The sequence below is a fragment of the Gymnogyps californianus genome, chromosome 1, assembly GCF_018139145.2.
Source record: "Gymnogyps californianus isolate 813 chromosome 1, ASM1813914v2, whole genome shotgun sequence".
Lineage (NCBI taxonomy): Eukaryota > Metazoa > Chordata > Aves > Accipitriformes > Cathartidae > Gymnogyps > Gymnogyps californianus.
This window is the reverse complement of record NC_059471.1, coordinates 116,353,733-116,495,909: the sequence shown is the minus strand read 5'-3', so window position 1 is coordinate 116,495,909 and position 142,177 is coordinate 116,353,733. Positions and strand designations below refer to the sequence as shown.

At 44.4% G+C, this 142,177-nt stretch overlaps 5 protein-coding genes across 7 annotated transcripts in view; 2 read left to right on the top strand and 3 right to left on the bottom strand.

Moving 5' to 3' along the window:
• The window catches only part of ACP6 (acid phosphatase 6, lysophosphatidic), an 8,357-nt gene extending 4,270 nt beyond the window's left edge, over window positions 1-4,087 (bottom strand). Inside the window, exons 1-5 of the mRNA XM_050910037.1 lie at window positions 3,902-4,087; window positions 2,437-2,565; window positions 2,214-2,344; window positions 1,482-1,561; window positions 581-668 (exon numbers count right to left, since the gene is read on the bottom strand). Coding sequence (XP_050765994.1) covers window positions 581-668; window positions 1,482-1,561; window positions 2,214-2,344; window positions 2,437-2,565; window positions 3,902-4,087 — 614 coding nt within the window. The remainder of the gene's footprint in view (window positions 1-580; window positions 669-1,481; window positions 1,562-2,213; window positions 2,345-2,436; window positions 2,566-3,901) is intronic.
• A 17,828-nt stretch (window positions 4,088-21,915) lies between these two features.
• GJA5 (gap junction protein alpha 5) lies at window positions 21,916-34,091 on the bottom strand. Its single transcript, XM_050898977.1, has 2 exons — window positions 33,947-34,091; window positions 21,916-23,280 (listed from the first exon to the last, which is right to left on the bottom strand). Exon 2 carries the CDS (start codon window positions 23,227-23,229, stop codon window positions 22,120-22,122), a length of 1,110 nt encoding a protein of 369 aa, XP_050754934.1. The 5' UTR covers window positions 23,230-23,280; window positions 33,947-34,091; the 3' UTR covers window positions 21,916-22,119.
• A 44,542-nt stretch (window positions 34,092-78,633) lies between these two features.
• Window positions 78,634-79,836, top strand: GJA8 (gap junction protein alpha 8). The gene has a single exon (XM_050905400.1). It carries the CDS (start codon window positions 78,634-78,636, stop codon window positions 79,834-79,836), a length of 1,203 nt encoding a protein of 400 aa, XP_050761357.1.
• Window positions 79,837-88,786: 8,950 nt separating this feature from the next.
• Window positions 88,787-108,456, top strand: GPR89B (G protein-coupled receptor 89B). 3 transcript variants are annotated; one of them, XM_050896899.1, is made up of 14 exons: window positions 88,787-88,828; window positions 92,263-92,322; window positions 93,182-93,285; window positions 94,801-94,907; window positions 95,805-95,906; window positions 99,033-99,153; window positions 99,403-99,483; window positions 103,400-103,509; window positions 104,817-104,905; window positions 105,299-105,391; window positions 105,748-105,843; window positions 106,412-106,501; window positions 107,158-107,223; window positions 107,379-108,456. In XM_050896899.1, exons 1-14 carry the CDS (start codon window positions 88,787-88,789, stop codon window positions 107,583-107,585), a joined length of 1,368 nt encoding a protein of 455 aa, XP_050752856.1. In that variant the 3' UTR covers window positions 107,586-108,456. The 3 variants fall into 3 exon arrangements, with proteins under 3 accessions (XP_050752856.1, XP_050752865.1, XP_050752875.1); XM_050896908.1 differs by lacking the exon at window positions 88,787-88,828 and adding an exon at window positions 89,136-89,182; XM_050896918.1 differs by lacking the exons at window positions 88,787-88,828; window positions 92,263-92,322; window positions 93,182-93,285 and having other exon boundaries at window positions 94,830-94,861.
• Window positions 108,457-109,367: 911 nt separating this feature from the next.
• PDZK1 (PDZ domain containing 1) lies at window positions 109,368-116,117 on the bottom strand. The gene is made up of 8 exons (XM_050910662.1): window positions 115,908-116,117; window positions 115,343-115,595; window positions 114,217-114,353; window positions 112,728-112,923; window positions 112,268-112,464; window positions 111,556-111,750; window positions 110,446-110,745; window positions 109,368-109,445 (listed from the first exon to the last, which is right to left on the bottom strand). Exons 1-8 carry the CDS (start codon window positions 116,115-116,117, stop codon window positions 109,368-109,370), a joined length of 1,566 nt encoding a protein of 521 aa, XP_050766619.1.
• Window positions 116,118-142,177: the final 26,060 nt, after the last annotated feature.

Sequence of the window (142,177 nt, the reverse complement as noted above, 5' to 3'; positions counted from 1 at the left end):
ATTTGCCTCTCTTGTTCAGTTTCCACCCCATGCCCAACCTGGCACAGGCATTTAGAGTACTTGACTCTGCAAACATGAGTGTTCTTTCTATGTAGGATGTTCCTATTTTACTTCATTAGTCTTTGTTAGATGTGTCAAGGCTGAGTATATTTCAGTTTCTTCAAGGTATAAATGTGACAGGAATGTAATAACCCCCAAACCAGAAGCTGAATATAAAAAAGAGGCCCAATATGTTCACACTTGAAAGGCTTGTTAAGGGATGTAGATGACATTAATTCTGCCTTGCAGCAATGCTGCAGAATAGCTGTACATTAGCTAGTAATGAGTGTTTGGTAGACACAGACTAAATTAAATTGGTCTTTCAAGAAAAAGTCTCTATATTTTTTTTTTCTTCTGGTGCCACTGCTTGGTATATGGCTCCGCTCACCGAGTATTTTATACAACTAGCTAACCATTCCCAAAGAACAGTAAGTAGCAGGGGAAGAAATTGGGAGATGGGAAGAAAATGTGCTGTTTTAAGTTACTACTACTGAAGTGAAACAGTAGTGAAATCATATGGGGAGGTATGGCTGGCAATTACCTGCTCAAGCACTTCAGGCGCTGGCAGTTGTGGTAATTGGGGTAGAGGATTTCAGAGCTTGCTTCATCAGTGACAATGACAACAGATCCTGTGGAACAAGAAGGAGGCTTCTGTGATCACTAGTGCATCTGCATGTCTTTAGACTGCTCTAATCACTCCCACAGTCTTTGTGCTCAAGTCCATTGTCGTCAACTAGCAATTCCCCCTGAGCTATCACCTGCAACACAAGCCACTGTGCTTATTTCTGTGCACACAGCACTTAATTCCACAGGGATGTCTGCTGTGCACCTTGTAAAGCTTTCTAGTTGTGTGTTCATTTTTTCCGTTGTTTGTACGTGCCAAAAAATAGTTTCTGTGTCATGAGGTGTAAGGAGCTCTGGCAAGTCATTTCTACTATTTGTTCCTGGAACTGAATACGGAGGGAGCAGAGGCGAGATCTTCAAAACCCAGAATGTATTTCTAGGACATACAAGTAGTTGTCAACTGTAGGATACAGCTGAAAGTTACTCCAGATACCAAACTTGTAAAGGATCTTGGCCGAGATACTTGGGTTTCTCTGAGAAACTTTTTTCAGATGTGCATCTCGTGAACATTGGACCTGGAAATTTTTGCCCTCTTGATTCTGAAGCGGATTAATGCTAACCTCCTTAGTAGGTCTGAAATTGCAGCATTCATGGCAACAGATCCAAGCTGAGCACCAGCAGAAAGCTACACAAAGAGAGGGAGCAAGTGACAAGTTGATAAATAACATACAGACCCAGGAGAGTATGGGGAAGAGGGCCAGGCACAAAGAACCAGGGAAGAAGTAACAACCAGGAGCCAGTGAGAGTTGGGAGGTGCGAGGTGTGTGCATCTAGGGAAGACTGAGAAAGGAAAGGTACTGGTCAGAAGTCTCCCCAACCTTCTTTCTGCTGTTGGTACAGCCCAGCTAGCAGGCACCGTGTGGACTCCAGATTCCGGAAAATATTAGTGGAACGGATGCTGAAAGAGAGAAAGCAGTTTGTGAAGTAGCACTTTCTGCTTCATGTGGATGTGGCTGCAGCTGGGGAGGACTTGCTGGAACTGAGGGTTCTGCTTTCACCGTGGTTTTGGAAACCTGTGGTGGGATTCATCTTGCCTCGCTATAGCTATCTTAAATAGACACCTATATCTGAACTGCTCTTTAACTTCCCTTTAGAGACAGTGGAGATAACAAATGGGCACTTCTCTGGTGTAATTTTTATCCCATCCTAAACCAGACACTCCCAGCATTACTGATGTGAGCAGCAGGAGCGTGCTTCATCTCACTGAACTTTAGCTATTTAATCTACAGTGAGGTAAATTGTGCTCCAGAAATGCCTGTTTCCCTTCATCACCATAAAGGTGCATAATACCACTGTCAATGGCTAAACCTAGGTGAGATGAATCTGTCCCTGGCATCACTCTCAGGACTGCTGGGGAATTGGATGCTTTGTGTCACAAGTGAGTTCTAGTACCGGCCTCTGCCAGCTGAGCAAAGATGGAAGGCCCGGGGCCCAGCCAGTCTGATGTAGGGTGGAGAAGGGTATGCTGGTCAGAAAGTTTCCCTAGCACAGGGCTACTTGTTAGGAGGGAGGAAGCAAGGGAAGGTCCAGGAGGGAACTGAGAGACTCACAAGACCTCAGCAGGCTTAAACGTTGGTGAGAGAAAGTTGGCTTCTTCCACATAGCTTCTCCTCAGCCTTTCCCCGAGGGCAAACATCTGCTGCATCCCTACTGTTGTCAGCTGTCCTGCAATTGCACCACCCTAAGTGCAAAGAAAAGGAGAATATCCAGTGGCATATGGAAATAAACAAGTCTACAGAGTGAACATAAAACCACCATGAAATACAGCTTCACCTTGAATGTGGTCTTTTTGTATTGCTCCTCATAGGGCGAGGAGGGTCGAGGTCCTCCATTTAGGTCAGTCACCATGTAATCAAGCTTAGTCTGAGCAGGTACATCTAAAAGAGTGGGATGCCATTCCACCTGTTTCAAAACAAACAGTGCTTCAGTGGAAAATGAGGACTTTCAAGAGCAGTAAACTAATGCTGGGCTGTTATTGTGTGCTGCCTTGCCAGTACCGCCACAGAGAGCCAAAGAGAACCAGTGTCTTCAAACAGACCTGTTGGAGTGAGTCCAGAGGAGGGCCATGAAGATGATCAGAGAGCTGGAGCACCTCTCCTATGAAGACAGGCTAAGAGAGTTGGGATTGTTCAGCCTGGAGAAGAGAAGGCTCCAGGGAGACCTTATAGCAGCCTTCCAGTACCTAACAGGGGCCTACAAGAAAGCTGGAGAGGGACTTTTTACAAGGGCCTGTAGTGACAGGACAAGGGGTAATGGCTTTAAACTGACAGAGGGTAGATTTAGAATAGATGTAAGAAAGAAGTTCTTCACTGTGAGGGTGGTGAGGCACTGGAACAGGTTGCCCAGAGAAGCTGTGGATGCCCCCTCCCTGGAAGTGTTCAAGGCCAGGCTGGATGGGGCTTTGAGCAACCTGGTCTAGTGGAAGGTGTCCCTGCCCATGGCAGGGGGGTTGGAACTAGATGATCTTTAAGGTCTCTTCCAACCCAAACCATTCTATGATTCTATGCTACATCTTCGATTTGCTGATCTGCTGTGCATCATGCACAGATGATGCGCATGAAACGCAATACTTGCTCTTCTGCCCTTACAGGAGAAGGATCTGTACAAAATCTCTGTTGCTGCTATTTGTTGCACACTGAAAAGCTTCTTTAGCAAACCACCAGAACTTATATCTGCCAGCCCAAGAGGCTGCCTCCTTGGAGGCTATGGGGAGACGGATCAATCGCAGTAACACCGAGGCAAGTAAGCGCACGTTTGCCGAGCATCTGTTGTAACGTGTAGTGCTGTGGGGGAACGGCTCAGCACTAGGCGTTAAAGAGCAAACTCCCTGGGAGCAGCAATAACTTGCGTTACTGCCGCTGCCAGCGGCCGCAGCCCGGGGATGCCCATCCCTGCGTCCTTCCTCCGAGGGCTCCCTGCAGCCACAGCGGAGATTGTTCCCTCTGCCGTCACCCGTCCCACTAACAGGGAGTGGGACCATGCTATCGCCGTTCCGCTTTAACTCCCAATTCCCACGTTTTCCCCAAATTTACTCTCGGTAGTGCCTTGGGAAGGGAAAGAACCCCATTTACAGGCTGACGGAAGCAAGACAGCCGCTCAGCAGCGGGCACCCCGCCAGCTCGGGCTGAGGGCGCCAACCGCAGCTCCGGGGGCAGCCGCCACCGCTCGCCAGCCCCCGCAGCGCTCCGGCCCCGCGCCCGTCCCGTCCCGTCCCGTCCCGTCCCGTCCCGTTCCTCACCGGCGCTGCCCCTGGCAGGGGCCGCAGCGGGGTGCGAGCCCCGTGCCGGAAGACCACCTGCACCAGTTTCAGCTCCAGGTCCCGCCGCTCCCTGCCGACGTCGCCATCCTGGGCGGCGGCGGCCGCCGCTGCCTGCCGCCGGTGCGCCCACAGGGCCAGGAAGCCCAGGCGGATCCGCCAGCCCATGGCGGCGGTGCTGTCACTGCCGGCACCCGGCGGCACCGCCGCGCCGCGCCGCGCCGGCCGGGGGCGCGGGGGCCGACGGGAAGCGGAGTCCCCCGCTGGCTCCGGTCAGCGGCAAGAGCCCGGCGGCGGACTACAGCTCCCAGCGGGCACCGCGCCGCGGGGGCGGGCTTGCCGGGGAAGCCGCCGTGAGCAGGCGCGCGGGGCTGGGCGCGGCCCGGGGGGTGTGTCGCGGCCCCGCCCCGGCCCGGCGGGACAGGTGGGGCCTGCCGCGCCTCCGCCCTGGGTCGCCCCGCAGCCGCAGCTGCCGCCACGGCCGCCGCCGCGGGTGAGGCCGTGGGGCTTCATCGCCGCCTCCTCGAGGAGGGCAGCGCTGTCGCCCTGCAGCCAGCTGCCTGCCTGCCTCCGTCCTTCCTGCCTCCCTCCCTCCGCCCCTCCCTCCCTCCCGGCCGGCCGCTGCCACCTCTTCTCTCTGTCTTTGTTAGTTCTTTTTCTGTGAGGAAGCGGCCAGGTGGGCGCTCCCTGCGGGCTAACTCACTGGGTGCAAGTGTGCGGCTTCACGGGAGGGCGAAATCCTTCTGGGTTGTTTGTTTTGTTTTTTTTTTTTTCTTCCAACTTTTCCCTCTGAAGGCAGGCTTGGCCGCGGGAGTGGCGTGTTCAGGTGGAAGAGCCCGCGCTGGTGCTTGTCGGTGGATTGAATTTAGTACAGAGGGAAGAGCCTGCGAGGAGGGAGAGAGTCCCTGAGTTCCTCCCCAGCTGGTTGCTTGCACCCTCCTGTTAACAGCCATTGATGAGGAAGGAAGTTTTTGGGAGGGGAGGATGTTGCATTCAGCTCAAATCTCATATGGACAAGGCTCTTGTGCACAGCATTTTGGTCTTTAATCGGCCCATGTGGATGTAGTGTGAGCAGCGGGACAAATTTCCCTCTTGTTGTTCCCTCCAGTTCATGTGTTAATGGTAGCATTTTGCTGAGGGAGGGAACAGCTCTGCTCCTTACCCGTGTAGCTTGTTTCTCTCCCTGCCTGTACTTGGTCACCCCATTAACCTCACCAGCAAAAGTTTGCAGTTGGTGCTAAATGTGGCAATGGCAATTTGTTTGTTGCTCTTGTTTAAATGAGGGCTTTTTCCACTGTGAGCTTGCTAAACAAGGTCTTTTTCAGTTTGGATGCCCAGCTGCAGACCGCTGGGAAGTGAGCAGTGGGCACTGAGCTAGTCTTGTCTGGGCTCTCGTTCCCACCACGGCTTTGGGAGCTGATGCAGCACTGGCATTGCCAGGGCTGGAGATGAGTTGCAGGCAGTGAGGCTGGTGAAGGCATGGCCCCACCATGTAGGTAACCTGATGTTACTTGGAAGGGTTCAGGGTTGTTTGTAACATTGGAGCTGCCTCTTGGCATCCCCGGGCAGCGCTCGGCAAAGCTGTCCCAGAGTGTATGTGAACCCAGTGCCTGGAGGTGCATGTTCCACTCCTCGTCTCTTCAGACCGTTGCTTCTCCTCTCCTGGCAGTGATGTGGAGGACCAGTGAGTCTGTACAAATTAACACTTCAATGCTATTCAGCATCTTTGTAGCATAGTAGCTAATAGCTTTGATATATATGAAAGCTAGAGAGCTGTGCATTCATAAAGTGTTTCTTGGACATTATAAAGCAATCAACGGGTTACTGTCTCCTTGGTTCCTGTGAACCTTCTGGTTCAGGACTTGGTGGTGACGTCACTCTAGCATAAGTAATGTTTTTATCAGGGTATAAGCAGTTTGCTTGTTTCTTAGACAACACCCACTTGACTTAGATTTATTAGGGATTCCTGTGTTCCCCCTTGTCTGCCATCCTGCCTCCTTATGTATGTTATAGGCTCCAGTACTCCTTTTCCTGTAGGTTTGGATCTCTGCTTTACCCAGGACCTCTTCTATCATTCTCTTTCTTCCTACTTGTGCTGATGGTTCTTGGTGCCTTCCTTTTTCTGGTTACTGTTGTCCTCTGTCTTCCCCCTGTTTCTCTTTACTCTTTCAGGGTTTAACTCTCCCAGGAGATCAGGGGAAGTTTTACAGAAATTTGGGATGTTGATGGGAGCTATCAAACAGTTATTTTACTGTCTGTAAAGATCAGTTCTTTAACTTGTCCATAGGCAATTGCAGACCTGACTACACTGCACTCACTCTTTCCCTCTTCCCGATTTTCCCATTTGGCAGCGGGCGCTGTTTGTTGGGAGCTGGAGCACTCCCTGAAACGCTGGAACTGGTGGATCTTGGTCTTTGAAAGGCAGCGCACCAGAAAAATGCTGTGGAGACTGGGCCAAAGAGGGTGTGTAGAGTAAATGAGGTCTTCAGGAAAGCTACCAAGTGGAGATGGCTGCAGTGAGGTGTTGGTGTCTCTGGGGCCTCATAAAGTGCCTACAATTTGTTACAAGGGTGAAGGAGTTCCTTCTGTGCTTCGTTGTTGCCCTAGTCTGGAGCATCCTTTCCTCTGGGGAGGGTCTTGCCTCTCTTTCTAAGATTTTGATTTTCTGCTTGGTCTGACATGTGCAGATCTGCTCCCTGCCTGGACTCTGAGCTATCTGGTATCTGTATGCTTCATGCTGCTTTTCCTTTGGTCTGTTGCCAATGGCGCGCTGTGGGTGATGTGGAGAGTGAACATCAGAAAGCCATACCTAACACTTAATGCTAGGGCAGACATCATGGTTGCTGGCCTGGCATCAGCAGCCCTCTACACCAGCAGAGACCCTTTTCTTGGCCCCACTGAATTCAAAAGCTCAGCACCTACACCGGGTGCTGGTAGCCTGTAGGCTGCCTGTGCCGTCTGGGGCCAGCTGGGACAGTGAGGATGAGAGGACAAGTGTCCCCATCCCCAGCATACCCTCCTGTCCCATCTACCTCTCCCTGGTTCCCAGCTGTCCCGCTTTCCATTTTTCCACTGCGGGCAATTAAAGAAATCCTGAAAAGAGAGACAGGTTGTTTCCCATGAGGTCTCCCCTGAAAGAAAGAGGAGCCCCATGTGGATACACGCAGCACGGGTGCCAAGCTGATATCTAGGCTGGGAAAGAAGCTCAATGCAGTCTGAACACACGTGCCTGTAAATGTCCACTTGGCAGACCCCGGATCTCCTGCTCCCAGGGGGACCTGCTGGAAACTCATCTATGACCTGTGTCACCAGAGCGGCTCAGTGCTTGCCAGACTTTAAAGGCAAGTATCCTCAAACCGTTTTGGAGTACAAATACCACGCTACAGATAGAAATGTGTGGCAAAGACAACTGAATAATTTGCCTTGTGTTGGGAGGAAGACCTGGGCGTAGAAACCAAGTCCCTTGCGTGTCAGTTCTGAGGATGCCTTTATCTGTCTCTTCGGAGCAGTACCCAGCTTTGATTCAAGCAGAGCTCACAGGACCTCTGGTTGGAGGGGTGGTGGCAGGAGGCACCAGAAGAGTCACAGGCAGCTGGTGTGTGCAGGGAGCAGGACAAGGGTGAAGGAGCAATAGAGGGAGAGGATGGTGGCCTGCACAAAGGCCAGAGGGAGGAGCCACTGCAGGTGGTGAGAGGCTGGCACAGCCACCAGGACGTGTAGATGGGGGGATTTGGTGATCTCCTCGTGTCTCTCAAAGCAGTGCTGTTCTGAAAGGGTTACCTCAGTTTTCTGAGCTTAGAGCATGTGAAACACAGAGGCATGACAAGAGCAGACAGAAGGAAAATATATTTCAGAAGCCAAGAAAATAACAAATGGAGGAATCAAGCCTGAATCTTGTGTTATGGGAGGGTAAGGAGGGCAAGGATGCTGGGGGGAGAGAGAATAGGAAAATGTAGTTAAGGGGAGGGAGGGAAGGAAGGAGGAAGAGAGTGAGAGGTGATGTGATAGAAATGAGCAGAGGTGGAAAAAGAAAAGAGGCTCACAGTGAATTTATTTGAATTTCCATTCAAATGTTACCCTGGAAGAAAACCCCAGTTCCTGTGAAGCTGTGAAGACTGAGACTGCAGGGTCCCTCCTGGGGGGACTTGGCTGCTGCCAAGCAGCATTACTGTTGAGATATATTTTAGAATATACCATGCCACAGCAGGTGCATGCAATTAGAGGAGAGCTCTCCAAAATAGCAGGCGGCTGTCAATTTTTTTAGCAAATGGTGTTGCCCTTTTTTTTCTTTGTCCAGCTGTGTAGAAATTTATTCTAAGATGCATCATCTTTACAGAAACATTTTCAAAGGACCTGTTATTTTTACCCTTCTGTTGCTTTTTGTGACCAGACAAGGAGCAGAAGGCTAATCCAATGGCCACTGTGGGTGAGTTTTGTTCCACTGAGGGAAGCTGATGAACTCTAATGCACAAGCCAGTTTCAGGAAACCTTGCCACTCTGACAGCAGAGTGCAAATTTCCTCCTGGCTGGAATTTAACCAAATTACAGTGATTACTACCTTGTGAAATACTACTATTGCTATCATTTGCCTTTTTATAGTGCTTCACAAATGTATCACACCTCAGAACACTCCTGTATGATAAGTTTGCATTTACATCCTCATTTTCTTGAAGAGGAAATGAGTCATAGTGAGTTTCGTAGTTTGACCAAGCCACGCGGTCATTGTGTGGCTGATACGTTGATAAGGTATACAACCAACTATCATGATTAGATTTTTGTCCCACAAAGTGGATTGAAATTAAATAGTGTTTAAAAAATACCCACCAAAGAAACAATTTAGCCTGATGAGTTCCAGTGTCTTGTTGTTTCTTGGATTAGGCAAACACCTTCTCCCTGAACAAAGGGCTATAGCTCTTTGTGGTGTAAACCAGAGATGTACCGTAAAATGTCTGCATGGTAGAGACACAAATAGCATTTACACACCCCTTAGGTACGTGGGTTTTTTTCCCCCTGAATGGTAGGGGTCAGAAAATAGACTTATATTGCCTTGGTTTCTCTGATTCCTTCCCAAGTGCTTTTTGCTCAGCAGGGGGAGCGGGCTGGAAATGTTCTCCCACAGCTCTATGCAACACAGGCTGCAGCTGTGCTGGGAACCTGGCAGTGATGCTGGCTGCTGGAGGAGGGTGGCATAACCAGGCTGGTGTGACTGCCCAAAGTGAGCTGTGAGCAGCTCATGCCAAGCATGACGTCTCCCTGTCCCGGTCTTGTGGGGCATGTGCCTGCTTTGGGGCAGCTCTGTGAACTCCATGGAGTGCATGGAATACATCTTAATGGCCAGGTACTTTGCTTGCCAGAGCCACTTCTGGGTGGAGTATCTGCTGCTCTGCTCTAGCACAAAGTGTTTTCCTACCCTTCGAAATACCCCTTCCACCCCAAAATGTTCCCATGACTGGCTCTCGGAGTACAATTAAGGTGCTTTCGTTCTGGTCCCTTGAAGTGACTGTGGCTACTGAAATCTCAAGTGTTGTAACTGGCAGGTCTCCACTCTTGCAACATGGACAAGAATACATAGAGTATTCACGTTCAGAATCACGGGCTGCTTTACCCTGCGGCCGAAAGCGCTTTCGCCATTCCCAACTGTAGAGCTAATGATGATGTCTCTGTGTCCTGCAAGGATCGGTGACCACAGTGGCTATTATAAACTAGTTAGTCTGGGCACGTAAGCTGTATTGCATTCACAAAGAGCAGAAATGTATTTATAAATTGTTCAAGTGTGCTGTATTGCTTCCTGTGGGGCTGTATCACTCTTGTCTACTCCAGTCTGTCTGCCGTTGTGAACCTTGTAGCCAGCTGCTTTGTGAGCAAGGCGCCTAGGGAAATGGAAGGAATGTTTCCACTCCTAATTTCTGTGATCCTTTGGGGTGGAATCAGCAAAAATAAACTCCTAAATGCCACCGCAGACCAAGCCCTCCCTGCGAGGCACCATTCATGGTCCAGCGTACAGATCTATGCATCTCATCTCCTTTTCTGCATGCTTTCACATCAGCAGTTTACCTTCCAGCAATGAAATGGTGTGTGTCGATACTTGCAGATCATAATTTTATTTCTAAATTCCTGCAAGTTATTTGGGACAGTCCTGGAAGTCAGAGTCGTGGCATTTAGGGTTGGTACCATAAGGACATTTTCGGAGATTTTCTTCTGTGGATTTTAGAAACAGGGTATCAGTCAGTCAGTTGTTTTGTGTCCCTTTTGCCTGGGACCACATGATTTTCCCTCTTTTTTCCTTTTAAATTACAGGCTTGGACGTTTGGTCATTGTTGGTGTGGCAGTGGGAGAACTGGAAGCCGGCTGTGTGCTGGGTGACATACCGATTGTGTGAAGTTTCATCCCCTGCCCTGTAACCTAGCGTAGAAGATGTGCTCCCTGCCTTCTGTTTTTCTTTTGTTCGAACTTTGTCATCCTAAACTGGATGATGCCTACAGCCATCTGCTGCATTTGGTAGTCTGCGGCATCATGCCGACTCAATTATGCACCTCTCTGGGATAACAGCACGCCAGTTTTCTCTTCAACTTTGAAAGAGTGTTTTTCCCATGCGAATGAAGGCTGAGATAAGTAGGAGCCTCCAGAAGCAAGCTGGATAAGCTGTTCCCAGCCATGTCAGGTGGACTCTGCATGCCTGCATGGTGGAGCTGTCTGGGTGCGGTGGGAGAGCTGCCAGTCTTTCGCTGCGGCTGAGATACTGCATCCTGGGACTCGGTGCTCTGACGCGATGGCAGATGTGCTCCCCTGTGGCAGCATTTAACCATTTGGCACTTTTAATCTTTACCACCTCCTTTGCTTTTTGTGAATATGTATTACACCAAGTGGTTTGGGATGTTATGAAATTAAAGGAGATGGTGCAAGTGTAAATTACGGTTGCTTTTTTCTAAGTGCCCAGGGGAGAAGGGCTACAAAGAGATCATGTTGAGCCTTACAGTGGGTTCCTAGCAAAGTTGTTTCGTTATGCTTTCATACTCACACAGAAGCGACCAAGTAGTAGGATTTGTGTGTGTGATACAACCTGTGACCTCAGTCTTCTTCCTGTGGCGGGCTGGGGAGACATAAGTGGAATCTGGTGTAAAATGTTATCCTTTTATTTTGCTGCAGGCTTAGGATAAATTTTGAGACTCCAGGACTGCTTCCAGTTTTCTTCTTTGCCTTCCCTGCAGGTGGTGGACCTGATGGGTTTCAACACGCAGTCATCCAGGCTTGCTGTTTGAGTTCTTCTGGGCTGTCCATAGTGTCCTGATCCTTCTTCCCCTTCAGTATATACTCCTCTTTGTTATATGAGGATAGGGGTCAGATCAAGTAGTGGGGAGCTAGAACAGAGGACATAAACCTTGTTGCAGGGACCTGTGCTATTTACATTCAAGACATTTCTGGCCCCACCAGCTGTTCCATGCATGTTATTTTCAGAAGGGCAATAATCCGCGGGAGGTCAGGAGGGTGGAATTGCGTGAATACATCGGATGAAGGAGATCAAGACGCTTGGAAGTCCTCAGGCCTTGTCGTGACAGAGAGTCAGGATCCCAGATGGTTATGGCTTGCGGACTGGGAGAACTCAAGGAGAGCTCTGAATATGCTGCTTGTACGGCTAGGAAAGGCTGCTGAGCTGGGCGTTTGTTAGCTGTTTTCAAGAGTCATCTGTGTTTACACTGCTGGCAGGACCACCTGTTCTTTTTTTGAACAATAATATATATATGTGTGTGTGTATATATTGCTGCATTTCTGCATTTATTTTTAGCCCTTTCTAAAAACCCCCGACAGGTTTGAAAGATGCTGTGGATTGTGAGTGGTGCCTGCCGGCATTGCTCACATTGATGGTTGTCAGAATTTCCATGATAAATCTCTGCTTTGAAAGGCTTATAACTCATCCTTCTATTCTTGGTCCTGCAGCTCTTGTATCCTGGGAAAAAAACCCTTTTTAAAAACTGCATTTTCCCCACAGGTTTGTGAAAATCAGTTTTGTTGGCCCAAACCAGAGCTTTTTCAAAGCAGACATTGAGTCTTGTCACTTTATTTTTCAGTGCCTAATTGCAAATGTGTGGCAGGTCTCTTTAATATGTTTCATATGGTCAAATGGAAAAGCTACTTGGCATATCAGACTGACACAGACACTGGATCGTGTAAATCAGTAGGGAGCCAACAGCAGTTAGCTCTCCACCACCAGATATGAGGAAGCACAAAACCAGCTGAATTATGGCAGAGGCTGGGCAGTCTCCATATCTGGTGTGATACCAGTTGCAGAATTATAGGGTGAATGCTCCTCGTATCAAGAACTAGCAGAGAGATGAGACATACCATGGGTTTTTTACATTCATAAACAAAAGACATGCATATTGCTATTACGTGCAATCAGCAAGAGAAATCCAGTACAAATCAGCAGCTGATAATTTTAATGAAGAAATACATAGTTACCCCATACTAACTTTATGGTTCACATGTCTGTAGTGTCTTCCATCCATGCAGTGCAAAGCAGCTCACAGTCGTTAATCTGTAGCATTCCCCGGTGAAGTTGTACACACATCATTGTGATTTCTAGTGCACACCCAGGAGAGACAGTGTTGTGAGGAGATTTAATGATGTGCCCTGGTGATGCTGTGAATCCATGGCAAAACAGAGAACGGCACACAGGAACACGAGTTGTGCAACAGTGCTGGAAGGACTGAGCTGCATCTCTTCTGAGAGTTTTCACAGGTTCAGGTTTTGAAAGCTGTTGAAATGTTAGCTGCAAATAGTACATTTGTATGCAGATGGTAGCCGCTAATTCAAAACATGAAGGTAATGAACTTGAAACTGGGTCCTGACATACAATGAGAATTGTGGAGGGAGCATTGGGAACCTGAGCTGAATCAAAGTCAGTGTGATTTCACATGCAGTGTTCAGTAGGCCATTCAAACTCAGATTGTCTTTTGGCAGATGGGAGTAACACTTATTCCCTGCCTCACCGGAAAGGCTGTGAGGTAGCAAAGTACATGCAGGAGCTCTGTGTATGCAAGAGCTCAGCTGTTTTTCAAACTATATTAGTAGCTGTTTGAATGACAGATATGACCTTTCCTTCAGGTCTTGTCTGAAAGCTCTGGACCCTCATGGTTACAAAAACACTGCTGTTACAAAATGGAAATAGTCCTGTGTTGCTTTTGTGCATGTTGCATGGGTACACACAGAGTGCCGTATCTGTGTTTTCCTGTAGCTCCAGACACAGAGTTTAAACTGTTTTATTCTGTTTTGTCTTCCTTTGCAACTGATTTTCCTTTGGACACAAAGTTTTTTTTGTTCTGGTTCCCCTGTCCATCTCTTGTCTATCTCAGGGCATTGCATTCCCATAGGATCTCAGCACCTCCTTAGCAGGAGGCAAGGGCCACTATATTCATTTTCCAGATGGGAATTTTAGGCAAAGAAGGGCTCGGGTGACTTGCCTGTTGTCAGACACAAAACTTGCTGGAGTAGGAACCTGAGGGCACTCTCCAAAGTTTCAGGCCGGTGCCTGAGCTGCTTGTCCAGACTCAGTGTTATCTTTTGTTGCCGTTCTGATCCCATCTGGCTGTCAGCTGTACCAGCCAGTGCTCTGTGGGTATTTACGCTGCTGCCAGTTCTCACGTCTCAATTGGGATCATTTAATGCGAGCGACTGAGATTCCTTGAGAGGAAGAATTTGAGGTATCCCAGACAATGGTATGGTTAACATTGGTTTTGTCGTAAGACTGTTTTTTAGTATTTATTTTAAGGATTGTTGACACACATGAGTTTTTCTAGGGCTTTAGTATCTGTGGTTTCAGCCATGAAGAAGGGTCAGAGGCAAAACAGTCTTGGCATTGGAGTTTAATATCCTTCCCTTGTAAGATAGTAGAATAAATGGGAAGAGAAACGTATGATTTAAAATCTTTAGTGATAGTGAGATCGTAAGAAAAGGACAGCACAACGTTTTGCATGACGCATTTGGCATTTCTGAAGAAAGATTCCTGGTAAGACATGACTGCAAATCAACAGAGTCAACAAATGAATCAGAGAAGGGAATGGGGCATGTCTCCCTCAGTAAAAAAATTTATTACATGTTCTCTTACTCTCAATTACCCTAATTTGAAGTGGGGAGCTAATGAATATTGCGAAATGGATTGAAACAAACAGCAGCACTGTGGACAAAAAATAATCATTATGAACTGCAGTATATTGACCGCAGTGAATTTTTCACACATTTGTAGATTTTAATGCTGGGGTGACTGGTCTGACTGTCTGCTTAGCGTAGGGGAGAGACCTTAACCAATAATTTCCAGTGGGGTCAGTAACTTCTCTTGGTACCAGTGCATACCTTTTTAAACCCCATTGCAATAATTAGAAATTACCTCATCCCTAGACTGTGCTTTCCAATTGTTAATTAAAATAATAGTCCTCATTATAAGAGTGCTTCTGTTAGAAGAGCAATCGGTTGTCAGAAATGTTGTCCCTATTGCAAGTACTTGCGTATCAAGATTAAAATGCTTCTTAACTTTGTCTTGGTAAGTGAAATAGAGCAAGCTGTAGACTCCCACTGCAGGCCAGTCTATGGTGCAGAGGTGCTGGGGTTAACGTTGGAGCTGGCATTGCGTGCAAGTACGGTGCAGCCATGCCTGGCCGTATTTGTGTTTGTGGGTCTGAGATGGTATGGATGTGTGATGCTGTGATGTGATGCATGTCTCTATGTGCACCGCAGCCTTGCTTCTTGCTTAGAAATACACATAGGGGTGGTGGCAGCCCTGATTTGACTTGTGGGGAGGAGCACTTTGAAAAGCTGTAGGCTATTTGCACCATAGGAAGCGGCTGTTCACCTTACCCCAGGTACGCAGTGGGAGAGGAAAAGGGCTAAGGCACCTCAGTGTGTGTGCTTCTGAGGATCTCTTCAAGCTCTCAGATTCCTCGCCCTGCTGGGAGCTGTGATGTGCTTGTGTGGTCAGAGATACCCACTGGGAATCAGTGAAGATTCTTCTGAATTCTCTTTCGTTTAGTGAATGTCTTTATTGTTGATGTAGAGTTGGGCACTTTAATGAACTTTTCAGAAAGTCCTCAAATTTGGCATTTCTCTGGAAATGCCAGAGACAAAAGGAATCTGGAGAAACTGGAAATATGGAGAGGAAAGTATGATTGTACCCTAAGAAAATACAAGACCACAGAGGAGGGAAAAAAATAATCCAAAGCCTAATGTCAGGGGGAAAAAAAGGTGAGAAAAGAATTCTCATGATCTGTAAGGGGAAAATGAATTGAAAAAAAGCCCATTTTTTTCAATGGAATACCAGTTACAAACTACATGTGCTTTTGGGTTGACAGTTCATATTATGCAGCGAAGGTGATGGCAATTTCTGCTATACATGTGTACCAAAGTGCTTTCTTGAATCTGGGCTGAAGTGGAACAAAAGCAAGGTGGGAACTGAACACGGCTTCATTGGACTATGTGATTTAGCAATGGCTAATTTTAGGCACTTGTTTCTGAAACGTCTTGCCCGTAGCCTGGCACCCATCAAACTGGTTCTGTCAGGAACACTTTTCAACCTCAAACTTTGTTCCCAGGCTAAAGAGCTGGCACGGCATTTACTTAAAAAACAAACCCAAACAAATAGCAGCAAGTTTCTGACCTCAGGCTTGCTTCTCCCTGCTAATCTGATTCCTTTTAAGGGTAGGAGCTGGTGGCTAACATGATTTCTAGTGAAACCTTGTGTGTAGCTGAATATGAGAGTGTTGAGTTTTGCTGGGGCTGCCGTTAAAAATGTCATGCCCCCTACCAGCCCTTATCCAGTTTCTAGAAAAATCGCTCGATGTGTCTTTTGCTTTCTTTATATTGTCATATAGCTGACCATTGCTGACATGCCTTTTTAAGGTTAGATTCTTGTTCAACACGAACAAGAAAATTTAACTCTCTTGTGGGTCCCTAACAGTTCATTTTGATCTCTAGCTTGGCCCCATCTGTCTTACCCCTTCCAGTCTAAATTAACCTTACAATAAAGAGGAGCTCCTGCATATGAATAGTGAGTCACAAAACGCAGCTCTGAGTAATCCCTGAGCACCTTCCTGCTGTGATCCAGCCCCAAGAGATGGAGATGTCCTCTCAAAAAATAACAATGGTCTTCAGGGGACTTGGTCTTGCTCCTGCAAACGCTGCAGCAGGGCTGTTGCCTTGCAGGACCTTGTCATGGGCCAGCCAAACGGAGTTTGTAATACAGAAATGAAAAAAGAAAAAAAGTGCCTAATCCGCTAATAAGATGTAGCCACCTCGAGAGAGGAAAGTAGCTTAATGTAGCAGTCCTACAGGCCTCGGTCCAGAAATAATTTTAAAGGAGTATGTAAATATTGCAGCTTTTCTGAGTTTTCCTTCCTGGCTTGCTCTGGGGGAATAATTTTTGCCAGCAAACGCAGTATGATTGCTTTTATTCATCCAGAGACGGGTGATTTTGCATTAATATGTAGGCTACGAAGCCTGGCGCGGCAAACTGCGTTAGAGGAGAGGGGAGTGTGTTTTGTGCCGGCGCCGTAGTGCTTTCACGGTGCTTTTGCTACATTTGTGCTTGGGAAGTGTAGGGGCTTGCGAGGGGGTGACGAAACCCTCTGTGCGGGGGCACAAAATGGTGAAAAGCATTCACGTGGAGAAGCTGCTGAGGGACTCGAACCTTTCCATGGGAACTTCGTGAGCAGCTGAGAAAGCAGCGTCTTCTGCGGCCCTTATCCATATCCATCCTTCTGTGGGATTTCTGCATGGGCATCGAGGATTCCCAGCCATGTCTCAGGCAATGCCTAGGGACTAGCGGAAGGGACCTAAAAATGCATTTTGAAGTAACCACCATTTCTACCAGCCAGTACATCATGCTTCTCTCAGATGTTTGCTATTACTGATCTAATGCATAACTGTCTTTAAAACATCTTTTGGTGTGTATTTATTGAACGTACTCTCTGGCGGAGGTGCGTTGTTTGGTTTGTGATTGGCAGGATTGGTTATGCAATATTGTTTGTGCTTCCCGATGGCTGGAGGAACACACAGCTGCCTCTGGGGTGGATATTGGCCCATATGAATTTAAAATTTAGTTTCCATGACTGACATTCACTTTCTGAGAACTCTGTTGCCCATCAAACTCAATTGCTCAAATGTCTGTGGGAAACCAGTGGTGGTATGTGAATGCGGTCTCAGCAAATTCATTTTAAAAAATGTAAGCCAATGTTCACTGGAGGAAAAATGAAGCATTTCTGCATTATTTGGCTAGAGTGAGTGTTATAAGCTCATTTGATCCTCTTTCTTTTCTGTCATCACATTTTCATGACAATGTTGTGTATATATATGTGGTATTACAATTCCTGTGGTCCCCAGAAAGATCTTTAATCATCTAGACCATATAAGCAATGAACACTTAAGGCAAAAGCAAAGCTATTAATTTTGCACTTCAAAGTCACAGTTTTTCCCGCTAAAAAGTGTATCTTAAGAAGCTGCATCCTCATTCTCAGTCCATCCGCACCTCTGCTGCAGCTGGTAACCTAGTCACCGAAATGTTGCGCTTTATTCACAAATGTGTGCAAAAACTGGCATCAGCCCTGTACAGGATCCCCTCCTGTAACCCCTGCTGGGAGGAGGTGCCAAAATCCCTTGGGGCAGTTAGGGCCTGCTGAGCCCAGGCTCATGATGACCCTGGGCATCCTTTTGGCCAGACTGCATTGTTGCTGAGAGCCTCCCAAGGGAGCAGCGACAGAGGGGGCTCCCCTGGGGACAGCAGTTCCCCTCGTGCCTGTGTTAGTCCCAGGCTTGCCGGGAGGCAGCGGCAGCAACGTTGGCAGGAGAGCTGCTCCTCCACAGCTCCTGCTGATGCTGGCAGTCAGCAGCGCTTGCCTTTTGCTGCGGGTCAGGCTCTCTGCTACGCTACGCTGACTTTTTGAATTGTGAATTTCTGCATTCTTCGTACTTTGGCCATTTGCAGTCCAGTCAAGCACGTTCTCATTCCTAGGAACACACGGTGCTTTTATTCTTTGGGTTTTGGATCTTCCTAATTCTTTGGCCTCAGTGATGTTTCGTGGAAAAGTGTTTGAGGGGAGATTGTGTAGTCTGGCATCTTTTTACCTGTTCCCTTTTAACAGTTTGAAATGTTATCGGCTTTGAGTTTGCTTGAGTATTGCCTTGCTCACATATTCTGAAAGAGGAAATGACTTGCTTGACCCATGTGCTCTAGATCAGCCATTACTTTTAAGTATCTCTCTCAATTTCTCCCTCATTTGTCTCTTCGCCTGCTCAGCTGTCCCACTGTGCTGTCTGGAGAGAGGGACTTACAGGCATGACCTTGTCTCGATTCATTACTTTGTTAGTTTTGGCATTCTATGTATTTTTAAATATAGCTTTTCCTTTTATAGGATTAAGTATTTCTGTTTTAAGAGCTTGTTGAAACACACGTTTCCCTGTTCTCCTATCTTAGGCTCAGCAGCTGATCAGCACAAGGCTGTAGATCAGAACTGACTTCTGGGTCCTTCAGACACCAGTTAGAGGAGGCGATGCTGAAATGGTTTGAGATGTGCTGACCAAGGAGACGACTGGGGATGGTATTTCTGTTAAATGTCAGTTCCAGCTGTCGCTGGAGAATTCGCAGTTTTGAGAGGCTGGGTGGACCCCAGCAGGTAAGACTCTGGAGAAAAGAGGGACAAGAACAGAATGAAAAGCTCTCACATTTTCTTCCCCCCTCCCCCGCCCCCAGCATTGTCTTTGTAATGCTGCCATTTAAAGATTGAGTGCCTATCCAAGGGCTGAATTCAATATATAATGTTGATTTAGGTCACAACTATAAGATTGTCCATCCATCCATCTGGTACAAAGCAATAAATACAAAATCTGTCTGAAATGACAGGCCAGCCTCTCTGCTTGCTGGCTGAAGTAAATGTGCTCTTATCGTGGTGTGATAGCCTGGCCGGCCTTGACAGCGGGATTCCAAGAATCGCAAGTTTATGGTCTGTCAGCCAGTGCAAACATCTATCCATCAAATATTCCCCACTTCTTACACCTAGAAGACAGAACCAGGGAGGCATTAAGAAATGAGTGGCAGAGGGAGATTATCTGCTTTGATACGTGTATTCTCTAGGCTGGGAGACAGAGAGCTGGGATGGTTGTACTCCTGTGGTCTCAAAGATCACCAAAACACCACCTGTGAACATGCTTGGATCATAGCGGTCTGAAATGGTATAGAGGAGACCCTTATCCTCATTTTTCGGCCATACCTTGCTCTCTGGCCGAGACTGTAGCTCAGAGTTTTAGAAGTTTGGGCTATCGCTTGTTATAAACCAAGAATAGTTTATTAAACAAGGCCTGGGTTAGTGCTTGAGTGGCCTTATGAAACAGTAATATCACTCAATAGCCAAGTTTTCCAAGGGGAGTGGTCCTGACTTACTCATTGTGTATCTCTTCCAGCAAGGTGACACCCTAGGGGACAGGCATGCTCAGGGCTGTGCACATGCCAGTGAAAAAACCCAGGCCTGCAGGACTAATCGTGCCTCCTTGCTGCATTGTGTGGCTGTGGGTGCTCAGGTGGCATCCTCCTTTCTGGGCTGAAAAACCCCGAACCAAGGCTCCTTTAATCTTAAAGGGTCCCTGCAGTTTCTAACACAGCTAAGGGTCCTTGTCCCGGTGTCCTCATTGAATTCCGGTTTCATTCTTTATGCCCCCTCTCAGGTCCTTGCTGGGATCCAGTACTTTACTGGTCTCCAGCTTCCCAGCCTGCAGAGTCCCATGGGATGGGAGATTGTGTGGAGAAAGGAAGGAAGGGCACTTCCTTTGGGTGGACAGGGAGATCCAAGGTCAGAAGGAGGGAGCCTGTGAAAGTTGAAAAGTGGGAGCAAGGGATGAAGTTCGGAGGAAAGGCATCAGCTGGGGGAAGAAAGGGTTTTCTTTGGGCTGGGCAGCTACATCCTAAGAGAGCTGAGTACCCACAGGAACTCTCTGCAGAGATGGTTAGCAGTGGATTCTCAATGTCTCTCAAGACCTTGCCTCTTAAAAAGCCTTTCAGGGCCCTGTTACTGCACAGACAAGCAATCAGATGCTCAGGGGACAGGTTTTGCTACCTTTTTCCTGCTGAGTTGGCCTCAAGTCGCAGGTGGCCCCTCTGGGTGCAGAGGTGTGCTAGGGGATGCAAGGAGGGAGCGTTTCCATTGCAAGAGGATGGAAGCTCTGCTCTCTGGCCAGCTCTTCCCAGTCTTCCTTGGTAATGCAGTGGCAGGCAGGGGAGCTGGAGGGGGTTTCTGTTAGCCAGTCAATCAATCATTTCCCAATGTTTATTATTTATCCCCCTGGCCGAGCCCTCCCCTCATCCCTGCCACTCTGGGCGATGGGAATTTTTGTGATCTCTGAGCAGCAGAGGCTGGCGGGCAGCCTGATCAATGCTAGCAGCTCATTCTCAGCCACGTGAGAGAAGAAACATCAACAACGAGAGATGGAGTTAGAATTTTATTAGGAGAAATCTAGGCACGATTGACTAAAAATCTCATGTTAAGGAGAGCACGCAGGTCTTTTCAGGATTAAAAAATACACATATAAAACACCTTACAAACAAAAAAATGGTTTCCCCCCTCTGTGTGTGAATATGTATGTATATGTACGGGGAACTGTACCAAAGCTAACTACGTATCAGGAGCAAGGATTCACAGTCCCTTTCAGTGGCCCTGAGAGGGAATGGCTCAGTCCCCTCATAAGCTGGTCCCCGGCCATTCTCTTGCGCAGTCCAGTGTTGGGAAGCTGTGGCCCATGTCTGAAAGGGCAGTGCAGGGTAAACAACGGGGTGCAGCTTAGCTCTGTTTAGCAAATCTCTTTAAAAGAGGGACGTCAGCTCTGCACTGAGAAAACATATCTGGAGTGGGAGCTGCCTACAGACCTCACCCACCAGACTCACTGTGCAGTGTTGGGCCCCAGTGGCTGCTCTGAGAGCCTACAGTGGTGGAAAGAGCTGGTCCATGGGTGGTTTCTTACACCATATGCGCTAGGGACGGAGTGGAGATGAAGATGACCTGATGGCAGAACAGGGACTTGCTGCGGGGACAAATATCTTGGCTTGCACTGGCTGGCAGACTTGAGAGAGCAGCCAAGAGCTGAATGATGCACAGGATCTGGAGAGGACTCTTGCTCCTTGCAAAAGATGCTGAAGTGTTTTGTTAGGTTAGTGAGGAGAAGACACAGGCCGTACCTCTTCTGCAGATAAACAGAGGGTGTTTTTCTCTCAAGTTGGCAGCTGGCAGCACCCTTTCAGCAGCATTCAAGTTGCTTGAAAGATGAGTTTAAAAAGGGGGAAAACCACCTTGTTTCCACATGATAATTCCTCTTTTTTACTGGTAAGATATCTGTTCTCACAGGATAGTCTCTATTTCTGTTAATGGATGTCTTGCTTAGAATTGATGACATAAGTATCTTGGGAAAATTCCCTAGTCTTCATCAACTGGTCATCTAAGCAATATCCCCGGGGCCAGTCTGCTGCGCTGACTTAGGAATGAGGAAGGGATTCCAACGTGAGACATGAGGCAGCTGTGCGTGGGGGACCACAGACGTCCTTATTTATGGGGAAGAGTTACATACACAGTGTCAAAAAATTCAAGTAGGATTTATTGTATAGGTAAACTGGTATAAAATATCTGGGCTCAGGTAGAGAAAGGGAGGATTAGAAAGAGCGAGAACAAAGCAGATGAGAAAGTCTTTCTTTCAGAAAGCCTACCGGTGTGTTTCTGCTCCCTGCAGGTGAGAGAAGCTTCAGCTCAGTATAATTGCAAAGCTGATGTAGCAAATGTTGAACAGACACCAAAGAAGATGCAAGGCGGTTGAGGTCCAGTCAGTCTGTTGAATACAGTGTCGCAGTGGATACCTGCTGGGCAGCCTCAGGAGTCTGCTGGTCTGTGCTCTACCAGGCTAAGGATGGTGAGTCTCCAATCCCTGTGGGTTCCATGATGAAAATATGGCAGAGCGCTTCACATCTCAAGACTGGTACCTCTCTTCAGTGCGTGTCTCCCAGTGGCTGCCCCTGCCTTAAGCTGTGAGAGGTGCTGTCTGCAATATAACAATGATGTTCACTGAAAAGGAGCAAGAGGGTGTTAAAACAGAGAGAGGTTAGTGGCAAGAGTCTGGAGTCCACTTTGCAGAAGTTTTGCTAAGCGCTGAGACTGCTCCTTCTCCTCATCCCTCCTGGAGACAGGTCACACAGACAAATCATCCGACCTCGCCTTGCTGCTGGCACGGCTGGTCTTGCTGAACCGGCGTTTCTCATTGAAGTAGTTCTCAGGGAAGGCGGGTGCTGCACATTCGTTGGCCACCTCTGGACTCTCCACGTAGCTGGACTTAATGAAGGGCCCTTCACCAGCAGCATCCTCCTGGCCATGGACCCTCTCGGTGGCAAAGTTGGCGGTGTTCTGCTGGGAGGCTGTCTTGTTGCTGAAGGGGCTGATGAACTTCCCGTTGGGACTTGACAAGCACTGGTTAAAATCTGGTGGAGGAGTGTACATCTGGGCCCTTTCTACTTGCGGGGCGGACTCCAATCTGCCGGGGGCTGTGCTGGGGCTGGGTTTGTAAGACCGGGAGCACCTCTCTTTGGCTTTCTTCCAGCCCAAGTGGTACAACTCGGCCAGACTGAGGAATAGGGAGAGCACTGCCACAGCCAGCATGAAGACGATGAACACGTTCTTCTCTGTGGGACGGGAAACGTAGCAGTTGACGGGGTGGGGGCAAGGTGCCCGCTGGCAGATATATAGGGTCTCCAGGAAGATCCCGTACAAGATGTACTGTCCCACAATGAAGGCCACTTCCATGGCAGTACGAATCAAAATGCTGTAGACGTAGGTGTTCAGCAGGCTGCCCCTGAGTATGATTTTGCCTCCTGATTCATCCCAGCAAGACAGTTCAGCCTTCTCTGCCACGGGGCACTTCTGCTGGTAGTATGTGTCACCGTTGTTTTTCATCTCCTGGGCCTCTATTTCTGCCTCCTTCATCTTCCTCTTCTCCTCCATGCGCACTGTGTGCATCGCGTGGCCCATGTACACTAGAGATGGGGTGGAGACAAAGATGATCTGGAGGACCCAAAATCGGACGTGGGAGATGGGGAAAGCCTTGTCGTAGCAGACGTTCTCACAGCCAGGCTGCTGGGTGTCGCACATGAAGTCAGACTGCTCGTCCCCCCAGGAGGACTCAGCTGCTGTACCCAGCACCAGCATCCGGAAGATGAAAAGCACGGTCAACCAGACTTTCCCCACCACTGTGGAGTGTTTGTGGACCTCCTCGAGGAACTCTCCCAGGAAACTCCAGTCCCCCATTTCTGCTCACCAGGAGGGGTGAGAAGTCTTGAAGGGAGAATTGGACACAGTCTGTGTGGGAGAAAATAGAAGAGAGTGGTTCTAAGGAGGGTTAGGAAATGCCCAACTGGGAATGCATGGATTGAAATGATTTGTTTTGTGTCAAAAGAAATGTTTTCATTTGACCAAAAATGAATGAGGTCTGGTTTGCTGAAAACTTTGTTTCACATCCACTGAAACCAATGTGTTGGGTGGTTGTGGTTTTTTTTTATTCGGCTACTGAAACAAAAAGTGATCTTTTTTGCATAACCCAACTACGACCTGTTAAACGGGCTGCCAAAACTTTGAGGGTGAGCCAGATTTATTCTTGGTTCAGAAAGTCCTTTCACTGCTGTCTGCATATTACATCGTCTGTGGACTGTGTAGTTAAAGCAGCATTCACCTGTCTGCAAACTGCGCTCTGGGGAATCCTTAATGGGCTGATCCCCTGGGAGATAAGACTGGAGTCTACAGCTTGGTCTGAGCAGTGTCTTGGCACTTTCATATGTCACCTTTGTGTAATACCTGCACCGACACCTGGAATGTGAAGTGCTTGCAGCTCTGGGCTTCATTTCTGAGTTTGACACCACCACTGAAAGAAATGCAGAGAAAACCTTCCGTTGCCCACCTGCCCCTCGCCCATAGGTTTTGCTTTGGTTTTGCGGTGTTGCCAGTTGCAAGTGTTTCATTTAGAAGTTGCAAATGTTTTGGGGAGTGTCAAGAGTTTGGTGAGCGTCAAGACTTTGGTGAGCTGTGCCAGTCCTGTAAACCTAATCTGCTGCCACCCTGTCACGCCTCTCTGAGAGGGAACTGCTGCAAAATCTAAATAGTGAATCTTGCTCCCTCTTTTCTTAAGTTCTGAGACAAAATTCACAGTTCAAATGACACAGAGAAAGAAAAAAGCTTCCTTTGAAATGCCTCCCAAGGACCAGCAGCTCCTGGGAAGTGCTGTTTGGTTGGTGGTCTGATGAGAGGAAAGGTTTGGTGAGCTGGTAGTAAGATTGCAAAGTGAAGATGTAGGAGAGCCTGCTTCAATTTTGTTTCTGACTCTGACAGACTGTTTCTGGCCAAGTCACTTAACCTCATGGATAAAAAGAGAACGATGAGTTTAATCTATCTTTTGTGGGGCTCTGTGGGAGTGCTTGAGCAATCATTTGATCCAGTTATACTCTCCATACTTACTTTCCCAGGGCACTGCAAAGCTCTCCCTTGTGCATGAGTTCAGGGCTAGGTGCTATAAAGTGTGCAGTATTACCTTGGAGATAATATTTTCCCACAGTCACTCTTTTTGAAAATATCCTTTTAATAAATAAATGAAAAACTTAATAATCATCATAAGGAAATATTAAACGCGCTAGACAAGGTAAATCCCAAAGCCGTAGGGACCACATTGTTAACTCTCCTTCTTTATTGTCCCTTGTCTTGTCTTTAAGAGCCAATTATTTTTACTGTGCAAAGAACGTCTGTGGAGAGTAGACACTGTTAAAAGCTGAAAATTTACTGCAGCAATATTGTGTAGATTTCCTGTGAGCAAAAGCTGGAGAACAGAGAGATACGCTTGTTGGGGGAACAATATCCCCTCCTCTGGATATGTGAGTGATATAATTTGATGTAGCAGCACACATGATGATTTATGCCATCACTTGTTTATATGTGGTGTCCTTCTGCAAGGATGGATGGGACAAAGATCAAAAGTTATATCCTCAAACTCCTGGTGCTGCTGAGGGCTGCCCTGCGGAAAGGTGAGGATTGCCCAGCTAAGGAGACAGGTGACCACTTGCTGCCCCACCGCCTGTCGGAAGCTGTGTGAGGAGGGAGAAGGGGCACATCAGGAAGAAAAGGATGGGCTTTGGCTCTTTCCTGCTTTGGCAGGCATGCTGCAACCGTGCTGATATAGATCCTGGCGGCTGCTTGGCATATGCAGAAGCTTTCATCTGCTGCCAGCCCAGAACTGGAGGAGCAGTAACACAGAAAATCAGCTAGTCTTTCTGACTCCTCTTGTCTGCACTGGTAAAAACTGGTGAATGTGTGCATCTGTCTTACCTTCTGAAATGCCTTTAGTGCAGTTACTGCATTCTGGAGAAATTAGCATATACCTTCATTCTGTGAGCACCAGGAGATTAAATACAGGCAGATAAATCAGTGATGGGAAATATTTACAGACTGTTGCACTGAAATCAGAGTTTTTTAATTTTTTTTTTTTTCCCCCAGAGTGCAGACAAGGCAACCAGCTACCTACAGTTCAATGTACAGGTACGTCCAACATCAATATGCTGTAGCACAACTGTACACGTGGAATATTCCTTCCAAGACAGCATGAACAATGGTGGGTGTCCTCATTTATCCAGGTGAGTTTATGTTGTTTGCAGGTGCCCCTATTGCTCCTGCTGTTGTTAGCTGACAGCTGCCGTTTCTTGATTCACCTTGCTTGTTAGGGTAAAAATGAACACAGTTCTCCCTGGCTGTGCCAAGGCTGAGTTTTCCTTCCTGCCGTGGGCATGTGCAATCACAAACTGAGCACCTCTTCCCATCAGTTCTACCATGTGCAGGTAGTTTGGGGTTTTACTATGGCTTGTTTTCCCTAGGGAAGGCTACTAAACCTAGACACCTGCAAATTGTAAAAATCAATGTGTACAGAACACAAAGTAAAGTAAACATAAGTGCAAGAGGAGTCCAGAAATAAAAAAATGTTAATGGATGTGAGAAAAACAGTAATTTGCCTGCCTCACACATGCACAAAATTTTGCAAGAGGATGTAAATCAGAAGGATCCAAGGCTGGCAGCCATGAGGCTTAGGCTAGATAATAGGGCCATTTCCTCTGCCTTTCCCTGCTGGCTGCTCCCCTGCACAGGCTGTTTGAAGGAGGGGCTGTCCAAAGATGCCTCCTGATCATCCTGCTACAGCCCCACAGAGAGCTGAGGTGGCTGCTGCAAGGGGGTAGGTGGCCACAGGAGAAAGGGTTTTGGAAACCAAGAGAAGGTGTTTCCCTCCTAGAGCAGTGTTTTTGGCTTAGATGTTTTTTAGTTATTAGCGAGCTATATTGCAATGCCACACCAAGGGCCTTCTAGAGCAACAGAAGAGAGCATCTAGCTCTCTGCTGCCAGCAAGCAAAGAAGGATTGTTGTCACCTCCTGACAGCTTTTCCTGGCTATGCAGGACTGCCTCTGACCTAGCCTTTCTCCTCAGAGCTTTACTATTCTTGGGAATTTTCCGTATAGTTCCCTTTCCTCATTCCCAGACTACTGTTGTCCTCGCATGCTTTGACCTCTCAGCTTGTGAGCATCTGCGGCCTTTTATATTCCTAGTTTGGACTCAGTCGGACAAATCTTGTCTCACTCTGGCATGAGTCAGCGAAAAACACCTCTGGGTATCTTTGCGGGGTCTCAGCACCTGATAGAAGACTGTCTTGACAGCGGAGTCATGCATATTCATGCAGAGTCCTGAGCTGTGCCACTGCCCAGCCGTGCTCTTGGCTGACAGCTTTCTGCTGGATCAACAAATGAGCTGTGCGCAGTCATGGGATCTTGGCACCGGGAAACGCGTATGTGACAAAGACCAGCACAGCCTGGCACAAACCCAGCAACGTGGCTGTCCCGGCTTAATCATCACCTGGAATGCTACTAAAGCTGGGGAAAACTGAATATCACACCGCAGGCCAGGCGTGGAGTCCGCTCAGCTCCAGGCTGCCTTGTGACTGCCAAATTCCACGATAAAAATAGCCCAGCAGGGACGGCACCTGCCAGTACGCCAGGCTGGCTCATCAGCCACGGGCTGCTCTCCGGCATTCCTTTTTTGCGCTACCTTTTTCTGCGGGAGGGGAAGTGTCCGTTGCTCTTGGAGCAGTTTTGCCCATCCTCTTGATGATGCTGCATACTCGGAAGGACAGGCGAGCATTTAGCATTGCTGCTGCTTGCTCCGACCAGCGCGCTCGTTCTGGTCAGACTAGCTGGGGCTTTGAGGCACAGCTAGGAAATTCACACCAGAGAGCCAGGAGGGCTGTTCCTGCACAATCATCTTTATATGAGTTTATTTCCCTGGGGGTTGTTAGAGAGAAAGTTTTCCCCTCTTTAGAAGACAGGCAAGACTATCAGCAGCGATATAAATAGCTGAGCTTGACACCTCACACTAACTTTTCCCACAAGGAAGGTGACAGGAGGTTGCCATCTCTGCAGGATGTTTCTAAAATAAAGTGGAGAGCCTGATTATAACACTGTTTCTGCTCTCCCTTGCTGGGCTCACCTCTTCCCCTTGGCAGGTCCCAGGGGAGTGCAGAGAGGCTGTCTGAGGAAGGCTCCTTTGTGTGGGGGAAGCGTGGTTCCCAGGGAGGGGGAAGGTAACCAAGCCAAAGCCATTGTATTTTTGCCCAATCTCTGTGTGTGATTTGCTCAATTGGATACAAATGTGTGTAGCTGATAGTTCATCAGATGTCCCAATGAACTGGAAGGCTGGGGCCCAAGATGTTTTGAAGAGGCTCGCACGCCAGGCATGGGGCTGCATGTGGAGGCCATGCAACAAGTCCATCCCCTCTGAGCTACCGAATGGGGAGGCAGCCACCTCCTTTAGGTACTGGGCACATGAGAAGTGACAGCCCTGTGCAGTGGAGCATCCAGGCCAGCTGTGGCATGGTCAGTGCCTAGCAATTGCTTGTGGCCTGCCTTCCTCCAGCTGTGTCACCTCATACCAGGTCCAGGCCAGCGTGTGGCACAACAGATCGCTACCGTGGTGGGTATGCGGGCAGAGATCTTTTCCCCTGTGTTGACAACTGTCAGGCTGCAGCCAGAGCTGAGTGGTCCCTGCACTGCAAAACTGGCTGCTCACACCTGTAGACACTTCGGAAGGACACTTTCAGCTCTGCACTGGAGGTTAGTTAACGCTGCTTTGCTATACAGCTATACCTTCACTTAAGGGTCTCCAGCCCCGTTAGCAGCAGTCCAGCCTCCCAGCATCCCACGCAGTGCAGATGCTGTCATCTTTATCTTGCGGATGGTGATCACTGGGGTACAAAAAGGGCAAACTGCTTGTTCAAGGTCACTGTGTCAGTGGCAGCCTGGAGACAGAGCTCAGGCGTTGTGACTTGCAAACTTGTGTCCTTTTTTCTGTCCTCTTAGACTTGGTGATAGCAACACAATGCTGCTTCTATAGCATGAGAACATCTGCTTCTACAGACCACAGCCCTTCTCTCCTGTGCCCTGGGACAATACTGTCTTGGTCACCTGAAAGAAATCCCTCTCGTGCTACCCTTCTACAGCAGGTACACCTGCCAGAATCAGAGGCATGCTCTCTCTCTCTCTCTCTTTTTTTTTTTTTTTTTGGTGCTTTTCTAAGAAGTGAACATCTTGTTATTGCTGGAAGAGCCTGCAGCCATGGTCAGTGCCCAAAAGGAAGAAGCAGCATTTTGGGACCACGTGGCTTACAACATTAAAAGATCAATAAAGTTAGAAATGTACTGTCCAGCATGGGTGCAATGCTTTGAATTCCAGAGGCTTTTCAGAGCTTTGCGACATAGATCGATGCTAAAGCCCACCTCAGCGTGTATCTTTTTGTTCACTGTTTACTGACATTGGCTTCTTCCCTAAAATAAGCCAGTTCTTTAGCCAAATTTGTAACTCTGATCTGCGCATGGATCTGGACTAAGTATGTTTTTACTTCTTTATGCTTTATATATAAAAAAAAAAGTCTGACATGTTTGCATAGGTTCCTTTCTAGTGTCTTGGGTTCAAAGTCCTGTGCTGAATCAGTATCAGGGAGGGTGACTTTGACTCCAGTGCTCAAATCTCATGGGAGAGGCAGAGCTCTGTGTTAACAGCTCCTGTCCTAGAAGACAGACATCCAATGTTTCTCATCTCTCTGCTCCTCCTGAGTTCACTGCAATTTCTGGAAGGATCATGTTGGTATCCAGACCACTGGCCCTGCTTGCAGTTGCAGACAGCTTGTTATTCCTTCATGAGATATGCTTTTCCCCTCCTCTCCAAATGTGGAAAATCTCAGAGTTCACAAAAAAGAGAGCGGGTGAGAAGATAAGGGAGTTGAATGACCTGTCACCTCCTGAACACACACCCACCCTGACGCACACAGACACATAGACAGAGGGAAATCACTCAACACTTCCAAGTGTGTACATCAGGAATGTGTTACACGCACAGATGACAGTATGATGTAGAATATTTTCATCTGAAGTGATGGTGGAAGCTGCAGACTCCCAGTTAGCTGAATTTTTATTATTTATCTATGCAGACCATCTAATACTATTTTTTCCCCTCATTGGCCAGGGTCAAATTGTGCTTTCATATATCCAGACATTAGGGCCAAGCTCTGCCTGATGTAGATGCAGCAGACCAAGAGCAGAAAAGACCTTGAACTCAGATGGGTCAAGCTGAGCAATGAATTTGTCCCACTGTGTTTGAAAAGCCTGCATCAAATAGTTATGTGATAGCAGTATCCAGGTTTACATTTTGCATGCAGGGAACACCCTCTAATTCTCTTGGGATTATCTCTGTGCCTTAGAGAAACGTGGGTCCTTAGAGAGCCCTTCAAATACAATAAAACTGGACTTGGGATAAGCTAAATGAAGGCTCACATGTGCTTTTTGCTAGAAAAAAACATCAGTTGTCTCTCTGATGTAAATGCTGCAAAGAGGCTAATGGATATTACTCAGCTTACTCCTTAACTAACAGGATGAAGAGCATCCAGTTCAGGATTACAGGCTTGGTGCTCTTTACAGTTTCTTTACCTTTTCAGGGAGAAGCTAACCTATATGAATTTGCAGCTGATGCTAAACTGGGCAGTGCTGTATACAGGAGAGAGGACAGCTAAACAGGGCAGAGGGAGCTCTGGAAAACAGAAACATGCTGAGAAATTCGGGGGCTGCTGTAGTAAAGCAGTTCCTGAGCTCTGCTGAGAGAAACTGATCTTAAGCACTGCTTAGCCCGTGGAGGAGGCTGGTATAAGGAGACGTGGAGGTGATGGCAGGCATCACACTAGGCCCAATATAGCAGCAAAAAACCCGTCCATGTGATTTTAGGCTGGTTCATAGACTGCATGAGATGCAACTTGTTATACTGTTGAAATAAAACAGACTGGAGAGGTAGTGGGGGAAGGAGAGGGCTCTCATTCAGACTTTTCCCATCCTTTCTTCCCTCCTCTCCCCCCCGTGTCTCCCTGCCTATCACTTCCCCGTTGCTCTCCTACAGTCAAGCTCCCCCCGCCCCGCCCCAGAGCCTTGCCTCAGCTTTTTGGCAGTTTTGACCACTTAACTCTCTACAGCACCCAGACTGCTAATGCTTTCTGCTTTAGAAAGGGGAAATTTTCAGTTACTATCTACTTCCCACTTAGTACTACCTTGTCAAATCTCATTTCTTCTTTCTTTCCAAAAATCCATAGGATTCTCTTCACACTCCAGCCTCATTGCTGTATCCTTGCCTCAAGTATTTAATTTCTCATTCAGGGTGAAGTCTGGCTATAACTTGTGAGTGGATTATTTTATATACTCAATGTATGTACATATATATGCACGTCCCCCCCTCCCCCTTAAAAACAACCAATATTCAATTTGCAAAACCCAGCAGGAGGCAGTTAGGAAATGCTGGAGTTACTGTTCTCAGTCATCTAATTCAATCTCTTTGTGCCTGTGCCTCACAGCTATGAGTCTTTAACCACATCCTCATATTGTCACCTCATTCTTTGCACAGGATGCCTGCCTTATTCTGTGCCAGCCTGGCTGGGGCTTTCTTGAACAGCAGCTATTCAATGTTTTGTTTTCTCCTCATTGTTCAGTGGGTGGCCTGTGCCTCATTTACTGTACATTATTCAAGTCCAGTTCTAAAGACAGAATTATTAGTTTCCTCATGGGTTTTCCTATGGCTTTCATCACAACAGTATCTGATTGCTTCACAATTATTAATTTACTTATTTTCATTACCACTCAGAGGTGAGGAGATGGTATTAGATCAACTTTTCAGCTGAGGAACTAAGGCATTGAGAGATTAAGATTAAAAAATGTTCATTAATTTTGGAAGCTGTTTGGAGATGTTGCTAATCTGTTTTTTGGTTTTGTTTTTTTTTTTCAGTGTACTTAGCACTATATAATGTTTGTTCAAAGCAGAGCTCTGTCTGGCTAACACTGGAGTGGGAGAGTTTATCACTTCCACCAGTTGGACCACATCTAAAAGTCAGACATCCAGAAGATGAGAGACACTACTGAGGGCCATTTGTGAAGAAACGTGGCTTAAGTAATTTGCCCCATCATGACAGAGGAAATTGGAGTAAGAAGCAAGAATTAACCCCAGTTCCCTTGGATAGCTTTATCTGATTTTAAACTGGAGGCATTTCGTCTCCCACCCCACTATTCCCTCCCTTCTTCACCAGACATCCAATGCAGCCGAAGACCCTGGAGCTCTGCAGCAGTCACCCTCGCTGGACTGCTTCACTTCGCCAGCGACCCTGTGCCCTGACCAAGGCATCTGTCAGCTTTTCTCCTTCTAAGGGAGAGAAATTTCGTATAGAAATTCTCAACCATTCTCAAGGCATGTCCGTAATGACAAAGATAATGAAGACGGAAATGTAAGTGTAAACCCCTTAGTTCTTACATTAAAAACCACTGACCCCTCTTTAAAGATACACTAGAGATACTTAGAAGCATGCATCTCTATGCTCATTACTTACTGTGTGGCATGAATATTTGTTTCAAGAAAGAGCTGGCATGCTACAGTATTGTTCACAGAGATCTCTCTGTTGCTTATCAATAGCCATAAAATCGATTTTTTTCCCCTCTTTATGAATTCTTAGCCCAAAGATTGAATTTTCTCTGGTGCCTCCTGGGAACTATTTCTAATTTTAAGCCTCTGTCCTCGTGCCTCATACAACAGCACCTGAGGTGTGGAGCAGTCTCTGAAATCTGCTCCCTAATGACATGGTATAGTGCTGAATTACTCATTCCTTCTCATCTATTTTCAATGCTGCGAGATAAGTCAGAAAACAAGGGCAAACGTGCAGAATGTGTGAAATCTGTCTGAAGGTCAAAAAGAGAAGAGAGGCTAGGGTATGAAGTTCTGTATTTTCTGGCAAGGTTTACATTTTTCATGTGAAAGCCCAAAATACTAAAATATTGTGATAATATATACTGTTGAGTGGAAAAAACCAACAACCCCAAATAGTTATAGTAGCAGGAATACTTAACATAGTTCCCAAGCGACCGGAGCCTGATGAGTATTTTAAACCCTGAAGCCTCAGGAATTCTCCTGAACTACTGTTCTGCTCCCAAGGAAAGGGGGAGAAAGTTAGAAATCTGCGCTCTTCTCAGAGTAGATTTTGAAAAGACCAGCAAATGTAGCATTGTTTGGCTTCTGGTGCAAATACTGAATACTGCGAGGCTTCTGAGTAACAGTTTAACCCACTCCTAGCTTCACACACATATGCACACATATATTACATACAGTAAGTTCTTTAGCCTTAAAGAGAGGATCACATAGGCAGCAGTAGGGAAAAACTCTCACACATACTACTTCACCAAGGTATTTTGATGGGTTTATTAGCATGAAGGAAGAGTTCAACAATTAAGGCTCCTTCAGCCTGTGACTTTTTTTAGCTGAGGTTTGTCCAGAAATGCTACTTATATGATCCTCTGATGGTTTTTATGGTACTTCAGGGACAGAGGCGCTGCCTCAGTTTACCTGAGCGGTTAAAATCAGAGAGTCACAAAGCTCATTAGACATGACAAATGGCCAGTAAAATGACCCTTTAGGAAATCAAAGGAGTCACCACAGATCAGAGGTGGCAATTAGCAGTCAACCTTCACACTCATTGTCATTGCTTCTTTCCAGGTGGATGTATAGGGGTACTGTGTTTTCAAGCTGGGCTATTCTTTGCAACATGTGGTGGCAATGCTAGAATTATTAAATTATGGAAATGTAATTGAATAATTATTCCACGTACAAAAAGGGGAAAAAAGTTAGGAAGGCAAATAAAAAGAAGCAGCAGCTGCTAGTGGGAGAGGGCGTTTGTCCCTCTAGGTCTGCGTGCCTCTGCTGAGGCTGCCCTAGGCAGTGTTGGGATGGAGAAGAAAGGCATTCCCCCAGTACGGGTGACTGGGAGTTATGAGCAAGGCACTTCTCTACATTTGAGTTACATTCCCAGGCTCCATGTCACAGACCAGCCAGGATGCAATACTCTCAAGGAAAAGAAACTGCAATATTTTGAAACCATCCTGTGCGCTTCGGAATATAGGCGGTTCACGCAGACACTTGATAAAGTGTTTATACCCTGAGAGCCTCTCATAGGTAAGAGTTCCCTTCACCACCCTCCCCAGAGCAGCCTGACAACATGCTGAAATGGGATCTGACAGAAACTGCAATTTGCACATTATTCTGTCTGAGGATACTTGGGGCTCTTATCCTGCTTTCCTGTACATTGAAATCTGTCGGTATCCATGTTCATTGCAGGGAGGCTTCCTCGTCATTTCTGTAGCTGACTGTGGCAAAAAGAGTTTAATTTGTATAATGTCCCAAGCCCGTCTTGTTACTAGCGGGAATGTTTTGGAGACAAATTGAAAGAAAAAGTAAATTTCTTAAGTTATTTTTGGCCATCATTCTTTTCCTGCCTCGCCAAGTCCTTCTCTCCCCTCACGCTGTTTTCCCCTTGAGTGTAACAGATCTGCCATCGATGGTTCTGCAGTTCTGTTATTTCCCCCTCATGGTTACTTACCTGATTTCCAGTATCTTGCCTTCTGCCTCCTTTCTTTGCTTTAGCACTTTTCCTTTCTGTAGTTGAGTTAGACTCCTCGTTCTTCTCAGTTGCTTGGTTTTATTCCTTTAATATGGTTCTTCTCTCTCTTCCTCTCTTTTTCTCCACCCCCTTTCTGTGTCACTTTCTGTCTTCTCCACTGCCTCTCTGCCTTTCCCCCTCTTCTTTCTTCACCTACTTTTCTTGTCTCTCCCACCCGCTCCAGCTTAATCTTTCTATTTTCAAACCTAGTTTCCTATTGTTTTTCCTTTAAAGACCATGGATCTCATTCCTCCCTCTCCGTTCTCAGCCTCTCCCCGTGCCACCCTCCCCACGCCGACAGGATGCACTCGCTGCCGGCTTCGCGCTGTCCCTTCCAGTTGCCGCTACCGCTGTTCCTCACACCTCCTCCCCCAGATAACATGCCATGGTCTAAGCCTTCCTTAAACTAAAAGAGACAGGGTTGCCCCACAGTTACACCAGCCAGACCCTGGGAAGCTTTTTCCATGCATGACATCAATGAAGGACAGTTTTCTGACTCGTTCAAGCTTAATCTGGCAAAGCAGAGTTCATGTGGAGCAGGGTCCTCCACCTCTTCAAATAACATTGGACTTGCTCTGCTGGCTTGGACCAGGGGCCCAGCACAGCTGCAGCCTTGTCCCAAAGGGCACCTGATGCTTCCCAGGAGGATTTTACAGGCCCTCTTACTGATAAATAGAGAACAACCTGCCTGTCAGGAGAGGTGGTTTTTGACACGCCACCCCCCCCCACCTCCCCGCGCACACACAGTCTGACGCATGAGCATTTGGGCCTTTCTAAAAAATGCTTTTGGCACATCAAGTGTCTGAAGGGCTCGTATTTCATGTATGTGTCAAGTTGAGCCTCTGATTCCTGCACGTCAGGCCCCAGAGAGGAGAGTGAATCAGAGATGCCTTCTGGCTTTGATAAAGGCTGGTCTCAAAGAACCAGTGTCGGGAGAGTGAGATTTGCACAGAAGACTCTGCTACCCTGAGAACCGGCTCACTGTGCACAAGATTTGGCGGGTGTCCCTCCAGTAATCCTTCCTGGGCTAGATAGCTCCCATCCAGAACATAATTGCCCAGTGGTCCCTATGCAGCAGCTAGTGTAGATCATGAAGCAAAAGCAGTCCAGAGACTAAAACACAGGGCTGGCAACTCTTCTAATCTAATAGTTTTTCTCCCACTGATTTAGTATCCCCTTTAGTCACCAGATTGAAAGCCAGCCTATACAGGGACAGTGCTGTGCAGAGGCTAGCTCTGGAGGCATGTCCTATGTGCACACTCTCACTCCGAAGGTAAGAGTGCAACTCCTTTTCAAGAGGGCTGAATCCTCACTGATGGTTAGTGCAGGACATACATACAGTGCACAGTTAATTCCCACAGCAGCTCAGTAAACTCCTGGTATGGAGAAACCCATAGTCATTTGCTGCTTCATTTCTAACTTTATTGAAAGGCCTTCTGTGTCTTCAAGGAAAATGGGAAGTTTTCTGGAGTTGTTTCTCCTTCTCCTGCCTGGCAGTTTTATACCTGTGATGGAATTTCATGGGAAGGAGAATATCACCGTGTTCTTTCATCTTTCTGGAGTAATTTCCACAAAGCATTATTATGTAAAGTCCCATTGATTTTATGCCAGTGAAATTGTCAAAGACTTCATCATAGAAGTGTCCAAAAAAAGGTGTTAATTATACAGATCTAGCTCACAGATGGCTTTGGGATAGGCTGGCTAAGGCTTGTCAACTGTTTCTCACGTGCTATAGAGAGGCAGGTCTTGTGAGCGAGCTGTCTGAAATGTAATCCCTCCCTGCGGGCTGACACTTTGCTGTACACTCAGGGTGATCTGGTCTGATTCTCCTTGCTCACTCCTTTTTGTTTCCTATCCCAGTATTGTTCCTGAGTGGCATACTCATTCTCCTGCAGAGTTAATCTCTGAATCCAGCAGATACAGTCTAGTTCTGTTGAATGAATGAGCGCGGGGAGGTGGTTTCTCTGCAATACATGCATCATGCATGTGAGGTAACTGTTATGAGCCTCTTTTTGGTTTTTGCTGGTGGTGGTAACTGTTTGAATTTTGATGCACAGAAAGGAAATGGGTGAAGGCAGACAGGGAAGCAAAAGACAGAAAGGTGAGCAGAGAAGTTGTACGGATACCTCAGCCAGCCCCTCAATGTGTCGTCCCTTCTCTTCTCTACTGCACCCTCTTCAAGGGAAAACAGAGGTGTCATGGCAGCTTCTCCAGCTCCACAGCTAGAGAAATAGCTGTTTTGCACACTGGTAAGCTAGGAAGAAGGATTTTTCCTCCCCTCCCCAAGAGACTGCTATGCAAAACTTGTATGACTTGAGTGAGGAGAGCAAGTGGAAGAGAATGCTCCCCCAGACAGTGGGAATGAGGAGAACAGCTGACAGCTTGCCATGTAGAGCTTGCAGATCTCAGCAGTTTATGATGCTGTGGAATGGATTTTGAAGGAAAGGAGAAATAAAGCCAGGAGGTAAGGGGAAAATAGGACAACATGTACCATCTTTTGATCAAAAGTAAATAGCTTTATTGGGGTAATATTCCTGATCCTCTAGGTAAAAGAAACGTAGCAGACCTTACCTACCTGAACTTCAGTAGGGCATATGATATGGTGTCCCAGAAGAAGCAAATCAGTGGAGAAGATTCAGCTGAAGAAGACAGGGATTATTAGAGAAATCCTCAAGCGGCTAAGAGACTGACAGAAATGAGACACCAGTTCCCTAATAGGTTGAAGGGAAGGTATCTGTGAGGCTGCTCAAAGATTGCTCTTAGGACTGATCTTTTTTAATATTTGTGTTAATTACCTTGGCACTGAAAGTAGAAATGCTAATGAAATCTGCTGATTGAACAAAGCTGGAGGTATTGTCAAGGCAAATGTGGATTCCAGCGCTAGGAGAGCTGAAGGCTCTTTGCGACTGGAGTGATTGAGGTGAGGTTAAATGGGAGAGTGCAAAGTCACACACTAGGAACTTGTTTCTCAGAGAGTAACAGGAGTCTCTCTTAGCAATTGGGAGTTCCTAGGTGGCAGGACTGAGATGGGGAAGGTCCTGGCTGAAGGTCACCAAAGGAGGAGGAACCAGCGATGCTATGTGGGAGTGAAAAAGGCAAGTGAGCTTTCAGGACGTAGCAGTATTTCCAGTTGCAGTAAGTGAGATTAATTTCATACAAGAGGATGTGAGACCCCACCAGAATAGTGTGTGCAGTGCTGCTCACCCACATTCAAGAAAGATATTCAGCCTGGAACAGGTGCAAAGAAAGGCAACGAGGTGATCAGAGGGACGGAGAGTCTCTCTCGGCCAAGAGTGTGTTTACTTATCAGTCACAGAAGTGACTGCAGAGAGATATTTGAGCTGATTTGAAAATAGATGCGGTACCAGTTTGAGGTTTTCTGCATTAATTATTTTGCACTGAACTTCATGCTAGTGCAGCTACCCAAAGTAATTAAAACACGGTGTGATGTGCCTGCAGGGTGAATACTGTAAGGGAGCTTAGTTACTTAGTCTGGCAGAACAAAGGTTAAGAGAGGAGAGATTTGCTGCCTATAAATACTTTCAGGAATTGGGGGTTGGGAAAGTAAGTGCTAGGGAGAGAGGAGAGCTACATAAGCTAAAGGACAATGTGGCACAAGAATAAATAGATATAAATCGGCCATGAATGAATTTAGGTTGGAAATCAGAAGGTTTCTAAGCAACAGAGCGGGGAAGGAGGTGCTGGAACAGCATTCTGGTAGCACAAGTGAGGGTGGAAACCTAATGAGATTTAGGACAGAGCTTAGTAAGTTTAGAAAAGGCTATTTGTTTTGTACTTGCCTGTTATTCAAAGGGATTGAACCTGTTAAGCCAAGAGGTCCCTTTTTCATTCTATTTCCTGTACTTGCCTTGTTGCCTTATCAGAGCTGCTCCCTTTCACACAGAAGTCAGGTAAATCCTGAATAGAGTTTGTGTGATGAGTTTTTTGGCACTGATCCCATGGATGTTTAATGGAGGATTCATTCTGTGTCAGGGATTTAAACAAACAAAAAAGGCAAGCCAACACAATGCATAGAGAAGGTCTGCAAATATGCAGTAGTATAGATGAGAGCTCACATATGAAAGAGCTTCTTCACATAAAACAGATGTTCTTGGAGCATCTGGCTTTGCTGGAAGGCTGTTTCAAATGTGGATAGATGCTCTCCTGAGATTTGAGAACTTCAAGAGACTGTCTGAAGGGAAAATGTCTTGTACTTTCCTGCCACTACCAAGGACTTTGTGCTTGGGGAGGATATCAGATTTACTGCATTGGGAAATTTCAGAAAAAAACACCACTCAACAGCAGTTGAGATACATATGAGAAGTTTCTATCTATTTCATCTCTGATGCCTGGCCACAGCACTTCACTTATTCTGATTCTTCATATTGTCCCATGCTGGACAGATATCTCTAGTACCTTCTCTAAAGCACCAATGGATGGTACCTTCCTGGTGAAACATTTCATCTAAAATCCCCATGGGTGGATATGATCGAAAGAGAAGGAGGGAGAGGGAAGTTCTCTGTTACATATTAGACCTCTGGAGGCAGCTTGAAGGCATCCTCCAGCAGGAGGCAAATTCCCAAGGACAGGCTGGGCCCAAGGGAACAAGAGTAGCATGTGACGATGGGCTCCTGAATGAGGGGAAACAGTTTTATAGTCACAGTTCCTTATTTAGTAAAAAATCCCAAATTATTCCATTATAGATGGATGTTTTCCCCTTCCCAGCCTGGAGCACCAAACCAGCACAGAGTGAGAAAAGAGGAAACAAGAAACAGCAAGGCGTGAAATGTCAGTGTGTCAGTCTCATTTGCCAGTAAAGTTTTCAGCAAGGAAAATTGGAAGAGGATTTCATCTCACTGAGGAGAAATGACCATCTATCCCAAAGTAAATGCTTAGTTGTCAGCTTTATGTTACTGGAAATAAAGCACGACACTCTCACAGCTACTGCTTCCACTTCTCAACTCTGCAGCATCTCTGAGTAGTTGAGAAGTGCTTTGCAAATGATAATGTAATTACAGCTCCTATAAACACTATCCTTACTTTACAGGTGGAGGAACCAAACATGGAGAGCGTAAAGGATTTGTCCAAAGGATCAGCAAGTCATTTTCAAGCAAGGAGTCCTCATCTACCTAGCCACCAGACGTTCATCTTGTCCTGTAAACTTCCAGCTAGATGAATTGCTGCTTTACAAAAATATATGTGTGTATACATATATACATATATATGTTTCCCAAAGTGAGAAGAAAAGAAAGAACAGACCTTTACCTCTTTTTGCTGAGCCTGCACAGGTAGAGGGAGGAGCAGGTGAAGTTGACTGAAGGGTGAGCTTTAGCACAGCCCCTTGGTCTTGCTGGAGCCCACCTCTCTGTCAGTGTTCAGCTCCCAGAAGAGATCCGTGTCTGAGGAAGGACACTCTGGACAGGGTAAGCAAACCCCCGTCAGCTCCCAGGAGCTCAGCCTCCTGCTACGGTCTGACCCTGGCTCACTGGCTGGAGATTCCCTCAAGCCTGGAGGACCGATGCTGGGGGAGACTAGCTCCTGAGCTGTTCCTGACATGCACTGGCAGCTGTCTGCCTGCTATTCTTTTAAAGAGTCTTCGTGGATCAGGATAAAAATGTGATCTTACGCAGGCGGCATTGTAAGCACAACTTGGCTCAAGTTCAGCTCTTCCTCTGGCTCCCAGCTACTCTATTTTTATTGAAGGAATTTGAGGCTATCAGAAAGGAAGTCAAATTGTTTTAGGAAAACAATAGAAAAGCAACTTGAAGTTTATTAGCTTCCTGCCCAGGGCCTGGGACCAACTTGTCAAACTTATTAGAGCGATGGCAGAGCTATTTATTTAAAAGGGCTAGCGACAAGACCCACAATTTCATTCCTGTTTAGGCCTCGGTGAAAACAAAGGAAAGCCATAAAATAATATCTGAAGAGAGCAGATGGCTAACTGGTAAATGGTGCAAGTAAGGTTGGCCTGTGAGCCATTCGTGGTGTTCACCAGTGCAATGGCTTTCGTGGGATTTTGTTATCGAATGAATGCCTGGGCTTGCATTTATAGGCTAGCCCCATCACCCCAAATTCCTTATTGTGGCTCAAATTTTCAAATGGAAGCCTCACACCTAGGATTAAAAATTTGGCAGGAAAAGGTCTTCGTTTAGAGCTACTGAAAGGAGCAAAACAACACAGCAGGTCTGCAGAAGAGCCAGGAATAGAGCCCAGGTGTCCCTGATCCTGTTGGACTGCTGGAGCCCCCTGACTGTAAAAAATATTTATATCCTTCAGAAGCAGCTGCAGTCTGCTTCCCCATTCAGCTACCCCAAAGTAGCAGTGCCATTAAGTCACTGAAAACACGCTGGCATGCGGCCGGTGAGAAGAATGGACAGCCAAACTATTAGACTTACAAGCAGAAAGTGTCCGTGCCGCCTGAGCCTTTCTAAGGAGTTTCATCGTTTGCAAGGGAACAAGAAGAGAATAAAACAAGTAACTGAGAAGCATTTACAAACTCTGCTTAATGCAAAGCCATATCCCTTTTTCAGAGGGCTCTCTGCTAACTGAGTGTTTAACCTGCTTCCAGGGAGCATATAGGAAGAACTCACCCCTCCTTTCAACAGTGCAGTAGTAGGCTCTAGAAAGTCAGGCGCTGAGAGGTACTGAGCCCACAGAGCTATGCACACAAGCTTTGAACAACTCAGTAACTGCTTTTCAGATGAAAGGAAGAAGAGCCCACCTCAGAAATTCTCCTCCTTCTTCTCCTCATTAGCTTAACTAAAAGCATGAATGCAAAGCTACAGTTTTCTCTGAGGCCTAGGGCAATAATGCATCTTGTATTGTCAAGTGGTAGAAGACCTCGGTTTATACATTCCTTTTAATTTATCTGGGTTAGATGTCAGACGTTAGTTGTCTTATAAGAGGGTCCAAGTGAGTGCATGATCTCTGGAAGGGCCTAAGAAACTGGGTCTTAAACTTGGTAGTTTTAATGTAAATGCAACAATCTTGCATTTATTTAAGGTATTCTTACAGATTTTAGAAGATTTCTCTAATTTCTGTCCCACTGAGATACCTCCTTGGTAAACAAATCAGCCAAAGAAGCACACAGAGCAGTGCAGCATCCTAGTTCATTACAGTTTGTAGGCGTTTACTTAATTTTAAGTACATTCTTGAGTTGCATTGATTTCAACGAGATTTAATAGTGTGGAAGTTAAGCACCCTACATTGCCAGCCAGGCCAGCTTTGCTGGGGGAATTCCAAGGCAGACAGCAGCTAGTTGATATACTTCTCAATCGCCTCTGCTGTAAGCAATGCCTCATGCAAATCACATAATGGTGTTCTGGCAATGGAAAATATTTTATTTTCACTTATTTGGGATCTGTGTCATCTGGACTGCTATCACTTAATTTGCACTTAGTTCTAGTAAGTAGTATTTCAACCCCAAATGTATGCTGTGAGAGTCTTTTTGTCAGTCACTCAGGACTGTTGGACTCTTGGTAGTCCCTGAGGCTGGGATCCTGCAAAGACTTGGTCATGTGAATAACTCGATATAGTTACACCTTGGGGCTGTATGTGTGGGTAAAGGTCCCTCTGTGTACAAATGTCATAGACTGGAAAATGTTGTAGATTGTTGAAGCTCCTGTTTTTTCTACCAGGAGCCAATATGGTTGCTCAGAAACTTCTGGGATGACAGAGGTTACTAGCCGCTGGACGCATGGATGCTGGGGGACCTCTCACCCCAGCAGGCTGCGACATGCTGCCATGTGGTGCCAGTGGCACCCAGTTCCTGGGATGTGCTCTCCTGTGTTGGGCTTAGATAGCTGTGCTGCTGTGAGATCTCCCAGCTCTAAAGCTTGACGCTTTAGAAAAAGGCTGCTTAAGCAATATTGCCAGTGTGGAAAGAATTAGAGGCACACGTCTCATCATAAAGCAAGCTAGCTTTGCTGTGGGGTAGAAGGACCTCAGCCTGCTCTATACGTTCTCTGCAGGGGGAAGAGAAATCAGGACTTGAATCTGCTCTGAAGGCCAAGATCTCTAGAGCTTTCCCTGGAAGTCAGCTTCAAAGGAAGAAACAGTAAAAGGATTTGAGGAAAAAGAGACATGTGCTTGGACGGTGGTGAGTGAAACTGAAAAGTAAACAGCCTGAGTTATGAGAGGATTCTCAGATGGTGCTTATTGCTCCCAGCCAGCTTGTTCTCTTTTGTGATGGTCTGAAAGCATTTCAAGACATGACCTCCTGGGTAAAATTAAGAACTTAAATTAATTGCACAAGTTTATGAGTAATGGTTCTTCCCACCAATTTTGTGATGTGTGTTGGCTGGATTCAGAAGCCTTCTGTGAGCAATGCAAATTACAGCAAATGGAGGGGGCAGGAGGACACTGCTGGCCCAAGCAGATTAGAAGGGTACATTTTATATTAGAAGAGCAAATATCCATGCACTAGGCGTGCGTGTGTGCACACGCACACACGCACATAGAAAAAAATTCTATTTCTTCTGTTGGCAAGAACTCACAAGCTAGACTAACTCCCAGCAACATTGTGGTGCACAGCGTGCAGGGAAGGTGCCTTACAAGGGGCTTCCCCTTCCAAAGTGTGCCATGAGGTCGACTCGAGCAGTGTGAGGGAAGCAGGCAGCCCTGCTCCTTCATGCTGCACCTTCTGTGTGGCTGCATAAAGGCACATAGGCTCACAGGGATGCAGTAGGCACCTATACTTGTCAACCTAGTGCCCTGAGTATTTATTAGAGGAAAGCTTGGAAAAGGTTTGTATCCGGTTTTGCTTTCTGGAAGGGTGAAGGATTTGGTCAATTCAAATCTCCTTAATTGTGTTTCTGGACACCTGGGTTTCCTGGTAAAACTTCATCTGCTTGACTTTTTCTAACAACAGCCCCCCCTGCCCAGAAGAGGTGACAGCCTGCAGAGGAAGCAGGTGTGTGCATTAGTCACCTCCAGCCACAAAGGCAAGGAAGTGAGTACCCTGGCTTCTCCGCAGCAGCCAGCCGAGGCCATGCAGAGAGCCATGCTGGCTCTCCAGGTGGCCATGTTTAAATGGCCATGTTTAAAGCTACGAGGAGTGAGGAGGCGGCTAGGAAATTCTCTGAGCACTGAAGTCCTGCCAATGGCCTAACGTAGGGCTTTCCCCACTTAGCTTCCCACTTAATTTCATTTAAATTCTCTCCCCTTGCTCCTCATACCTGCTCCTCCACTCTGCTCCAGTCCTAACTGCCGACTGCTCCATATAAATCCAGGCAGTGCATTCTCTCTGGGTCCTTTGCACGCCATAGCTTCTTGTTTTTAATGCTGGCAGAGGCAAAGATGAAATGTGATCATGGGACACCTAGCAGAAAACCATATGCAAAATTGCTAGTCTGTACTGAGATGTTTCATTTGTGGGTTGCTGTTTTTTCATCTCTCTGATTTGGTGATTGACAGCTGATATCAAAGTTGGCTTGCACTAAAAGACTCCTGTATGAGCTCATGCAGAAACCAGATAAAATCTGACCAGTAAGTGATGTCAGACAGGATCGTGTTTGTTTGCTGATGTTTATTATTTTCCTTAAAATGGTGGAAAAGGAAGAGATATTTAAACTTCATTGAAACAAGTTGAAGTAACTATAAATTCATTGGTTTTGAGCTGAATCTTGCAGTTCTGTACTCAAATACAGAGTTTGGCTTCTTGGTGAGAAAACTGAAATTTATTTTCCTGAAAAACTACTCCCCACCCCCAATTGAGATATGACAAAAATAGCTATTAAAATAATAAGCATTTTTTTCCTGGTTGGAGATGATGGGGTTTGGCTTTCTGTGTGTGTGAGAAACAGAGATGCCTAAGCAATGCATGTTAGTAGGATAGACGGTTTTTGCATGTGATACCCACATGGTATGATGTGCGGGCTTCCTATAATTATCCTATGCCTGTTGAAGGAGAAAAGTAAATTGGTTCTTTCAGACCAAGAGGAACCCAAGACTGATTTTTTGACAATGCACTCAGTATTTAGGAGTGTTCTCACCAAACCAGGGACACTACAGGATATGGCCACTGAAAGAGCGCTTCAGAATATGAATGGCAGTGGTTAAAAGCCATGCAAGATTGCTCACAAGAAGCAGAGAATAGGGAAATGGGAAGCCTTGATGTTGTCTGCTGTTCCCACACTCTTTCTCCACTTTCCTCTCAGGCTAGCTTTGTGAAGAACCGCGTTTCTCTCTCAGGGAAAGTAACAGTTTAACACAGCAGGGAAGAAAGAGGTTTTGCGATGTGCTGCATGAAATAGTGCAGTATCACTCAACTAACATCTGGTAAAACGTTCTTAAATAGCCTCATCTTCCTGCATCAGCATTTCTAACATCAATAATTTTATTGGTAATAATCAGTGAGGTCTGAGATTTGTTGGAGGAGGATGGATGGCTGCATTTGGGGAGAAAATCTAAAGGGCTTTGAAGTATGCTGATAGAAAAATGCTGAGGCAACATCACAATTACTGAGCTGAGAAATCTGCACTGATTTGCAGTTCCCAAATTGTTTGGAGAACATGAGGAACGCTGCCTTGAGAGTAGTTGCTGGTGCTTTAATGCCAGCGGATTCCTAAGAGCTGGAGAACTCCCAAAGTGCCACAATGCAGGGTAAATCTAAACGTGACTTAAACGTTTCTCCTGGAGCTCCTGTGGCTGCCCATACTGGTCACATGAGGTGCTTTCTCGTGCACTCCCTACAGCCCCATCCCCAAAACCTTTGAGAGAAGTTCTTCTCCCATTCCTATCCGACAGGTCTGGGCAAATCCAAGCAGTCTTCCAGTCAAATTCTTTCCAATCCAGGTCACACAACTTTCCTTCTACCTGAGCAATCCTTTCCATTTTTCCTCCTCTGCTCAGAATTGTGTGATCATCCTTGCATTAAAAAAGATACCTTGAGAAATCGCTTCATATAGTTAAAAAGAGTTATTTTCCACTCTGAAAAGTGGACCCACATGGAAACTCCAGCACAGTAATGACACAAGATTATCTTTCAACTACCGAAGTGATGTGAAATAGTAGCCTGCAGCTGTGTAAGCAAATAGACCAGCATTACAGGAATCCATACAGAGGTCAATGGTGATCTGTGGAGTGGTATCTGGCCTGCTTTGTGCAGGCAATCTGCTTGGTGCTGAACTGGATGGGAACTCACATTTTGTATCCAATCTCAACAAAGCTGTGAGATGGTTCAGCTATGAAAAAGAAGAAGATGGAGCTGAAGAAACTTAATGTGATGCCAACATTAATATTATCTGGCCTTGGTAATGGGCAGAGGTCTCCAAAGATGGAAATTTCTGGGCCTCCTGCTTCCTTTAGTCTTCTGCTGTTACCTCCTGTCCAAGTTGCTGAACCCAGCTGGTAATGGTCAGAAATTCCCTCCAGCATTTCCAGTTGTTGGAACAGGTGGTGACATAGTAAGTGTGGTTAATATGGAGAAATTCATTCTGGACTGGGTTGTAAGCTGCAGTGAAGGAGAATGGGAACACAGCAGAGAAAACCCACCACTTGCATGCCTTAAGACATCTTAAAGCCCTCTGAGCTCTGGGACTGTTTGAGGCTTCTTGCGTTACATAGAGCAGCCTCCAAATTGCTCTATCTGATAACAGGCTGCCCTCTGAGCTATACCACTCCTCAGCTTTGCCACAATCCAGGCTAGACTCCTAGTCTGTCTAGTACTGATAGTAAAGATGAGCCGCTGGGGAAACTGGTGTCAAAAAGAAAAGCTGGTCTCGGCTGATGAAGTTAAAGAACAAGAATTTCAAACCTCCTGATGTCCCTTCTTACCTGAACTATGCTATGATTATAAGTTGCTGGGAGCAGATGGTCTGTAGCAGGTTGAGGTCAGTGCAGCAGCTTCTATACAGGTAAATCGTATCAGTGTACAGGACTTCTTCAGCATATCAAGAAAAGTAGTAAAAGGAGAAATTATTCATCTTATTTTTCAAAAATTCCTCAGATGAAGCTATTTAGGAGGCCAAGTGGCCTTGGTTTGAGGAGGAAGCTTTGTTATAGATCATGAACAAGTAAAAAAAAAGAAATTACTGAAGTAGTTTGCCAGTCTAACACAGAAAAAAAACAATAAAGGGACATGTCCCACAGCATATTGTAGCACAGATGCTGTTTAAGATATATAGTAGTGACCTGGATAGGGACAAGAACTGACGAAATTCACAACTAGCACAAATATATCTATCTACCTATGTATGTATCTGGTGAGTAATATTATACATTGGCACATATGCCCCATGGCATCAATAACATTCCTAATTTGGTGGGGTCAGATTGCTCACTGAGGAAGAGTCTTCTATGTCTAAAAATACATGTTATTTGCTTTTCTAGGTGCAGATATGTCAGAGTAGCTTTTTTGCTTTGGTTGCTTGAGTTTTCCTGGTTAGAAAAGTGTATCAACACTTATTTTCATGCCCAAATTTTCTCAACAAGAAAGACTCCTAAAAAATGGGTACCTGCATTCTGGATTTATTTGCTTCCTTCTGGAAGATTGTGCTGTGATTGGGACTCCCTTGGCAGAGGATACTTTGTCCCCAGGTTTCACATAGACTATCCTTGCCTCTGAGTTCCTGTTCCAGTTAGGGAACAATTGTTGCAGTGCTTCATAGATCGACATCTTTCTTTTCACGTGCCAGGGGATTTCTGAGGCAGTCCTGAATTGCCATCTCTCCTGTTCTGTGAGACACCATGCCCCGAGTCCTGTGGGGGTTGCAGCCTGGACTCATGTGATGGAGTAATCTAAAATGGCCAGGAGACAAAGCAGTGTGGTAGCAGGTGAAATTCATGGGATGAGTATGATCCGCTGCATTGGCAGAGGAAGCATATCGATCTTTAAGTACTCCAGGCTCCTGAGTAAACTTAACTCCTCATAGAAAAAGTTGTAGGAAGCATTCCTGTGACCAGCTCCCTGACAAGAGAGGCATGATCGCCCAAACGTGGGGCTTTTTGCTGCAGGCAGAGGTTCTGGGGTTTGGTCAATATGGGGTGAAAAGACAGTGTCTTAATATTGATGAGAGATTGCTCTGCTGGTCTTCAGAGCAAATGACATGGCACAGCTTATGTCCATTTGGCTTTCCTCTCCCTCCCTCAGACTCCAAACAGGGTGCTTTTGTCCATGCTGCCTTGTGGGAGCCGTTATTTGTCAGGCCAGCACCCGAGCCATCCTGGGAGAGCATCATTGGCCTGGAGAGAAATTGCCAGGGAGCATGCTGAGAGTTCAACAGTACTGACGATAGCGGGATCATATTGGAACCTGTGCCTTGGTCCTGTTAGTTTGTGAGTTATAGATGGACCCTCACTGCCTGAGAACAAGTTAGGTTTGTGTCCTGGTTTCAGCTGGGATAGAGTTAATTCTCTTCCTAGTAGCTGGTACAGTGCTGTGTTTTGGATTTAGTAGGAGAATAATGTTGATGATAACACAGTGATGTTTTAGTTGTTGCTAAGTAGTGTTTATACTAAGTCAAGGATTTTTCAGCTTCTCATGCCCAGCCAGCAAGAAGGCTGGAGGGGCACAAGAAGTTGGGAGGGGACACAGCCAGGACAGCTGACCCAAACTGGCCAAAGGAATATTCCATACCATATGACATCATGCCCAGTATATAAACTGGGGGGAGTTGGCCGGGAGGGGTGGATCGCTGCTCAGGAACTAACTGGGCATCGGTCAGTGAGTGGTGAGCAATTGCATTGTGCATCACTTGTTTTGTATATTCTAATTCTTTTAGTATTATAATTGTCATTTTATTATCATCATTATTATTATTATTATTATTTTCTTCCTTTCTGTCCTATTAAACTGTCTTTATCTCAACCCATGAGTTTTACTTTTTTCTGATTCTCTCCCCCATCCCACTGGGTGGGGGGAGTGAGCGAGCGGCTGCGTGGTGCTTAGTTGCTGGCTGGCGTTAAACCACGACAGTTTGGAAGAGGAAGAAGGTCAGAAAGTAAGCAGTGAAAATATGACCATGTCACTGAGCTCAAGGGGAGAGGAGCCGTCCCTTAAATTGCAACCTGCTGCATTTATTGGATTGCTTTTTGGACTGTGGAGTAATGGGTAAGATGATGGATTCCTCAACTTCTGACTGCCCAAATATGTGGATAAGGACATAATCGACATCGTTGCTAAGCTCGTGAGGTGATGCAGTAGCTACTTTGTTTATCTCTGGATTGATGTACAGGTTAGTGTAGGGTTTGTTTTTGCAGAGCCAAGTAGCTCGAGCCTGTTATGTCTATGGTGCCTGTACGGGCAGAGTGAGCCAGGCCCAGGCCCTCAGCTTCCCAGTCTGGTGCGTGGCTTGCTCTGTGCTAGGCACTGAGTACACGCTGGCACGGAGGCAGTATAAATAACCAGTCCTGAGATAACATGTCCATCATCTTTGAAAAACAGTATTTGTGTGCCAACATGGTTCTTGGCTATGGTAGAAGGGGGGCTATCACCCATTAAAAAACGTCTAAGTTTAGCTTGGTTGTCCATTTGTCACAGACTGGAGGAGGAGAATCTTGGCTGAGTCTTGACTGCTTTTAAACTTTGGGAAGGTGAAAAATGCATGGAAAGAATGAAACTGAAGCATGAAAGCCTGCAGAACAGTTGGTGCAGTCGCATTATTACCAAACTGCGTATTCTCACACAGACACGTGAAGCAATGTTGCAGAGTGTTTCTAGATGCTGGAATAAATATCTAGTGTCTACAGGGAGCATGCCCTAGGTCTGGAGATCCACTCTCCAGTGCACTGTGTGCTTTCATTTGGGATGTCTTTGAAGTGAATTCATATGTTGATGTTTGTCCAGTCAGTGCCTGAAGGAGTTTCATTTTTTTATTTTATTTTAAGGGTAGGTGAAAACAAAGACTCCCATATGTATATATAAGCTGGTTACATGTGAGATTCTATTGCAAATGAAGAACGAACCTACACAGAATATAAAATCAGGAGCCAGCTCTACAGCCCTGAGGGAAGCCAGAAATATTTTGGCTGGCTGAAAACCTGGTTGGTGGTCACTGTTTGCCCCCTACTCAGTCAAATCAGATGTGTTCAAGTACTGAAGCGTGTTGCTTTTTAATGCATCAAGGATTACCAGGAAACCAAGGATTTTGCTTTATTCCTGCCTGGAGCTACCAGGAAACTGTATAACTGTCTGTCAGTTCATTTGGTAGGGACTTGTGTTGGCTTGCTGGTAGGCTGCAGGCACCTGGATAGTTTAAGTGGCAATGGTGCATGCCACCCCACAGTTGTTTGGTTCTGTTGAATAAGGAGGAGATGCTCTCACCTACTGACATTATTGTGGTAGCTATTGCAGCCTGGAGCCCAGCCTGGCTGGCAAAACCTGCTCAAGAGGAGGGATAAGGACATGGGTGGCGATCTGTTTACAGAACCGAGTCTGTCTTGTTTAAAACCAAGGTGGGTATGTCTACAGGAGCAGCCATCACAGCAGCTACTGGGGCTCAAGAAAAAATCCAAGAATTTTTAGCAGGCAGAGATGTTTTCTTTCGGCACCTCTCTGAACTCACCGGAGCCTGAATACAACTCGGAAGAAATGCTGGACTGGGGATGTGCTGCATCGCATTGGTGTGTTTCAGAGTTGTTAGAGGGCCTTAGAGACCTCAGAATAAGGCTCTTGGTTTGAATGCCTTTCCTTGACTATCAGACACACCATCTCAGTTCCCAGAGACCCCTCTACTCAGCTCAGTGATAAAAGTGCTTTTTAACACCAAAGCTGCTGTGTTCCCACGCCTGTTGCTGTCATGAAGGAGGCCAGTCTTAAACAATAGCAGAGGAATAAAGAATAGCCTCGCTAATTGATATCCTGCCTAGACGCTGAGTCAGGTGGCAGCTTGGGCCTCTTTAAAATTCCTGCATTGTTCCTGATTTTTCATTTGACTGGGGTAAATTTTTATTTTTAAGGAAAGAAAACACACGGGACCGACTGTCTCTGCCTGCTCCACTGTTCCCTTCCCACCCACTCCCACTCAGTTTTGGTGTCTTTGTCCTATCGTAGCCTCCAGCAGCGAGGGATATAGGTACGATTTGCTAGTTTGGACTTTGAGCTGAGTGTGATGTGCTGTGGTTAGGACAAGGTAGCAGTGGTCTGCACAGGGCTCCCTAAGTCACGTACATCTGCAAGGCTTTGGAGAACACAATCTTTCACACCTACATTTCCACGTGGGCTCAGATTTATGTAATTGGTCTTAAAATGATCAGAAGGCAAGGTAAGGATGCAGACACAGGCTCCCAGAAAATTTCTCCATAGATGAATATTTGGAGCCCTGACAGGATGCTAGGACAGTCTGTGTGCGAACAGACATTTGGAAAATTGACAAAAGCGGTATTTGCTTAAACAAACTGCAAGATCCTGTAGCTCAAGCTCTTGAATCCACCTCAGCTGCACTAAAAACATTTTCCAGAATGAGAAGGGAGCCAAGGTGGCTTTCTGTAATCTCTGAATCTCTCAGGGCCTGCAGGGTTCTGTGTGGGGGTTTCGTTCAGCTCCTGTCATCCCTGATCATCACCCCAGGGCTGCTTTCACCAGCCTGGACCAGGGGGGGCTGTGGCTCTGCTCCTTCCCCTAGCCATGAGCCCTGTGTCAAAGGCTGCAGAGGAGAAAGGTCAGAGATGCCCCCAGGATTTTCCTGAGGTTGGGGGGTGCCTAGGAAATCTTTGTGGCTTTTTGGCACTGCTTACTCCTGCTAAAAGGCCTCAGCAGAGGGGGAAAGCGTGGTCCCCACTGTGCCGCTGGGCAGGAACTCTCAGAGCTGGAAAGGGAACTGGTAAGGGTTACATTTGCGTGTGTAGATATGAGATAAGAGCTGACCTACCCTTCACCCCAAACTGAACTCCCTGAAGCTCAAACAAGGTAAGGCGACTGCTTGTGAAAATGCTGGGGGGAAGCCTGCCAGACCAGCAAACTTGCTGCTCTTGCCGGGGCTGGGAGCAGTCACTGAATGACCATTCATGAGGTACTTGCTAGGTCCATGAAGAGCTTGCTAGGTCCCCGACTAAAATGCTTGAGGACTGGTGGCACAGAGGAATCAAGAGCTGAGGGTGCCTGTCAGGAGCCAGGGCGAGGATGGCCATGCCCCGGGGCAGTGGGTGCTGGGGGCTGCCAAATGTGGCTCCCTGGGGGGGACACCATGGAAGTGCTGCCGAGGCCTGTACACCCAGTGGGGGGACACCCAGCCCAGCCGCAGGGCCCACTGTACCAGAGGACGCTGGGCAAAGGAAACTGTTCTCAAAATACTTTTTTTTTTCCCCTCAGATTTTTTTTTTCTTTTCCTTTCCAAAAGTGCTGAAGTTCTGGAAGAATTCTGTGTTTCTAGTGGCAAAGGGAGGGAGAGAGTTTGTGCGGCAAAGGCTCATTTCACGGGCCGCGGAGCACCATCAGGCAAGGGAGGGAGCCCAGATGGTGGCAGGATCGCAGGGGGAGGGATGCTCCACTCGCTCCCGCAGGCCTGCTCATGTCTGGAGACAGGGAGGATGGAGGGCCCAGCGTTTGTGTCCCCCGTGGAGAGGGCACCAGGGTAACCTGGCAGCTGCCTGTGCTGCCCGCCCTTGTAGGCTAGAGCAGCTGTGGCTGCTTGGAGCCGCCGAGGAGGTGCCGGCATGAAGGCCCCCATGATATCCATCTGTCCCTCCCCACATATACCAGTATACGTGCCCACCTCTGTGGGCCCCTCCTGCCCATTGTTCTCCAGCACCTTTTGGTTCAGGGATTGCATTTTTTCCCTGGATGGGGGCAGGGGTGTGCTTAAAAAATAACGTAAAAGAGAAGAATCCAAAGCAGGACAAACCCCTGAGGTTCCCGGCATGGTACTTGGCAGAGGCACAATCCTGTCTTCGGACAAAGCCTTTGTCCTGAGGGGTGGGGGTGGAAGGAGAAATAGAAATTACAGACAATGGAGAAATGATTTCAGATTAAGCTGAAATAGCATCTACTAGGTATTTGAGTGGGGCCTTTACTGCACATAGCCTGTGACTGTTGCTTTCAGATATCCCTGCAGTGATACACATTACAGATACTGTTATGGCCCCTTCCCCCCATGCAAATATAAACACGGCAACATCCACGCCTAAGTGGCCTTAGATGGAGTTCCTGTGCTGGAAATCTGTTTCTTCTGGGAAAGAAACATCTCCCTTTAATGATATTCCTGGGTCTTTAAGTCTCCTGGGAGCCTCAGATCTGTTTTGCACAGCACGGGAAGTGGTGCCTGCCAACACAAGCATGGTATGGCATGGTGAGGGCTGGCCTGGCCCCGACACCATGCTCTCAGCACTGAACCCTACGTGCCTGCTCCCCCGGGAGCGAGCAGGGGGCTCTGCCTGTGCTGCCTACCACTTACAAAGTGCATCGGTGGGATGTGTTTTTGTATTGAATCTCAAGGAGTAGGGAGAGACTCTTCTTGCCCCTGGCATCTTTATGAAGACCAGGAAACAGAAAGCATGGATATCTCAGAAGGTGTTCTCCAGCGCGCACACACCAAGAAGAAGCGGCGCTCTCTCTCTGTGAATGTAAACTCAGGGTGCCAGAGGACCGGCAAGATGCAGCTTGCCTGGTTAAATGCTCTGTACATCTCAACCTCACACAGGCAGGGCCTCTCTGGAGGTGAACTGAGGATTTCTTTCAGACCTAGGCTTCTGTGCTGAGGCTGCTGGTAAGGACTTCATTGGCACCAGCTGGGAAAGGGGGCAGTTGTGACAACTACACCTGCCCCATGGGGATATAATGGAGTCCTTTAGCTCATTGCAATGGTTGTGGGGGTTTGCTGTGTGTCAGAGCCTGTTAGTGGTGATCTGGTGAGCTGGTCCAGAGCAGTGTTGCTTGAGCCACTGGGCCTCAGCTGTGGTAGCTCAGGCAGTGGGAGCATCCTTGGTGTCCTTGATACATGTGTGGATCCTCGTTATGTAGGTTTTGGAAGAGATTCCTGAGTTTCAGGTTGTTTTGAAACACTCTGATCAGTCTGGGGCCAGTTAGACTATCTCTCCTGTTGCTATGTGGAGTTAATGGTCGCCACGCCAAGGATGGAGCCAGGCTGTTTTGGCCCTAACAGCATGTATTGCCCTGCGATGTGGTTAAGCCTTCAGCTTGCTGGCTGCTTGTGTGGTTCCAGCTCAGGGACTGTGGTTGCACAAAAGACATAAATTTCTTATGAGCTTCTCCACCTGCCCCTGAAAACTTAGTGGAAAAAGACTTAGGTCCTAATCAAGCTGTTAGTCACAGCAGGTTTCCCAAGCCTTGGGGCTTGCCTGTGCAGGGGGCTAATCTCTGTGGGGTGTATGCCAGGCATGCTGCTGGGGGCTCGGCTCTGCTCCAGGCAGCATGTGCGAATGCTTGCTTGGGAAAGCAGTCACTTCAGGGAGCAGATCTTTCCTCTCTGGGAGGGAATGGTGGCGAGGATCTGAAGCAACCAGGCTACCCTTCCATCAGCGTGTTTGAGCAATGAAAAATCTCTTTAATACCTGCTAGGGAACCTGCGGGGGTTTCATAAGAAAAGATTTGTTCCCTGCAGGCCTGATGCTGTGACAGCTTCCAGCACAGATGAGCTGGCTGGCTAGACAGGAGGCTGCGTACCGAAAAGAGAGGGTGAAAGGTGCTGCCTGCCAAAGCAGCAGCTGGTGAGAAGGCGACTGGACTGCACAGCGTCCGCGCACACATGATCGGTGGGGAAGCGTGAGCCCAGCTTCAATCCTTGTCAATGGCACCTCGTTGACTTTTAACGCTTCCTTATCGTGTCTGCGCTCACCTCGTAGCAGCACTGATAAAATGCCATCGCCGGTGTAATCTCCTGAGCAGCTCTGCAGAAAACGTTGCAGAGCATGGGAGGCTGAATCGCCTGCAGCCAGCAACCAGCGTGGCACTCCAGTCCAGAGCAAGGTAACAAAGAAACGGCCCTAACCTGAGCCAAGGTGAGGGTGGAATAATCTCCTAGGTTTACGGAGCACGAAGTGTGCCGATATGACTGGCACGGTAGCACATGAATTTTGTGTTAGAATAGGGGTTTGCAGAAGTTGGGATCGCTGTTACTTTTCAGTACCTAGTGGACTTGGAAATGTAAGCCATCTGAAGTGATTGCAGTATGTTAGTACTCAGAGCTATAAACAATAGAGTTATGATAATGGAAAGGAATGCACAGGATTTTTTGTTGTCTTTCTTTTTTGCCGAAATAACTTATTTCTCTCTCTTGGGGTATTAAGCACCTAAGTAGTTCTTGTTATTATCACTAAAAGAGAGTATTATTTTTCAGCATGTAACTGCTACCTGTAGGCCCATGGCAATTTTTTAAACTATTTTTAATTTTTTTTTTTTTATGGGCAAGCAACTTGCAGTGGTACACTTGGTAGAGTCCTCTTTATGGGTTTGAACTAAAGACCCCTGAATATAAAACGATAAGCAACTACTGAGCAAGTACGTCATTTTTGGAACCTGTAAGTGGTGCCAAACTGGTGTACAGTATCTTGCCATTAAAGGAGAACAACAAAACCTGTCATGGAACTGGCTGGAAAGAAGAATTTTCCTTCTGAGTGAGAAATTTGGATGTTTAACAAAGCATTTTTTTTTCTTTCTTTCTTCCTTTTCTTTTTTTTTTTTTTTTAAAAAAAAAAGGATCCTAGACTTAGTGTCCTTCTTCCTGAATTGGAGAGAAAAGTCATGATGCTAAAATTCCTTGCTGGAGAAAAAGTTCTGAGGATTTTATCAAAGAACTTGGGGCCGAAGTCCTTCACTTTTTTCATGGCTGAAGATTTGATTTCAGCTTCACTGGTCCAACTATTTTAAATGATGAAAGGTGAAACAAGGGACTTCTTCAGAAGAAGGAGTTATCACGAACAACAGAAACTTCCAGTGAAATCAATGAAAAGTTTCAATTTGGCTTGCTGTTTTACTTTTCCATGTTATTCAGAAAATAGGCTTATGTAGCTCTCAGCATATTTTTTTCTTCTTGGGCCACAGCTCTACTCTCTACTATGTTATTCATTTAATGTTATTATCCTGTATCTCTTATATAGCACTAGTCTTGTAATCTTCCCTGTAATCACTTCCACGTGCTGCAAACTTGCAGAATGGAACAAACTCCTTCCACGTTCCCTGTATTCGCATTATGTTTGCCAAGTTCTTCCTCTCAAATACTTTCTTGGATACCTTGAAGTTTATTTTCAATATCATAATCCGAAGTTGTTCTCACAGGAATATCTAGTATTGCCCCAGCCACCTTTAGGAGTCTCTTATTTTTTCCCCCACCAGCTTTGATCTTTCCTGTGCTTTTGAACTGTTCTCCCTCTCTGCTCTCTTTCTCTTGTTTCTGTCCAACATCTTGTACTACCATTTCTTTGTTCCAGCATCTCCCCATTTCTCCAGTCTTCCATCATCCCCTACCAACATCTGGAACTCGATGTGTGGGAAACCCCGGCCTTTTCCCAAGACCACCTCTCTTCATCACCCCCAGCACTTCCGCTGTTCTCCCTGACAGTGACATCCAGATTACCGCACATTTTACTGTATCCAAGCTCTGTCTTGCATATGGACCTGTCAAATCTCACCAGTTTTGCCTCTAAAATCTGACTTTTTGCCTACACTGTCTAAGTGAAAAGCTCAGTCGTCCTCAGTTACTGCAGTGCTGCTTGCAGTCCCCAGCCTCCTGCCTCCCAGGTCCTGCTGCCTTACCCTTGTCATTCTTCAGCTTCATATTCCTTCTGTAGCTTCTCCATCAGGTTTCAGCCTCTCCATGTGGACTCTGTATGTCCCCGTTTCATGGCTGCCTGCTATCCCCTCACACTTGCCATCTTCCTGAGTGGTGTTTAACCACTTACTGACTCTGCATCTGCTTGCTCACTGTTATGCCTCTTTCCAAGCCTTCAAAATTTCTTTTACTGCACGTCAACGTTTTCTTTTTTTCCTTGACCCAGTTCATACTAGGCAGGATCAGGAGCACAACACCTCGAAGACAGTAAACACCTAATTCCCCTTGAAATGAATGCTGATTATCTGCCCACCTAGGATTTAGGCAGCTGAATATTGTTAAGGTATTTGTGTACCAGTGTGCCACCTGGCACCCGCTGTTAGCTCTTGAGACCAGTACTTGGATTCCCTACACTGCTGATGCCACCTCACCCTGGAAGTCTGTGGTATGTGTCAGTAATGTCCCCAAGGTCTACATTTGGTAACAGCCTGAGGAACTTGATATCAAATTCTTGCTTCAGTCCACTGGGATCCATAAGCAAGCTGTCCCTCTTCCTATCTCTCTGTCAGGGCCTGATCTCATACAGGTTTTCAGAGAAGGCATACCAGATCAATTCGTGCACAATGCAGGGCTGGTGGAGAAGGTAAGTGTTGTGGCCAGTGTCTAAGACCAGGAGGTAAATGACCAGATTTAACTTCCTTCTTTTCTTGGAGGATGGGAAACAGCACCTAGTCCCCTCACCTCTGAAATCCATTGTTTGTAGAGACAGAGGCAGCTATGATATTGAATTTTGCTCAGTGGATCAGCAGAGTGTATGAAATGAAGTGTATATAATGTTAGGCTAAGCTGTCATGGTGGTAAAAAGCGGGACTGTGCTTCCTTTATGTCCCTCTAGTAATCTGCCCATATAAGACCAAGACTTACATTCACACTTTATCTAGCTGTCTGGTTATTGTTCTTTGAAATTTTAAGCAGCTTCCTTGTCAGATTTGAGTGAATTTCATCCTAGAATGTGCTCCAGCCTGAAGGGCAGAGCCATTTGCCCAAGACACTTGAGGTCAAATGGAGAAAGTGTTGAACTTGACTTCTTTATTTTTTTTTTTTCCACATTCTAGTAAAATGTCCTAATTAGTGGCCTACTGGGCCACGTCACTACCAGCCTGGCTTACTATCTTTTTTTTTTCTGGAGTGCTTTTTGACAAAAAACCCCTGCATTATGTACTTAGACCTGGAAAGACAGCAAGGTGGTGCATCCTGTTTTGAGATGGATACCCCTGCTACAGATAGGTGTGAGATATCCATGTCCTCCTGAAGTCATGCCCTTGTCAGTGTTTTCCCATGGACATCCTATGGGGCGTCCCTTAAGGGTGCTGGTATTTGCTGGTGCACTTCTGAGGCACCCAGTGCTAGCCACCTCCTCTCTTTGTCCAGTGTGCAGCAATGAGGGGATATGAACTGCTAGCTGAGCTGCTCCTGCACTCAGCACTAACCAGCTCACGTTTGCTGCAGACCTAGTGTAACAGTTCACCATGACAGCAAAAAAGAAAGGAGGAGAAGAAAAAGGGAATAGAGAAAATAAAAAGCAGGACATGGAGATAATGAAAGTGGGGGAGTACTTCTGATATTATAACTCTACCAGACATAGTTTGCTTTAGCTCCTGTTGTGCTTTGCTAAAAATGAGGCTAGTTAGCAGCAGCAGATGTAAGTGTAACAACTGACAGCGGAATGAGAGAAGCTATAAGAAATCCATGAATTAAGTAGATTATCTTACAATTTTTTTGTGGGGGGCCTTAGAAGTAGCAGTTTTCAAACTGTGACCTACCTGTGGAAGGTGAGAGAAGCGTGCAGCAATCAAGATGCACGATGTGTCTTCAATCAGGAAAAGGAGAGCACTTGGGGAATGGGTTACTCGAACTGCTGAGGGACGATGGTGTAGCTGGGAGGAAAGATGTAGCTTAGGAGTAGATGCTAATGTTGCGGAAATGGGGGTTCATGTAGCTAAGAATAAATGGGTTTATGGAAAGGATACTGGTGGTTATTTGGTAACCAGAAGCTTAAATGATCAAAGACTTTAGTAAGTCCTTCTGACTTTGCCTTGCCCTTCCAGAAATATATCATGGCTGTGTGGAAGGTCACCTCCCATCCCTTCTTAGACGTTAATCACTCCCTTCAGTATAGGTGGCCTATCAGGTTGCATAGGCTGGGTAAACACTGGGATATATGATCGCACATTTGCTGAGCTGCAGGATCTAAAGGTAAGGTCGATATCTGGAAGGCCAAGATATTTGTGAGGGGAGGCAGGATTCCTGGTGTCTTCAGCTGCTTGCCCTCAAAATGGAAGGAGAAAGCATTTCAAATTCCAGAAGTCTTTGCAGGCTCCAGGCTATAAACAGGCTCTTCCTGTATGAAGCAATAAGGATCTAACAGTAATCAGGAGATGTCTGCTTTTCTGTACAGGCCTAATACTACTGGGATATGCTTTTCTGAAGGGGATGAAGCCCATCAGTCAGGGGGGAGAGGAGTGCCCAGTGCTACTAGTGTAGATCATCCAAGAAGATGGTATCGAAGATAGAGTCATGTGGTAAAGAAGAAATGAAAGCCCAGTCAAGCTGAAGTAGAGGGATACAGAAAGGGGAAGAAGTCAAAAACAAAAAGATGGAAAGAGGAAGAAAAAAATTAGGGAAAGGTGGGAGAAGTATTGGCAGTGTTTTGCACAATGGAGAAGTGTCCCAACCATTGAATACACTTCATAAATACTGTATTTTTTCAGCTAGCTAGGCTAAGGGCCTCTGTGCGGGCAAGTACATAAATGGTGGGTCCCCAAGTCCTGCTGTTCTCTCCAAATTCAATAAAAGCAGAAATTATCCTCTAGATAACTATACTGAATTCATATGGGGGGGCTGTGGCTCTAGCATGGTCTGGATCCTCTGTATCAGATCTCCCAGTAGGTCTGTATTCCCAAAAGTAATGTGAAAGAAGATATGACCAAAGGAATGTATTTGCTATTTTACTTTGTGTATCACAGGTCAAATTGCATACGCAGTAGTCGTGGATGCTCTGTTTATTCCCACCTCTCTTGCTAGCTTGAATGCAATGGTACTGCAGCTTGGGTCTCTGAAGCCGTTCTTGGCATGTAGGCTCTTTGCGTTAAAAATCTTCATGGGTCTGTCACCATAGGCCACAGCTATACCTTGTGGTGCAGAGTATGCAGGGTGTTGATGCTTGGAAGTGCTTGTAAGACACTGCTCTGTATTTCCTGGTCCTAGTCAAGAGACTAAAGTGAAGGTTACTAAAAGTTTAATATCCAGTAGCATGTTGCAAGACAGCCATGACTACTGTTTTCACCCTATAACCACATCTCTGCTCCCGATCAGAAACACCAAACCTGAGCAGCCTGGAGTGTGCTAGCTTCCTCTCTGGTGTGTGGTCTGACATAGATGGGCAAACCGCTTGGATGATGCAGGAACCCAAAGTGTGTCTCATAGCTAAAGTGAAATCTTCTAGGAGGTAGGTTGTTTTCACATTAGTCAGCTATGACAGTGGGAGAAAGTGCCTCTCCAGGAAGGATCTGTGTCACTTGGAGCCTTTGTTTACACTGAGCAAAGCCATTGGATTTCATACCTTCTTGCACAGTGATCCTACAATAAAACGGGAAAGATCAGACATTCCTGTAGATACAGACTACTGGGATTCTGTCCCAGATGGTGCCTGGTTGCCCAGTAAGATGCCAGACTTCTTGAGCCCTTCTCCTCCCTGGGATGGAATAACCCACCTTTTTCATCCTGAATCTTACCAGCCAAGGGTGTTGCCTCACCTCATTCATTAGCTAGCCAGTGTCGGTATAATTAGGGGTTAAGTAGTTAATCTTCAAAAATCCCTTGGAAGTCAGGGATTCCATATATTTGCCTATTTGCAATTTGTGTAATTTGTGTACTGCCCCTGAGGCAACCACGCATGGGAATGCAATCCCATATTTGTGTATTTAACAACTGAAAAGAAGATGTGAGAAGAGGTTTGTATTTACAACAGTATAAAGAAAAGCTTTGACTGTCCAACCTCCTGTTTCACCTTCCCTGTTGCATGCTATGCATCTTCCTGGTGCACAGTCCTGCAAAACCAGAAAGCCTGTATTTTAGTGTGCATTGAGACTAGCTCCTCTGACACAGGATGAAGTTAAGCATGTGCGTAAGCTTACTTTTGTCCCAGCCAGAGAGGAAGACTACTGTTTCTTAATTAGGGGCCCACTTGTGGTAGGCCCTACAGAAACATGTATGAAATGGTGACTTTACCTTAAAGCACTTACAATCAAATTACACAAGGTAGACTGAGCCAGGAATAGACAGTGCTGGTATAGCACTTTTAGAGATTTTTGTTGTTGCTGTTTCTTGCAACGCAGACATTAGAACTTTATAAGAAACCTGTCGGTCCTCCAAATGGATGGAGATGTGTAATTGTAAGGGGGAATAAGCATTGTAAAGTTGGTCATTTGTGGCTGTATACTATTGAACTCTACTACCAATGATCTGAAAGACAGCAAAATAGTTATTGATCAGTAGGAATGACTCAAAAATCAGTAAGCTAGCAAAAAAAATACATTACTGCAATAGTCTGGATCACTCAGAAAGATGGGGCCAAGCATAACATTAGCTGCTGTAAGTCACATGTCAAAGAATAAGGAATACAAGCTATGCTTATCAGCTGGCAAGTTTGTCTCGGGAAGCAGTGACAGGGAAGAAGTGGGGGTTGGTGCAGCTCACTGGCTGAGGACAAAATTCCAGGATGATGCTGTAGCTGGGGGAACTCGTGCAGCTTTCGGTAAATAACTTCAAGATGAATAGCTCTAGGAGAGGCTGAGTGCATGTGTCATTTAGCACTAACACAGTCACTTCCCATGTACTCTATTTAGTACTTTTGTTGGTGGTTCCTGGATGGGAGAGGTTTCAGGGACAATGCCCGAGGGTGTTAAAGAATTGGAAGTGTGCCTTCCAGTGAAAGAGGTCGAAGAGTTGAAGGGAAATCTGAAGGCTAACTTTTTTCAGTGTCTATATATACTTACATGGGTAACAAACTTTCTGTGGTCTAGCAGACTGAAGGGTATTAAGATCCAAAAACCGGAATTTGAAACTGGGAAAAAAAAAAAGTCATATGACAAAAAGCAGTATTTTTTAACTTTGTCTGTAATTAACCACTAGAAAAACTCACTGAGGGTTGTGGAGGATCCTCCACGGGAGGCTTTTAAATTGTGACTGGATTCTTGTCAGAAAGTGGACCCTTGCAGAGATGGGAAGGATTTCTGCCAAGTCTTCTGAACCAAGTTTTCAAAGGTGTGGGTCTAGATGATCACAGCAGTTCTTTCTGGCATTACAGTCGCAGGTTGGCTCACTGTTGGCAGCTATGGGGTTGAGAGCTGGGACCTCAGGGCAAGAGCAGAAGGCATCCCCTCTCAACCCAAGGCATTACTCCTTATCACCCTGCCCTGTGCAAACAGCCCGCAAACAGCCAAACCACATCATTCTCCCTCTTTAAGTTTCAAACGCTATTGCTCCAGTAAGCAGCATTGCTCCCCCTTCATTCCTGTTTCCTATGTAACCATCTACCCCGTTCCCACTCCATGACATTGGCAGCCACCTCCACCACTGAAAGACCACTGAGGATGGTGGAGGTGAGCACCAACATTTCAAAGAGGAGCTGCCACCACCCCCACCCTGCCACCAGCCCGTCATCCCAGAGCACTGTTCCACTGTCTGTGGTGGCACCCATGGGTCTGGCAGTCTGGTTGTACAGGGTGGGAGAGTCAGAGTCCCCAGCGGGAGCAACCAGGCACCATCTTTGCTGGGAGAAGAGGGTATGGGCTAGATGCAGGCCTCTCACCTGAACTCAGAGTGTTTGGTTCACCTTTTTATTGGATTATGCTGCAGTGATATCCCAAAGTAAATGAGGCTTCATTAGTGTCCACTGAGGTGCTCAGTGATAAGAGGTATTAATTGTCATTTATCAGTGTTGCTTTAATTCTCCTCTGGCCAAGCCAAGGCATTCCTTTGCATACCATCATCTATGGCTTTGTCATATATTTCAAACTTTAACCCTTGAACAGTTATTCTCCTATATTTCCGAGCCAAACAAGAATGAGTTCTTTCCCTTCCCCCACAACGGACATTTTAATTTTTTTGTGGAAAAGCTATATTCCCATGGTGCCAGGGTTTTGCTTCATTTCTTACCTTATTCTCCACAGACTTAAACTTTGGCAGAGGCCAAGAGTGTGCACGTGGAAGAGTCGGTGGTGCAACGTACCATTAGAAACTTCTCAGAACAGTGCTAGAAAGATGAGCGCTGACCCAGATGGAGGTTGGGGCAATGTTAATAGGCACCAGCAGAGGCTCTGAGCCTTTGCACGTAGCCGGTATGAGCAGGTACTTGCTGCAACAGTACCTCCGAGGAAACACAATGGCCACTTGTGAGCCAGCCCTACCCCAACACAGTGGAAGAAAGCCAGGCAGGGCAGCGTGTCCCCTGCGGCGCTAGCTGGGTGGAGCGTGGCGAGGGGCAGTAAGCGGGCGAGGAGCTGTGGATGTGACCGCTGAGGCGGTGCGGGGTGGGAAGCTTTTCCTCTTGTGACTTCACCTGGATTGCGTGCCAACCTCAGCACACAATGTTATCACTGCAAGCCAGCACACGGTCGGGACGGCTGTGCTCGCACAGTCGGGCCCCAGGAGACTTTCTCCAGTCCTTATAGCTTTTGGCTTTGATGGCTCTCACCAGAAACATGCCGTGACTCTATTCCCTGGGTTTGTTTCCAATGGTACTGGGACTGCCTCTGCTCATGGATGACCTGTGCCACCGAGGTGGATATCTAGTTGTGGGGAGTAAAAGTGAAGGGTTTTGTCAGGAACTGAAGCAGGGACCTCTCCTCTACCCCACCCCTCTCTGGCAATCTGTGCTGCTCTTGGCTGTTTCCTCATCTAGGGTTTATTGCTGTGCAAAACAGCTGAGTTAATGGCTCAAAAAGTCCCTGCTGCATGAAGACTTTGCTGCTTGGATAGAAATTCTTCCCAAGAAGCCTGTTCCCCTTTCTGTAACAAACACACAGCTGTTGAAACCATGAGTACTCTTGGATAAACGTAGTCCTTCGGAGCTCAGACCCAGTCTGTGGCAGTGGTTTCCACAGGTCAGGGATGTGTGGTCTGCGTACAACCATCTTTACTTTTGTCACTGTTAAATATCTTGCCTAAAAGGGAGAGTCGAGCCTGGATCATCAGAAGCACTTGGCATTTTCACAGATCTCCTTGCATGGTGATCTATGGAAGTTTTATCTTCTCTCTAAGGGACACCAGCTAGATTAAATGCTGCCTTTAGAAGTCCCAGCCTGAGCCTGCCCTCTTCCCTGCACTAGCAGAAAGCCTACATTACTTATTTTGTTCTGTTGTTCCATGAATAAGACTTTTATTGTCCCTTGCTTGCCTTTTTGCCCAGGCAAGCCCAGGCATCCTTTCTTGAAAAGAAGAAATCAATATCCTTTCCTTAATTCCTTGGCAGCCTTTGCTTTTCCCAGGGCAGACACTTTCTAGGACACTTCCAGGTTTTCCATGCTTTGGCAGGATAGGCAATACATTCAAAGAGTGTAACAGCACTGGACTAGTTTGCAGGAAATGAAGTGGTTCCAACCTTTGACACCTGAGATTTATCAGTGACTAAAGTCTTTCGCATCAGGGAGACCTGTTAATGCAAGTGTCAATTTCCAGCTAAATTTAAAATCTGCTCATAGCACAGTCACATGGCTTTCAACAGGCATGACAATGTATACAGCAAATAGCATCCAAGAGAATTTGCCAGAGTCTCTGTATTTTTTGGGGTCTGTTCTGGGTACGTGATTGGTGGCTGGTTGTTCATAAGTCTTTGTAGGTTCACTGACAGCTCGCCAGGATTGGCGTTTGTATTCCAATAAATAGAGTTGAAACAGTACAGTAACACACAGAAGGTTGCTGGCACCCTCATGCTGGACAGATACGAGTCTGCTATAGGCAGCTCAAATGCTGATGCGTGATACCTTTTGATACAAATGCACTTAGGTGCTTTGTGGGGCATCATCTGTATTAAGCTTGAAGGAGACAGGTTCTACGCTCAAGTTGTCTGTGAGCTATCCTTTGGCACATGTGGATTGTGCTCTAGCAGTGTCTTTATTGCTTTGTTTTCTGCTGAGCGTTCTTTGCTATGCTCATTCTGCTTTGCAGTAATTCTAGTCTTCTCGCTTCACATTTGCTTCTCACATGGTCCTGCCTGTGTTCTTCAAACTGCTTCCCTTATATGGATAGAAAAGATAGGCGCTATCTTTCCAGGACTGAGAGATGAGGCATTGCTCATAGATGGGACCAGCTTTTGAAATGCATGAGCAAGAATCCTCAAGATGATGCTGTACGTTGCCACTCGTGACACTGCTATCTGGGCTACCTCACAGATCATAAATTATTTTTGGGAGCTGGACTAGAGATGAGCAGATTTAAGCCCTTAAAATTACATACTAGCAGCCCATGTGTAGATCTAAGATCTCGTATGATCAGCACAAGGTGAGAAGACAGTCCTGGGGGGTACCTTCTTCATTCAAGCTGGCAGGTAGTCATTAAAGCAAGCTGACCTTTGAACCAGAAAATAAGCACTATTTTTCTAATTTGCTGAATTAGGGGTCATGAAGAACACATAATGGGGAGATTTTGACAGCAGAGGACTGTCATGAAAATTGGAGAATAAACCAGGCAGGACTGAGGTGATATACATAACACCTTGCCTCTACGTGTACATCCATCCTGGTTTCAGCTGGGATAGAGTTAATTTTCTTCCTAGTAGCTGGTACAGTGTTATGTTCTGGATTTAGTAGGAGAATAATGTTGATAACACACTGATGTTTTAGTTGTTGCTAAGTAGTGTTTATACTACGAAGTCAAGGATTTTTCAGCTTCTCATGCCCAGCCAGCAAGAAGGCTGGAGGGGCACAAGAAGTTGGGAGGGGACACAGCCAGGACAGCTGACCCAAACTGGCCAAAGAGCTATTCCATACCATATGACATCACGCCCTGTATATAAACTGAGGGGAGTTGGCCGAGAGGGGCGGATCGCTGCTCGGGAACTAACTGGGCATCGGTCGGCAAGTGGTGAGCAATTGCATTGTGCATCACTTGTTTTGCATATTCTAATCCTTTCAGTATTATTATTGTCATTTTATTATTATTATTATCAACATTATTATAATTATTATTATTTTCTTCCTTTCTGTCCTATTAAACTGTCTTTATCTCAACCCATGAGTTTTATTTTTTTCCGATTCTCTCCCCCATCCCACTGGGTGGGGGCAGTGAGTGAGCGGCTGCGTGGTGCTTAGTTGCCGGCTGGGGTTAAACCACAGCAATGTCCAAGGATCACGTTAGCCCTATCAAGCACAATGTTACACTGCGAGCTCATATGCTACCCTGAGCTCAGCGTCCTCCGTGGAGTCACTGCTTCCCAGGACAGAGTTCCCCATAGCAGAGCTACAGCTGATCTCTTTGCGGATGTGCAAGACATGACCTTCCTTGTGCTAAAGCAAACCCTTTCTGTGTTTGCCCAACTCACTGTGCCATCAGGGGTGCTCTAGATCAGCAGTCCCCTCTTTCATGATTTGTCCCTCTCCTGGACTTAGTGACATTTGCAAAATGTTTGATGTTTTCTTCCAGGTTATTGACTAAAAATATTGTGATGCCCAACACCCTCCAGGATCTTGGTACAAACATGCTATAAACAAAACAATCACTTCTAGTTCTCAATTGTATTTTGGGTCCAGTCTGATAGGTCATTTATAGTCTGTTTAATGACTGCTATCTTATTTTTATGTCAAGCAAGTTCTTTAATCAAATTGCCATGTGATAGAAGGGAAACTGCCTTCCAGGATCTTAAGTATGTTGTACCAGCTTTGTTATATTTAACAACGGTACGTGCAATTTCCTCAGAGAAAAGTATTAACACAGTTCAACGGGGTGAATTTTCTATAAACCCATGTTGATTGCTCCTAGTTATATTTCCCTCCTTTTATTCCCTGTGTTCTGTGTTAGCCACTTCATTATTTAGTTGAGGACTGAGATCCTATCACAGGTCTGTAGTTACCTGTGAGTAATTACAGTTATGAGATAATTAGAAAATAATTATGCCCTTCTACATAGTCTTTACAAAATGCCAGACTATGGGTTTTCTTCTTCTCCTCCAGGACTTACCCATTGTACCAGGAAGTACAGAAAATCAACATAAATAGTGCAGAGACATCCTGTGCAGCTTATTATAAAAAAAAAAAAAGAAAAAAAGAAAGTTTCAGTGCAAGGTATCCAGTCCTGCTGGTTTAAAATGCCTGATTTTAGTAGGTGGTATTTAATTCCTCTGAGATACTACAAGAATAGACATGTCATCAATAATGTCTTCATCATCTACTTTCTTTTTTCCCAGCAGTAGGATAGAAGTATCTATTGATTTCATTTTTCTTGTCTGCATTATTATTGAATAATCTAACATTTCCATCTGATAACAGATCAATACCATGATTAGGGCTCATTTTTTTCTTAATTTACTTTTTAAAAAAATAGCTTTGTCAGTCTTTTTTTTCCCTTTCACTTCCATCATCATTTTTTTATAATTCCTATCTTCTCATTTATATTCAGCTTCTCCTCTCTTACTATTTGTTACATGTATTTTACTTACTTAAAGCCACCCCCATTTCCATTTTAAATCTGGTTGTGTTTTTCCAATTACACTATTCTTTCTTTACTGGGGAGTTGTGTATTTTTGGTGCCTAGTAAAAAATTTTTAAGCAGTTCTCAGTGATTATTTATATTTTTTTATTTAAATCCTTTCTTTGTCTTGATTTAGCCCAGAATTCTACTCAGGGCTGGGAAACAGGACTTTTAAAGCATCATGTCTTTCAAAGCACTGCATTACAACTTTGGACCTTCTTCTGCTTTCATATAACAGTGCAGTTAACTGGGGATCAGTAAACCTGCTACCAGCTTCTCATTTCTGCCATCACTTTACCCATTTGGATGAAGTGAAATACAGGTTTTGTTCATCTTGGATTTAAGATTTGCAAAATGAGGAAGCTGTTTAGAACATTTAAAAAACCCCAAGGCTGTTTTTGAGTTGGCAACATCAGCATGTGTTAAACTAAGCAATAACTTACGTTTATTTTTTCTTTGGTTAGTGCTTGAATAACCAGTGCTCCCATATTTCGGTCTTGCTTGACTATCTGTTGCAGACCCAAGTCATCAATCCAGTTACTAGAACACCAACTCACAAATATTGAATATTGTTAACTAGGATATTATGATTCAAAATCACAAACAAGCGAGCAGGTAATACTTTTTACCCCACTTCTGCCCACTCAGTCTTTCTTAGGGCTATAGCCATTGATTTTAACATTCAATTGTACAAACCATCCCCGCATCTTTTCCAATGTCTTATAGCTGTAATCCCCTGGGCAGGCAAAGCCTTGATGAGTATAAAATGGAAAGGGATGCCACAATTGTATACAGCTAAAGAGGATGTATTAGAATGGACTTGACTTCTATATTGTGCTTCTGTAAAGGAGGGCACGCTTTTGAAAGGAAGAGCCAGGGCTGCAGCTGAATACACCCAGCACTGGTCAGTGGAGCTGATATGCAGCACGGGGATCAGAAACCCACCAAACCTGCTGCTCCCTGGGCCAAAGCAGGGTGGCCAACAGCAATATCAGAGTTCATGTCCTCGCTTCAGAGCTTCAGGGACTGGAGAGACACAGGCCATTAAAATACATGCCTGTATTTTGCTGAGGAACTATCTGTAGTAATAGCTGTGTTCATTATGATGGTGTTTATCAATCAGAGAAGAATGGGGCCTTGTAGCGCAGGACATGTGGAAGAGTAATCGACAGTTGCTATGCCAAGGTGAGACTTGCCATAGAAGTAGCTGCTGAAAGTTTTGCCAGGTCTGACACAGGACAGGGGACTCCCAAAGAGTCTTAATGCTTCTCTTACAAGGATTCTGATAATGCTTTAAACCATATTGCTGTTAAGAATATCATATTCACTGAGCAGTAACAGGACTTCAAGGGATTGAAGTTTGCTGGAAATAATGAAGAAAACAACCCAACAGGTCTCTCCAAACTGGAAGCCCTTCAGCCCTACCACCTATGTTTTCTGGCAGGTCTGTACATAGATAATCCCTGCCTCCTTCCACCCGGCTGTTTATTAGTTTGAGGCCAGGTTGTCTCAGGGAATGCTGAAGACCTTTAGATGGATGATTTATCTATGGACAGGTTATCTTCTTGATCAGGAAAAGAGAACGACTGGCTCAACAGCTTCCAAGTTCAATAACCTCCTTTTCTTCTTAATAAATTGCTGAAGCATGAGAGGCTTCCGTTCCTTGCTGGCATCTTTTACACTGTGCCCAAAAAAACAATCGTATCAGGCTCAGGAAGGCAAATGACTGAAAGGGCAGGGAAACAGGAACCGTCCCCACGGATGTCCTCCCCAGAGAGGCTGGGAACATGCTCTGCTGTGGGAAATGGGAAGCTGAGGTCAGCCAAAGTGCATGGCAGGTACGCACATCTCTCAGGACTGGAAGAACAGATAATGGCCTCTTTTGCCATCCCCATCGCTCCCCTGCCCTGCTTATGAGCTCTCCCGGGCCACCTCCACACCTCGTATGCACAGTGTACCTCCACCGCGTCATTCCACAGTGTAGAAATGAAGGCAGGGAGATAAAAGTGGAGAGTGGGTGGTGACAACGCTCCTGAGAGCCCTGAGCCTACCACTCAGCAAGGCAGGTCTTGGTGGTGTTAGAAGAGCCCAGAAGAAGGGAGGAAGGAGTAGGGAATGAGCCCCCATCAGAAACTGGAAGGCAACAAACCTCATAGACAGTGAAGTAACATGGGACATTTCCAGACATACCCACTTGTTCAGACCTTTCAGAAGCTTTGTCCTTTCCAGCTCCTTGTGCCTGAGGATGTTAAGAGATTGTAGAAAAAGTCTTGATAAAACAAACATACGGAGATCCCCTCAAGAGGCTGGGAGATATTATTAGCCCCTCTTTTACTGGCAGGCCTGGAACAATTAATTATTACCAGAAGTATTATCAGGTGCTTGTCACTGCTTTCCCTGGATCCACTTTACATAGTCCAGATTCGCTGTAAGCAACATGTTCCCTAACTGGTCTGATACCTCACAACTCCTGATAGCAGTTAATCCACTTCTCTGAGGAGGATCTCAATAGTGGTGGAAGGGCCATAATCTAGAATATATGCAGAGAGAAATTTGTGTCTATGGACCACCTAAGTATGCAGCATGCCTATATTCTCAGACCTTCTAAGTGATGTCCTCCAGCTGATGTGCTCCACCTCCATGTCCGACCAGGTGGTAGGTTGTAGGCAGGGGGCAGAGAAGGGGACAGGTAAGAGGAGGGTATATGGGGACCTAGGAAAGGCATTTAGTATATACCTTGCCTACAAGCTCTGGGCCCTTTCCCAGTGCACCTTTTCAGAAATGGCATCTGCACTGGCATGAGAACTTAGAATTTCTAACCACGACACTGTTGTAAAGGTCTGCGTTTCTAGAAATAGCCTGGTCAAGTTTTCAGTGAAATCATGCCAATCCATGAAATCATGTGCCTAAAAGAGTGTTCTTCTCTTCCTAGCCCTGTTTGTGCTGCTGCTGCAGTACCATAGCACCAACATTTGACACATGAGAGTTTATCTCCTTTGCCTTACACGTTCTTTGTAAGTTTAGTGCATTTTTTATTATTAACTGTGCTGTTACTAAAGGGAGAATCATGCAGGTCAGCTGGTATACATGAGAAATATTTGCTGGAAAAGGGATGCAGATTCAAGTGAAAATACAGATTATACTAACAAAAAGAGTGCTTTGTCAACAAAGTTTACACTGATTCTATAGGTAAAATCAATGACATAAAAGTGATCTTCACGTCAGTTTAACTCCATCTATTTAACCATTGTAAAAGTACTATAAAAAAATCATATTCACAGTAGGTATTACTGCATCACCGCAACTTTCCTGTGTTTGCTTTGCCTTAGTTTTGTATCTGCAGAACAAGTTTAAGAAATGAGGGATGAGGGAAGAGGAAGGTAGCGTTTAGATACATCGTAACGGACACACTGTGCCTTCTCCTTTCTCATTCATAGCATCCCTCGGTCTCCCCTGGTGCTGTACAGTGCATGAACGAGATAACATCGCCCGCTAGCGGTTTAGGCTGCAGGAGCCCAAGAGACCGCTTGGCAGAAGCTGCTCCTTCTTTCTGCTTTGCTGATGCTGCTCCAGCAATTGTACTGGGACAAGGTGGGTGGCTCTTATTCCTCCTGCCCTCAGATAAAATCAGCATCTCTGGAAAAGGTCAGCGCTGAACTGAGCGAGAAAAGAGGTTCTTATTGGAACTGCCATGGGTCACTCGCACCCTGTTTTTCATGTTTAGCATCAATGTCCAGGTGAAATACTCTAAATAAGCTATGGCATTTAATCTTACAGTTACTACAGTAAGAGAACAAATTGGTTGAAATGGGGTTATGGTGAGCAAACACCTCTAAATCCGCAGCACGTTCAGAGCCATCACTGAAGTCAAACAACAAAGCAGTGACCCTCCCGAAGCTTCCCTGAGGACAGCCCTCCTTGCAGGGTGGTGTGGGGATACCTCTGGTAGCCTGGGGTGAGCTAGCACCAGCATGGGAAGCAGCATAGCACCACTGTGCTTCATGCTGCCCCAGCTAATTAGCCCCACTCCAGAGGAGATAATTAACTCAAGTGGAATGCTTTGCTGACACAGCCAACCTGCTCCCAGACCTGAGCGGTATCTCCCCAGCTCAGCAGTGCACCGGATGGTGTAGACAACCGGGATGTCCAGGCTGAGTCTTCAGGGTTGGTGGCAAGATACTTTTTTTTTTTTTTTTAAACTGAAAATATTTCTCTAGGTCTTTGGCCCTACATAAAACTGTAGAACCAAAGAACTCAGAAAACCTCCCTCTCCCCCCTGATTGTTTTCCTGCTTATGAGGTAAGATCATCCTTAACAGATGTTTGTTTACCTCTTCATAAAAACCTCCTGTGATTCTCCAGCCTCCCCAAGCAGTGTGCTGTAGTGCTTTGCTATTCTTACCGTTGCAAAGTGTTTTTCTAATGTTTAGCTATATCATTTTTATTGCAAATTAAGCTGATTATTTCTTCTTCTACTTCTGGTGAATGTAGAGGACAACTGCTTAGTCTCTCCACCCATTATAATAAATGTTTATGTGCTGGGAGACTGTTATCATGCCTCCCCTCCTGTTGTTCTTTTCCTAGAGAAAACAAGCTCAGTTATTTTACCCATTCCTTATAAGTCATGTTTTTTCACATCTCTTATCATTTTGTTGTTCTTTTTTGGACTCTCTCCAATTTGTCTACATCTCCTGTAAAATGTAGTGCCTAGAACCGGACACAGTGTTCCGCTGAGAGCTCAGCGGTATCAAGTAAATGCACAAAATAATTGCTTCCTTTGCCTTATACACAAAACTCCCCTTAAAGCATCTCAGAATGAGATTTGTCTTTTTCTGCGGGAATCTCACTTAACAGACTCATATTCAGTGCCACCCCAGCTCTTTCTTCGCTGCACTGCTGCTGAAATGGTTGCAATCTAGTTTGGATGAGCACATTTGGTGTCTGCACAGTCACCTTTCCTGAATTGTATCTTGGTACAGTCACCTCTGCAGAGGGCAGCCCAGCTCTCCAGTGTTTCACGTTCCTCTCAAATTCTGATCATCCCAGACCCCTGCCTTCAGCAGGGACTGCTGCCCCCCCAGCCCAGCTGTCATCCTTTTGGTTTTGTCCTCTAGTCTGTTGTCCAAAACACGCAAGGAAATACTGAGCAGGCCTGGAGGCAGAACTTCAGGGATGTGATCCTCCCAGCTGGAAAAGTGAAGCCCTGATAATTACCCTTGATTATGGTACTTCAACCTGTGTAGCCTCTGCATGGTGACTTTGCTTGCTGCTCTGGGAGCTTGCGATCCAGATATTTTCTAAATGCTCACTAAAGTCAAGGTATTTCATATCTACCATTTCCTCCTCATCCACCAAGCCTGTTAGTCAAAGAAGGAAACTAGCCTGGTTTGACAGGATTTGTTCTTCGAAATTCCCTGCTGGTTGTTTCTTATCACCTTATTGTCCTTTAGCTACTTATAAACTGATTGTTTCATAATTGGTTCCAGTATCTTTCTAGGTATCACGGTTAGGCTGACTGGCCTGTAATTCCCCAGATCCTCTTATAACAGTAATCTTCAGAGAAGAACTGCATTTAAGTTAACTAGATATTGAAAGACATTCCACTTTTGCCCTGCTTATCTTTATTCATTGTCTAGTTTTGTTCCATCCCTTAAATTAAAAACACGTTTCCCATAAGTATTTATCCTCCACTTGAGGCTCAGCACAATCCAACCCTGCCTTCACCTCTTCTCCTGTGTTCTTGCCCAAACCTTCCTGTTACTTACATACTTCCCCAATTTCCCTCCTTTTTGATGCTTTGTATCTTCCTCCCTCTCTTTTCTTTATGGTTTGCTCGCAGTTCCCTAGCCAAATGTGTTCCCCAGCAATTTATATCCCCGAGTGCCTGGAGGGCTCTGAAGAGAGTCTGGAAAAATCTCAGAGCTCTGCCCTTAAAATGTGGACAGTGACATTTACCAGTCTTGTAGGCACATGGCAAGGTCTGCCTGAAGATTTGCCCAGGGCTAGCTACATTTAAATGATTTCTGAGACCAGTAGGTGGCAGAGAGAAGATGAAATCTGGGAGACTGGTCCTAGTGATCAGACCGATAGATTGCTTTGGCTCTAGGCGGACAAAGACATGTGTTACTAGCAAGCAGGTGTCTGCTAAGTTGGGTAGCGTCAAGCAAACAAGAGTGTTGGGTAAAGCTCCCAGCTTCTTGTAGGGAGGCCGAATATATTTAGTGCTCAGCTTCAGCCATGAGCGAAAGGTTTGTGTGTTCAGCAGAAGAACAGGAAGCATGTGCCACTTTCTAGCTAAGCAGATCAGGAGAAGATAAGATAACTTTGTTTGAGGGAGAGGTATCGTTATCCAGGGTTGTGCGCTATGTAATTGCACAATCTGCTATCATGCATGAACAGAGCCGTTCAATAGCATGGCCTGCCTTGTCCTGACATCATGTCTGTGTTGGAAATCCGTTTGGAATGAAAAATCCCACATTCCCCAAGTGACCTCGTAGTCTCTGAGCAAAAGGCTGAGTTGCAGTGGAGACTTCACAGTCTCAGTGGTGCCAGAGATGGGAGCCCAGTCACCAGCCTCAAAGCAGCTAAAGGATGAGAATTCAGCAATGAAGCAAACTTCTTTCCAAAGAAAATAACATTTTAAAAGTGCAGATGTCCATGGTTCTTTGAAGGCAAGAAAAGTCCTGAAGGCAAGAAAAAGTCACTGTGAGTAACAGCGTTACTCTCATTAGCTGCTACTATTTCTAGCGCTGTTTTTTGGAGATGGAAGTACTCAGCACTTCTACAGGTTGCCTAATGAGCATAAAGGCTGGGCCAGGTACTCAGGTTGGAAGTGTTGGCCATTATCAGTCTGGCATTGTCAGTGTTGCAGTTCTTTTGCAGACTCAGCGAATGTTGCCTGCTGCATGTGAGGTCCAGTCTTCTAGACCTTTGGTTTTATGGTCTCTACTCCTTTCTTTCACACCCATTGCTTTCATATTACAAAGGCAGTCCTGACTTCCAGCATTACCCTGATGCCTGAGAGAATCAAGTCCCCTTCTTGCTCTTCTGTTCTGCCCTCTCCTCTTCATCCCTGTGTCAAACAACCACTTCCCTGTGTAGGCCCAGTACAAGAAGAATTCCTCACTGGCCATCTTCATCTTCATTTAGGCCATTTTCTGTGGCCATTTTCTTCAGGGGGAGGAGGCCCTAGTGAGCTGGAGAATCTGGCCCAGAGCTCAGTGGAGCCTTTTCAAAAGGCATCCGGTTGAAGGGACTGTGTGGTTTCCCGAAACCAGAAATGTCTAGCAAACTCAGTGTGCCCATGTTAAAGGGAGGAAGGAAGGAAGCAAAGGATAGCAAAGGAAGTCACCCTGATCATTCAGATGAAGGTAACATATATCTAATGATCAGTGACTTGAATATAATTTCTGCCTCAGCTGCATCTTGCAAGCTGTTCTGCAACTTGCCAGACAATGTTTGATATTTGGATAGTGTTTGCAAATGGCAGATAGAAGATTAATGGGAAACGTCTCTGACAGTAGCTGGATATAATTTAGAGATGGACTACAGCCATGTAGTTACATACCAGATTTGGGGTTTGGCTCATTATATTTAGAGAAATAAGGCCCAGAAAGGGATATGCACATTCAGCCAGAGCTGACTTTTCCAAAAAGACAGTTTCAATCTGAAAAGGGATGGGCAGTTTAACATCTGAACCATCTGGCCTCTGTGGTGCACCAGCTTGCAGGCGCTCTTTAAAGGTGCTAGCTGCTGGTGGTATCATTTAGTCCTCCCTCTCTTACTGTTTCCCAGAGAGGGGATGAGGGTGACAGTGATGACCAGTCACTCACTTATTAATCTTAGTTTATCTCAGCAGCATATAGAAAAACAAAGCAACAAAGGTATTCCTTACGCTTCCTTACTGTCCTTATTCCTCTCATTGATCAAACTGTGCCTTTTCTTATTCACTTCATGTTCTTGGGACTGTGTCTTCTCCTCCATGTGTCCTCTCTCCAGGAAGACTATTTCCATGCTTTATGTAGCACAGGCTGAAAAATGTCATGTATAGACCCCTACCACTTCTCTATTAAGAGAGTGATTGATTAAGGTCTTCAGAATATGACCTTCATTCCAACTGCATGCATAGAGATTGATTTTTCTTTTGTGTCTCCAAACTGGTCCCTCTTGCAAAATATGATTTTTTTCCATCTCTCACTTATCCTTTAGCTCTTTTGAAATCAGTTTGAAAAACATCATCTCTGCCTCCGGTTGTGCTTTGGACTTTGGGGCTATGCAACTCAGCTTAAAAGCTGTTTGGGAAAACAACTGCTGAAATGAGGCTCTGAACTTACACGGGCACAAATGCCCAGAAACACTGAGGAGAGGCTTGAAACCATTGGTTTTAAGATACAAAATTTTGTGGCCCTCATATTATAATATCTCATTCAAATGACAGCTTTTCTAGAGACAGAGCATCTCCCAATGCATTCTGGGGAATTAAATTCAGCGTTGAGTCTGCATAAAGAGAGAGGAGAGCTACTTGCTGCTTCATCGCTTTACGAGCCTGGTATCTGTATCATTGCTTAGCAGATCTTGCTTCCAGTAATCCTCTTTTTCTTCAGAGCTGAGCACCAAGAGCACATTCTGAGCAATTCATATAGAAAGACTACAAAAATAACACCTCAGAATAATGTTATATCCTTTGGCTTATAATCAAAACTCACAGGGCAGTTAGTTGTACTTGTGGATGCATTACTGAGCCTGTGATTTTTCTCTTCTGCGGGCTTTCCAGCATTTTTGCAGATGGTTGGGGGTAGGCAAGTGTGCCTGGGGTAACATTCCTGTTTGCTGGGCTGCTGGAATTCAGCTACGCTCCTTAACAAAACAGTTTGTTTTAGACATTTTTGATGCATGTGCATGTGCAAGATGCATTTGGAGGAAAAACTAAGCAGAACTAAGACACTGAAAGGCGAGGTTGTAAAATTGGTATTTCTCAGCCTTGATTAATATTGACTGATGATCTTGTTTTCCCATACTGCTTCTTTTTCCAGGTAAAAGATGTTAAAGAGCAGTCCAAAGTATCTGACAATGCCAAATACAGACCTGGTACCTCAGTGGCTGCCTGTGCTGGAAATCAGCAATGCGACGTGGCTGTCAGAGCTGGGTGTAGGGTAACAAATTAATTCGGTTAGTTCTGCCACTGTCAGAGATGTTGGCACTCCCTTTTCACCTGTCACACCACAACACCTAAAGACTAGTGAGTGGGGACACACACAGAGCTGTGCTGAACCATAGCAGAATTGCAGAGATGCTTCGGTCCCTGCTTAACTGAGCAAACTCCCATTTATGCATGTATTAGGCTTTCACTGCCTGTTGCCTGTTCCTCTCCCCCCTCTGCTTTTTCATGTTCAGTGGATTCTCCTCTCTGTGTCTCTGCCTCTCTTTCTCTATTTTTTTCTCCCTATTGTTCCCCACGTCACTAACTGTCACTCACTTCATAAAGCCGTCTGGCTCAGAGCTTAAATATTGCAGGGCAACTAAAACCCACCATCAGAGCCAATTCAGTCATATCTGCTCAGTCGTGCGACAAGATTGGGACTTTTAGGGTAGGGAAGAAGAGAGACAAAAGTTCACTCTTCCCTGCAGAGTGCCAAGAGAGGAGGGGGACACATTTCTTCGGTGGAGCCTTTCACAGTGGCAAGTTGCTTGCTCAACGTCCTTAACCTATGCAGTCTTTTTCGCTGGTAGTGTGCTCAGGTTGCAACGTCTGAAAGCGCAGGGTGGGGGTTTGCAACAAGCCCATGTGAGTTAAGAACACGAGTCTGTTGACTCTGAGTGGGCTTAGGCAGTCTCCTGCTCTTTCCTCATGACAGGCGATTTAAGGGAAAAGGTGACTGCCTAAATTCATCGCTTGCACCTTTTTTGAGGCTTGAGGGGCTGACTGCTTACAGGTGGAATCCTAGACATTTGAACTAGTTGTACTGCTCATCTTCAGTCCATCCAAAATTGTTCCTTGCAGTCGAACCGACTGAGCAACCTCGAACCACTTCCCTTGCAGAAAATAGAGAGGATGGTCATGGCAGAGTTTTGAAAAACGTGACTAGTTTGGAAGTGATCTCAGGAAGAGTTTAGCCAAATGCAGCAAGCTGCAAGCGAGACATTTCATGGAGTTAGACAGGAAACATTTTTCCTTCTCTCGTACAGTGAGTTTTCCATATGATAAAATGTATCACATCTAGAATGTCGCTCCTGCGTTCTGCAGGGGAAATGTTCAAATGGTAGCTGTGGATATCAGCGTGACTCACAAAGAAAGAAAGGGATGGAGTTAACTGCGGTGCCTGGGGGACAATGAAGTTTATATTGTGTGTAGTCATGTTTTTTACAGAGTTGCACATGATTGGTAACTGTCGGGTGTACTTTGCTCTGTGAATTTGCAGGAAGAGAATGTTTAAATCAGTTTAGGTAATGTATGTAAACAGCATAATCTTCTGCTAGATTTGTTAATGTAAGTGCTGACATTAACACACTCTTTTACACAACTTTAATGATTGAGAAAGTAGCAATTTTCTTCGGTGATTAAATTATATGTTTGCCGCTTATGCATGCAAGGTGTTTGTGCAAGCTGAAGGACTGTGTTCTGTTCTTCGTTTTCTAACATGGGTGTCTGGGGTTAAAATTTTACAAGGTTTGAAGGCAAGGAAAATAAGTCCATCTTGTTTTAGAAAAATGACATGAGAAGTATTTTTTTGGTTGAATATTTGTGAAATTCCCCAGAGCCGTAGAACTCTCAATATTTTGTGTGTTTGTCTATGTGTGAATACGTACACACAGTAGTTGAAACAAACTGGTATGCGTTGGTGTGTCGTAACATATGGCATTACAAATATATCCGAGTGGTATCTGAAGGAGGAGGGAAGTTTAGATACTCAAATTTCCATGCTGTTGACTGTACCTTCTTTTTCCCAGCACTTGCGTATCTGTGTCTGCATTTAGGAAACTATAGATGGAGGTAGTATCTAAGAGATGAACTTCTAGATCCATGTGAAAAGCTATTTTATGAATAATGTTCCCTGTTTCACTTGTCGTGGTCCACAAGTTGGTCTTTCTGGATCACTGTAATATTCTGCATTCCTCAGAGACTTCAGACTGCTGTGATGTGTTAAATCAGCCCATCCCAAACAAGTTTCCTCTTTATTTCCCTCATTCATAGATTTTCCCTTGCCTAAAATTATATAGTGGGAAGTTTAGGATACACAGGATGAAGTCCTGGCCTAGTAATAATTTCTTATCATGCAAATATAATGACAGATGTAATGTTTGACTTGCATTACTTGAAAATGGACTACTTTCTTAGCTTTCCAATAGGATATCTGCAGCTGGCTTCCAGCTCTGTGTTAGCCTGAGATGATAGCAGCACTGACATTTTAGAGAGAGAAAATAGTATTTTAGGTCCCAGTTACAGACCTTTGTGTTTTTTGACCAGGTTGGTTCCAAAGTCAGTGTGGCAACTGACTTCAGAAGAAGTCAGTCAAAGAATAGCCCCAATAACACCAAATAATTATATTGTATATAATGCATACTATATAGCAAAACTAGTGTATATGGTAGTTATTAAGCTTATACAGTATTATTAACATAGTAATGGTGTTGTAATTGCTATTCTTACCTAACAGAGTGATTTCTAATGTAGAATTAATATACGCAACCTAGAGAGAATACAGGTTTGTGTAGGTGCAAGATGGGCACCGATTCGAGATCTGTTTGACCTGTGTGTGGTTCTGGTGCAGAAGAGCTTGAGTGCTTGAAAGCTTCACTCTCTTTTCTAACCACTGCAGCTGCATGCTGATAAATCTGTTCTACTGTACTGCTGACGAGTGTTTGTACGTGTACAAAATCTAAGCAGGCTCATGCAACTGAGCCTACAAGGCACCACAGAAGACTCCTACCTGGAAAAGGAGTTAAATATACTCCCCAGCTGAAAAGTAATTGCCCATTTAGAGCCAGGGAAGAAAGAATTTAGCAAGCAGTTTGCTCCGGCTTTCCAGCCCTTCTGCTAATAAACCATTGTGATCAGGCAAATAAGCAAGCAAGCAACCTTCTTTCTGTTCTCAAAGCATATTAGGGAAATACTTACTGGTTGAAAGAAACAAGAGACATCAGTGGGAAAACCTGAAATCTTTTAAATTTAGCATAATTTGTGGTCATTCTCTTTCTTTTTTCTTTCCTTAGACAGTAAGAAATGGGTGACTGGAGTTTCTTGGGGAACATTTTAGAGCAGGTGAACGAGCAATCCACTGTCATCGGGAGAGTTTGGCTCACAGTGCTCTTCATTTTCCGCATCCTGATCCTGGGAACAGCTGCCGAGCTAGTGTGGGGAGACGAACAGTCAGACTTTGTGTGCAACACCCAGCAACCTGGTTGCGAGAACGTCTGCTATGATGAGGCCTTCCCCATCTCCCACATCCGGCTCTGGGTCCTGCAGATCATTTTTGTATCCACGCCTTCGCTAATGTACTTCGGGCATGCGGTGCACCATGTCCGCATGGAGGAGAAGAGGAGAGAGAGGGAGGAAGCTGAGAGGCGTCAGCAAGCTGAGGTGGATGAAGAGAAGCTGCCCCTGGCTCCAAATCAAAACAAAGGCAACAACCCTGATGCGACCAAGAAGTTTCGCCTGGAGGGTACCCTCCTGAGAACCTACATCTTCCACATCATTTTCAAAACCCTCTTTGAGGTGGGATTCATAGTAGGTCAGTACTTCCTGTATGGCTTTCGAATTCTCCCCCTTTACCGCTGTGGGCGGTGGCCCTGTCCCAATCTTGTGGACTGTTTTGTCTCCAGGCCCACGGAGAAGACCATCTTTATTATGTTCATGCTGGTGGTGGCTTCTGTGTCCCTCTTCCTCAACCTGGTGGAGATCAGTCACTTGATCCTGAAAAGGATCCGGAGGGCTCTGAGAAGACCAGTGGAGGAACCACTGGGGGAGATCCCGGAGAAGCCCCTCCATGCCATCACAGTCCCCACCATCCCGAAGGTGAAAGGCTACAAGCTGCTGGAAGAAGAGAAGCCAGTGCCCCACTATTTCCCTCTCACGGAAGTAGGGGTTGAGCCCAGTCCCCTTCCATCAGCCTTCAATGAGTTTGAGGAGAAGATTGGGGTGGCACCATTGGAAGATCTCTCCAGGGCATTCGAAGAGAGGTTACCATCGTATGCACAAGTGAAGGAACCGGAAGAGGAGAAGGTAAGAGCAGAGGAGGAGGAGGAACAAGAAGAAGAGCGTCTGGGACCTCAGGAAGAGCCAGGGGTGAAAAAAGCAGAGGAGGAGGTGGTGAGCGATGAAGTGGAAGGGCCTTCAGCACCTGCTGAACTCACCACTGACATGAGACCCCTCAGCAGGCTAAGTAAAGCCAGCAGCCGGGCTAGGTCAGACGATTTGACTGTATGAAGGTGCAGGATACAGAGAGCACAAGAAAAGGAAAAGGTTGAAGAGAAAAGGAGAGATGATAGAGAAAGAATCAAAATATATTTTTAAGCAAAGTGCTAAAATGGCCATTTGAATATTATTTCCTCTTGAGATTCTCAACTGGAAAGGTACTGTAATGGTAACTGTGCCTTACTTGCCCTGTATGTCCATTTGAAAAGGAACATTTTCCCTGTTTCCACATGCCAGCTCACTCCTTACAGTAATATCTACCCTGTACACATAACTGATGTCTTTTAAAACCTAATGTGGCAGTGAAACCCAAATGTCACCACTGTGAACGTGTTTACTGGAAGCTTTGTGTTCCACATTTCTCTAGGAGCATGGGGAGGATCTGTCTCTTCAGCCAGCGATGGGGAAGACTGATAACAACTGTATCTAGTATTTCTTTTTCTGTTTCCACCTATGGCATGCTGAGCAGATCTCCCCTTCGCTGTTGGCATGGAATTACAGTTATTCAATTCACAAAGTGAATTCTGTGCTTAGCATCAACACATTAAAATAGTAAGCACTACTTCCCCTCTCTATTCAGAAAATAAAGGCCAAAATGTCCCCAATTTCTCTGTGAATGCAAATCTGAGTTAGGTAAAAATATTTTCCCTTTGTCAAAAATATTTCTGCTCTTCAAGTGACATTGACAGTGGGCAAGGTTAACAGTAGCTCTCTACTAGGATTTAGCAGATGCCCACAGATGGATTATTTGTTCCCCAGAGGGTCATCCAGCCCCGAGCCTATTTCAGAGCACTGGAAAGAATAAATTCAAGTGATATTTTTTACTTGTAGTCTTGTGACTTAAAGATCTGAAACTCGATTTAGCAAAGCAAGCGTGGGAAGGCTTCTGTGAAAGGAGGAAACAGCTACAGCCCCCAGAGCATGAAACCAAATATAAGCCTTCACGGCATAATCCTGACATGTGCTCAGTTCCTGGAGCTCCCAGACTTACAGGCACTCAGCAAATCTCAGGTACAGGGTCCTGAAGGCACCTGTGAACCTAAACCAGGGGTCTGGGTAACTATGTGACTATTTAAACCTCTAAATACAAAACTGGTTGTTCAACTTTGAAAAGTCTGATACGATAATAGTCTTTTGACATCCTTTGTTTTTAATTTGACAGACGGGAGCCATCCAATCGTCTGCTTCTCTATTAAATGCCAAAGTCTCGAGTAAAACAAGGCCTTTCAAAAGATGATTTAGACCTTTTGTGCCAACAGGTCTGTACAGAACTCTCAGAGCGTCAGCAAAATCTTTTTTGTTACAAAAGACAGAAAAGCATGTGCTTGCAAACGTTTAAATGTCTGTGGATTTCTAGTTTTAGGACTACAGCAGCACCTTTTGGCTGGGACAGTGCAGCAATGCATTCAAAAGCTTCAGGTTAACAGCTATGTCCCCCCAAAACTGAGCCTCATGCCAGAAAAGTGCAGGTATGCACTCTCATCTGCTCTGCTCTGCAAACCTCAGACCCTGCCAGCTCAGCAAATTCTTTCTGCTGGGCTGCAGCCCATCCCATTGTTCCCAGGGCAGGCTCTAATCCAGGTCAGGAAAAAAAAGTCTTTGGCATAATGCATAAAACTCATCCCGCCATTAGCTAGAAAAGACCCCCTGCGGTCTCCCATTGTAGCAGGGCTGACTCCAAGCCCATTGAAGTCAAACCGGTGTCTGAGAGCACTCTGGGTAGGCTTGGGCTCACACCTCCAGTCCTGCTGCATCCCAGCCCAGGCAGCCACCAGTACAGTCAGTTCCCTTGCTCGCTGATCTAACCTGTTTGGTGGAGTTCCCCTGCCTTGTTACGCAGCCGCCCTGAGTGCAAAGGTGGCTAGACTTCACTGCTGAGTGGAGTAAGCTGTACATATGTAGAAAGTTTGTAGGGTGCATTGGGATTCTTCAGCACCATAGCGGTGCCACGTTTTTTTTTTTTTTTTATACTATTAATCCTTTTGCTCCTCTTGGGCCTGTGTATTTTCCCAAGGTTTGCAGCCTGAGGTCAAAATCTTTGCTCCCTGGACAAAGGCTGTTAGGTTGTCCTTCCTTGTGAAGGAAGACTGGAAGGTACCTCCTCAGTTTTGGGAAGGAATATGACAAAGCAACACATGCGAAGGAACACGCAGAGGGAGAATCTGGAGGCTACCATTTATCCACTCTCTTAATACGGAAACAGGAGAACAGTTAATACAAATGAAAGGCAACTGAGAAAAGAATGTTTTTCAGCAGGAAAAGGGTCCACTGTGCCCAATACTCTACTAGAATTCAAGCAAGGGCAAAGATTTAGATGAACTGCAAAATCACCACTATTATATGAGATGGGATCTATTACTTTTTTTTTTTTCACAGAAGAATATATGAGAGTTTTAATGGTTCTAAGCATAAACCAGCCCACTCGTTGAAGGGGGTTGGAAACACACTTTCCTGTAGGTAAAAAAAAAAAATATACCTGTAACGGTTCAGTGTGAGGTATCTTCCATCTTCTTCAGAGCATCTTACCCTTCCAGATACCAATGGACTAGATGAATCACCCCCACCCTTGTTTACTTCTAATTACTTGACAAGTCCTTTTACATACAAGTATTTTAATAACGCCCCTGTTCCTGACCTCTGACATGCATACCTTCATTAGATCACTGGACTGATTAAGATGAGTGCTTATTCATCAGAGGTATATGGTTCACAATATGGCTGTCGGGCGGTCCAGTCTTTAATCATCAGATGTTGAGTATGTCATTCTTTTTTACTGGAGTGCCTCAGTAAAATGCACTACATGCAGCGTACTCAATGGACACTCTGAAGTTCTTTCACAGCTGCCGCAGGAAAGCTCCGTTTCTTCCTCTGGGTCATGACAGCACGATGAAACAAACAAGCGTTTTCCTCCTGCATCCAGTCAACTGCTTGTTGATTTTTTTCAAGCCAGTTTTCAAGTACCCTGCCAGACGGCTAGCGAATCTGTAGCCACCAAGTACGAGCCATGGCATCAAGACAGCACTTCTCGGCAAACTGGGCAGGGAACTAACAGTCTGGTCTTCTGGCATTCAGCCTCATCTCTGCAACGAAATCACTGTGGGACTGTCAGCAAGTCATTCTTCCTTCTTGTACAATTGGGAATCATTTTCTACCTCACAAAGACGATGTGAGGCTCGATATATTGTGTTAGTAATAGAATGGGAGGTCCTTGGATGGAAGGCCCTACAGATGAGCAAAGGATTATTGCTATTTCTGGATGTGATAGCATATAAATGTGTTTTATTCCCTCTCAATGAGACAAATTTAATCATTTATTCAAGAGATTCCTAGTGAAGTTGCATAACAGCCTCAGAGCTGTGGATTCAGTGTATGATTCCACCCGAAAAATAATTAAGCAAAACACAGATATAAATGTAAAGAACAGGGAAAATTATCTTCTTGGGAAGGGGGAAGTCACTGGACAATTAGAGCCATGCCTGCATCACTGAAAGGTGTGTGTACCCCCTTGGCTCCCTGTGCAAATAAATTACTAACTGGCTTTCTGCAAGGAGCATAAGATGCAAGTGTCAAAATCACCAAAGGAGGTGAAAGTAGAAGAGAAAGGTAGTGTCTTAGCTTACAATAGCATGTGGGAGTTGGTGTTCTCTAGTGTCTAGAGCAGTGGACCTAGGATAATAATCTTAGATTTATTTCCAGCTCTGCTTCTGACTTGCTGTGATAATCACTTTACCTCTCAGTGCCTGTTTTCTCCACCTGTAAAATGGGTGTAAGAATTTCCACCTACCTCACAGGGATGTTGTGAGGCTTCCTTAATTCTGTTTGTAAAGTAAGTAGGAATGATCTGATGAAAAGCACTGCTGAAATGCATGGTATCCTTGTTATTTCCTGGCAGAACTGCTAACTTGGTTAATACATGACTCCTCGACCAGAAGGGCACTAGTTTGAAAATGTGAACATTGCATTGCACTGACAACATCAACACAGATGTGGCTCTGCCATGAGTGAAAAAGACTCCATTGATCCCCCACCCCTCTCTCCCACCTTAGCCTTAGCCTGGCCGTACGAAGCAGTGGTGACAGTGTGGTTACATGGACCCCTCTTCTCCATCCCCAGCATCCATTCTGGGGCAGCATTTATGCTTAAATAAGACGGTTCGTGGAGGGGGTGCAGGTTGGTGGAGCTCTAACAATTTTAAGGGCCTTCCAAGGCATGTGGAGGAGGGTTGTACAATGCACAACATTGCTGGGCTTCTGTTTTAAACCACTCAGTGTAAACTCCAAGTCAGCTTTCCCTGAGTCTCCATGGAAAAGTTTACAATTGCTTATGGCACACAGGAAAAAAGCCACCCTTCATGAATGCAAACCCACCAATTACCATGTTATACTGATTCTTTCCTCTAAGTGAGATGATAGATACCAACGATCTCTTAGTGCTGAAACAAAATGAGGTACAGATTCCTCCTCCTGTAGGAAGGGAGAGATTTGGGGGGATCTCTGCTCTCTAGGTCTGTGTGGGCATGAAATCTACTTACTGAGGGAGGAAAGTCCAGTCTCTCCTGCCACTCAGTAACTCACTGACTGTGCAGTTTTATATTTAAAGAGCGGCCATGTCACACAATGCTGAAAAAAAGTGGCAGTTTGCTGTTTTGTATAGAAAATGGCTTTTCAGGCTGACAACTGAAAGTAATCCTAGCCTAGGCATAGTTTTGTTTAGTAAAGACAGGAACATCCATGAGAACGAGACTAAAGCTTCCTATAAGCCTGAGGCAGTTGTGATAAAATGGTATATGGTGCCAGATTTCCTGAGGGCCAGGGTCAGATAAGCATACCAAAATCAGGAGACTTGTATTGGAAAAAAATTTTTCCCCAACAGAATGACACTACCATTTCTCAGGCTCTGTGTGTGCTACACTTTTTAACATGGCTCAGGAAAGGCCTTTTGCCAACACTAAATGTGCTTATACAGTTGAGTAGTAACCATGGCAAATAAATGTGTGTTGACTTGCCAAGACGTAGCCTGGCACACAATCCTTTCCTTGCAAGTAGCTTGGCATGCACCTACTTCAGTAGAACCGGCAAGACTCGTGTCTCTGTCAACAATTCAAGCTTTTCTCTCAGCAGCTTGATGTACAAAGAGACATTGAAGGTTTGTTCAATCTAGAGAGCAGGGGGCTAAGGGGGTGGGGAGGTCTAACTGCTGTCTTCAGGTACCTAATGGGGAGTTTCAGGGAAGATGGAGCCAGACTCTTGACAGTGGTGCACAGCAAAAGATCAGAGGCAACGATCACAAGGAGCAGCAAGGAAAATTTTGACTAAAAAATTCTGACAAGGAAAAAAATTGTTCAAATGGAGAGTGGTTCAGCACTAAAGCAAGTGCCCAGAGACATGGGAGGATCTCCATCCCTGGAGGATGAAACCTGACTGGCAAAAGCATTGAGCACCCTGGTCTGACTTTGATGTTGGCCCTGCATTGAGCTGAAGGTTGGACCAGCTGGTCCCTTCCAGCCTGAACTATCCACCCCATGGGAGGCTGAAAGCTCAGTGCGGCCGCCGCGTGGTGGAACAACGGGTGTGGGGCACTTTCTGCCTCTCTGGGGTGTTCTGGTAGAGTTTGCTTAGACTGTCCCAGCAGGCAACACCAACTAACCGGGCACCGCAGCGGAGGCCGATGCACACACACAGTCGACTGGTAGCTAGAAAAGCTGCTTGAGGACAGAACCATGTGTTGTGTAACCGGTTTGGAAAGAGCATTACAGATAAATTAAAAAAAAAAAAAAGAGTATGCTTGTCAACAGAGAAAATCATGGAAATGTAAGGGGCTTAGGTCTTTCCAGCTCCCTTTAATTTCAGTGTCAAGTGTGCCTTTAAATCCATCTGAAAGTGCAGAGGACTGCATTTTAATGTTCTGTCAACAAAAACCTGTGTATTTTAAAGCCTGCTGATCTGGGATGAAGCAGAACTGAATAGACATGGTGATTACAGAGCTACTGACAGAACATTTTGAAAAAAAACAAAGACTGTTGGCCTTCGCCTTGCTAGATCCAGCCTGGCACAGTAAAAGCAAACAAGCCATTTATTGGTTTCCGAGGAGGAAAGGGTATATTGCTTGGAAAAGTCATGGAGTAGCCTACTGAAAAACTTTTAAGTTAACACGGCAAAGAATTTGTGGTGAAACATTAAGCAGAAAAGTTGGCTCCTATGGTGTTTCCCTGAAGCTCAGGGGAGTTGGATTGAAGGATGATCGGGATAAGGAAACCCAGTTACAAATGAGCATACCAAAAAATCCTGGATTACAGGCATTTGCGGGGCAGAGGCCGTGCAGGAGGGCAGCAGGGAGTCCCAGGTACTGGCGCAGCATGCCAGCTGACGGGCAGGCTGCAGGCAAAGGCCAAAGAGAAGAAGCCTGCAAGCTCATGGGCCGAGTACCTCATTGTAAGGATAAGGCAAGCCAACCTGAGACATGAGTTAAACACAGCCTGTTACCAAATCTGGTATTTCTGGATTTTAAGAAGGTCAGCAACTTTAAAATAATTTAATTGAACTCTTATATGCTGGTTCCTCTATTTATCTGGTAGAATCGAGAACCAGAAATAGCACGGGCAAAGCTTTTTTTCCCAATCCTTCTACCTATGTATATGAAGAATTACGGGGACAAAAATGTTCATGTAAGTTTCTCAATACATATATGTTAGTTCAAAGAAAAGTCATAGACAACCCCATAACGGAATTAATCTATCACTGGTGAACACCATCATCTGAACTCACCACAAATAAATTCAAAAGAAATTCAGAAATCAGAATGATGTCGGATTACTTCCAGCTTCAGAGCTCCTGTTTATGAAAACCTCTGAAGAGAAAAGAAAATGGATGGCCGGCTGCCAGCTAAGCCTATTTGTCATGAATATGCCCCGTAGCACCTTCTGGAAACCTGTGCTATTTCTAAATATACTCTTGGCCAACAAACTGCCTTAATTCAATATGCTCCACCTTTCCGCTTTACTTGAAAGACTTGACTTCAGTTCCCTCTACAAACTGAACATAAAATAGCCACATTCACACTTTAGTATGTGGAAGAATAAAATATGGAACTGAGCAGAAACCTGCCAATGTACCAACCAGCCCTTCTTCCTCACGCGCTGCCTCTCCTCTCTGGCCACCTCCATCTACATTCTGTTCAATGAAACTACCAGCCTCTCCCACCTGAGAAGTTGCTTTTGTACTCATAGAGTGCCATGGACCCTTCTCCCCACACATGCACATCAGCAGCTATCTAAGGAGGAACCATACAGAATAAATTTCCTATTTTCTTTTTACACTTTTTGTCTTCCCTGAGGGAGAAGCACTGGGGCTGGGGGGTGGATCTGAGTTTTTCCAGTAGGAATTATCTTCTTCCCTGTGTGTTTCTCCCAAGGCTCAGGGATCAGTAACTTACAGCTAAGCAGAGGCATGTTTCAAGCCTATTTATAAACACATGCAAAGAAGAAAGTTTAAAGAGCTATGACCAAACTCTGCCTTGTTTTTTAACCTTGTGTTGAAGTGAGAGGAGTTGCCAAGGTGTAAACAAGAGCGGAATTTGGCTTTGCATAATTTATTTTTTAAAGGATTTCCTGTTAACTTCTGTCTTTAAAAAGCAATCAACAACTGACCTTGCCCCACAACCTACCAATACAGGACAAAACAACCACAAATCCCTCCAAACTCAGGAATCTCATCACTTTAGGAAAGATCAGTTTCTAAGTAGCAGATACAGAAAGGAAGAACAGGGAAGTCCTGATCTCAGCTCTGCATTAATTGGCAGCAATACCAGAAGCTGTAAAAAAAGAGGCCCCAGATCAGATACGATAATCTGCTCCCTCAGTTCATTTCCTTGTGAAAGCTGAATGTTTTTTTCTCTTTGCAATGCTGTAGACAAGGAGACAAATTTCAAACCAAGACGACTGACAGCAAGACAGAAAGCCAAACAATCAAAGAGACTGTGGGACTAATCTGGTGACTCGGCACAACCAAACATAGATTCGTTTTCCTAGTGAAATGAGTTGTAATGAATAAAGGTTCCTGATTTTCAATCAGCAGGGGCTCTGTGGCTTTGTTAAGCTGCCAACTAACCCCACTTAATTCTTTCTCTTCCCGTATGAATTATTATTCCAAATATAGAGTTTTGAGTGGCAAAGGTTAGGTGTGTTTTTAAGAGGAAAAAAAAAAGATACAGACGCCATTAAGTTCAAGTGGGAACATGATTGTGACATGAAGGATTGGATCTCACACTGATAAGCACCAGGAAATTCCCCGCTTCAACTTTTACTTCCCTTCTGGCCCCATTCCTTGATACATTATAACTGCGAGGCCTGAAAGGCATCCCCAGCCCAGTTCTCGGGAGGATGGAAAGGGCCCCATGTGGGAGATCGCTCTCCCCTATAGGTGGGAAGGTGGGCCTGGAGCCATCGTGGCGTGCCATGCTCCGCTGCCGCGCGACTCTTGCACGGGAGTCACAGCGGTGGTAAAATGGCAGAACGGCGTTCGCACCTCCAGCCGGCCCCCTCCTTCCCCGGCCGGCAGCGGGTCCCCTTCCCCTGGCTTCCCTCCGCGGTCAGAGGGGCACCACCTGCCCCGAGCTTCGGCAGCGCTCAGGAAAAGGGGTCAGGTTTCCTCCAGGGCTCCCACTCAGCAGGCTTCCTGCGGCAGCAAATCCCAGCCATTGGGCCCACTCGTGTTTCCCCCGGTGGGGTGAGACCGCGTCCCCGCAGCCGGCGGCGGGGCCAATCCCGCCCGCCGCTGCTCGCCCCGATGCGGGGCGGAGCTTCTCCTCCCGCCCCGCCCCTGGCACCGCCCTAGGCCCCGGCCCCGCCCCGCCGCCGGGAGGGCGGTGCGCCGGGCTGAGGAAGGCGCCCGCGCGCCTGCGCGCTGCAGCCGCCGGCGCGAGCGCGGGGCCGGAAGCGGGGCGGGCGGCGGCGGTGGCCGCCGCCATGAGCTTCCTCATCGACTCCAGCATCATGGTCACCTCCCAGGTACCCCGCTGCTCCGCGGCGCGGTCCCCCCGCCCTGGAGGGGTGAGGTGGGGGCGAGGTGGGTCTCGCCGCGGCCTGGCCCACCCGCCGTCCCTCCGGAAGCGGCCGTTGGGAGTGCGTGGGGGCGGTGCCTGCGGGCGCGCATGCGCGCCTCTCGGCGCGCGGGGCGTGCGGACCCCCGGGGCGGGCTGCGCGGCGGCGGGGATACGGAGCGGCGTGGACAGCAACGGCGTGCTGCCTTGCTGCCGCCTGCGGTGCTCGCCCCGCTGCCTGGGGCCTTTTGGCCTCGCCTGCTGAGCGGAGGGAACGGCTCCGCGCCTGAATGCGTTCACCATCCGCTGCTCAGCAGCAAAGGTGGAAAAAACCCTCGTCGCTGCAAGTTTAGGAGTGTTAGGCTGCTGGTTTGTGTCGTTATGGCTGCCCGCCCTTTTCTATCGCCTAAGCTCCTATTGCAGGAGGAGATAAGCTGTATGCATCTTTGGACTGCTTCCTTACATGTCACGGTGACTGTTGCTCTCGTGCAATTGCCAAGTCAGAGTGTAATGCATAAAAAGCTTCAGTAAATAAGGTTGTAGGCAATGGAGCTTTTCTTGTAACACTGCATCACTTCTATAAATTTACTTAGTTGGAACAGACAGGGAAGTTAATCTTGCTATTCTCTAGTACTTATTTTCTTTCTGATATTCTTCAAGAAGGCTAATCAGACAGGTGGATCATTGTAGGTCCCTTCCAACTGAAATAGTCTATTCTATTCTATTCGTGTCTTTTATCCCTGGTTTGCCTCTGAGGAGTTTGCTTGTTTACAACTTTGGAAGATTTTTCATGATCTGCTTTAAGGAATTTAAAAAGTCACCACTATTTTATCTTAAATGCCTCTGTCTCCATTGATCCGTCTGTGATTCAGCACTTTCTTCAGCATTTTCTTTCTGCTGCCATCAAAATCATCTTTCAGTTAGTCTTTGTTTTACACCAGCTGAATTCACCTAGGAGCCCTTTAAACCTTTTCATGTCATCCTATCTTTATCATTATGAAGTGGGTTGTGGTCTTAACATACATGAAACTGTCCTATTGTTTTGTGGGAGGAAATACTGCCTCCTTCTTCATTAGCCTCCTTTGCTAGTAATTTATCTTGTCATTGTGTTCTCTTTGACCTTCCTCTCCTGCTTGCTACCCTGCTCCCTCCTCAGTAAGCATCTAAATACCCTTTCTTCCTGTCTGCCTCTCTGGCAACTGAGGTGGTCCAACTGTTTGCTTCTGCCAAAAGGGGAAGGGTCTGCTCCCTCTTCACTTGCACTTTGCTGCACCGTCATACTCTGTTATTTGTGCTCTCTCCAATATTTGGTTAAATGAGTTTAACTGGATCACAGAGGGATCTGATAAGCTGCTGAGCTGGTGTGAAATTTTTGTTCTGTAATGAGGAGGGATGAGCTGAGGAAAGAGAACCTTTCCGCTCTCAACAGCAGTTGGTTGTCTTCCATAGACTTTAATGCACAACTCTGTAGTTTTCAGGACAGCTTTTGGCCATTTCTTAGAAGTCCAGTGTCCTCCTACTTGATAGTGCTTTGATTCTTGCTCTTAACATGCTTTTTCACTGTCAGCAGCTTGACTGTAGCTTTGATACTGTTAACAATTCACCCAGAAGAAAAGCTTTCCCATTACTTGCTTTGCATTCTAAGATCTAACTTATCTAATTGCTTTTCTTTCATTTGTGATGGCGGCTTTGCATCTCATCATCTCAAAAGTATCAAGTTAGATATTTAAATTGCTGCATCTAATTGTCAAATGGTCAAGAATTTTCTGACTTAACATGTCACATTCACCTGCTGTGTCTTAGAGTGTGAACTGTTAAGATAATGTCTTTCTATGCTTTTGTACAGTCCCTAACACAAGGGAAATCTAATCTTCATCTATAATTTCCTCTGTTGTTATTGTACTTGATTATCTCCTCATCTCTTTCTTTTACTTTACTTACATATTTCTTTTTGAAGAGTTTGTCTCTACCTTCTTCCTCCTTCCCACTGTTAAATGTGGAATTACTTTATGTAAATATCAGTTGCTTATCATACATCAACTTATGACCTGTTGATAGGAGGCTTATGGAATGTCTTACCTTTTTCTTTTTGCTATCAATTACTTTAAAGTCTGAAGTCCTCCTCAAACAAGTTTTGCCAGCTGTTACCAATCACTAGCCTCATTCCTATTTCAGTTCTTCTTTCAAGGCAAATATGTTTGATCTTCCTTGCCCAGCGTTCCAGGTATTCTTTGTAAATCATGTTAGTCTGTTACCTTTGCCACTGCTGGGATCTGGTTACTTGTGATGCACAGTGGAATCATCCGCAATGATTCCTGCATTTTTGTCTTTGAAAGTTTCCCATCTCCATAGGGAGACAGAATGCTCTGGCCTTTTTCGTGTGCTCTGAGAAGAAATACTGTCTTTGTCCCATGCTTTCTGACATATACTGCTTTTTCTCTTTGCTTTGGTCAAAGCTACCTTTATAAAAAATATTTAATATCTTCTGAATTCTCCTTTTGCTTGGGTTCTTTTAAATAATTACACTCATTTTCAGTCTTCTGAGGAATAGACGGGGCTACCCATGGAAGGCCTGACAACACAGTCTTCTTTTACTGTCTGAAGATGGGTAATTACAGTTTTGACCACATTGCTTAATTTGTATTTATTTCATTTAAGTAATCTGCAAAATAGCTGTGATATTAAGTTTGTCTCTTCAAGTGTGTGTTGAAACTTAACTAAACTTTGTAAAGTGCTCTGAGAGCCATTGAAATGCAAAGCATTATTGGCTTGTCCTGCTTCACCTACTTGTCCATGTGGCTTTCTGCAACTCTGGATTGTGGTTTGAGGCATTCAACACTGCCTTTTCCCTACCTTCGAGATGCTTTTAACACCTTTCACCCACATTGTATCAGTGTAACTAGATTCAGTGTAAAGACCTCTCCAGAAAAATCAAATGCACTTCTAGTCTTAAAGAAACAGCAGATACTTTTATAAAATTTACTCATCCCTAGAAGGTGTGTATGTTGTGGACATTCAGGTGTTTACTTTACCTCCATTACTGTGTTTCCTGTGAAAACTATAAGCTTTAATTCTGTAGATTAGAAGAGTGAAACAAGAAACAACAGTGCAAAAGATTCTGGCAGGCCAGGACCTGAGGAATTCTGAGAACTTGGGAATACAGATCTGGGCTGTCTTTACTGGATCTTCCGTAAGGTCGTAGCCTTCTGTGCCTGCTACACTTGAATACTTAAAATATTCTTCTCTCCATGGTACTGTGGCAAGTTTTAATCTTTTGTGGATCTTGGGTACTTTGGCCCAGCTCTTTTCCTTCCATTTATTTCATCTACAATCAGTAGTGAAGTAGCTTTGTATTTTGCAAGTTGCTGGATACAAATGTTAAGTGCTTCATCTCTTCTGCAGGTGCTGTTCTTTGGATTTGGGTGGCTATTCTTCATGCGTAAGCTCTTCAAGGATTATGAGGTGAGAAGGGACTTTTCATTACAAGTCTATATCTTAAAAATTGCTCCCAATTGTAGAAGTATTTTTAAAACTGCATTTGGCCTTTTTCCTCTCTTTAAGCCCTCTTATCTTATTTTTAATTGTCTCTACAGTTACTTTTTAAAAAATTTTCTCTTGTGCTTCTATTTGAAAGACTCCTAGATATCTGAGGAAATGGATTCTTCTGGGGCCAGTGAAAGTTTCCATATTGTCTACTGTTAAATAAAAAAAAAATATGGAGGAGGTGCAGGGGTAATAGGAAACTGTTTTGCCTTTTGCTTGAGTAGGCCTGCCTTATGTAATTGTAAAATTTTTGAGACAAAATCAAATTCAGTGGTTAATTGTGACTGAATTGTTTGTGAGGATCAGATGGGATAAAACTGCCGCATTCTCTTATCCCTAGTGCAGTGTGAGAGAATATAGTCTAGGTCAGAGATGGCTTAAGTGCAAGCCAAATTCAGACCCCAAAAGTTTTTCTGATGTGGATCTTATTTTTAAATCTAAGGTTAAGATCAAAGACCTCTGTTAGCAAGGCTCTATCATTAGTCAAGTTGACATAGAGCATTGCATGCTTGACATCCCATCTGTGTAAGGCATCTCTGTTTAATGTGTCAATAGCTGCAATCAGTGTAATACTGAGCAACTTTTGAGTTTGCCCTCTGGTTTCTAACAGGCTGTTGGTGTCTTCCTATTTAGATAAAGGGCAAGGTGCCTTGAAGCAAAAAAAACCCAGTTGTGTGCCATCGTACCTTGTGATTTGTTTTTGTTACCTGAGGGATATCAGGATGCCATTGTAGGAATGGAAATGCCTAGTGTCTTCGGCTTGTTTTCTCCATTGCAGGTGCGACAGTATGTGGTCCAGGTGATCTTCTCTGTGACTTTTGCCTTCTCTTGTACCATGTTTGAACTCATCATCTTTGAGATTTTGGGAGTGCTGAACAGCAGGTGAGTCTGGGAGCTCACTCAAGGACTAGCCTGCCTTGTGTTCTGCAGCATCTTCCGTCCAACTTCTAAATTAATGGATTAGTCTTGGCTTGGGGAAGTCGTGTGAGAAAATTGTCAACAGCTCAATGAAGATGTTTGAGCAGCAACATTTGTTTATTTGACAGAACATGAGACTAGAAGCCATAAGCTCCCGATTTTCCATGCAATTGCTATTAGTGTGGTCTAGGTCCTTAGGGCAAGGCTTTAGTCTTTGACTTTCTCCATTTGTGAAGTTAAAAGAAATGATTTCTTTTATGGGAGTATTGTAAAACTTCAGGTCATGCTGAAGAGCACTTTTCAGATGTTAAGGACTATAGAAACTGTAAGCACTAGTTTTTCTGTGATGGTCAGAGCAGTGAATAAGATGTGAAGCTAATTGTGAAGTGAAAACTACTTCTGTAATAACATGGTATTTGTGAATCAAAGGCACATCCTCCCTTGACATAGGGTGGGGACTTCTACATAAAGGGGATATTAAAAACTGTCTACTTCAGAAGTCAGTAGGAAAGAGAAGATAGAACAGTAGCATGTAGAGGCTAGCTGGGTTTCCTATTTATTCTCTCTCATCGTACTAGTATAAGAGAGCAGTCAAAGGAGTTGAAAGGCAAGAAGTACAAAACTGATAAAAGGTAGCGTTAGTTCTGACTGTATTGTATTAATCTGTAGAGCTTGCAGCCAGAGAAATCACTGAGGGGAATGCTTTTAGAAGCTTCAATAAAGGCCTGGACATCAATATAGATGAAAATGTTTGCCTCTGAATTAGCTAGGAAAAAGTGACAAGGATCCTCATAATTTCTCCTTCCCTGAGGCATAAAGAGGATATGAGTTAATATTGTGAACAGGACATCTATCTTTCTATTCAAGCTAAGTGAAAAGTCAGTTCAGCCAAGATGAATCTCATCTGCATTTGACTAATCTCCTTTGGTCAGAGGAGTATTGATCATTTTGATATATACATGTATTTTTAAATTCTTGCTTTGCAATGTCTTGCAGATGAGACAACTCACTTTGAAGTGAAACATGTTGAATTATAAACATTAAATATTTTTAATCTTTTCAATTTGAATTAACCCTTTTTTGGCTCAGCCAGTCGTTACAAAATTAATTACTACTTACACTTAGTTTTGATTTACTGTTCAACTGGATGTGCAGTAAATCAAATGAATCCTGCAACCGGCATTAGTCACTGCAGAAAATACAGTATTTGATAAAATAGCCCAGTGTGTTTTTCTGGATAGCTGTTAGTTTTGAAATACACATTCTTGAGCTCTGTATTAAAAAACAAAACAAAACCCCAAAACAAACAGCCCCCCCTCCCCAACCCAAACAACAAACGAAATCCAGAATATTCTATATACTTGGCCAATATTATCCAATGCTTGATGTAGTTGAAAGGATTGCATTGACATGCGATTGTCTTTGAGAAATTTGTTGTATTATGATAGTATGCTAATCAGTATTTTTGCTTTATTTTAGCTCTCGATATTTTCACTGGAAGCTGAACCTGTGTGTCATTTTGCTCATCCTAGTCTTCATGGTACCCTTCTACATTGGTTACTTTGTTGTGAGCAATATCAGATTATGTGAGTACTTGCTTTATGGCAGTGGAGCTGCTAACTTGTGACTACACATACAAAGGAGAAACAACTTTTCTGAGAGACAGAGATGTGTTGGTCACTATCCCCGTAGCTCCCTCCTTCCTCTGGCTTTGTTCTGGTTAGATAACTTCTCTTCGGAAGTTACTGCTTTAGCTCGAACTGTTTATCGAGCAGTTAGGAGATACTTCACCTGACCCCAACAAATGTAGCTTTTCTTTATGGGTTTCAACAAAGTTTAGCACTTTAGAGTAATGTTACTGGAATTTGTTCCTTTACAATTTTAAGCTTGGAGCCAAACCCTAGAACCCTTGGCAAGGCTGTGTTGTTCTGCTAGGGGGTAAAAGAAATGAGGCAGAGAAGCTCAGTAAATCACTCTTGAGGCAGAAAATCTCAGTAAACTACTTTTGGGTTTTTTTGCTTACTACAGTCTGGATGAGGCCTCTTCCATGCGCTAATGGACACTTACCCTTGAGCTATTGATATTCATTGCGCTTTTGTATTAAGCTTAGGCATGTAGGTTGGGAGTATTAAATGTGTAGTTTTGGCATGAAGATGAAGTTTTCAAGTTTCATGTTCAGGGTCACGCAAGAAAGATGCAACTAAGTGATCCCCTGTTCATAGTGCAGCCCTCGTCATACGTCTGTGGGGAAAAGCCGAAGTGGTGTGTCGCTGCATTAGCTCTTGCAAATGGAGGTCTCTCAAATAGCTGGTCCTGTAGGAAGTGAAGGAGTGCATACTGCTAGTTGTAGCTCTGTCAGTTGACACCTGTTTTGGCCACCTGTGCTCAAAGCAGCCTTTGGACCAATGTAGCAATTTTTCAAGCTAGAAAAAGCCCTAAAGGAAGAATGTCTTTAAAATACTGTTTTTTTTCCTCTCTGTTAGTGCACAGACAGAAACTGCTTTTTGCCTGTGTTCTGTGGTTGACATTCATGTATTTCTTCTGGAAGCTGGGGGATCCATTTCCTATCCTCAGCCCAAAACATGGTGAGTTTCATATTCTTGCTGATTCCTTCCCTCCTGAAAATAGGCTTTGTTATCTCACTTTTATCTTGGAGCTATTATTATCTCAGCTCTACAGTTGGGACTGTAGAAAGTAGTTCTTGCAACTGAGGGTCTGCTCTGCTTTGAAATCTGCGATCTGAAGGTTGTCAGACTGACAGAAATGGGTGGATACATCTGAATTACTTGCATTAGTTTTCTTTCAGTACCACAGGAAAACTCTTAGGGAAGTGAATGAGTCCTAACTGAACCTAGACTATGTAAGAACACAGTGTACTTTTTGAGGACACGAAAACTTCATCTCCACAAAAAGTTGATCACAATTTTTATTCACTTGTTTCTTTTCTTGTGGAGACTAAAGCTAATTTATTTAAGAAGAGAATTGACAACCAATCCTTCATCTGGCTTTTTTTCAGTCAGATTATTGTTTCTTGTGACTGAAATCAGATCAGTTTAGCGTAGGGGGCTGTCCAGTTGACAGAACATGGCAGGGTGCCTAAACACCAGAGCTATGTAGACTGTAGCCAGCAACACGTCTGGCAGTGCGTGCTAGCTTCTGTACAACTTTGAACACCACCTGAGCCCAGAGGCAGTACAGTTGCATGGTACTAGAATGTGAGTTGGTAAGTCCTGCTGGATGCCAGAGCTATTTGTGTGCAGAATTAGCATGGGTATCTCTGTGTTGCAGTCATGGAACCAATAGTATTTATAGTGTCAAGATTCTGCGTGCACTTGGGGTAGTTTGGGTCCAGCAGAGCTTGTTAGCATGTACCTAACTGTACTGAATCCTTCAGGCACCTAAGTGTGCCGAAGGATTATAACACTGCAGAGCCAGGCTATTTGTCACCTGGGTTTCCTGTGTAACTTATGTTGCCCTTGTCCCCTGCACTGGAAAGTTGTTTGTATATTGTACTCAACAGGTGAAATTCAGTCAGTTTCACTCAAATTGGTGAATATGTCTGCCTGCATAGATAACGGTCAGCTTAATCTTTCTGTTCTCTAGGAAGCTACTTTAGTCTGTACTAATCTGTAAGAGAAAAATTGAAGGATACCAACTGCTGTAGGATCTGCTCACCCTTTCATCTGTGATCCTAAAACTTTCCTAAGAGAAAGTGTGTATCTGTGTTTTGTAATTGTGTCATTTGCCACTGAAATACAACAGCTAGTATATAGTGCAGATCCCTCTGCCCAGTGTTTCATTGCCAAGAAAAATGTGTATCCACTTTGAGTTGCAGAAGGCGCTTGAGTTGGCAGAATATAATAACCCAATGGGAACTTAGCCATAGGGTTTAGGTAATCCTCTTCAGATCACTGAAAAGATTCTGTGAAGCTGCTAACAACTGCAGATTTCCAGAACTGGTAGTGGGGTGTTTTCTGTTTTTAACTTCTGCTTTACAGGATGGTACCTCCACTTAACAGTTGTGTACAGTGCCTTATCCTGCCAGGTGTAGACATGAGGTTAGAGCAAAGGATTCTAGGGTTTTTTTTCCCTGCTGTACTGCTGGGGTGCTACTGTCCTGCGTGTACGGACAAGGCTGCTGCAGGGCTTTATCATGTGATGGTGGCCCAATTCAGACAGGTGGGATCCTATTGTGGAGGGAGATGTGACAGGAGGCCATGCTTAATGAGCCCCTCACACTGCAGTACGTTACCTGTAGTGTCTTTCTCAGTGTGCCTCGCCTTGCTCACCTGCACGTATGGTGGTGTGCTGCAGCTGGGGAATTGTGCTGAGTAGTGGGGCCCTTTCGAGTACCTGCACTGGCATCCCGTGTCAGGGGGTGCCTTGCCTGGGGATGGTGATGGCCGTGTACTGCAGCTGGGAAATGTACCATCAATCAAGGGCTCTGAGTCAGGAGCCCTGGTTGGTCTGCAGCTTGTTTAATAGACCTGAGTTTGGGAGCTCATAGTAGAAGGAAGGTTTTACCTTTATCTGAGTTGATAAAGCATTCATTTTATCTGACCTGATCACAAGAATAGGGTTGCTGTGAGTGTTATGGGGAAGCATTGCTTTAACCAGAGGAATGTCATGTCATTTTGAAGGCACCTCTGTTTTAACTGCTGCTGTCTGACAGTGTGTGGGGCAAAAGGCCAGTGTATTGTAGCACATTCTGTAGCTCGTGTAAATGTCTATGCAGCTGCACATGACTGGGTGTCTCAGTCTCCCTTTGTGAAGTCTTTTTGCCTTGTTTTCATCATTTATTCCCCTTCTCTGAAGCATGAAATGTGGCTTGGCACTTGGCCATCTCAGCTTTGCAATCATGTAAGCTCCAAATGTGCTGTGTGTGGCAGCTGCTCTATAACTAGCTCCCTAAAAAGTGAGTGATGTTTAGTAGCACATGGCACTGTATCCTGAGAAGACAGGTTGAGGTCTGTGTTTAATGGCTGAGAAGAATAAATGCAACTTCGGTGCTTGGTGATGGTTACAGCACAGGCTTGATGTTCATGCTGTATTATGTGAATATATGTTTTAGAGTCCACTTGGTGCTCAGGTGGAATGTTTTGTTGGTGGTCACCTCAACAATGTGTGTGTGTCCACAAGATAAATACTGAACAGCCAGGAGCATGCTGTCATAACTTCACTGTCCTACAAGCACAAATGGTGTCTGATCTGGAGGGGTCACTTCTAATGACAATTGACAGGATAGGGCTTCCTCTCTATGGTTCAGACATTTTTGGGCCAGTTTGCCAGGACTAACTGGTTTGGTAACTCTAATCCTGGTTATTGCGGAAGTGGCTTTGTGGAAGATGCCTCCTTTATAGTGTCTGGTGGATGATCTGTGTTCCCACCTCAGCAACGTGTAATCACTAATGTTTTATTAATTTAGAACCAAAATGTTGACTGTTAGTCCTCTCCAGATCTGTCTTAAGCTTCTTCATAGCTAGAGTTTCCCACCCCTGTTTCTAAGCATGGTAACGTGCTTTCTGAGGGAGACTTTCTACCTCTTTCTTTTCATAGTCCCTGTCTGTACGTCATATTACTTCTGGTCATTGCAGTGGGAAGGCAGTTGGATTCATTAAGCAGCTCTGTATGTGTGTTATGTCGTGAAGGCACCAAGTGTGGAACAGAGTGAAGAGAGCAAGGTTACTAATGCCGTGTTTTTCCCCTCTCAGGAATCCTGTCTATAGAACAGCTCATCAGCCGCGTGGGTGTGATTGGGGTGACGCTCATGGCTTTGCTGTCAGGATTTGGGGCTGTCAACTGTCCATACACTTACATGTCCTACTTTCTCAGGTAACTGCAGCCTTGTGAAATATTTTGTCCACCTTTTTGAGATTATTCTTCTGCTTTTCCTGTGGCATTGATTCAAGCTTTTTCATAACTTTTTTTCTGAATCTAGCTGTTGCCTTGTCTACATGCTAGAACCATTTCCATTGCTGAAGCATATTCTCTTTATACCGGCTTCTCTCTTTGTTTCATGGGCATGTGCATATTTCCTCTGAAATGGGATAGCAGGCCTAATTGGGTGTCTTCATTTTGCAGAAATGTGACAGATGCAGATATTCTGGCTTTGGAGCGACGACTCCTTCAGACTATGGACATGATTGTTAGCAAGAAAAAAAGGTGAGAAGGCAGCAGTAGCATGAAATTATTTATTTCAAGGATTTTGAGTCAGTATGGTATAAGATGGTTCTTAAAATTACCAAAATTATTAGTCCTGTCAGGGCTATGTGTTTCAGTGAAACAGGTGGCTGAATTGGGTTGAGCTGTGCGGTGTTTCATTCTGGCCTGATACACAACTTTGTTTTTTTCCCAGACATGCACTAAATAGTACCCTTTTGCCCTGGTTTTGGCTGGGATAGAGTTAACTCTCTTCTTAGTAGCTGGTACAGTGCTGTGTTTTGGATTTAGTGTGAGAATAATGTTGATAACACACTGATGTTTTAGTTGTTGCTAAGTAGCGCTTATCCTAAGTCAAGGATTTTTTCAGTTTCCCATGCTCTGCGAGCAAGCAGGTGTACAAGAAGCTGGGAGGGAGCATGGCCAGGACAGCTGACCTGAACTAGCCAAAGGGATATTCCATACCATAGAACGTCATGCTCAGTATATAAACAGGGGGAGGAGTTGGCCAGGAGGGGCGGATCGCTGCTCTGGCGTCGGTCAGCGGGTGGTGAGCAATTGCACTGGGCGTCACTGGTTGTTTTTTCTTTCCCCCCTCTTCTTTTTTTTGTTATATTCCTTTTCATTACTACTATTATTATTACTATATTTCATTATTATTATTATTATTGTTAGCATTATATTTTACTTTAGTTATTAAACCGTTCTTATCTCAACCCATGAGTTTTACCTTCTTTCTCGCTTCTCCTCCCCATCCCACTGGGAGCTGGGGGGGAGTGAGGGAGTGGCTGCATGGTGCTTAGCTGCTGGCTAGGGTTAAACCACGACACCTTTCTTACTGCAGTGGCACAGATTAGGCTTCCAAGACAAATTGTAACTCTCTGATGGCAGCTTGACTAGTCTGTAAGATGGGCACCTTTCTCTCCTGATGAGTAAGTGACCCTTAAGCTACCGCAGCTGGTGGTGTTACTGGTGGTTTCAGTACAGAAATTGGCTCATACATATTGAGCACTCTCCTGCTCTGTGAATCTGGTGTTTCCTGGTCAGAGCTGAAGCAGGCTAGTGAGCTGGTGTGGATACAGCTGTATTCTTGCAAATGGCAAGGTTTATATTAGTTAAGTTTTGCAGAATGCAAAACATTGCTAATGTGAATGTAGTATAGTGCACAAGTGTGCCATCAGAACTCTGCTTTTGTTGGTGTAGCTTATTCCATGTACCCCAAACGAAAAAGCTACTTTCGGAAACAATATGTAATGCATTTACACTGAAAAGATTTTTGTCTGCTGTTACAAATTATGTATTGCGTGCCTTACTAATTGTGCAGGAAAAAATACAATTACCATAGTCACTTCAAAGGTTTGACTGTCTGACACAGAATTCTCACAGCAGTCCCTCAAACTTTACTTTTGGCGCACTAATGTTTTAATGGAACCTTGTAATGTATGACAAGGGAGCTTTTAGGAGTCTAACCTTGCTGAATTAGTCACCGGTGTGTGTATCTGCTGATCAGTATTAGCATATGAAAGTGTAGTTAAAGGATAACTTTTTTCTTCCCCTTTGAAAATGTTAAGTGGTGAACAAATGTTAACTCAGTATTTGTGGTCATGTGTGAGACAGTAAGTAGTGACAGAATTTAATTACTCAGGTTTAATTGATTTAATTGACTAGGAGCATACTAAAATACTGGCTTTGGCATTAAAAGATATTGTGTAGTGCTTCTTCTGACTCTGTGCTCTTTTGTTTTGTACAGCGTTTTTGGACCTCTGGTCCAGGGAGAGTGATGTTGGGGTAGAAGTAAGGATGTCTGGGACTTGTAACTGACTAGCACTTTCTTGCCTTTGTATGGCCGGGAAATCTTCTGAATATAGCAACTTTCTAACCATTATGAAGGGTCACTTAAGGTGTGTTAATTGCTTGGGAATTATACTGAAGTTCATGTATTTATGTTTGGAAAAACCAAAAGAACCCCCAAAACTATGTAGTCTCAGAAATGTGCAAGAAATAGCAGAAGCTTGAGTTCTGTAGATTTTGTTCTCTTTTTGCTTTGACAGGGAGTGGTGGCTTGCATAGTTGGACTATTTGCTCATATAAAGCAGAGCTTAAAAAGTTAGATATGTATCGGATCAAATGCAATCCAAATCATTTGGCAGAACAAGCAGGAATAGCAGTATTTTACAGCGTAGGGTAAACACTGTCGTTCCATAAATTGTCAGTTACTTGCTGGCCACCTTTTCAGTACTGCTGATAACTCAGAACTTACCAATGCATACAAGGGTTATAAGGCAATAGAACATAAAGCTTTTTTGTTTTCTTTGCTGATCTTGACATTTCTTCTCATACCAACCCTTATTCATGCTGGCTTCCTTGTCAGTAGGAGATAATTGTTGAAAGTTGTTTTCCCTGATGCTTTTTGCACAGGAATTATTGTTCTCTCCTTCCTGAGTGTAGTCAAGTAAAGCCTTATGGAAACTCACCTCTAAGGTTGGCAGATTCTTTATACTCATCCTTGCAGGTATGACATAGCTAAGCCTCAGGTTTGAAATGCCTAGATTCTGTGACACCGTTGCTTCATTTTGCTTCATGTTAGAGTCAGATCAGCCTATGTGATGTAGATATATCGTGTATCTACACGGGCAAAGTGTGTGGTTTTTGCTTGTGGATCCTTTCTGTGAGGTCTCCAGAACTCCTGACTACTGTGTGGGTACAGAGATCCTTGTCACCTCTCCAAAGAAAAGTTTTGCCTTTGTATACTTATAGCCTTGTGCTTCACCATGACGTGGCTGCATTTTTGCTGCAATGCTGTGGATTGTTTGGGATGGAACGTGTGAATCAGGTACTGGGAAGAAAGCAAGGATTAATAATGCAATTCTTATATTTGGCAGCTATCAGGATGAATTAAATCGTTCTAAGATCTCTGTTATTTGTAGTCTGTGGCCATCTGTGCTTTTATGTGTGTTATGTGGGGTGCTCCAAGAGTGTTTCTTTTGCTGGATGTGAAGGAGGAGGGATTTTTTTTTTTTTTTTTTTTTTTTTATTACACTGCTTATCAACAACCTTGAAGAGTGCTCAGTGCCAAATGTAGCAATACTGGCTGCAGCTACAAGAAAGGGCCTAAACACTGTCGAATCATGGATTGCCTTGACAATCCTATGAATAGTTTTCAGCTTAGGAGTGGATAACTGGCTCAGAAACTTCAATGGGGAGAAATGTGAGGGAATGAGGCCAGAAGCCAGCACTGCTGGTGGGGATTATGCTGCGGTGCACATGGCAGTGTGAGGGACAATATGCAGCTGCTGGTGTAGTGTTGGAATTAGCTTTAGGAGTCACATTCAGATCGCCTGAAGTGTCCAGTGGTTCAGTCCAATAATGGATTTATGTGTTTCTGCTTCATAACAGCTTGTCATGCAGCCCAGTAGTGAGTGACAGCATATCAGAGAGTGCTGCTGCATACCATCCAGCGCTCACAGTTCTGTGGAGAAGGTGGATGTGCAGTGATAAAGAAGAGGTGTTCAAAGGGAGAGAGGAGCATGAGAAGTCTTCCAATTCCTGAACTTGACATAGCACAGTCATGTATTTGAGGAAGCGAAAGCAGCTAATCATATGACTGAGAAATCCATTTGAATTTTTATTTTTAATTGAGTTTAAATGCTTTTAAGGATTGAAACAGGATCCTGAATAGAAGTCTTGGGAAGTGTCTCATTGAATCTCACTTGATTAGATCCGGGCTCTATTCCAGAGCTAATCAAGATAATGTTATGAGGCAAGATTGGTGCTTACAGGGGAAAAAAAGGGGGCATCTGTTTGCAGTGAATTTAGTTTAACAGCATCTTCTAAGGAACTGTTTTTCGGGGTTTTTTTTTGTTTTGATTTTTTATAAAAATACTTTATTCCTAAGGACTTGTGTTTTCTGTTCTTTCAGGATAGCAGTGGCTCATAGGACAATGTTCCAGAGAGGAGAAGTGCATAACAAACCCACTGGCTTCTGGGGAATGATAAAAAGTGTTACAACATCTGTTGCAGGCAGTGAAAGTATCCTTCATCTGCATGCTGGCACCTGCCTCAGGAGGTGGCTCCAGCTTTCTTCTGTTTTGAAAGGAAGAGTGTTAGTTGGGCCAGTTACAAAGCATTTGTGTTTCAACACGTTTCAGCAGTCTGAGCAAAAGGCTTAATGTCTTCTGGGAAGTTTGCTCTCTAGCACTGAACTGTCTGACCTTTTGTCCAGGGGTTGGACACATAGTTTTACTGTGACACAGTTGGGAGTTGTATGCTGCTGCCCTGCCCTATAAATGTGCTGTTGCATCACCATGGTTGAGGTGTACAGCAGATCGCAGGACAGATGTGCACACTTATGGTGTCACATTGCATATGTCTACCCCATCACATCACTGATGTGGAAGGCAACTTTCTATTCTGATGTATCCTCTGCTTGTATGAATGACCTGCATGCGTATTTTTCTTGTAATTTGAAATATGCTCTTCTGGGATGGAGAACCTGTGACATACTTGAGCAAAACAACGGGGTTGGCTGAGGTGCTGGAGCAATTTACCTAGCCTATAGTTGACTTTTTGGCCATGTTGGAAAGCCATGAGAAAAAGAAGGGCAGGAAGCAACTTGTTGACCAAATAAATTGTTCTTATGATATAGGCTGGCCACTGGTGCTATAGCAGTGTGACAAAACGATCAATAGGAACAGGTGAACAGAAGTTGTTCTGCCCATGTGAAAGAGGTAGAAGGAATCTGTTGGGAATTACAAGGGTCTGTATTTCTCTAACTTACAGTTGCCTACCAACAATTTCTGCCAGAGCACCTAAAGTGTGCAGTTTGCATATTTAAGGCTGAGGACTCTTCTTCCTCTCCTTTCCCAGTAGCTGTTAAAATCAGAATTTGGCTATTTGACAAGATTCTTCATAATAATCACTCATCTCTTGGAGCAGTTACTCAGCAGTTTTGTTTATGAAGATGATGTGAGAGTGATACATTGTGAGATGCACTTCAGTGACAAGGGACACTGATCAAAGTGGAGCAGCAGTCTTTGAGAGCTCTGGTTCTATTCTGCGATGTGTTCCCCAGGCAGAGGAATAAAGAGCTTGTTGCTTGACTGCGTAAATACTGTGTACTGCCTACCTTCTTAAAATGGAGTAGTGTGCAATATATGTATCGAGATTTCTTTGGGTGCATTATTAACAAGGAGGATTGAGACTGAATCAAAAAACTGATCTGGATCAAAAAAGCGGTCAGACCATTAGATGTGGCCATTGGGCTGAAGGTGGGGAATGTTTTGTTTTTAATTAAGAATTTGTGATGTATTCTAGCCTTGACTATGCTGGTTTGCCAGATCTGTCCCTTATCCAGCAAGAAGTGGATGCCCTAGAAGAGCTGAGTCGGCAGCTTTTTCTGGAAACTGCTGACTTGCATGCAACAAAGGTACATAGCAAAGTAACTGCCCAGATGAGTGTTGGGAGGCCAGAGTAGTTTAAAAGAGAATGTATGTTACAAGAAATTGAAAGCTGTTCAGCAGGTAAATGTTGAAGTGTTGTGATGTGGTGGAGTCAGGATCTGTTTCTTTAATTTTGGGTCTAGATGGCAGTTTCCTTCCAGTTCAGATACATGCTGGAGCATGCCCCACGTCCCTAAAGCCATTCAGAAACTTTTGAATTAAAACTTTTGAGTTCAGAAACATTTGAATTAAGAGGTGTAGAAGGATAAAGCTGTGTTTGCTGCTATTGGTGCTCCATTAAAATTTTGTGTGTGGGTGATTGTGGAAATGATATATTTTTTTTTGTGTTCTGTTCCCCCTCCCTCCTTTTGTATTTCCAGGAGAGAATAGAGTACTCCAAAACTTTCCAGGGAAAATACTTTAATTTTTTGGGTTATTTTTTCTCCATCTACTGTGTCTGGAAAATCTTCATGGTATGTAAATGTTTTAATGTGTTTTATGTGGACATATGCAAATGTCACACTCTGCATAGATTATGCTATACATGCAGTTCATCAAGTAATGTTTCAGTTTCCTTAAAATCCTGCCTCTGGAAATTCTGAAAGAAACTGGCCCTTGGTTGAAATACAGCTCTGGATCTGTCTTTTTATATAGAGCATTAGATAAGCAATTCTTACATGTGTGCATTTTGCACCTTCTTAGACAATCCAACCGCCCCCTGCCCCTTTCCTTGGTGATACAGAATAAGAGCCATGCATGTGTCTCACATGTAACAGTGAGGTGTGCTTTTGTTTTCTTGTTTGAATGTAAATCCATCTCTCTCTTGCAGGCAACCATCAATATTGTATTTGACCGTGTGGGGAAGACTGATCCAGTCACAAGAGGAATTGAGATCACTGTAAATTATCTGGGAATCCAGTTTGATGTGAGACTTTATTAATTCTTACAGTCTATTCAGCAATTCCTATCTTGTCTAAATAAAATCATACTGTTGATAGGGAGAGAGTGATAGAGCCCTGAGAATGTGTCTTTGACTTCTGACTTACTGAGGAGGAAGGGAAAATGCACCATGAACTTTGCTTTCACACTGATTTTATGCTGGGATGGTAATGTGGTCTTGCCAGAGGCAATGATTTGCTTGTTTATTTTGGGCAAATGGAAACATGTTAGTCAACTTGCTTAGATTAACACATTTAACTACAGAGTAATTATGTTTGCTTGTGCACATAGGTGTTCTGTCATTTACACTTTTTAAATATATCCCTGTGAATACAGGGTTCTTTGTGATTGGTGTAAGCTAAATCTGTTTTTCTTGTGTGTTTGGAGTAAACAATTGCTAATATATTTGTGAAAATGTCTGTTATATAAACCTGTCTACGATGGATATCTGTACAATTAGGAAATACAAAGACCCTGAAGAATTGGCAGCTATACAATGTGGTGTGAATGGGGTTAGCGTTAGAGATTTAACTGTATTCTTCTCGTTGATACAGGTGAAATTCTGGTCTCAGCACATTTCCTTTATTCTTGTTGGAATAATCATTGTTACCTCTATCAGAGGACTGTTAATCACACTTACAAAGGTAAGAGCCAGAACTCTTATGTGGTTTTGGACCAGGAAAGCTGTTATCAGATCTTTAACTTTAGGTGGGGCAAATACTGTATAAACTTTCAATACACATTTATGTTTTAAATATCTGAATATAAATACTTGCAGAGGGAGGAAGAGAGGAAAAATACGTTCTGCAGTATATTTCCCCACTCAATCTCTATTGTTATTACTATCAGGAAGAGATGTAGATGTTAAATGAGATGTTAAATGTAAGCAAGGGTTCAAAGTGATGCTGTAGCCAGGGCTTATTAGTAAGGTTGATGAGATGGTGATTAAAAGAATTTAAATTGCTTAATTTGAGCTGCTGATAGGACTGGAAAGGCATTAACTCAAGACATGTGACTCATCATCTTGACCTGGCTTTTGGTACCTAAGCTTAAACTTCAATATATATTGTTATATGACTTCTACCACATGGCGCCACTGGCTTAGGGAGATTCATGTTTAAGGCTAAGACTGCAGGTTTCTGAAAGCAGGTTATGGGCACCCCTCCAGAAAGTATGCTTTTTATTGTTTTTTTAAATGAAAAAGTATTGAATGGTATGTACCTTTCATGCTGTCCTAAGGCACATCAGACTTATCTGACTGCTTATTTCCAGTGCTTTTTTTTTTTTTCCCCTCCCCTAGTTCTTCTATGCCATTTCCAGCAGCAAGTCCTCCAATGTTATTGTTCTGCTTTTAGCACAGATAATGGTGAGTATGTAGAACCATGGGCACACCTATATACATTTATGCATGCATACATATTTGTGTGTGTGTACCTATACACGTAATCTTTGTATGTTGACCCATGTTAGCCACATAGCCCATTGTGAAACAATAACTGCTTTCTCTTTTTTAATTTACAGGGTATGTACTTTGTGTCATCAGTGCTCCTGATCCGGATGAGTATGCCTCTAGAGTATCGCACTATTATTACAGAAGTCCTGGGAGAGCTCCAGTTCAACTTTTATCATCGTTGGTTTGATGTGATATTCCTAGTTAGTGCGCTGTCCAGTATTCTCTTTCTCTATTTAGCACACAAACAAGCCCCAGAAAAGCATATGGCCCTCTAAGTAAGGACTGCAGTCACGCGCTGCGCTCTGTCCTTTCAACTGCACTGCTGCAACTCCTGTGGACTGCAAAACTTGGAGAGCCAGGACTATTCTGTGTGTTCCAGCAGTGTAACTGGCTCTTTGAACTTCCACACATGTAATCATCAAGCTCTGTGGCTCATTTTGTTAAGGTGCCACTGCTTGAAGGAAAGGGGATGCACGTATTGAATGTGAGTTCAATGCCAAGGAATAAGGGCACTCCTTGGTACACCAATATCTAGGGGCATCGGAACTTGCATAGTAGGCTGTCTGAGATAAGACCTCTTACTGTTAGAAGAACATCTTCATAGAAGGCACCAAGGAAATGTGATTTTTCTTTTGAAAATCAACTCATAATTGGGATTCAGAGGACGGCAATTCTGGAGTTGAATGTTTGAGTCTGTGGAATTAAATAAGCTTTTGTAATATCTCATGCAAGGATCACAGTTGTTTTTTGTCAGTCCCAAAGATTTGGCTGGAAGTGAGCTAGAAAGTGGCTAGGATTTGCTGCCTGGCAGAAGTGAAGTGGAGAGAATTTCACTCCATTTCTGTATGAGTGTATGCTAGTGTGTATCACTAGCACCTACTGTCGTTAGGAGCTGGAGATCAGCTTTCTGTTGCTGAGTCTCAACTTTGTTTTCTCTCCCTGCGTAAATGGAACTGAGGTTTTGGATTCCTCTTTGCTAGAGTTCAGTGTGAAGTCAAAGACCAGAGCTATGCCTTGTTTACCTTTTATGTTACAAATTTGTTTACCTTATCTGCTGTAAATTTGGTGTTCCCCACAACCTGTGTTCTTCTACAGTAGCCCATTTCCCCTTCTTGATGTAATTCAAGGCATAAAAGTAAATTTTATTCATGTGACTTAAACTTGTAGCTTCCCATAGCCACTCTCCTAGGCTTGCTTTCTTTTAAAATTGTTCTGGAACATAAATCATAGGTGGTAAGAGTAAGACCTGGGGGGGGGGGGAAATAGCCACTCTAAACAATTTATTTCTGTGTTGTCTTTGGTGTACAGCAAGGAGGCAAAGTATACAGCAGCAGTATTACAGAGCCATTTATGTCACATTCAAGACAGTGTGGTGTTGACTTGGAGTTAGACAAACCTGCATGACTGAATTATGTACGCTATTCTAACTACCGTGATCCACAACTGTATGCCAAGGAGAGAGAATAGTGCTTAAACGTCTTGAGTTATGAATTATGAAGTTAGCTTAATGTTTGAAAGAAATTTCTGCAATGTTAGCAGGAGAAAGGAGTGTAATGCACAGAGTACACTGGCTTATGCCATTTCACAGCAGTTGTACTGCTGTAAGTATAGCATAGAAGAGTCGCCACAGAGATTGAGTTGATGGACTTGGATTATGGGGAGAGCTGCCTCTCCTGGGAGATGGGGAGAAATCAGTTGCTCTTTATTAAGTTTATCCTTAAAAGGCTAAGATGCCTATGAATCTATAAAATGTTTCCGCCTTCTGCTGCAGTATACTTAATTGTATACTTCCAGTTATTTAAGCCTTTACAGAAGTGACTAACTGCCCGTTTTCAAAGGCAGAAAGCCAATGAAGTACAATTGCAGTAGTGTTAAATGAGTGCAAGTTACACTGAAGTGTTTATTTCGGGCAGCTGCATTTCAGTAAGAGATTGCAGTCCTTTACAAGTATGGCACTCCTAGGAATAGTCAAGTTCTGGGAGGTGTAGTAGCAAAGGATGATTGAAGAAAGAGGATTTGGAAGGTTTCTTTTTTTGTTCTTGGCATAGTTTGTCTCCTCACAACTTTGTGTCATCATTGTTGTCACTGTCTGCTCTTGTAGAGGCAGCTGATTGTGAAGAGGAGGATGAGCTTGCCTGCAGAGGAGTAACAAATACGTTCTGATTATTTTTAGTTTGTAAACATGTTTGATAGTCTGCAGCATTATGAAGGACTCCTATTTTCATCTGCACTAATCATGTACTTGTTTGGATGGCAGAATGAGCCAACAAATGTGATTTTTGTTGTTGAAGCGCTTTTTGGTTAAGTAGATTTAGAGAGAAATTTGTTCAATAGAGGTTTCCTATTGTTTAATTCCCGTACCTGCTGAATTTGCACACAAAAGTGGTGCTAACTTCAGATCTGCAAAATGCAGCTTGGTGACTAAGAAACTTTTGAAAAAAAAATGGCAGCTGGACATTTGCAGACAAGGCTAATGAAAAATGAAAAGGAGACAGAATTGGTCTTATTCTTCCTCGTCTCTTTTGCGTGATGAGAAAAGAAGCGTTTAAATATTTAAGGTTGACCACACAGAGGGTTCAAAATGACTGTTTCAAGAAGAAATACCTTCCTGCTTTTCGGACTTCTGTCATGCTTTGGGTTCTTTCTAATGGCATGAAGTGAGTAAAATAATTTCAAATCAGCACATTTCCTAGAAAATGTCATCGTAACCTATCAGTTGCTCTTCCTTCTACAAAATGATCTGTTTTGAAATATTTCACCTGATTTCCCCAGAAGTGGTTTATGCTTTTTGGTCTATTTAAGCACACTTTTCCCTGCACTTTCAGGATTGTATTGCCTGTTTCCCATCTTCATTAAGGATTACCATATTTGGATTATTGTGTTCCATAAAATCTCTTGTATGTCCATCCTTTCTGTAATTTAATGTTGCGTTAAAGATACTCACCTGTATTATGTGTGGGAAAAGCAAGAGTTGTTTAAGATAATCAGACCACAGCTTCCCTTTTAATAACATAGACTGACTTGTAAAAGTCCAGGCTCAAGTTAAAAATCCTAGCTCAGGAATACATACTAGCTGAAAAAAGTTCCTATCCCCTAGATGATCCCTCAACATCTATTTAATGCAGTATTACTCACCCTTTCCCTTGGTTCAGGTGAGTTTCTCTCTGGTTCTGACAGATGGTTTTCTGTATGAGCAGGAGGTTCAGAAGTGTCATGGACTGGATCTGCCATAGAGGCTGTGATGGGAATGTTCTGGCCCTGGAAGTATTTGTAAGCATCTTTGCTGCACACCAGTAGTGTTAGTCTGTCACCACTGTCTTGGATTCTTGCCACCACTTTGTCATAGGATTCATTGATCACATTCACCCCGTTCACTTCCACCAAAAAGTCGTTATTTTCTACACCTGCTGTGTCAGCTGGCCCGTGATTTTGTACCTGCAAAGGCAAGTTCAAACTGTGATATTAGCATAAAACTTCAAAAGATGCATTAACAACTGATGGTTAGCTAGACTGTTGTGTTACTGCTTTCCTTACAAGATGGCAAAATAAGCATGGGGAAGGGGAGATTTGTGGGGCAGAAATGAATTGGGAGAGGCAATAGGCCTAGACATAATAAACATGGAACCCATCAGTTTGAGATTTAAGGTGCATCTGATTTTGATAGACTTTCGTTATAGAAATGTGGCATGGTAGAATTATGAAGACAGGTGGAAAACCAGTTTCCTTATTTGCATGTCCCTGTCCAGTAACTTTAAAGTTAACTTTACTACATTTCACAGATTGCTTAGTAATGAGTGGAACCGCTCCGCCCAAGAAAGCTAAAGGCACAGACATAATTTGAGACAGTAGAGGTTTGACTTCTGCCAGCTGTGGAATTCAGGGATGGGGGGTAGAGTGGGGCAAAGGTGTCTCTCTTACATTTAGGATGTTCTACAGTCAAAAAAAATCTATTTCAAATACTAGTTTTAGCATGCCAGCCTCATGAATAAAAGCAAAAATGATGCAAAAGCTGGATTCCCCTTCCCTCTAGATATCTAACAGAATGAGGAATGTTTTCTGGTGCTTATTTTTTATCTTGGTCCTACAATGTCAGTCTGACTTCAACAATTACAGCTCTTATCTGAGAGCGCTGGAGAAGAGACTTGTCTTTTGTGGCTTTTCTTGAACGTTTTTGCAGGATGGAAGGGAGGAAGCTGTCTGACAGACTAGTTGAGCTTTTCCTTGTTCCTCGTTCTACATTAGTACCTCATTGATGAACAGTCCAGGCTTGTTCTTGATCATGTTTAAGCTGAAGCCGAATCCACTAGGCCCTTTCACCATCTTGCAGATTCTTGGCTTGTGGTTCACTTTCTGCTCAGTGTGCAACTTCACTCTTTCCTCCATTTTAGGTGGAGTTAGATCTTGTGCTTTGTGGTAGTATGAGAAGGGGGAAATTTGAGCCTGAAAAAAGTGACAAATAAAACTTTGTTAACATAAAAACTTCTGTTGTGAGATCTGTATTAGGCTTTCATGCTCAACATGTTTTGTTTGAAATCTTTTTAATGACTCAGACTTGAGCTGCAATGAAGAACTCTTTGCTATTAATTTCTGACTGAGTGGAAAACTACAGTGTTGATCTATGTGAGAAGGGAATTTTGTTACTCGTTTTGTTCATAAATGGTTACACAGCTGCATAGCTCTGAATTTGATGTCTTAAACTTCTAACCTTTCTTGTGGTGTGTTTAAATTTAGAATTGTTCCAATAGTGCCTATAAAAATCTGGAAGAGGCCAAAAATTTGGGTGTTTAATGACTTGCTGTACAAGTGCAAGGAGAGTTGCTAAAATATAGGTGTATCTTAGACGTTTCCTGCAAGTTGAAGAAGTGTCTGTCAGAGCAGACTGGCTGTTTCATTGCTGCATATGTCTCTTCATAATGATAAATTATCAATTCTTAGCAGTAGTTTGCATTTTTCTTACCAGTTTATACATGGCATCAGTCTCCTTATCCACTACCAACAGTGTGGTTTTTGCCTCAGACTGCTTAATTTTTCCCACTACGCTTTCATGATCCAGACCATCCACTTGCTCGCCATTGACAGCTACCAAGATATCATTGTCTTTGAGACCCGCCTTGGCTGCTGGGCTCCCAGAATCAACTTCCTTGATTACATGATCTAAGATGAGAAGGGGAAAAAGATTGATGTGAACGCGTATGCTTGGTAAGTTTAAAGACATGAAAATGCCTGGCAAAGGCTAATTGTCAGAATTGCACTTCAGGTTGAGACCTTTTCCCTGATGTAGCCCTGTTTGCAACACGTCTATAGAGGACTTCTCCTAGATGACCAGTAAGAAGCCAAAGAGAATGAGATCTGCAAACCTTGTACAGGAAGAAACTGTACAGCGAATGTCATGGTCTGTGTGTTAACTTGGTTCTTACCACCAATATTTTGTTCCATCCGTAGATAAAAGCCATAACCGTTTTTTCCTTTCTGGATCTCAATAAGTCGTGGTTTGAGGGGAAGCAATCTTAGGCTGGCGCTTTCTTTGCTGAGTACCATCTTCTGGCTTGTGTAATAGTGGTCCGTTTCTTCATTGGAAAGTAGAAACATAACATGATTTTCAGACTTCTTTACCTGTGATAGTACATGTACAGTCTCAGATGTCACCCCTTCAACAACATGTGGGAATTGTAGATAGTTTGGTAACTGGTGTTTTGATACATAGTGGTGTGTGGGTACTGTTGATGAATGAGCTGTAAGGTGTAGGCCATGCTACTATAAGTTGATTTCCCGCCCTGCTCACAGCCCCCCCCCCCGCCCCCAGTCAGAAATTTGGACCATGACAAGATCTCGAGCATGTTAGATCCAGCATATATATGAGGAAATTTTCTGTATTTCATACTGTGTTCCTGACCGCTAGGGAATTAGCTGTAGAGTGCCATGACAATGGCATACAGTGCCAGTGGAATCCACTGAGCATCAGTAGATAGTGCTTGGCTTATCTAGATGTGGAACTCTACAATATAGACATATCATGCCATCTATACCACTATTTTAGATTACAGTGACAAGAGTCATATTTCTGTCACTCTTGGTCCTCTTCCATCTTCCTGTATTACTGATTCTGAGGGTTTGGGTTTTTTTTTTGTCTGTTCAACCTCTCCAAGTCCATCCTTCTCTTATTCCTTTCTAGTCTAATGGGTGTCCTCTTTAGTCGTCTTAACCAACGTCACTCTGCTGCTGCTGTTATAGCAGCTCAACAAAACACAGGTGTTGTACAGTTCCATAGCTAGTAGCGTGCACTGAATTGTGATGCTGGAATGCTGGAGCATGTACTGCCTGTCTCATGGCCCTTTGAAATCTCTTCAGCTCCAGCTGTGTTTTGGCACTGCCAATAGTGGAAAGCTGAAAGCCTCATTAGCAGTGTTCTTTGCAGCTGAGGCCAGGCAGTGACATTACTTGCACAGTAATTTTCATTAGTTTTGGACTTCTTAACCGGAGAAAGGAACTACTGTCGAAAATGAATTTTCCCTGTTCCACGCTAACTGTATCATCAGAGAGTTCCCCCTCTTCCTGCCCTGAAAACCACATTTGATGACTTGCCCTCTTACCATTAGGAGTATTTCCAGGACTTCTAGGAACAGAGCATGATTTATTTAAAAGGGTTCCTGGCAGCAGTATACTTCTGTTATTTAAAATTCTTTGGCCTGTCTTGATGGCAGTGTTCATTCAGAGTCAGTTGAAGAGGCTGCTTGACAACAGAGCCAAAGCAGAGGGGTACTCTGCCGTGTTGATGATACACAAACAGTAGCTTCCAAGATCTACTGTGAAGCATTCAAATCGGCCAGACCTGCCTCATCAGTAACCCTGATAGGCTGCTGTGAAAGTGGGCCAGAACAGAAGATCATTCAGTATACTAACAAATACCTTTTCCACCACTTCCTCATGTGTGTCATTTTCCACATTTTTTCCATTGATTTCAATCAGGCGATCATTATTTTGGACACCAGCCTTTGCAGCTGCTCCTTGTGATGAAAGCTCTATTATGAACAACCCCTTCTGTCCTAAAATAAATGAAAACTCATTACGCAGGGTAAGTCACTGAAATATGCCTGAATTTAATGGTTAAGGAAACTCAGCACTGATGCCCTGCTTACATGCAGATTACAGTGGCACCACAAGCCGCCTACATAGACACACCTCTCTCTCTTATTCTGTCCTGGAAAAATCACTTCTGTGGGGGAGGGAGGCATTTGTTCACTATCTGCAGCTCAAACAAGCTTTTATTTCTCTACCAAGAGTGCCAAAGGGGCTGATAGCTGAAAAGGATTTGATCATCCCCCCCCCCCCCCCCCCCCCAATTTGAAGTGAGGACTTGCTTTTATTGTTGTTTTACACATTTTGTAATTTCCTGTGTTTGAAAGGCTTCCATGTTTGGCCTTTCAGTTACATTGCATTCCAAAATACCCTCTTTAGAGGTGATGCTTTCCAGAAGACTTCCCTGTTCTGTTGACTGGCCTTGGAAGAAAGGCGTATATGGAAGAGGTTCAAAATCCCTTGCTTTCTAAATGAAATAACTTACAAATCAAGAAAAGTGTTTAGTACAGCTGTCTAGAACCTTGTGTGCTGATTCCTGAGGTGATTTGGAGGGATGGAACAGGACTTAATGTAGCATCTTGAGTGTATATCTGGTATTTGAGCAGGGACTGCAAATTTTGTTTTGGTAAGTGGGCTTAAATAACAAGCAGAAAATTCTTATTCTTTTTATCTCTTTTTTTTTCCTATCTTTTCTCCATCCCATAAGAAATGTGGTCCTCAGAAAACCATGCACTGCATATGCTATACAGAAATGGACTGGAGATGGATCTGAAGTCATCATGCTGCTTCTCACTTTCTGTCAGCAAGAGCAGTTTGTGTGGCCCCATTGGCCCCCATGTGTTAACTTTGGTTGCCCCTGTCCCTGCTGCCATACATATATATATATATATATACACACACACACACTGTGGGCCCCCCCCCCCCCCCCCCCCATCTCTTCTCCCCAGACTCTCACCTTCTGTGGTTTTCAGAGAGAAACCATAGCCTTTCTCCTCCTTCACTAGGTAGCAGAGCCGGGGTTGTGGAACTGCAGTGATTGCTCCATTGGCCATGGGCGGTGGGGACTGCTGCTCCTGCTGCTGTCCTGTTGACATATTTTGACCCAGCTCTTCCAAGTTCACTCCCTCCTTTTCTGCCTCTTGATAGGATGCATCATCCAGAACAAGAAGTACAACAGAATTCCCACTGTTCTTGACAATCTCCACCACCTGTAGGGGACAAGGTGAAATGGCAAGCAGGTGCTAGAGTGATTGACCTAAAAGCTCTCCCCAGGAAGGGTTGCACTGTCTACTGTTTTTGTTGTCTCATCCTTCTGCTTATGCACTATGGAGGAACCTCAGAGACATTTCATGCCCATGGTGGGTAATGAATGATGCAGGGAGATGCTCAGAGCAGTTGACTAAGCTCTGGGATTTCCTAGCTGAAGATGCCATAGAAACTGGAAGAGAAAGCTTCACATAGTGGCAGTGGGTCTGGGTAATGGGGGAGTGGTGTGGATCCCAGACTAAACAGAGATGTACCTGTGCATGTTCCTCCTTGTCTACAAACACACCATTAACCCTGAGGACTCTGTCGCCATCCTTCAAGCCAGCCTTTTCAGCTGGACTGTTCTTTTCCACGTTCCGGATGAGATGCCCTGCTGTGTCTTTCTCGATACGCAGGTAGAATCCGTAGCTCTTTTGGGGCTTTTTGGTCACTTTACATTCTCGCGGCTGGAGAACAGAAGTCATCTCTACCAGACAGGATGGAAAAGATATGTCTGAGTAAAAACAGTAAGCTTACCTAGATATGTTCCCTCTAAATACATATTGAGACAGTTTGCTTCAGAATTCTTGGGTTTTTGTTTCCCAGGAAATCCAGCTGTGCAAAGTTGAAGCTATTTAACAAGGCTAGGGAGAAGAAATCAATCCCTTTTCCCTCTCCCTCCTCACTTTTCTTGTCTCCCTATCTCAAATGAAGTTAAGCAAGATGCAGAACTGGAAGAAAGAAGTCTGCCTGTGATAACGTAGTGAAAATTGAGGTGAGGATTTAATACCAGAATTAAGTCTTACAGAGGAAAAACAATAGCAGCATAAAAATACTGGAACGCTGTTGGAAAGTTATGTGACAAAATGGGATTTCACAGAATTGCAGAATGGTTGAGGTTGGAAGGGACCTCTGGAGGTCATGTGGTCCAACCTCCCAGCTCAAGCAAGGCCACCTACAGCCAGTTCCTCAGGACCAAGTCCAGACATCTTTTGAATATGTCCAAGGAGGGAGGCTCCATTGCCTCTCTGGGCAACCTGTGCCAGTGCTCAGTCACTCTCATAGTAAAAAAGTGTCCTTACGTTCAGATGGAGCTTCCTGTGTTTCAGTTTTGGCCCATTGCCTCTTGTCCAGTCACTGGGCACCACTGAAAAGAGCCTGGCTCCATTTTCCTTGCACCCTCCCTTCAGATATTTTTATACATTGATAAGTTTCCCCTGAGCCTTCGCTTCTCCAGGCTGAACAGTCCCAGCTCTCTCAGCCTTTTGAATTTCTCCAAGGATGGAGGCTCTACAACTTCTCTGGGCAACCTGTGCAGATGGATGAGCAGGTAGGATCGAGGAAGGACCTCATTGTCCTAACCAGGCTTTCCTATTCTTAGTTATTTTAGCTAAACAAAATTAAGTTTCAGGAGAAGGCATTGTAACTGGAGTGTTATTGTTAATGAGTGCAGGGTTTGCATTGGAGGGTGGAAAGCAAGGACTATAAAGGAACTAGGAAGACCTGTGTCTCCACTTACAAAGCTTTTTTTTCTTCTATCTGGGTTTGATATCTACGTCTCAGTTTTCATACAAAATGGTGCATTTGCTTTATTTCTGTGTCCTGTAGGAGTTACTGGTAGAGTCAATGTTCTTGGAGCTGTCCATGTTTTCCTCTGCCTCTGAATCCTAATTAAAGTCTTTGATTCTGTTATGAAGAGGAGCCAACAGAGCTATTTCACTTTGGTATATCATTATATGTGAGACTTGGGTAAGATATGAATGCAGGTATTATGAGGTCTAACAAAAGTGTGGAATATTCGGGCATACACCTACTGACAATGTGAATGTGCCATCAGGTAATCACTTGCAGGAGAGGTAATTTAATACTGCCTGGTCTTTGTGGAACAAAACAGAGGAGCTGAGAGAGCATGCTTATCTTGCAATTCTCACATGAATCCCGAAATGACCATAAAGCCTCAATTTGCTGCCTGACTAAAACTTTGTCTCCAACCCTGATGACTTTAACAATGACATGAGATGTAATCAATATAAAAATGTGATGTTGTGTGAGAAAGGAAAATTAAATTTGGTTTAGAAATTACAGGCTGCTGAAGTAACTGTGATAGTTTGATTCAAAAGATTTCTCAATGAATTTGTGACAACTGGAGCAGAATTTCCAGTCAATGTCTCCAGGGTGCTGTGTTACTTCCCCAGAGAATTTGAGGCCGGCTGGTTATAGAGTATGCTGGGGATTGCTACCAGATTGCTATTAGGCGGTGACCTTTGTCCTCTGGAGGTTTTGGAGCAAATCCTCCTAGAAGCTGTGTCAAGGCAAATATGCCAAGGACAGGAAGGTGTTTGGGATCAGACAGTATGGATTTACTGATTTTTATGATACCTGATGAACCTGATAACTTCACATGATGAGTGGACTGGCTCTGTGATGGGCAGAGAGCAGTGGATGCTGTTCACCTTAACTTTTGCAATGACTTTGATACAGTGTCTAGTACAGTCAGCGTAGCCAATTTGGTGACATACGTACTGGATAAGCAGACTACTAGATGATGCAGAAAATTGGCTGGGCCACTAGGTTCAGAGGGGTTTGATCAGTGGTATACAATCCAGCTGTTGGCTGGTTATTAGTGGCATTCTTTAGAGTTGGTACTAGAGCTGATGCCGTTTAACATCTTTATGATATGGACAGTGAGACAGAATACATCCTCAACAAGCTGACAGATGATACCAAATTGAGGGGGAGCAGTCAATAGGCTGGAGGTTAGGGTTGCTATTTAGAAGGACCTCAGCAGGCTGGAGAAATGGGCTGACAGGAACCTCATGAAGTTCAACAAAGAAAAGTAAAAAAAAAAAAAAAAAAATCTGTATTTAGACCATGCACAACAGTACAGGCTGACTGCTGGCTGGCCAGAAGGCAGAGTTGCTGGACAGCACTCAAGTGCCCAAGTTGAACATGAGCCAGTGGTGTACCTTTGTGGTGAAGGTAACTGTTTACTGAGTGGTACCAGAATGTAGCCAGCAGGTCAATGGAAGGGATTGTTCCCCTCTCTTTGGCACTTGTGAGACCACATGTGAGTACTGTCTCCAGGTTTGAGCTCCCCAAGTAATTGACATACTGGAGCTAGGCCACTGAGGTGATTTAGGTTTTGGAGCACATAATGTTTAAGGAGGCTGAGAGAGCTGGGTTTGTTCAGTCTTGGGAAGAGAAAGTAAAGGGAAGATCTTATCGATGTCTTCAACTGCCTAACTGGACTGTGTAGAGAACACAGAGCCAGACTCTTCTTGGAGGTTAACAGTGGTAGGATGAAAGGCAACAGACACAGGCTGCAGCAAGGCAAATTCCAATTAGACAGCCATAAGGGCAGCTTTTCATCTTGGGAGCTGTCAGATACTAGAACAGGTGCCCAGAGAGGCTGTGGAATCTCTGTTCTTGGAGATACTTACCTGGATGAGGCCCTGAGCAACCCGATCTAAGTTGGCCCTGTTTTGTATGGGGCATTGGACCAGACGACCTCCAGAAGTCCCTTCCAACCTAAACTCTTCAATGCTTTTATGATATAATGAAACTCTGGTTTGGGTGATTCATTAGCAGGAATGCTACATACTGAAGGTAAGCAGTAGTTGTGACCAGGGAACAACTCCAAAGATAGTTGTCTTAGGAACTCTTGCCAAAGATCCATGATGACAGAGGAACAAGACGAATGAAGACAACTTCCTCCAGTTGGAAAGTCCAGGTAATTAGCAAACTTGATTTGTATTTTACTGGAAAGATTCCCCCCCCCCCCCCCCGCGCCTCTCTACTGACAGAAGTCTGTCAAAAGGCCAGAGTTGTGTTGCAGAGATTAGCCATTAATCACAGCCTAATAAATACTAAGAAAATTCATCTGTTTGCATGTAAAGATTTCTTTGCAACTCCGTGGTTTTTCTTCTCTTTATATCACCTGTGTGACTAATGTATGTGGGAACTGGCCTTTTTTCTTTTCCTTTTTTTAGAAGTAGCTGGCAGTCAAATCCTTCCATGATAGCAGCCTACTGCAGAACCACCTCTGTGGCTACCCATGCTACAGACTGTTTGCTACTGAAGCTGAAAAGTACATTGCTGAGGTTAGTTGGGCAGCATATAGAACAGTATGGATGTGTGGTGGGGGTTTGGCACAGATGTCACTGAAGCTGGAGAATATGGGGAATTTCAGCATACAGGGATAGGAAGCCTACACATCATGATTTACTTGTTCCCCTTGGTCAGGGGCCTTGTGCTTTTTTGAGTCTCTGTGTAGTTGCACTGGGACTAACTCCATATAGAGATGGACTGCCCTGTTATTTGGACATCGTTTGGAACACATCAGACTGTATTGATCACAACTACAACTCAAAGCAGTTTTTTTTGACAAACACTGGGAATCTGTGCTAATTCCTGAAGTTAACATGCAAAACCAGTGGTACACAAAGCTGAAGAAATAGTAGACTCTTATGGGAAAGATTATTTCTTCATATTTGGAAATGGAGGGAAGGTTACAGTGCACTGCATACTACTACTTTTAATCCATGAAAGCTTCACGTGCAAAATTATTGGGATTGTAAAATGGAGTTTTCTTAGGGAAGAGGGATTAGCAAAAAAGGAATTTCTTACCTGTATGTTTGTGTGGAGCACCCTTCACAGGAATTCTCTTTTGCTGTCCCTCCCGTGGCTGTACCTATAAGTAAGGCTGGACTTTGATTGGGCAAAGGTTGATTTAAAAGGTGATTTATTTAACCAAGTTTCACTGAATACGTTCAAAACCTTGATAGGCTGCCTTGTCCTTGCCGGCAGAAGTGCTCATCACATGCATTTCTCAGCAGCTTTGAATTTTGTTCTACTGATAATTATACTCAAAAACTCAGTCAAGGAGGTTATCTGAGGCAAGCCTGATCTTTGCTCTGGGTAAGAGCCTTCTCCAGCTATTAGAAATGTCTTAAAGGGAGCAGGTTTGTATTGTGGTGAATTGACCTGGACCAGCAGCATTTGACTGCAGATCAAGAGGTTACTGGTTCAAATCTGTGCGCCCCATGTTGGATGCCAAAAAAAGGACTGTGATGGGTTAACCTTGGCCAGCAGCCAGATGCCCACCTAAGCGCTTTCACTCCCCTCCTCTACAGAACAGGGTAGCAAACAGGATGAAAAAGCTTGAAGAATTCAAGATAAGGACAGTAACTGGGTGTCCTGGTTTTGGCTGGGATGGAGTTAATTCTCTTCTTAGTAGCTGGTACAGTGCTGTGTTTTGGATTTAGTGTGAGAATGATGTTGATAACACTCTGATGTTTTAGTTGTTGCTAAGCGCTTATCTAAGTCAAGGATTTTCAGTTTCCCATGCTCTGCCAGCAAGCAGGTGTGCAAGGAGCTGGGAGGGAGCATGGCCAGGACAGCTGACCTGAACTAGCCAAAGGGATATTCCATACCATAGAACGTCGTACCCAGTATATAAATGGGGGCAGGGGGTGGGGGGGGAGTTGGCCAGGAGGGGCGGATTGCTGCTTGGGCATCGGGCAGCAGGTGGTGAGCAATTGCATTGTGCATCACTGTTTTTTTTCTCTTTTTTTCCCTCTTTTTTTTTTTTTTGTTATATTCCTTTTCATTACTAGTTATTATTATATTTCATTATTATTATTGCTAGTATTATATTTTACTTTAGTTATTAAACCGTTCTTATCTCAACCCATGAGTTTTACCTGCTTTCCTGATTCTCCTCCCCATCCCACTGGGAGCAGGGAGGGGGAGTGAGGGAACAGCTGCCTGATGTTTAGCTGCTGGCTGGGGTTAAACCATGACACTGGGAGAGATACAATGAAAAAATGGGCTTGTGATTGAGGGGTGGCCCTGACTGTTGAGGCCATCACACATGTGAAACATGCACTGCAATCAAGTGACCCACATGAGTAAAGTCTCCCTGGAATAGAGGGAGGGAGGTGGCTGGGATATCAATATGGTGAGGCCTGGCAAATTGGCAATACTGGATGTGCCAGGCAAGTGCTATGTGTTTACCATGGTGGAATCTTCTACTGGGTGACAGGAGACATACCCTGTAAACAATGCCATTGCTTGAAATGCCATCCTGAACTTTGAAAGTCAAGTTCTGTGTCATGGTACCCCAGAAGGAATCAAGTCAGACAGTGCAACTCATTTCTGAAATAACCTCATGTGCTCCTGGGCCAAGAAACATGGCATTGATTTGGTGCATCATGTACCCTATCGCCCACAAGCCTCTGGAAATACTGAACGATACAACGGACTGTTAAAGACTATGCTGAGAGCACAGGGTGCTGGGGAATGGAAGCAGTGAGATGTAAATTTAGCAGAAGCTGCTTGGCTAGTTAACACCAGATGATCTACTAACTGCCCTGGTTCTGCCCAAACAAAGCCCCTACATACTGTGGGAGGAGATGAGGTCCCCATAGTACACATAGGTAAGTGGCAGGGAAAGGCAGTGTGGGTTGCTCTCCCTTGGGAAAAGGAAAGCCCATTTGTGGGATTGTCTTTGCTCAAGGACCCAGGTGCACTTAGTGGGTGGTGCAGAAGGAAGTGGAAATCTGGTGTGTACCTCAAGAAGACGTATCCCTGGGGGAAAATAATCCATGATTTGACTTGCATGGTATAAGAAGTAATACAGCAGGAATGACCTGAACCAATGGAGAATGAGCCTCACAAGGAACCATGTGAGTGCAGCGCTGACCCAGCCCAAGTGGTCTTGGTGCTCAACAATCCAACATGCTGCTTCTCCTGTCCTGAGTGATCTCCTTGACAGATAGGACCAAAGTCATCGACTGTTCTTATGGACGTTTGGGGGAGGGGGAGCATGGAATGGGGGGGATAATACCTGTATATATGTCAAGGGGCAAGGTATAGTGGTTAATGAGGGTGTATAAACCTGACTATGGGATGTAAAAATGGTTTAAGTTTGTAGTATAAGTTGTAAGTGTTGGTAAGAAGGAATTTCAGGAATGAGAAATAGAGTGAAAAGGTTTGAGTAGGGTATAGAAATTAAACAACGTATGAATGGGACAGAGGATACTTAGATGTATTGGGTAATGTGTGACCTAAGCATCATGTGAATGGTATGGAATAAGAGGCTGAGGCTGTAATGGGTCTGGCTGGGATGGAGTTAACTTTCTTCATGGCAGCCCGGGTGGTGCTGTGCTTTGCATTTGTGGCTAAGACAGTGTTGATAACACACCACATTTTTGGCTGTTGTTGAACAGCGTTTGCTTTCTCTCAGGGCTTTCTCTCCCCCATGCGCTCCCAAGCGAGTAGGCTGGGGATGAGCAAGAGTTTGGGAGGGCAGAGAGCTGAGACAGGTGGCCCAAACTGACCAAAGGGATATTCCATACCATTTGATGTCGTGCTTAGCATTAAAAGCTCAATGAAAGGAGGAGGAAGGGCAGATGTTTGTGGTTATGGCGGTCTTCCCAAGCAACTGTTGTGCATGCTGAGGTGCTGCTTCCCAAGAAGTAGCTAAAGATCTGCCTGCTGATGGGAAGTAGTGAATAAATTCCTGGTTTTTTGCTTGCATGTGCAGCTTTCCTTTCCCTGTCAAACTATCCTTATCTCAATCCATGAGTCTTCTTGCCTTCCTTTTATTTTTTTTTTTCCCCATCCTGCAGGAGAGGAATGAGAGGGGGTCAGGGTGAATGTTTGGCTGTTGGTTGGGGTCAACCCACCGCCAGGGCATATCTTATCCACTGGCCATAAGCATGTGCAGGATATGCTTATAGACACGGACTGAACTGATGGTATTTCTAATGAGGGGGGAAGCCTCCAAATTTGAGATCTTGGTATACCAAGATACTTAATGACTTGACCGTGTGAAGTTCTTGTTAAAAAATCTCATTCAATTTTAGAAAGCTTTAAAATGACTTATTTCCCTCATTAACTTGCTGTGGAATTGGATTATTAGAAATAATACCTGTGTTTTTCTTGGCTGTCTGTTCCAACTGTTCAATTCAAAGGAAAGGTAATAGAAATCAGTATAACCTAAATGTGCTGCAACAGAACAGTCATCGATGTTATAAAAGCCTTACTGTAATCCACTTATTCTAAGTGGATTTGCAAGCCTGTTGTGACTAGGAGTTGTTCCTCTTTGTATAACATACAATCTAAAAACCTAAGTAAGTGAGCCCCAATGTTGTAAGCACCAGAGAAGTCAGACCCTGCTCTGTCCTCTGCTTGCAGTCTTTCAGACAAGTAAGACAAAGACTGGATGAGGAGGGACATAGAGAAGGGGGATCACAATGGCTCATAGTTTTGCAGCTAAGCACGGTGCAGATGGGAACACATACAAGGATCTCAGGTCAGCACACAAGGAAAGAACACAGCATTTGAAGCAAGATGTATTTTTTTTATTGTAGTGCCACTGTGATAAATCACTTGAGGTCATTTTGGGTCCAGACAAGATTTTTCAAGAATAAGGTGCCACACAAATGTAAAATGTTTGCAAAACATAGCAACATTCTGTGTTTCTAGAAGGGAAAGCATGGTCGTGTTCCAAATGGGAAGGATGTGGAGGCTGTGCAGCAGTTTCAAAAGGCTTTGAAAGGAAAGTTGAGGGGAAAGGTCTAGCAGTCAACAGGCTACTTAAGCTTCTGGCGCAGTGAATGACGTAAACATTAGTAAGTACGAATGGTGAGGGGAAGGTTATTTGAGTTGAGGCTGGTGGTTAGCCCTGGGGCCATGACAGGAGGTTGAATGGGATGCTGATGACTAGGTGCAAGGAGGATGTCTCCATGTGTGCTCAAGAACAGGACCCTGCATGTCTTAGAGCTTTGTGGGGCTAAGGTGTAAATCGTATGGAAGGTGTACTAATGCATCCAATGCTGACAAGCCCTTGAGGCCAAAAATTAAAAAATTCTCCTGTCCTTCCACTAGTAGAATGAAAATTATTTAAGAATGAATCAGAGTAAAGGCAGCTTGCAATATCTCCTCTTCCGGTTCTTGAACCTTTTGGAAGAGTGTTCTCAAGCATATTCATACAGCTACAAAAATGAGGCACCTAACTAAAAAAAAACCACCAGTTTTTACCTTTTAGCACTTTGGGAAAAGTGATAAAACCTGGGAAAACCTCTGAATTCACAGTATTATATTGCAGGAGCTGACCACAGTGACTTAGGTGGTGTGCTTCTGTTAGCACAGGGACTAGACTTAGAGGGGTCTGCTTTCTCCAAAGTATGTCCCTTTTCATCTATAGCCTGGTTGTAGTAATATAAGGGCCTTTGTTCCTATCCTCACTGCATTCTCCTGTGGGTTAACGTTTACAAAATATTTTCAATCATTCTTTTTGCCAAAGCTTTTTTGATGTTTGGTTAGAAGAAATTCTTTGATACTTACTTGTTACCAAAAATTATCAGAAATAAGCATTTTCTAGTAGTGTTAAGTGATCACATGGTTTCCTCAGCATGCTGGTAAATGGAGAGAAGCACCTGTGTTCTTAACTTTGGTACTTGCTAGGATCTCTGGCTTTAGTAAATTCACAGGTTTTGGTAAGTCCCAGCCTCCTTCCCCCAAAGCAAAAACTTCTCACTTCCTAGTGCTTCCAGCAGGCCACCTGGAATAATAGCACTGCCTGTAGAGATGTTTTGGTATTGTGTCTGAGGCACCTTATTTTGATCCTCTGGAAGGCTTTCAAAGAAGTTGACTTGAGCACATAGCAGTAACAGAAAGTGCCTCAGCATCCTTGTCCACACGTTCTTCATAACAACCTGAAGAGCTGCGTAACTTCAAGGAAGGGTGAATTGCTCTGCTGGCAAATGGGCAATGGTGACAATAAAGGTCATGGTATTTTTCCTACTTAGCCTTTGAAGTAAGATGAGAGCTGTGCTGCACATGCTCTAGTAGCCTGAAACTGGGGGTACACGTGGCTTGTTCCAGAGTCTCGCAGTGCTGGCAGAGCGCTGCAGAGTGGAGAGCACCAAACCTGGTGCAGCTGGTATTGTGCCAGGGCGTAGTTTCAGTAAGTGCTATTCACCAAAGTCTCGCTCTTTGCCAGGAAGTATGTGGCCCAGGTCACTTCCTGGCCCTGTTTTGGACACAGACATGAGGAGAGTGTGTGCTCATTGGTGTCAGGATGATGGCCCTTATTTAACTTATTCACATCTGAAGAATTTATACAGATGTCTGTGTAGAGTTTATACTTATGTCTGAGTTTTTTGGGGAAAAAAAGGGGGGGGGAAGATGTAGCTAGCCTCTGGGTCACTTCTAATTTTTTTTTGTAAGTGGTTTTGTTTTATTTTTCTAAATTGTGACTCACCAAGGCTGTGTTAAGAGATGGTGAAGAAACCGCTTTCATGGCCATTCCACTGGATGAGAGGAGTAGAAAACAGAGCTGTTAATGAAAGACTGGTGAAGTAGATCTTTAATGTTTATAATACAAGCATAAAGTTACAAAGGTCAGTCGACTAAAAGGTGCCTTTTGTTATTAACACAGTTGTACAAGGAGTCTAACCCTAAATTTGAATGAATATAGTTCATATGTTTGGTTCTGAAAATAAAGTTGTGCTCAAAAGATATATATCACTGCCAGCATTGTTCTGCTGACAAAAGGTTTATGTGGATATTTTGCTGTAAAAATATTCCCTCTCTTAAATCTTTATGATGGTGACTATACCGATCACAGCTGAACTTTCTTGCCGGGGAGCATGTGCATCCCTTAAAAATCGATGTAATGAGGATTTCTAAATAGTGCTTTTTACCTATATTGTTTACTGTATACTTGCTGACCACAAGCTCACTAGTCTCCTTGCGCTGCCATCCTTTTCTTGGATTCATAACAAACTAGTTAATGAAAAGTAATTTTCAAATGCAGCATGTTGGGAGAATACAGGCTTATTCATGTCCTCTGCTGAGTCCAGCTGGGACAATTGTAAAGCTGTCCCCTACTCCCTGCAGAAAATGACGCCCCTGCAGCTGAGTTCCGGAAGGGTGGTACGCCTGGTCTAAGCCACCGCAACCCAATGTATTAACAAGAGGCAACATCACTTTCAATTTATATTAATATCCAAGGCTGTGAACTGTGATGGCTGAAGGCTGCGATTTGTAACCTCTGTCAGGTAGAGATATGTTCCCTGAAGAAGTTGCTGTTCCCATCCGAGGGGGCAGCAGCCTCTTCAGCTAAGTCTTTCCTTCCACAGCTAAGTCTGACAGGGATTGTGAATCAGAGCCTTAGACTGTTTTAAGGTCTCCTTCAGTAGAGTGCTACGAAGGCATATTTCCTTTGTTCTTGTATTTAAGCTGTTCAAAATCAGTACAGCCCTTTCCCTTTGCCCCTTATTTTGCCAGTGACAGTTTTTCCACTCTAGTTTGGCAAGTATTATATAAAGCACCATGTGATCTGGTAATAGGAATATTTGGTTCACTGAAGTCCTCCTTAATCATGAGGCAAAGTCCATTTGAGCTGCCAAATGAATATTCATCAGTCATCCTGCACATAGCCAAGTGGTAATTAATTCTTTCTCTTCTGGTGACCACATGCTCCTGATACGGTAAAGAGAGTCAGGGAAAAAAAAGGGGGAAGCAAACAGGAATGACATTGCAATCCTGCTGGTTTGCAGGCTTGCAGAGGAAGGGGAGGATACGCCTCCTAGCGTTTTGGGCTTCTGTCTTCCTAAAAAATGGAGTGTAGTGGTTTAACCCCAGTCGGCAACTAAGCCCCACACAGCCAGTCGCTCACTACCCTCACAGCGGGATGGGGGAGAGAACTGGAAGGGTAAAAGTGAGAAAACTCGTGGGTTGAGATAAAGACAGTTTAATAAGTAAAGCAAAAGCTGCGTGCACAAGCAAAACAAAGCATGGAATTCATTCACCACTGCCCATCGGCAGGCAGGTGTTCAGCCATCTCCAGGAAAGCAGGGCTCCATCACGTGTAACAGTTACTTGGGAAGACAAACGCCATCACTCTGAATGTCCCCCCTTCCTCCTTCTTCCCCCAGCTTTATATGCTGAGCATGATGTCATATGGTATGGAATACCCCTTTGGTCAGTTGGGGTCAGCTGTCCCGGCTGCGTCCCCTCCCAGCTCCTTGTGCACCCCCAGCCTCCTCGCTGGTGGGGTGGGGTGAGAAGCAGAAAAGGCCTTGACTCTGTGCAAGCACTGCTCAGCAATAACTAAAACATCCCTGTATTATCAACACTGTTTCCAGCACAAATCCAAAACACAGCCCCATACTAGCTAGTATGAAGAAAATTAACTCTATCCCAGCCAAAACCAGCATGGAGGAGGAAAAAAGAAAATCATTTGCTGTCCATGTGTTTGCAGCAAAGAAAGGTATTCTGTTATCCCCTGGACTTGTCAGTAAGGAATTATAGTGGCAGTCCTCTTCCCCCAGGCTTTGCTCTTTGTGCTTTAAATATTGAATTGTCTTCCCTACTGACCTTTTTACTGGAGAATATAAACAATGCTTTCTTCTTCAGCTATTCAACAAATACTCTGCATTGATCATGCATTTGGGCTTCTAGATGCAGAATTTTTTACTGAGTTAACTGTGAGGTGTGTCTGTGCAGCTTCTTTTGCTGTCATGTCAGGCTGAAATCAATCTTAAAAACTGGAAATTTCTGTTGAAGCAAAATTTTGAAGGTCTTAAAAATCAGGAATTATGTGAGCTAAGTAGACTTCTCAGTGGAGCTATGTGTTCATAGTAAATGGCTGTACGCATGTACATATGTTCACACGCATGCACAGCAGTCAGGCTGTCTGCAGGACTGTTTGGGTAACAGCAACTGAAGCTGGTTTGATTAATGCTGCTCAAATGGCAATGCCTTTGGAATTCTCGTCTTCCTTCTGGCACTTGTAACATGTGGGAAGACTTTTCTTTCTAGCTCCTTCTGTTGGGCATTTTCTGGACATGTATTTCTTTGGTTCTGTCTTTTAATTGCTGTATCATTCAGTAGTCTTTGGACGTGCAAGATGCTGAGACATAAAAAATAATGTTATAAATCTGCTAGTCTGGCTTTTTCCATTCAGTACATGGAGCTTTCTTTTTCTTAGGGTATGTACCCTCATAAAACTGTTTTTTTCTGATCTATGAAAGAACAGAATAAGTTACTTCGATCTCAGTTGCATGTGCATTTCTTGCCCTCTGGAGATGGATTTCTGAATTTGACAGTAGACTCTGTTCCTTTTCTTTTAAGCTTTTGAAATGTATAAATAATAAGTAGTATGTCTACTTCACTGTTGTCTTCAAGAAGCATGAGGAAGAGATGCTTATACAATCACTATAGAAAGCATATACTCTTCCTCCAAAAATACTTCCTGTCTCAGGGCTGTATCTCAGAGCTGTATCCAGGCCTAAGGCTTTGACAGCAGCAAGTGTGAAACTCTTTCTCTTCCCATCTTCCATTCCTCTTCCTGCTGCCTGTGTCCCATCTCGTGTCACGTTTCCTGCCCCCCCCCAAGTCTGTAATCCATCCAGGAAAAGTCCCTAATTTCTGTGTTAACCTCTATATTATTGAGTATTTAATTTCACTTTGTCAGTAAAGATACTATTCTGACATTTCATTACCATAAGCTCAGGCTGAACTGATGTCTGGAGGGGTAAGGTGCATTAGCCTCAGCAAATATAAATGATGTTGGTTCACGGAATCCAGGAGAATTATTTTGACTCTTTTCTGTATGCCAAGGAGCTAACTTCTGCTTCAGATTTCTTACTGGGTGCATCCACTCTTTCTACAAGAAGGATTTAAATTGGAATAGCATTCATTTACCTCTCTTTTTGAGATCAGTGATCATAATGGGAAGTCTGAATATAGCCTTGAAGGCAAAGAGAAATACAAACTTCCTGTAGAAGTTTCCATCTTCTCGGTCACTGTATATTTGCTTTTGTGTTTGGGGAACTATTGTGTTCTGCTCTGATGAGGCTTATATGATGCTTATAGAACTGTTAATAGAAACGTGGGGGTGGCTAATGCCTGCTTTTTATTACTTCTTGTCATTTTGTGGCTTTGAAAGGCTCGTTATCTGTTATCACAAAAAGGAAATGGCTACTGCTATGCTTGGCACTGCAGAAATGCAGAATGCAGCCCTTTTCTTGCATAACTATTGAAACCCGTTATTATAAGCTTTGGGAGGAATATAAATCTAGATACTATTTGAACCCAAGATTACTTTAATATGAGAAAAAAAAATTAGTGTGAAAATACATTATTTTAATATTCTGTAAAAGCCAGTAGAGTCGGTTATGAGCTTGTATTTATTCATTTAAAATCCTCTCCAAACAAGCAACAGATCCTACCAGAAATCCATGCCTAACTACTAAAGACAGAATAAATCTCCATAAAATGCATACATGGAAATAAGGTTGGCTTGGTTATAAGAGTAAAACTGGGTTTGGTGACAGCAGAGCTTGTGTCCCTGATTTCAGCTGGAAGATGACACTCAAACCTTCTAGGAAATACCCACCTACATCTTAGCTTATTGCCTGCTTGAAGATCATCCTGAGTGACATGACTATATCTGGGCCTAAAAAACTAAGTGATCCTGAAATGCTGAACTGGGTTCAGAGCTGCAGCAAGCAGGATGTGCCTTCTCAAGAATTAAAGACCAGAGAAGGAAAAAGAAAAATTCTGTTATCTACAGACATAGCTGAAGTTACATCAAGCTGTTTCCTTGGGCAGGTCATCCAGAGGAGGAAGAATTTAAAGATTTATGTCACTGGGGAAGCCGGCATAACCCTGAATGAAGCGCGTGTGTGTGGCAGTAAGCTCCACAGTATTTGAGTCCATATAGCCAGTGACAAGATCCCAAGAAGTTAAGCAGAAGTAGTTTATTCTACTCTCTTATGCTTTTTGTTTCGTCTTTGCGGGGGGGGGGGGGGGAGTTGTACTGTTATCTCTTGGGTTTCATTTGTCTGTGCATGAGAGATTCCCAACAGAGTCCTTTAATGATTTCCTAAACTTAAACTACAACTTGTCACTGCCTCAGATTCTCTTGTGTTAATGGTTGTAGTTTAAGCTGCTGCTATGTGATTTAACTGTCATACCTTCTTTAAAGCCCACTGTGTCCTTTTGAAGAAGAGGATGATGGAATAACAACCCTTCGTAATTGTGTTTAGTGACAGTAAGGTGTAAGCAAAAAGTAGCTAATGGACATTTAAATCAGGTAGGCATTTATATTAAGTAAGGGAATTGAAACTGAAGGATGTTGTCATTGTCTTAAATTCTCCTAGGGTTAACTTTGAGTGCTCATAATCCATTAGTTTGAGCGTTTGATCGCTTGACTCTGTTAGTCTGTTGATTCACTGTAATACTGTGAAGTTACATATTTAATCAGCTTAGATAACAGCGGAGCATTGATTTCTTAAGGTTTGCTTGCTTTTGTGTTATTTGATTGACGTTATTCATTTTATTACTTTGATTTTTAAAAATCAAAAAAAAGAAGATGCATCTTTTCACTAATTGGTACCTGGACCTATTCTCTTTACAGATACAGAATACGTATATCTTGAGGTACAAAATTTGTAAGCTCTTTGTGTTCTCTTCAAAATTAGTTCTAAATTGCTTCACAGCATGATTAATAAAAATAATGATCACTATGGAAAAAAGCCTTATGTTTTAATTCAGTATAGAACTCTTGGGTTTTGATGTTTGGTGGGTTTTTTTGGTTTGTTTTTTTTTTTTTTTTTAATTCTAGATATAAGAAAGCAAAAATGACAGCCCATTTATAGAAGCCAATGTATAAGATGTATAATGATGAAGTGGTATTCTACAAAAGCAAACCCAGCAAACTAGGTCTTAAACTGAGGTAAAGCGGGAGGGTAAAAGGGTGCCTTTTGGTCATCATTGAGTTGTAGACCAATGCATTCAAAATGCAGTCCTGCCATATGAACAGGGCAAAGACAAGTATCTAGTACAGATTACAAGCACGACTATTAGAAATCCAGACCGTCTGGTGCACAGCTGTGTCGTGCCTGTTCCTGGTGCACTTGTGTCCACAGTGGTGAAAGAGCAGTTCCAGACCACCTAGACGATACATCCTTCTTCACAGACTTGATGAGGACCAGGTTTTCCCACCGTCTCATTTACAGCCCTGAAAGGTGGAGCTGGAGCTGTCAGGACTTGGTTCTAGGAAAACTTGGTAGGTCCTCTGAAATGCATTTTTGGAACCTCTGTTGCAAATACAGAATATGGTGTTATCCAGTTATAGATCAGTTGCTGAACTGATCTGTAACTGCTTAATCTGACTTGGTTATCTTCTGTATGTGTTTTTCCTCATGACTATACTGTTTTTGATTTGTAACAGATGATTTAGGTGAAACTGAACTTTACTTTCTTGCTATCTGAATATGATTTGCATACCACTAAGACAAATCCTGGAATTTGCCTTATTTGAAATTTTTCTTTCATTATCATGGGTATGTATACATGAAGTGATAGTCCAAAGCAGCCTCAGGACATATTTTTTTAGGGTATGTATTTCTCCCATGTTGCCTTTATTTTTTTTTTAGTTAAACAAAATAGGATGAAAATATCAGGATTTCAATAGCTAAAATCTATTACTAGTTTTATCTTTTGATTTGATATAAACACACACAAGAGCTGAAAGCATCTTTCTATTTATTTATTTATTTATTTATTTCATGAGGAGATAGGTTCCTAAAGCAGGAAATACATAGGATACACGAGGACACTGGAGAACATATCGTCTGATCTTGTGATCTATGTTTTCCCTAGCCCTGACACATCTTTGCCTTGCAATCTTGTAATGAAAATTTGTTAACTGTTGTATTGAATCTGATGGATTTACTAACATTGAGACATATGAGGAGATCTCACTTGCCTTAAAACAAACAGGCACCAACTCAGATTTACTCAGCAAGTAGAACTTTGCTACTTGCTTTTATTTTTTGGGTTTTTTTTGGTATGGTTGAAATAGGGGATTTTTTCCTCTTTTAAGCCTTGTTTGAAGGAACGCAGTGAGTGTGCTAGGGAGTGTTCCATTGCACGCTCAGTATTTTCCGATGTTACTCAGCTCAGATGCCTGTTGAGAATGCAGGCACAGCTCTACTGTGAATGCTGAGTAACTGGGATTATGCTCCACTGACAGACCTGATGCTGAAGGGACTTCAAAGAACACGTTGCTTGCTCCGCAGGAAAAGCGATTGCTTTGGGATTGGCCTGAGATATGAGAGAAAGTGGAAGGAGAAGAGAAAAAAAAAATCTTGTTTTGCTCTCTGAATTGTGCATGCTTTGTGAATGGCTGATGTTTGTGTCTGAGCTCTGAAGTCAGCACCTTTCATGGATGCGGTGTCTTCTTAAGGATGTTTGGAAGCAATTCTGGAAAGTAATGGCTTTGCCGCACGGAGAGCATACATTTTCAGTAAACGTGTCTGGGACACTGAACTACTTTCTGCTAATAGCAAGGATTTTGATTGCTTTAATGAGTTGCAGTAGGTGTGAACTGGCAGCTCCGATTATTCCTCTTACATTAACCACTATGCTCTAGTCATCTCAAAAGCTGTTAAAAGAGCAACTGAACTCATGCTTCTTGTCTGCACTCTGAAAATGAAACCTCTTCTGAGTCCTTTAAGTGTCTGAAAATTACTGGGTCATCTAAGAGAGGAAATGTTAGCTAAACTGGCCTTAGCTGGTAAAAGCCAATAAAATCTCCTGGTCCTGGGTAGCTGACCCATAACTGAAAGGCTGACACCAGAAAGTGTATGGGGACCCTTTTAGAAAGCCAATAAAGAGCTGAAAGATAAGAATAAGTGAAGAATAGGTACTGTAGTTAAAATAACACAGAAACCAACCAGACATTCAACTCCTTGCAAGTGCAGCCTACACAGGAATTTCTTTGCAGTAGAGAAAAGTGCAGATAAATGCTTGGTTGTTATTTGCACTCCTACCATTTTGCTGTCCTCCCCTACCAACAAGAAGATCAGAGCATACCCAAAAGAACTTAATTAACTCACACAAGTAAATAGATTACAAGCACTGAACAATGTGGAACAACCAGAAGTCCTGCCATGGCTTTCTTCCATGTCTTGGTCTAAGGTGGTAGGTGAGAGGGAAAAAAACAAACCCCAAGCAAACAAAACCAAAGCTTTTGATTTTTGGTTACTTACTTAACCTCAGAATCTTTCAAAGCACCTACCCATTTGGAAAATGGAGGCCAAGCAAACCACTCCCGCTTTTCTCCTTCCCAGCAGCGTGCCAAGCTCCACTTGCTGGTCTGGCACTTAGAGACATTCCTAAAAGACAGCTTTGTTTTTCTAGGGAAAAGAAAAATCTATATTCTGAGGTAAAGAAACTCTCCTGCCTCTTAACACTAGTCTGAAACAGGAGGATGTTGTGGTAAGCATTATTTTCTTTTCTTCAGAATTTCTCTATTTTTTTCCTGATGCCCACATCAAAATTTTCCTACTCAGAGTACAAATACAGTAACATTAGTAACAAGAATTGACTTTTTTTTCATCATTGAAAAAGAGATGCCAGTAGCCTGTTTTTCTGTACATTCATTTTAATGTCCTGAGACAGTTTGCTGGGAGCCAGGCTCTTGCCCATGCTAACCAAATAATTTGATGCAGGTGCCCTCTTGAGGAGGAGAAACAATTACAAAGGAATTTTGCTAGCTTTTAGCAATTTGTTGACAGTTGTTCAATTCACTGTAGACCGCAGCAATAATTGTGTGATTGTGGTCTAAGTCCTAACTTTCAGCTGTTTTAGCTAGTGCCGTCTGAGCCTCAATAAGCCTGTTGCCTGCAACTTGAGTTTACAGATAGTATGTGTGGGTGGGTGTTCTGGTTTGTGGCATCTGTCGTCTTGTTGGTTTGTTGTTTGTTTGTTTGTTTTTGTGTGGTTTTTTTTTTAAAGGAGGTGTGCTTTCATGTCTCTATCTTATTTAAATGCAGAGAGTTACTTTGTCATTTACAAGCTCATGGCTTCAGGGGAAGGTCTGTGCAGTTTTGACTGCTCTGTAAGTGCTAGGACAGGCTTGCAGTACCAAGCTAAGTGATACTAGCTCTCCTCTGTACCATGAGAAGAACTCACGGATAACTGCCTATGATTTTTTTTCTTCTCTTTCCTTTTTTAGTGCAGAAGATGACTCTGATCGCAGGGTTCCTCGCTAGGGCTGGAGGTAGCAGCCCTGTTCTGGTGTTCCAAATGGCAGCTCTGGCAATGCTGGTGTGAGGTAAGGAGGAGCCCTGGCAAGGAAAAGCATGCTGTTGGTGTTTTTTTAATCCTGTGTAGGAGTTACTTGGTGTTGCCGAGAGATGCTGCCTGGGTTATGGGAAAGAACGAATATCTATTGCAATAAGCTTCCAGCGGGGCATGCTCTGCATGATGTTTTTAAGCCTTTTGTTTTCTCCATGCTGAATTTTGCCCAGGGAGCTAGGAGGTGAAATCTGATCCCAAGAGCAGTATTTTGAGCCAATCAGTATTTTTATATTATCTTTCCATGGAATAGCTCAATATTTGAGGAAAGCAAAAACCTTCAAGTTGAAGAGAAAAAAACAAACAACCCCCCCAAATAGCCCTCTCCCCTGATGCTTTCACTTTCTTTTTTGAAGAAAGGATGCTCTTCTCGTCTTCCATTTTTATGAAAACAGCAAAGCTTATAGAGAATATTCTGTTCGCAAAATGCCTTTGCTGCAAGACCTACGATAGGAAACAGAGATTTTTCTTCCTCTCACATGAGGGAAAAAGTATTGTTTTTATTGTGGTACCTGTTATCCTGGGCACTCTGTGCACATCTGGAGCATAAGATAGCCCCTGCTTTCACAGTGCATAAACAAATGGAGAAGTATGGTGAGGGAGGGGGAGTTGGCCTGGCACAAAAGTCAGTTCAGTTAATGTCTGCTCTCTTCCACCACAGAACACAGTATGCTGGAAATCATTTATGCATCTACCACGAAATACCTGGAAGAAGGAGAGACCCTAAATTTGAATTGCCTCATCAGGCATCAACAGGATCAGTCATCACAAATGGAGGCTCACTGGTATAAAAAAAACAAGCAACATGAGTCTGGGTTTGAAAAGGAGATGGAAAGCTTGCACTTCTCACGAAACTCAGACCCCAAGGTGAAAGTCACGTCCTCTCTGCTTCTGAAAATTCAGAAAGTCAACCAGTCAGACAGCGGCCACTATCAATGCAGGGCCAAAATAAAGAATACTTTCCTAACTGCTGTGGGCCACATTATTAGAGTGAATGTAACAGGTAAGCTCTGTGTGTCGAGGAGCTTTCTTGCAGAGGGAGTTGGGAGATCACATGGTTGTCTCTGAAGCGAAATTTCTGCATGATAAAAACTGTGTTCATGAAGATGTATCGTCTCCTCCTAGGGTGTGAAACTAAAAATGATTGCTGCCACACTGTGACATGTGGAGTAAGTTTCATACTCCTGTCTCTCTCCGTCTATGCGTGCTAAATGCAAGACTGACATGTGAAAAACGTTGGGGATTTGTTTTATATTGGCTGTGGATCTCTCTGAGCTAATGGGAATAGTTTCCCATGGGATTTCTACTCTAAGCACTGTTACCAGAGCTGAAAGGAACGGGGTGGAAAAGACAGTGCGGGAAAATGTGTGTTAGTCTCTGGTTAGATGCAGGTCTGCCCCAGTTCACCTATCATCCATTCTGGGTTTATAGCCATAGCTACATTCATAGGTAGTAAAGTTATTTTCTCTAAAATGGAGATCTATGTATTTTCTTAAATGGAGACCTTTGTGTATGCAAACAGTCTAGCCTTATCACCTCTTGAATTCATTGTAGTGTATGTAGATCTCAGGGAGGATTGGTGCTTAGAGGGAGTGGGACTTGAGATATGGCAGCCACCGCTGTGAATTATTTTGTTCTTATTGAGGTGAATTTTTTTTCTCTTGCTTCATTACTTAGAAGAGAAAAAATATTGTGCAGAAAGACTGTGAGGGCTGAAACATACAGTGCCCCTGTGCAATCATTTCTATACAGGTCTTAACTGATCGTATGGTATGGTGTCCTCTACTTGTGCCAAGTGACTTCAGCTCCAAGCCTCCAGCAGAAGGGAATATCTATTTGGCCTAACTAGCCGAGGTTCTCATCTGGTGGTTGTGGTGGTGGTGAGCTACTAGAGCTTTGTAGGTTGGTTCTCATCAGGGGCAGGCTGAGAAACCAGCTCATATTCCTTCTAAACTGTTCTCCCAGCTTTGTTACGAAATAGGGATTATATTAATCTTTTGCCTTCTTAAAGTTTTCTCCAACATATTTTGACTAAAAATACAATAAAAATTACACCCTCAGTCACCTTTTTGCCACTAAGTTTTAGGTAAGGAAAGATGCAGTTCTGCAGACTTTTATTGGCATGTTGGTCATCATTATATCAGGTGTGAGCATTGTCAGTACCACAGAGAGTGACCTGGAACAGAACAAAGCTCTGAGGGTGCATTCTGAGCTGGAGAAGATGTGGGCTGTGGTCATGATATCCTGGATAATTGTGTATATCAAAGGTAAGACAATACATATATATGTATATCTTTTCTGAAGACAGAGCTTATGATTGATTCTATAAAACCACAAGTCTCACAGGTGGACTTCTGGCATGACCCTTATATTTAATGACTCCCTCTTTCCCATTGTAATAATTCCATAGAGGTTAGCGGGTTAAAACTCCCCAGGCAAGAAGGTGAAATGATCCCAACTAACTTGCATTGGTTTTGGTTTTGAGCGATTCTGCAGAAGGTGCAGCTGAGCTGGATTCTGGCCAATATCCACGGAAGTCACCTGGCTCAGTGTCCAATTCCTGGTCGTGCCAAAACAGAGTGCACGGAATGAGCACAGGGCTGTTGTTTTATGGACTTCAGATGCCTCCTGTGTGGCCTTTTGGGAATATGTAGTTGTGTGCTAATGTGACATAAGGTATCTTGCATATTAAATACTGAGCCTGAGCTCAGGCAGTTGATTTAGATGCGTGAAAGTCTCTCTTCTTGGCCAGATGACCCCTCAATATAACCTCTGAGATGTTGTCTTGCATTAGTTACTTTTTGAATAAGCCTGTGTTTTATTAATTTGGATTGGTACATTTTGCTCCTGAACACCAGTAGATTTTTTCTTTTTTTTTTTTTTTTTTTGTGCATGTGTATGTGTTCGTCTTTTTTTCCACTCAAGGACTCGTACCATGAAGACACTGTTTGTGAAGTCTGAGCTGCTTTGCTTAAACAAGATAATATTCCTGAGATGCTGTAAGAACAACTTCGTTTTATTGCGCATGATAAATATCTGGGATTCACGTTGTGTTTCATGGCACACTTCAAGGTTTCAGGGGACTTATTTCTAGACTTCCTGGTACTGGTTCATTGGGATTATTCACTTTATCTGTTAACCCCATCTGCCTCCTAGGCAGAGAAGAAGAATTTCTTCATGCCTCTTCTAGTCCTAGAATTGAAATTCTCTCACATCTAATGTCAGTTTTTCCAGGTTTTGCCTTCATTGAGGCAACAGATTTCTCAGTGTTGTGCTCTTTGAAATGAAGAGATGGTTTCTTTCCAGCTGTACTTTCTGGGACCTGCCTCCCATGCAGGGAGGTTTTCCCTTTCTGCTACAGCTCTCTATGCAAAGAAAGATTTCCTGGGTTCTTCTATCCTCTGAAACGTCTTCTGACATATTTCTAGTCTATCCTCTGTGCTCTTCAATTTGCTCTGAGAAAGCTTGAGGCCCTTATTCAACTCTCAGCAGTATGAGCTCAAGTAGGGGGATGCACAGGAAGCAGAAATGAAGTCAGGGTCAAACTCACTGTTCTGCAATCAGAAACCAAAACCAGGCACAATGTTTTACCCTAACTGTGGGATGTTTTGTAAGGCTATTTTGTCTACAGTCTTTTAACAGTGTTGTGTCCCTCTCCCCTTGTTGTGGTTTAACCCCAGCTGGCAACTAAGCACCACACAGCCGCTCACTCACTCCCCCCGATTGGGATGAGGGAGAGAATTGGAAGAGTAAAAGTGAGAAAACTTGTGGGTTGAGATAAAGACAGTTTAATAAGTAAAGCAGAAGCTGCGTGCGCAAGCAAAGCAAACCACGGAATTCATTCACCACTGCCCATCGGCAGGCAGGTGTTCAGCCATCTCCAGGAAAGCAGGGCTCCATCACACGTAACGGTTACTTGGGAAGACAAAACACCATCACTCCAAATGTCCCCCCTTCCTTCTTCTTCCCCCAGCTTTATGTGCTGAGCATGACATCATATGGTATGGAATATCCCTTTGGTCAGTTGGGGTCAGCTGTCCCGGCTGCGTCCCCTCCCAACTCCTTGTGCACCCCCAGCCTCCTCGCTGGTGGGGTGGGGTGAGAAGCAGAAAAGGCCTTGACTCTGTGCAAGCACTGCTCAGCAATAACAAAGACATCCCTGTATTATCAACACTGTTTTCAGCACAAATCCAAAACACAGCCCCATACTAGCTAGTATGAAGAAAATTAACTCTATCCCAGCCAAAACCAGCACACCCCTTTTCCAAGTAGTTATGTAAATTTGCCTTTTGTGTAAGGGGTTCTCTCATATGACTTAAAATTTGGTACCAAATGACAAAGGGAAGATGGTTACATCTGTATCTGTTTCTGTGGTTACTAAAGCTTGTCTGGTGAGCGCTTCTGACCTCTGCCATGTTTTTCATACTTGGGCATGTGTGTAATGTTTTTGAATGTCAAAGCAGACATTTATCTTCTAAAAAATAAGTCAAGTGATCATTTATCTCCTCATCACTTTGCCAGGTATCTGATTGTTGATCAGCTCTGAAGGGCTGCAGTTGCTGCTGCTTTGTCAGCCTTTCCATCAAAGGCAGCCTGATTTTGGATTCTTGTTGAAATAAACATATATGTCACATCTGACAGAACCAGCTGCTTAAAGGGCATCCTTGATGCTGAGGAGCAGTAACAAGCAGTATAGATGTCTCACTAGCTGGGGAAAGGGGGCCGTGGGGGGGCCCAGGAAGAGCATTGTATGATCCTATGTTTTGGCCTCCACTGAGCCAATTCAGACTGCAGATATTTTTAGCACTATTCTTCAGCAGGCAGCATGCTGTACAATTACACATCAACATGATGCTTCTCTTGTAGGTTGGTGTAGCTATGTTTCCACCTCCTGGCAACTATAAGGAATAGCGGAAAAGAGACTAAGGAGAATTATGTTTTTATTTTTGCGAGGCACTAGAAGATGAAGTAGGAATTTTAAAGAGGCACTTCTCTTGAGTGTGAAGAGACTTTTAACTCTTCGAAGTTCAGTATTGTATGCTATGTATAAGCATAGAAGCTGTTTCCAAATAGTTTGCTTTGTAATACTGTGAAAATGAGTGCTTGAGCTGAAAGGTCATAAATACAAGATGCTTGCAGCAGGACTGTAAGTAATAAGACACCAAACAGACATTTTGTATTGAGGGAGGGAGCATGAGTGTATATCCATGGTAACTGGGGACATGAACACACTTAGTGAAACTCTAGTCTATAAAATACCTGTACATTCTGTCTATTAAGGACAACAATTGTTATAGAGGTACATACTCTTACGGAGGACACATAGTCAAGACTGTAGGCATTCTGCGAGGTAAGTGCCCTTCAGTAATAATAAAATGTTAATTTTCCCAAATAAAAATCTCTTTCACAAGTCAGGATGACCTCTCCCTGTCTTTGACAACAGTGTAGCCAGAGCTGGGTTGTCTTTCAGGAGCTGATCAGAAATCTATAGTGCCCGTTTCATGTTCTTTGCCAGGTCAATGTCATCTGCCTATTTCACAGGAAAGCCCAAAAGTCCTTTCGGTAGCCATCTCAGAACTGCCCTGTGCGAACAAGAAAAAGACAAGTTTGAGTAGATAGTGAAATATGTATTTCTAGAACCTATAAAGAAATATAGACTGCTAGTCCAAAACTTCCAGATGCAAATGTCTTTTTCAGTGAAAACTAATTTTCAAGCTAACTGTCCAAGTATGCGTTCAGCCAGGATCCCTTATGGGCATAATGAGATCACTGTTCCTTATGCCCTTGTTAACTGCATTAAAGCTAGTTTGGAGAAGTTTTGTAGCACATATACCTAAGTCTGGTTGAGTAGAGGTGCTGAACTCCAAAGTATTGAATCTGCACTTTGAATGAAGTTTTGTTCGTTGTTCAGTTGCAGGGACTCCCATGTAAGCTGCAGTCAGCGTCCACAACTTATCTTCTTTTACAGGACGCATTGCCTCACTCGGGAAAATCATCCTATTCAAAGGAGCTTGTTGGAAGCCTATGTAGTTCAAAGGTGCCTCTGGTGTATCCCTTTGGATGCATTTTTAATTCCTTTAGCCAGAGGCTATTTATCATGACAGAAGTCGTAAACTAGCTCTGACAATAAACCGTGTAGAAGCAATGTGCAACCCAGATTTCTAGTGATGGAGACTTTACAAACAGGCCAAATAACTTTTCCTGCTCTGTAGGAGGGCTGTGAGTTATGCAGCTCTTGGCTCTCCAAGCAGGGAGCTGAGGAGGAAAAGAGGTGAGGAAAGCTGGTGAGGCAGCGCTGCCAGCACCGTTTTGCACTCTTATCTCCATTTTGAAGATAGCTGCTTGACTCTGGGGCCCAGGGCTGGAGGCATTCCCTCTTTGGGAGGGGAGGAAGGTGGTGGGAGGGCTAAGCCTGGGCCACACCGTGGGGCTGGATGCCCTGCTGTGGGGTGAGTTTTAATGGCTGCCTGCTGCTGTATGTGGGGGGGCTGCCAGTGGTAAGGGAGTGCTGTGTCTGCCTGTGCAAGCTGGACTTTTTAGGAGTGGCACCCCTGGCAGCTGCTCTACTGAAAGGGTCCACTTTAATAAGAGAGTTATAAGGAAAATGGTATATAATCAGTGACACAACCTCATTAGCTGAGCATCCCTAGATACCTTGTGACTTAAGTGCAACAGCTCTAAAAGTGTGTGCATAATGTTGTCTCTCTCTCTCTCTATTTTTATAAATATACATATATGTAGCAACATGCACACATAGACACAGCCACAGCACAGATACTTTTAGCAAATTAAGATGTTTTACATGTATTTTAAGTGGGTCCAGAGCTGTGCACCATGGCACAGGCTGTACAGGCCTGAGGGCAGGGGGTGGGAAGAAGGCTGTGGTTTGCGGCATGAATGCCTGCAGCAAAGGCCTTGTGGGGGGGAGTCGGAGGTTTCCTGAGTCCGCTTCTGACACTTCCTGCACGCTCCATGCTAGTTGATTTTTTTGCATCTTATTTCCCTCTCTCTTGCTTGTTTTGTAGTGCCTTGTCTCAACTTTTCACACAGCACATTAGGACATTGAATAAGGAGCCAAAAGTCCTGATGTGCATGTTCTCCCAGCCTGAAGCAGGCGTTGCTCTGCCACCTGGTCCTCAGGAGCTTCCCCTCTGGGCTGTATTTTAAGCCACTCTGGGAAGATGAGAAAATGAAGACCTTTTATCCGCAATGCCCACAATCCCATGACAGCATCAATGTTTGTGGGAGCTGACCTGACTTCATGACACGTTTTCCACCTGCAGACCAATGGTCTACAAAAAGGGCAGGCGGTTCAGGCAGCACAAACCTGAATAAGGACGTGTTGTAGGACTGGGCTTCCCCCAGCAACTCTACCCTTCTG

Excerpts from the sequence above, each read along its gene's own strand:
- GJA5 (XM_050898977.1), bottom strand. The coding sequence starts at position 23,229 with ATGGGGGACTGGAGTTTCCTGGGAGAGTTCCTCGAGGAGGTCCACAAA.
- GJA8 (XM_050905400.1), top strand. The coding sequence starts at position 78,634 with ATGGGTGACTGGAGTTTCTTGGGGAACATTTTAGAGCAGGTGAACGAG.
- GPR89B (XM_050896899.1), top strand. The coding sequence starts at position 88,787 with ATGAGCTTCCTCATCGACTCCAGCATCATGGTCACCTCCCAG. Across the intron at positions 104,906-105,298 it reads CTGACTTGCATGCAACAAAG|GAGAGAATAGAGTACTCCAA; the intron begins GTACATAGCAAA and ends TTGTATTTCCAG. Across the intron at positions 106,502-107,157 it reads TGTTAATCACACTTACAAAG|TTCTTCTATGCCATTTCCAG; the intron begins GTAAGAGCCAGA and ends CCCCTCCCCTAG.
- PDZK1 (XM_050910662.1), bottom strand. The coding sequence starts at position 116,117 with ATGACTTCTGTTCTCCAGCCGCGAGAATGTAAAGTGACCAAAAAGCCC. Across the intron at positions 114,354-115,342 it reads CTCTCTGAAAACCACAGAAG|GACAGAAGGGGTTGTTCATA; the intron begins GTGAGAGTCTGG and ends CATTTATTTTAG. Across the intron at positions 110,746-111,555 it reads CTGGACTGTTCATCAATGAG|GTACAAAATCACGGGCCAGC; the intron begins GTACTAATGTAG and ends TTGCCTTTGCAG.